At 37.1% G+C, this 144,179-nt stretch overlaps 1 protein-coding gene across 2 annotated transcripts; it reads left to right on the top strand.

Moving 5' to 3' along the window:
• The first annotated feature begins 50,898 nt into the window (after positions 1–50,898).
• Positions 50,899–125,424, top strand: FBXL4 (F-box and leucine rich repeat protein 4). Of its 2 annotated transcripts, XM_025384349.1 has the most exons (10): positions 50,899–51,097; positions 69,751–69,868; positions 77,246–77,363; positions 77,996–78,576; positions 87,292–87,637; positions 93,451–93,695; positions 99,962–100,175; positions 119,219–119,290; positions 123,616–123,928; positions 124,903–125,424. In XM_025384349.1, exons 4-10 carry the CDS (start codon positions 78,068–78,070, stop codon positions 125,064–125,066), a joined length of 1,863 nt encoding a protein of 620 aa, XP_025240134.1. In that variant the 5' UTR covers positions 50,899–51,097; positions 69,751–69,868; positions 77,246–77,363; positions 77,996–78,067; the 3' UTR covers positions 125,067–125,424. The 2 variants fall into 2 exon arrangements, with proteins under 2 accessions (XP_025240134.1, XP_025240135.1); XM_025384350.1 differs by lacking the exon at positions 69,751–69,868.
• The last annotated feature ends 18,755 nt before the right edge of the window (positions 125,425–144,179 follow it).

Genomic DNA, 144,179 nt, shown 5'->3' with positions numbered 1-144,179 from the left:
TGCAACAGTGTTAATAAACTGCTTTCCCCTACATGTTTCAGGAAAGGGGTGTCTTATTTGTTGGCTTTGGTAAAATGTACAGTGCTTGGGAGGATGTCTCCATCCCAGAACCCTCCCTGCACTGTGCTGAATTAGCCCTCATACAGGCATTTCTGAATGGAAAGCTCTTCCCTGCTCACCTCCATCTGTGGAAGTTCTATCTCCCTGGTCATTTACACGGTAACTTCTTTGCTCCACACTTTCTCCTTTATACATGATATGAAAGGGGAAAAAGGCAGGGTATTATAGCTATTTTAGTTTGTCCATCTGCTGTAATAAAATACCATAGACTAGACGGCTTATAAACAACAGAAATTCATTTCTCCTAGTTCTGCAGATGGGGAAGTCCAAGATCAAGGCACTGGCAGATTTGATGTCTGTTGCAGGCCTGCTTCCTCATAGATGACACCTTCTTGCTGTGTGTTCACATGGTGGGAGAGGCAAGCCAGCTTTCTCAGGCCTGTTTTTATAAAGGCACTAATCCCAGTCATAAGGACTCTGCTCTCATGATTTAATTGCCTCCCAAGGGCCTTTACCTCCTAATACCATCACCTTGGAGATTAGATTTCAACTTATGAATTTCAGGGAAGCACAAATATTCAAACCATAGCAACAGCTGTGTGAAGACCAACCCTTCCTTCAAAGCCTTGCTCAAGCATTGCTTGCTCCAGGAACCCTTCTCAGATTCCCTGGGATGAAGCGCATCTCTCTTTCCTTTCTGCCATGGTTCATTATTTGGTACCTCAGGGCTCTTTGTGTATGTGCCTGCCTCTCCCTTTAAAATTGGCACTTGTAGAGGGCAAAGGCTGTATTTTAATCACTTTTGTATTTCTCAGAGTGCCTAGCACAGTGAGCTACACAAAATAGTCACCTAAGGAATGCTTATCGAATAGAATAAGTTAGTGCCAATGCAATCCTTTATCACTCACTTGAAAAGATGGAAAGGGAAAAAATTGGGTTGAGCTAAACCATAATTATGTTTGCAATATACTGTATCAAACATAAAGGTTGTTCAAAGTATTTGTTTCAAGTTTCTTCTAGAACATTCCTTCAAATCCTACATATACTGTAGACTGGAGTGCTGAAGTGAATTACACATGAGGTGCCCAGTCTCACGTATACAGGATATACAGAATTGCCTGTGCTTTGTGGGACCCCCAAAATGAGGAAAACAAAGCCCATCAACTTTTTTTTGAAATCCACTGGAGAGGAATAAAATACAAAAAGGCAATCATGCAGTAGCAGCAGCAACCAGGCTCTCTAAGTTGTGTCAAACTGCCTGACTAGTTAGAGTCGTGTTCAGGGCGTCTCCCCTGCCTGATTCTCTAACTCTCCCTTTCTCCCTCTGCTGCCTTGGGAAGCTTGCTCTCATTAAAAGGGATGAGAAACTAGCCACATCATTATATTCACTTAAGGCAGAGTTTAGCTGGTCAGTTTTTGCCACTGTCAGTAATAGCTGCCACTTTGGGATTTTGAGCTCTTATTGGCATCATGGTTTGGGTTGGGATTTTTATTTGTCTTACGTTGAAATTTACATGTCTTCAGAACAACTAAAATTCACAAGAACAAACTAATTAATGGATTCCATTTTTGACAGCTACAAGAAGACGGATGAGAAAGTAACATGCTTCTGGCAGCGTGTTATCAATTGGGAGGCAACAGTGCATTCCCTCTATGTGGAACAGTGAGCTGGAACCGACACTGACAGATGACACAGCCCTTTGACAGTGACGCCTGTATGAGCTGACAGCTCCACTTGCAGTCAGTCAAGTCCATGCTTTGCAGTGAAATTTTAACGGGCTTGATTTGCAGAATATTTTTTGCCTACTTCTCAGCTTGTGGTAGAAGTGAATAAAAATTTCAAAGCATTCACATTACAAGAGGATTCTAGGATCTGTTACCCAACATTCTTTTCCCTTCAAAGCTAATAGTAATAATAGTAAATAAAGCATAATCTTGGGGGCAAAAACCTGTAGGATATCTAGGAAAGGAACAATTCTCCTCCTGAAAATCAGGTTTTCTATAATGCAAGGTAATTTATATATTAGTAAAAAATCTTTTAGGAATGATGAGATACCACATTTCCCAAATTAATTATAATTTAATCATAAAATATGTGTGTATGTATGTGTATATATATACACACATATGTGCATACACACACAAATCATATTAAAGGAGACTGATTTAATTATGCTTTTAAAACTTATTATATGTTCAAGTAAACTGCTTCCAAATACTAGAAAATATTTTTCTGTAAGAGAAAGAACCTTGCTTATTCACTTTCAGGTTTTAGGTCGTGCTTTCCATTTTACCTTTTTACAATCTATTCTCTTTGAACAAGACATAGGCATGAAGCTAATTTCCTGTGTGACTTTTGTAGAGTTACTATTCTGTGTTTCAATTCCTTCACCAACAAAATGTAGCTAATCACCCTGTCACCACCAACATCTCTCACAGGCTAAGAGCAAGAAATAAGGGCATCAGGGGTTGCAAACTAGTGAGTGGAAGGCCAAATTGGACTGGCAGGGGTGTTGTGAATTTTTGCATTTGAATGCCCCTAGGCTGGGCAGGCACCTCCAGTTTACATAGCCTCTGCTCCCTGTCTAACACTGTATCTCTTTGCACATTTATATAACTTGCTTGGGCCCTGAAGGCAATTGAATTTGTCACTGTGGCATCATCAACCAATGTATTCTCACTACTCACAGAAACACATAATAATTCTAACATTGTTGGTTTCAAAAGACTCACCATAAATGGGTAAAATAAATAGAATTTAATGATGGAGACAGGCAAATACAAATGGAATAGACATATGATGACAAAGAACAGCTAAAGTTAAAAGCTAATATTGACGTATAATACAAACTCTCTTCCTAGGGTGATAAGCTAGCACTGAGCCACACACTCTGCAACTGTCCTAACTAGTCCTTCCTCTTGCTCCCCACTTCCCCATAAACAAATACAGCAGAGAGCTGAGACTAGCAATCTTATCCCAGGAAAAGATAAATGATTCACTTGTTATTGGGATTATCTAGCCAATTAAGGCGACTGATGCAACTGCTATGGTTTTAATGTTTGTCTCCTCTAAAACTCATGTTGAAATTTAATTTCCATTGCAATAGTATTAAAAGGTGGGACCTTTTAGAGGTAATTAGCCATGAAGGCTCCACCCTCATGGGTGGGAATGGTGCCCTCGTAAAGGGGCATGTTCAGCCCCCTCTTGCCCTCTTACCTTTGACATGGGATGATACAGCAAGAAAGCCCTTGCTGCAAGATGCCAGCATCTTGATCTTGGACTTCTCAGCCTCCAGAACTGTGAGCCAACAAATTCCTGTTTATTATAAATTACCCTGTCTCAGGTCTTATGTTAGAGCAAAATAAAATGAACTAAGACACCAACCTTCATATAAGTACAATTATAAATGATTAAATAAAGTGACATGGACAGCATATTAGGAGAGATGAGTTTTTGAAATGTCTTGGAAGAAAAATAATTCATAGATTGGCAAAGGAAAGGAAAAAGCCATTTTATACAGAGAGAATGGTTTATGCAAAGGTTCAGAGATGAGAAAGTCTTAAGTTATCATTGCTAGAATAGAGCCCATGAAGTTCATAATGCGGAAAAGATAAGGTTGGGTTCCCTGGATTAACTACATATACAAAGTATTACCGCATGTTAATTTGTAAGGAAACAAAATTCACAGACTGCATACAAAAACCAAGTAAAATATAATGACCTTCCATTTGTTTTATGGTAATTGGACATTTATTTCATAAAGTAAGTACTGCTATTATACCATGACCCATGATAAAAAGAAAAACTTCTCAGTTTACATTTCACCCATCACAACCTTGAATATTAAAATAAACTTACATGCTTCATTAACTAGAAAATAATTCCTTTCCATGCTTTGAATTTGCCTAGGGTGTGGTTCTCAGTGAAGACAAGTTCAATTGATATGCTTGAAGAATTCTAATTAAGAAACAAGGTAATTTCAAAGATACGACATTTAATGTTTTACTAGCATCGGTTTAATGCCTACTTTTATTCCATCCTTCAATTTCTTGAAACTTTATATGATTTTTGAGATTTAACTTTGTGATTTCTATATCAATTAAACCTTATTGGCCACCTCTTATACCAGAGATGAAAATTATCATAGGTTGATAAAGAATATTTGATTAGTGCCTAGTATGCTTAGAATAATGTATCAATGAATATTTGTCAGATATCTGTGTGTTAGGTGCCCTGGTGATATTCAAAAGAGTTACTGGACATAACTGTTTCCCTGTGAGGAAGCAGCTGATAATATAAAATAGATAATTGTGGAAATAGATTTCCTCATCAAATTAATGCTCCTTGTCAGGTTTCTCTTTTTCCTTAATCTCTGAACAAACAGTTTTTATTGGCAAAGCCCTCGATCAATTATATGATAGAAAAACACAAAATGGTTATACTTTAATATCAAGTATTCAGGTTACGTAAGAGTTTAAAATAAGATGGGTAAATTGCAAGAAATTATTAAACATTTTCCCATTATAGATTGAAAAACAGAGGAACCAAAATTCAAATGAATAACTCCACCCAGGTAGCAGGGAGGTATTGAAGTCAGATGGGACTCTTACACACTCAGGACATGCAGGGCTCTTACCTGATCTCTCATTGCCATTTCTGTGGACTACAGACCATTGCATTCCCTCAGTGGAACTGAAAGCCTATTTGTAGGAGAGCCACAACCCAACCCTGCATTGTACGGGAATGAAAAAATGAAGGCAGTCAGGAAACACATGATGAGATGGATTACTTTTCTGTGACTGGAGTCCCTCCTCCTGCCATTTTTAACCAGAATAACAAATGTTCTTTGTTTGGACATATTTCTGAGCATATAAGGATTCAGGACAGGATTACAGGTGGTGAAGATCAGAAGTAATGGTTCCTGAATTGAATGAGCTCCATGTTCAAAACATTAATCTTAAAATTAATTAAAAACTCTATTTGATTATTTCTGTATACCTAAATCAAGTTATCTGTGTTATGAATTTCCAAGAAAATAGGTTGTGTGGAATTATGTTGGTTGGCATATTCCTCTTTCCTCATAAGTCAAGATAAAATTGAAAAATGGAACGTTATCTAATATTAAATGACAATTTTAATTAATAAGAATTCCTTAATAGCAAATATAACTACTAATGAGTACATTAATTACAAAAAATCTTTGTTTTTGAAAACCTATTGACTTCCTTTATTTATTTTTTCTTTTCTTTCCTAAACATAATTTTGGACTCAGTTGCTTCAGTGTTTGCCTTCTCACATCTCCCGGGACTCCACTCAGTGTGTCTTACAGAAGAGCCAGGAAAGCCAAGACAACAGCAACTGAGTCAGCTCAGGCTACAGATATCTTCCCTTTTTCTCTTCTTTTCTTCTTTCATTTAACAAACATTTATTGACTCTGTGTTGGACCGTGCTTAATGCTGAAGACGCAGTGATAAACAACATAGGCATGGTCACTGTCCCCTGGAGCTCACAGTCTCAGCAGAGGCAACTACTCAAGCAGTTACAGTGCAATATAGGAGGTGCCATAATGGGGAAACATTGGAAGGGAACCCAACCCAAAGGCCTGGGAAGACTTCTTGGAGGAAATGACCCTTATGCAGATACCTCAAAGATAAAAGGGAATTGGCCAGTGAAGAGGTGGAACATGTTCCTGGCAGATGGTACAGCATATGCCAAGGCCCATAGGCAAGAGACTGTGAAAGAAATTCAATATGGCTAGAATAGAATGGTGGGATGAGACTGAAGTTAGACAAGTAGGCAGGAGCTAGATCATGTGAGGCCTTACAAACCATGCTAAGACTTCATCCTTAGAGCAATGGGGGAGCCACTCCAGGAACTTCTATTTGAAGCACATATACATTATCTATACTCCCCTTGATGTCACGGGCAAGGGGAGAAGGGGGGCATAATTCCTTTCATTGACAAATACCGTATTATCCTCTTTATCTCATTATGGGCTCTCTCTGTTTTTCTTCCCCTACCCTCTGTCAAGTGTGTATGTGCATATGTGCTGGCAGAAAAGAATTTCCCATCTATCTGGCATTCTTTTTCCCCCAGAATGGTCTTCCAAAGGCCTCTCTGTCTTCTTTAGCCTCCAAACCTCCTGTAGGAAAACAGCCTGTTGCATGGCAACGATGATACCATCTGGAAGCAGAACCACCATGATGATTGATGTTTCATCCCTGCATGCCACGGTATTCTGCAGCAAGGTCTTCAAACCATGCTCATAGCATAGATAACCCCTCATAAAGAAACAATACCTGTAGCATGGACAACTCTTCATGAAGATGCTTACTCCCCAGTGATCATGAGTTTCAAAAGAAAGTATGCAACCTGACCAGCTGCACATATTTCACCAAAAACAGGATGTCTCCCAGCCACTGAGACATCATGTCTGTTGGTAAGTCCCTATTAAATGTTTCTCTTTGAGAAACCAGAATTGTCAGCCTCTTTCTTCAGCTTCTCAGCTTCCTCGGTCTTTGGGGATACGTTTGCATAGATCTGTCACCATGGAACACCTCCTTTCTAAAGTGGGTCTTCATTGATGATACTATATTATATTATATTTATAGTATATTATTATTGTTTCTTTTTTTTAAGAGACTGGGTCTCATTCTGTTGCTCAGACTGGAGTGCAGTGGGTGCGATCATAACTCATTGCAATGTCGAAATTCTGGGCTGAAGCCATCCTCCCACCTCAGCCTCCTGAGTAGCTGAGACTACAGGCATGTGCCAAAATATATATGTTTTGAAGCCCCTACTGTTGCCAGTCATTGTGCTAAGCAGGGAGATAAAATTGTGGGCAAAGGTACACTCTGCCTGCTCAGTTGGAATTTACATCTTTGTCACAGTTTCTTAAAAAAAGCCCCACTAAGTTAAGTAAATAATAGATATCTTCCCAGCGATAAAGGAGTAAAAGTTTAGAAGCACAGAGCAATTTTTTTTTCCTAAAAAGAACCCTTCAGAGAATACAGATCTGGATTGAAATGAATTATTGGCTCATGTTTAAGCCCTGTTGACATGATGATAAATAAATATTTAGGCAAGTTATAAACTGATGTGTGAAGGCCACAGCAGTATCTTAACTTCCTCATCCCCTCTCCCTGCTTCACTCAGAAATGTTTTGTGAAAATGTTTCAAACTGCTGTAGAATACTGTCACACCAAAGGCAGGTTTCCAGGAAAAAAAAATGTGGCAGCAGCTTCTCTGCCACCACAGAGATGAATGTTTTTCAGTTATTTATATCCCGTAGCATGTGACTCTATGGCAGGCCTGAAGGTGTTAGAGAGCAGGAGAGAATAGGGCACTTTCACCAAGAAGAACCCGTGAGAGGCGATTGAAACACATGGTTACAAAAAGAGGAGACATGAAGGCAGGAGAAAATAAAATGTATGCAATTTTTCACAGGATTCAATGAAGATCCATATTAATTAAACCTCACTTGCGAAATTCACATCCCATAGGTGATATGTATTTTGCTGACATGATGGGAGGTTGACTCTAAGCTTATGATAATTAGTCAATGAGTATGTATTGTCCGCTTTTGATTTGTATTGGATAGCGCAGGGACATACAGAAGAATATAAATCCAATGAGGATGTGAGAGAGTTTTCCTTTATCTTATCTCTATGCCGCTCGTTCCCTCTCTTTGGTGGTGGAGGCACCAACACCTTGGAAAACACTCAGGGTCAGGTACTCTTCCCTCTGGTTTCTCTCATGCTGTCTGGGACTTCCTCATATTGGCCAAAGCTTTAGAGAGTTAAAAAAGGACACTTCTGGAATGAGGCTATAGATGCTGCAATGTGGACATTCTTTATCCAGGAACACTTGGGATGGGGTTACCGTCTATTGAAGGCTCATCTGGCTAACAGAAATGCTGGGGAAATTTTTTACTGAATTGCAAGTGCATTTGAGGTAATGTTTCAAAATCTGACTATCCATCAGAATCCCTGTAAGGGCTTTTAAAAATACGCACATATAGCCTAATACCCGACCTACTGACTGATTCAGAAGATTCAGAGCACCAGAATCTTAATTTTTAAAAAGATTCCCCAGGTGAGTCTTATGCAACCTACACTTTGATGTGTTTGGGAAAGACTGAATGGCAACCAATACAAAGACTGTGCTGTTCAATACTAAACACTTTACCTTTTGAATTTCATTTCAATTTAACAATGATATTTTAAACATCTACCAAGTGCTATTCAGAAGCCCATAAACATATTTGGAAGTGTTTGTTTGTTTGTTTGTTTGTTTGTTTTTGAGACAGAATCTCACGTTGTCGCCCAGGCTGGAGTGCAGTGGCACGATCTTGGCTCACTGCAACCTCCGCTTCCTGGGTTCAAGCGATTCTTCTGCCTCAGCCTCTCGAGTAGCTGCGATTACAGGTGCCCGCAACCATGCCTGGCTAATTTTTGTATTTCTAGTAGAGTCGGGGTTTCATCATGTTGGCCAGGCTGGTCTTGAACTCCCAACCTCAAGTGATCCACCCGCCTCAGCTTCCCAAAGTGCTGGAATTATAGGCATGCACCACTGTGCCCAGCCCAGAAGTGTTTTTTTAAAAAATGTAAATTAACAATTATAATCCTTGGCCTGTATTGAGCCTATCACAGACATCAGCCTAACATTTACGACAGCCCTATGAGGTAGATACTATTATTATCCCATTTACAGATGGAAACACTGAGGCTTAGGCAGTTTAAATATCCTAAGTCATGTTAGGATTGAATTCAGGTGAGTATAAGTCAAGAGCCTTGAGCTTGTAACCTTTCTGCCTATTGAATCTCTCTATGTACTTTACCTTTGAAAGAAACACTATTCAGTGTATTGTTAAAGTAACTGGAAAAATTATTGCTTTCTGGATAAAATGCTTTAAGTGGGCTACTTGCCTAAATAATTTTTTTTAAAGTTAAATTAGTGGGTGAGCAATATGTCAGATCTACTCACAGGTAAGAATACAAATTTATAATATTGCTGAATTAAATATTTATGAATATGAGTAGACAGTTACTTATTTACATAGGTCGGTGTGAATATAGCCAAATATAGATGCCTATAATTTTTTCCTCAATCAGCCTTTTCCTAGAATTCCTACTTTGATATATTTTAGCTGACTTATATTTACATCAATGCTGTGGTGTTTATGCACTTCGAGGTTGGCAGATTTTAAGGTATCTTCTAAATATGCCTGTGTCCAAATTTAGACAAATAACAAAATGACCTTGATGCAAATGCCATATTTTAATGAATTATGGAAAATAATATACGTGACCACAGAAGAGGGTACATCAGTTTGATCATGCTTTTAAAAATTATCTATTTTTAGTACCTGTATAAAATAAATGTTTTCATATAAGGTTATGCTGTTTGCTAACGATTTTGTTTTGGTCAGAAAAGAGAGTATGAAAGATAAAAAAGCATTTATAATAAACCCATTGGAAACCAATAATATATGTCATAATCTGAGAAACTCCTTCACTTTTTAATTACATATTTAATTACAGTGTGACTGAGCAGGTTACACTTAACCTCTTTGTACTTCAGCCCCCTTATCAGCAAAATAGAGTTGAGAGTAGTACCCTCCTCTTTGGGTGGTAGAAAAGATGAAATGAAATAGTGCATGTAAAGCTGTTTCAATAGTACTTGTCACAGAGTAGGCACCCAATATTAATGGCTCTCATTATTAATTCAATTCAGCAAATATTCACTGAATGGCAATCATGAAAACAATTGATCATTTTATAAATAATAACTTGTATCTCAGACACTAAGCCACACACTATATTCATATTATCTCATTAAATTTCATAATAACTCTATGGAGTCAGTATGCTTTTAATCCCACTTTACAGATGAATAGACAGGCTTAGGGAGGTGACACAGTCAGAAGATGCTGATACCAGTGTTTTAACAAGCAGTCGAACTCCCTGGCCCTCCTGACTACCAGACTGTGACTCTATATCTAGTACCACACCCGGCACTGGAAGGCAATGGTGAGCTGAAGAGCCACGGATGCTTACCCTTGGGAAGGCTACTGTCTAGAAGAGAAGGCAGCTGTCAATCAAAACATTACAAAAATAATTATGGTCCGATGCTTCTCTGAGAAATTGACATTTAAATGGATTACAGATCCCCCAAGGAGTTAGCCTAGTAAAGGAAGGGTGTAGCCACTAGGGGAAAATTTCAGGTCAAAGAACAGTACAGGCAAAACCTAGAGGTGGGAAGGAACATGGTTTACTCCAGGAAATGCCTTGAAACAGCAAAACACTCATGTGAGGAGATCACTTTTAATCTAAGCAATAACCACAGAGGGAGATATTCCACAGAGGAAGAACTTCTGAGTAATGGGCAAGAGGATCTTCCAAATCACAGTCAACACAGAAAACATGTAAAACCTAAAACCTGAAGAGTTGTAATTCCATTCTTGTCATGGGCACCACAGACATTCATGGACACGAGAAGCTCATAAATCTAACAAAAAACAGGATTTTGTAGGAGGCATTTGCAAATAAATTTGCATATAAAGAGTCATGTTTCTAGTCAAAGGGCCAGCAGATTATGGTTTGTAAGCCAAATCCAATTGTCTATCTACTCTTTTACAGCCCACAAGCTACGAATGGTCTGTACATTCTTTAATGGTTGAAAATTATTCCAAAAGGGAATAATATTTCGCAGCATATGAAAATCATGTGAACTTCACATTTTAGTGGCCGTAAGTAATATTTGAGTAGAACACATCTACATCCGTTTATTCATATTGCCTCTGGCCACTTTCATGGTACACAGGCAGAGCTGGGTAGTTGTGACAGAGACTGCTTGGCCTGAAAGACCTAAAGTATTTCCTACCTCCTATATATGGCCCTTTTAAGTCTGCCAAGCCCTAATCCAGCCTATTGTCATTGCTGGGAACTATGTAGTTGCAAAAAGGAATTTTAAAAATCAGTACAAATGCCCCAATGTCTATAAGGCAAAAAGTCTTTGCATTTTAAAACCTAGACTTTGAACCATTGTAGACCTTGAAAGAGCAATCTCGGTGCAATTAGTGTATAATTTTCTATACAAAGAAATTGCCAGCCCAGCAAGTTCTAGTGTGGAACTGTGATGCAAGGCAGAGGTAGTGACTGTCTTATTTGCCTTTGCCTATCCAGTGCCTAGACCAATGCCTTGTTCATAGTAGTATATGTTCAATAAATATTTGTTCGATGAACTATTGACGTGTCAAATAGACGAGGCAGAATCATTATAATGAAAGATAAGGCTTTTTGGCAGCATTAGAATAGCAACACCACCCTAGCCTCCTAGCTGAGAGTCTCACTGATTTTTCAGTGAGAAGAGACCATGGTTATACCTACAATCAATTGCAGAGCAATCTGGTATTGATAGAGTAGAAACATAATCACTTTCCCCTTTCAAATCACAGCTTTTAACTCCAATCTGAAAAATTTCCCTTTCTCATCATTCCATAAGAACATTATCAACAGTCTCTTTCAATTAAAAAGTCCATTCTAATTGAAACTTCAGTCTCACATCTGATTTAGTGTTCACTTCTTCTTCCCTTCTCAGCATCAGCCTAGCTTTGATAGAGGAACTTGGCTTCTTCTCTGACTGGGTCTCCTTTTCCTCTCACAGGTTTGCACAGGGAGGAGGACAATGGAAAGGGAACAGAATCTCTTATTTACCTGGGTATAGCCATGGGCCTCTCAGCTGTCTCTTCTTTCCTGGCCAGGAATGACCCTCTGGGTGGCAGGTATCCACGTCATGTCTCTCTCATGAGATGAAGGTGTTCCAGGTGTTTGACAATGAGGGTTTTTGCTCTTTAGGAAACCGCAGTGATGTTGCATCTCCCACTGCACAGTGCCCTGACTTTTGACCCTTACTTGGCTTATCTCTTCCAATGCCCCTACTTTCGTCTCTAGGAATACATTCCACTGTGTCTTGATTCCAATGGACACTGGACTCAAGGACATGGTCCTCTCACTCTTGACTTAAGTTCAGCTAATTATGTCCTTTGTGTCCATTTGATCCATGGACAGCTCAGTCATCTTTGCCAGACCAAATGGTGGGAGTAAGACCACTTGTATAGTCTTCTCCTCACCTTGCCATCTCTCTCTGTTCTTTCTACTCAAAAAGGCACTGCAGGTAACATAAGTACATGTTCAACCAGAGAGTGAGAGGCCAGTCTCTTCTTTTGACAGAGAATCTCTACTAGCAATCCTCTTGAAGCCTTCTTCCTAATTTGGAAACTGTTAGGAAAGAGGAAATAGAAAGAAAACCCACAGTGTTCCCCATTGAGTTGATGACTTATGACTCCAGTAATTCCTTTGAATTCTCCCTCCCTGTTGTTTGGCCAACTCTTAATAAGCTCTGAGGAGGCATTTGTTTTTAATTGTTTTCTGATCTCTTTATAATATGAGGCAATTGATTCATCTTTAGTTTCAGTCTTGGATTCTAGATGCCAATTCCAGGGGAATAAAAAATATTTCTAATTAATATCTTATTACATCTTTCACATTTTTCAGTTTACTGTTCACAATTTATGCTACCACCTGATACTTTTGTGGCTTACTAGTGCCAGGTTCTTTTGGGGGGATGGGGACAATAAAGAAAACAGAAAAACTGGCTACCCCCATGGAGCTTACACTCTAGTTTAGAGCAAACATTCTCCAAACATTCTAGTTTAGAGCAAACATTCTCCAGGAGTTTAGACGTAACTCTTTCAGGTTCTAAGGTATAATAATCTACCTACATGAATGTCTTGGACTGGCCCAGATTCTTGTTCTTCTTCTGTCTGTCTGTCTCTCTCCTTGACTAATTCTTAATCTGTCTTAGCTGTAGTCCTTTGGCTACCTACAAGACCTCTTTCTTTCTAAAACTGTCCTCTGCCTCTTGATCCACTCCACTGAGTTTAATTTTGATCTCTTGTACCCTGAAACGAGAACCACTGAACCCCTGGGTAATCCATGCCTCTTCCTCATCTTTTAGAATAGACATCTCCTGCCCCTTTGCTCCCACAGCCTTTGGGCATGCCTCCATTAGAGCACTGACCATACTTGAGGTCAGGGACTAGGTCATTCCTTTTTGTAACTCTCTCCCCCTCACAGACGCACACATACCACCACCTCAACTTCCATCACCATCACGCCCGCCCATGCTACAGCTGTCAACACTACCATCTTTGTGCCTTGGACAAAGTAAGAATTCAACAGAAATTGTTTGAGTTGAACTGTTTATCTATTAGCAATTAACCTTTCACAATGCCGGTGTAGTCTTTTAATAATTCTGCCAGGTCAGGCAATATAAAGCCTCTTCCACTTCCAAGCTGGCAATGAGGACAATTTACTGCAGATGATTATACGGGAAGTGACTGACTCTCACTGCTCAGCTCCCCAATAGCTGTGACTATATAAGAATAACCAGAGGCCTCCAAATTCCACATCCTCTCATGATCCATGAACTCCCAGAAAGATAGATACATAAAGGAGAGGTCTGTTTCAAAAAAGCTTTGCAGTGTTAAGCCAGCCTTTGAAATCTTATTTATTGTGTTTCATAATACGTCAATTTAGGACTCATGTTTGGTCAACTCTGCTAAAAAATGTTAGAACTGCAATCTGAGCTTCCTTTGTTAGTTTGAATTTTCCATAAAAGAATTTCTTCTATAATGAAAATAACCAAAAGGGCTTTCATTCATGAAAATATTTGAGGCATCTGAAAGCCTAGTACATGTAGGAGTACTTTTGTACTGGTCTTTTTGAAGGAAATTTCTTTTAACTCTTTTTTAACTGTATCAAAAATGTTATGACAGATCTCTCGGTACTTGCTTCTTTACAAATGACCAAAAAATAGATGCTAATTTTATAAAAATATATTTTCACTGGGAATGGACAAAAGTGAAGGGTAGATCAAGGTTAGTCACAGTCAAAGAAAATAAAGATCAAAAAGCCTCCTGGGGTAATATGCTGAAAAATAATGAATTTTCCAAAGCCAATTTATGGCAAATTTTCTATATGAATTGCTGATTAAACAAAAGAATAAATAGAGAGCTTTACATGGCACTTGTTCTCCACCTGACTTGGAGAAATTGTGAACCATACACACTTTCCCTAATTTTCCCCCTTGTTACTTGAAACTGAGCCAAAGACTTGGTCATTGAGTTAGAGAATTGGAGGAGCAATCCCTGGAACTTTTAGCCACTCATTGTTTGTTAGTAATGTGATCTTTCAGGAGATCTTGGAGGAAAAAAGTCAAGTTTAACATTACAGAGGAGAATGTAAAGGAGGATTACTTGAGGGATAGATATGGAGGGGATGATAGTCATTAATTTAAAGTGGTTTAGAATAGAGCTGGCTGTTATTTGTTTCTACTTGAAATGAGAAAACAGTAGATGATTCCCCTATTAATCCATTCAGTCATGTTACAAATATTTATTTTTCATCTATTGTGTGCCATGATGAAGAGTAACAGATAATTAAGGCTAGAGAAGAAAGCACTCAGGTAATAAAATTAAACTTATTTATTTTTAAATTTTTAAATTCTGGCTTCCATAAAACCTTAAACATTTTTATATTTCTTGGGTTTTCTCAGAATTATGAAAGGCAAAGGAGAGAGGTTATGTCAGTGTGTTGTTGAAAATCACAGGATTGGTGATTACATTTCGTGTGTCTCATAAAACAAAGTAAGTATCTAATATATTAGAAATTAAAATTTTAATAATAAAATTGTTTGTAATTGTAATAATATGTTAAGAGGGAGATTCTTTCCTCTCCATCCATACAGAATAAATCCTAAACAAACATATATGAATAATTCAATAGCTTAGTAATTAAAAATACAAATTAATATAGCAATGAGATACCTTTTTGCCTTCAAACTGATAGATATCATTTACACTGATAGTGCCTGTTGTTGGTGAGAGTTCTTGAAAACAGGCAATCTCAAATAGCTATTGGTAGGAGTGTGAAGTCATACAGTCTTTCTGGAGGACATTTTAATAAATATAAAAAGCTCTAAAAGTATTCATTCTTTTAATCCCACATTTCTACTTTGAGGAATGAAAGCTATACAAAGAGATAAATATCCAAGGATGCTTATCACAGCATTATTAAAATAGCCCAAAATTATAGTCATCTAAATGTCCAACAGTAGAGAATTGTTAAAAAAATTAGATTGTAAACATATTTTGCTATATTTTAAAGTCATTCAAATCACACTGTAGAACTGTCAATGCGTGGAGAAATGTTCACAATGTATTAATTTAAAATACCTAAATGATGTGGAAGTGTATTAATATGTGTGTATTAGTCTGCTTGGGCTGGGCTGGCATAACAAATACCATCGATTGGGTGGCTTACACAACAGAAATTTATTTCTGGTAGTTCTGGAGGCTGGAAGTCCAAGATCAAAGTGTCAGCTGATCTGGTTCCTGGTGAGGGCTGTCTGCCTGGCTCGCAGATGGCTGCCTTCTTGCTGTGACCTCACGTGGCTTGGGAGGGGATGTGGTGGGGAGTTCTCTGGTATCTCTTCTTATGAAAACATTAGTCCTATCAGGTTAGGGCCCTGCCCTTTTGACCTCATTGAATATTAACTACCTTCCACAGGCCCTATCTCCAAATACACTGGGTCTTAGGGCTTCAACATTTGAATCTGGGGAGAGTACATAAACATTCAGTTCATAATAACACATATATTGTCAAATAAACAGTGTATGCTCTATATGCGTGGAAAGAAGCCAGAAGGATATGCATGAGGTATATCAAAATGTTAACAATGTTTGTGTTTGGGTAGTAGGATTAAGGATAGTTTACATTTTTTTCTTTCTTTGTGCATCTGTCAATTCAAAATTATCTATTGAAAATGTATCAGAAAAACACTATAAACAGCATATGTGTTTTTAATTTCAACACCATAGCACCAGCCCTCACTGAGCAGACCATGTGCAGAGCAGGCTGCCCATTTCAGGGCTGGCCTTGGAATCGCTCTGGGCAATGTATGCACAGCACAGTAGGGAACAGAGAAACTTGCTGAACTTCCGAAGGAACCCATAAGAGATAATACAAAGACAAAGCTTTCATGGGATTTCAAGAAACAGCTACTTTTCTAGGAAAGCCTTATTATAAATGGGGCTTCCGAAGAATATGAAAGCCAAATAGGAATAACTAACGCTTGAGTGGCACTTTTAACTTTTCCAAAGCACTCTCCCATTTATTAATTCATTTGATCTTCATAACAACTATGCAGGCAGGGCGTCTATTAGTATTCCTATTTTAACAATGAAGACATAAAGGTAGAGAGCGATTAAGAGGCAAACTCCAATCACAATTAGCAAAGTGGGATCCAGATGTCCCAGCTCTTAGTCCAGCGCTCCTGCCCCTGCCTGGGCACCCTCACACATAACACAGCCTCTGGGAAAATCTAGGATCTTTTCAGCTTTTATTAAAAGAAAAAAGTTCCTTAGCTTTCTTGTGAAAAGAATGAAGCCAATAGGGCTGTAAGAAATAATATAATTCAAAAGGCAAAATAGAGCCTGCTATCACCCAGACGGAAGGTTTTGCAGCTAGCGTGTTTTGTAGTTATTTCTGGTCTTAAGAAGGTGTCAGTTTTTTCATTGACTGTGTACTGTTGCTCATTTGCCCTGAGACCCAGACAGGTAACAACTCTTTAAAAGCTAAGTGTAGTGAATCCCACCATGGTAAAGTGCTTTAGGGACAGTGAGTTGAGTGACTAGTTGTGTAATATAAAATTATATGGTCCTAACGTCCATCTTAATTAACAATGATTTCCTATCTAAGGACATTGTTTTATATACTAGATGACTTCACGGTTCTACTTAAATGCAGTGTAAGAATATAATCTAAATCATTTTTTTTTTGTTGTTTAAAACCCTCAAATATGGCAGCTTGGGAGATAGTTTACAACTCTATTTTTAATGAACTGATTTAACTATAGATATTATAACTGCAAATAAAACACATTTACAAAAAGCTGTTGTCTTTAGAATTGTAAATCTGGCAAGGTTTTTAGCAGTAGAATCTTAGATAAATAAAAAGTTGCATCTTTTTAAACTGTGGGTGTTAATTGGGCTTTTCTTATCATCATGAAGAGTAAAAGCAGATGTTGATCTGAAACAATGCCTTATCATGCATAGTGGTCCTAAGGGAATGCATTTTCTTTGATGCCCTTATTTTTTCTGATTTATTATCAGCCAGATTTACCTGCTGGTCACATACTTATTCTGACTTGGAAATACCAACCAATGGTAATTCAGGAGATAGCTATTACTAGAGAGAAAGTATCCAACAAGAATGTCACAAACGTGTTTTGTCAGTGGACTATAGCTGTGTCAAGGTGAGATAAACTAATCGTTTCACCTTGACGTGCTAAATTAAGTAGTGTGAAGAAATCAGAAGACAATGGTGAATAAAATGAGCTGAGTGAATAACTTGCTATTTCCTTGCATAAATAAATTTTTTGTGATGATTAGAGCTTAGTGAATAAGTTCAGGGGTGGGGGTGGGAGAGGCAATTATTTCACATAACAGAAGAAAGCATCTATAATTATTTCATGATGACTATTTAGAGTCAAACAGAAGTTATCAGAACGGATGTAGTTGTAAATTTATTTAGTAAGCTAGGAAAGGCAGACTTTGCTGTTCAAACTCTGAAAAGTTGTATTCAAACCCATATCTTTCCAAATGAAAAAGAAATACTATAAACATGGTCATTTAGGAGAAGATCAAGTACTAAGGGAATGAATGTAAATACTAGAACCTGTTGGGTTTAAAGCAAGTAGTAGAAGAATGAACAAAAACAAGAAAGCTTGCTCTTGTCTTCCTCTCTTTCTTGATTGTACTCTTTTTCTCCTTCATTTAGTTCATTTCACTTCAAAGACAGTATTTATTGAACATTTTCTAAGTTCAGGGTCCCATGCCAATAGGCACTGTGAATGCAACAGAATCAGTTACTACACACCAGGAACTCTAGGTAGAGAGGTAGTTCTAGTAGATGAATTTCTTGCTTTATTTAAGTGCTGCCCAATTGGGAGATTTTCCACAACAGATTGGATATGAAAAAGTAGCCTCAAAGCAGCTAACCAAGGCTGAACAAAACAAATACATATTACTAGATAAAATGTTGATGAGCAACAGCTTCTTCTTGGGAGTGTCCAGTTAGCGTCTCCCTCAGCTGTGTGTGCACATGTCTGTACATGTACATGTACATGTGTACATGGATATGTGAGTGAGCACATGTCTCTGCTTATGTATGTATTTCTGTGTGTGTATATATATATGTGTGTGTGTGTATATATATATATATGTGCCTCTAGTAGATCAACAGTCAGTATGGCATGGAATCTTGCAAGGTTAAGTGTGTAAGTCCAGGACTTTAATAATTCTGCTTTTATATTACTATTTATTCTATTTCTAAAGTTGGTGATTTTCCATTGTGTATGTATTCTAACAGAAAGCTTCCCCAAATTTCCCTCATTTACCTTGTTCCCACTTGCAGGTTTACATTATGCCAACATTTTGGTTGAAACTTCTCTTGCCTACCCTAACTCTCTTTGGTTTATATTCTTTTTTTTTTTTTTTTTTAACCAATCCTAACTAAAAAAAAAACTTTACTAAAGCTAGTGCAGCACACATGTACTTGGAATTTTTTTGCTTTCCTTACAGAGGAGCAAGCTGACAATGTCACTGAGAGTTGTAACATTGCATTTTTTCCATTGAAATGGGGCAAAGCAAGGTCAAATGCCAAACCTATTATGCTTGGCTGCTGCTTACAAGAGTGTAAATTCAGGTTTCCTGCTTAGCACCATATAAGGGTTATGACAAGCTATTGTCATAGGAAGGGTACTGGGCTTAGGCTATGTAGTGGAGGGAGTCTTCCTGGAGGAGGCACTGTCTAAACTGAGATGTGAACGATGAGTAGGAGCTAGCCAGGCAAAAGGGAGAGGAAGAGGGAGAGAAAGCACATTTCAGGTAGAGAACCCAACAAGGGTTATTTCAGAGGTTAGAGAAAGTTATACATTTAAGAAGCTTGTATTAGTTTGCTAGGGCTGCCATAACAAAAGGCTGGGTGGCTTAAACAACTGAAATTGATTTTCTCAGCATCCTGGAGGCTAGAAGTCTAAGATTAGGTTGTCAGCATGGTTGGTTTCCCCGAGACCTCTCTCCCAGGCTTACAGATACCTACCTCCCCTCTTGCTGCCTCTTCACATGGTTTTTTTAATCTGCACACTCATATCCCTGATATCTCTCCTTTTGTGTTTAAATTTCTTATTCTTATAAGGACACCAGACAGATTGGATTAAGGCCCATTTTAACAGCCTTGCTTTAACATAATCATCTCTTTAAAGGTTCTGTCTCCAAATACAGTCACATTCTGCATTTGTACTCCGGTGCATAAATACTGGGGATTCAACATATGAATTTTGGGGGACACAACTCAGCCCCATAACACAGCTTAATGCAAAATTCAATATTATCAAAGCACTTATTAAAGACTAAATATATGCCTAAATCTTACAATCAAATCACAACATCAAACACATCAATATTCTGAGACAACTCAAGAGACTGCATTAACTGTTTCACAAGGAACTACTGGTCTATCTCCTCTCCCCTCCAAATGGAACTGAAGACAATACATTTTCTACATGAGTTGAAGATCTGGGGTTAAAAACATCTTAGCAACTTGATAGTAGCAGTTTCTGGAATATTTGTTAGACAAACAAAACCTCTGCTTTAAACCTGAAGGACTTTGGGGAAGAACTAACAACACTACCATGTGTGATTCTTGTCCAAGCACCTAGAGTGACATTGCCATGAAAAGGCCTGTTGGCCAAGAGTTACTTTTGTCAGCTGATGACACAGTGTGCCATCATTTTTATTAAGACTAAAGAAAGTCGGTACATGTATAGAGCATATGCCTGTCTGGGTAAACTTGTAACGAAAAAGGTAATCACAAATAAGGTTTGGGCCTTTGGGGCATATCATGATGGTCTAACTAAGAGAGTGACCTCTGCCTGAGCTGTCAAGAGACCCAATCTGAGTACAAGTTCTGCTGCTTAGTGTGATCCTGATGTCACTTTTGGCACTGATATTCTGTGATTCTATAGTCCTAGTATATCAAGTCATGTCTGAAAAGGATCACAGCTAAAGAGTTAAGGCTGTACTTATTCTTTGTCAACATCTCCAATCCCGAACGATGAGGTGATGTCAGAAAGCTGGCCTCACATGCCCCCAGCCCTGAGACCGTGGGGATGGCACTATTAATGGTAGGACGCCTCGCTTTTCTTTTCTGGGCCTCTGGGCACTAGGCAGTGAAACCGTGCAAAACTTAGAAAGCTCTTGCCTGCATGATTTATGGCTATAGCCAGTTCTTTATTCCCTCACTTTCATAAGCACCATATTCTCTTAGAAAACTTAGGGGAAAATCTGCCAATCCTGGGCTATTTTGGGGTTTCTTCATCATCTCTTGACCTTTGATTTGACAAGCCAAATAGCGAAATGAAAAATGGGCTCTGTAGTCTTGCCCGTGATTACCAGCCAGGACAGGCAGCATCCGGAAGGAAAAACAAAAAAGCCACCAAGCATTTGGAGTAAAAGGCTCTGAGCTAGTAGCAAAGGAGGAACTTGAGAATTTGGACACAATGTCCCAATAAAGGAAAGTAAATTATTTTAAGTTTGACAAATTTTGTTTCTAATTTGCATCTATCTTTGTGAGATAGAAATGGAAGCTTCAGGAATTGCTTGCTGTTTTAAGTGGCCGTCTGCATCAGGCACATCTTAAAGGGTAATTTTGACATTCTTGACTTCTATGGGAATGAGCCTATTGGGTCTATATAATCTACTTGGTATTATTAATATCTTTAAGATAGTCTGCAAAGTTAACATTTTAAAATTGTGCTTACCAACAATCATCATTTTCCTGTATCATGTTGTAATTTCATATGAACATCAAGGTATTTCAGTATTGTTGACAGTTTTCCATTCTTGCTATATATAACATGTCTAAATTTGAAAGTGAAAGCAAAGTAATGAGGAAATTTGCAAAGCACAGAAATATATTCTACTCATTCCCTTCCTGAATTTTTCCTTGCAGGTAAGGAAGAAGGTGCAATGTGCCAGTTAATCTATTTAAATGAAACCATAGCTTTTTAAGATTTGAGGGAAAATATTTTTCAGACATTTACATGCATAAACAATTGCTCTATGAAAGCTAAACTTAGTCATACAATCTACCTAGATCTTTAGAACATGCGCATACATTAAACCACTTCAAAATTAATAAAACTCTCTAAATCATGCATAGCGCAGAGGGTGAAAAAAGTTGATAACAGGAACTGCTGCCTGGCTGGTGCTATGAATTTGGTAATGCACTGAGAGCAACCCTATGGCTATGCACTAGAGAAGATCATAATAAGGTATAATTGTTGCTTGCTCATTTGTTCGAACTCTAAAACTATATCAAATAACACTTAATTATACACATAGAATACCATTACAGCAAAGAACTCACACTTGAATAGCTCAGTATAAGTGAGGACATTTAATATTATTTGGCTCCAATAGGTGCAAAAAAGATACAAAGTAGCAGCTGCTAATTAATCTGGAGTTCTAGGTTTGCAACCTCAAAAGAAAATCTAAAGAATATTTCCTGGAGTTTGAATATGTAAAGTTTTAACTGCTCCATCTGGTACATGCCCTCTGATTACCCACAATGTTGGCTGGCAGTTTGAGGGACGCATTTGATAGCCAGCCAAGTTTAAAGGTCTATTGGAGGTAAAACAATGCCCACCCTTTAACAAGAGTGCCATTGTTCCTTAACAATGAAGCTCTCTGGCTTATTTGAATGTCAACAATTCAGAAAAGTTGATGTTTGGAGCCATCAAATAAAATGTTTTTGTGAAACAGTTTATTATTTCAGTGGTAATTATTTGAATCATTCATGGTAAAGGATGTTTGCTAATGAGAGCTTGGCTGCTGTAAATTCCAGAGAGACTGAATGCTCTTTGTGCTGACAAAAAGACCCAAATCACTGGAGAGCGACTGACTGGACAAATCATTCATCTATGCAAATGCCAGCCGAAATGGTCAGATGCATTTATTACCCTCCTCATTATAGTAAACAAGGCAGGAATCGTGACTGGCAGTTATCAACTTGCCCTGAAGTATGATTTGTTCTCCTACCACTATTTAAATGAGAGGAAAAAAGGCATGCCACCAGGGACTTTGTTGGTTTATAAAAGAGTAAATGTCACATAGCCTAGTGCTTAAAGACTTTTGATTGACAAATGTTTTATTTGACATATCAAACAATGATGGTTTTCATATCAAATAGTCCATATTTGTTAGCAAAAATCTTAACCCCTTGAAGTTTGGCCAATGCTTTTAGCTCGCTTCTGCCAATGCTTAGAAACTAGAACACAGATGGCAAGTTACATTAAAGGCAATACCAAATATCTCTACACATAATGTGCAAAGACCTAAAAATACTCTGCATTGGGTGACAGAAATGACACAGTGTTTTATCACAACACATATAGTGTAAAATGTTCTTCTGAACTGATAATGCAAATTAAAGTGATGTTGACCTACTTGCACTTACTAAGTATTCTTCTGCTGTTTAGTGCAAGATAAGCTAAACATTAAAGAATTTATACAGCATATGTCACAGTGAAATCTAAATTGTCTGGTGTAACTCTTCTTAAATGTCACAACAGTGTCACAACACGCTCAGGGTTTCAGAGCTTACAGTTAAAGCCACAGCACCCTTACATAACCCCTTGTTCTCGTGTGCTCAAAACTTTTCCCTTCTTATTTCCTGTGACTTCAGTTTTATAGGCTTCATTTCAGCCTGGTTGATATTTACAAGTATACCTCATAATACAGAAGCATGCCAGGCAGATATGTGAGCTTATAGAATTTGTAATTGAGGTTGTCACTTGATAAACATCATATGACAACTTGCCTGGGAGACACTTAGGGCGATGTGTTCCCACACATGCTCTCCTCTCCTTTGTTGCTATATTTTAGGCTGTCACCACTGCTGGAGTTTGGTGCCTCTTCATTCTCTGAACTGCAATGGAATTGTTCATTTTCAAAAGCCAGAAGTAACTACAATCACTGGAAAAGGTTCTAAACAAACCTAAAACTGTGGTTTGTTTTCCTAGCATAGAATACGATATGAAATTTTCATGGAAACGAAAGGTTTTTCAGGCCATTGTGTTTCATTCAGTTAAGCTGACGTATTTTTTTTGCCTTGAGTATTATATTTCAAAACATAAAAATACGTTTAGTAGTCTTCACTGATATAATTTGAGTATTTAAATATGCATTTTATCAGAAGGAATAATAGCATCCCTCCTTTAAAATATGATTATAAAAGTTTGGTGGTTCTTAAGTAAAATCACATCATCTTGGATTTGAACTTTGTCCATAGAAACATTTCCATTTTATGATAAGTTGTAATCACAAAAGAGAATATAATTGTTAGGGGATAACAGTTATTCCTAATGCTCCTGCTTCCTTCCATGTGCGTGGGGGGGGGCGTCCATTAGGAAACCCTCGGCCTATGTTGTCCCCATCACTCAGTGGTTTCTGGGCCTGGTGCACTTGGGAAAAGACTAACCTTTTCTCTGACTGTCACTTTGGGGTACATCTGCCTGGAGAAAGCATGAGCTCTGATCTGCCCCTGGAGTGGGAAGGTTGGATCTTCAGCTCCTCCTGACACTGAGTGTGTAAATCTGCCTAATTCTGGGTGCAGCATTAGGAAGCCCACAGGAATGCCATGGTCTACAGTAGTTCCATTGGAAATTTGAACATTATCCCCTTGACTCTTTTATCTCTCAGTCAGTTCAGAACTTGGATGAGCAGGAGAAGTATATTAATATTAATGTACAATGAAATTTGTTTCATTAACAAGGTTTTGAGAACATATTTCTTCTGTACAAGATGGCACAAATGAATTAAGAAAGTCTGGACTCAGCTGGCTCTGGTAAGTTCAGGGATTTGGGGGTTGAACAAGAAAGAGATGGGATCATGAGAAGTAGTAACACAGAATAAAGTTACTGGGTAGTGCCCTGATAGGGCTGCATGAGAGGGGAAGTCCCTGCTAGCGAGAGACCTTCCAGTAAGAGCAGCAAGAGGCCACCACCTAAAAGGGGTATAGGGCAGGGAAACTCACAAGGGAGAGTGGAAAATCAGAGAGGGGGCTTCCATGTCTAGGTGATGTTGCTCAGCAACAAGGTGGGGTGTTTCGAGGTCAGAGAACTCTGAAAGGCAACAGAGTTTTGGCATCTTTTATAGCTACAGGCTTTGTCTTATCTATGGCGAGCAGATGTTGGGTGCAGTTTCACGGAGTATATAAGTAGGTAGACTCTGAATGGCTAAAAATATGTTTATTTGGACTATATTTAATGGATGTGAGGGAATTTGGGTTTGCTGTTGGTGGGTTTTGGGCTAATGGTTCCAGCCTACTGTGAGGAAGTAACATTGGAGTCATTCTAGGCTAATAAAGAGGACCTGTCTCTGGCTCATTTATATAACACTTGCTCAGTCAAATTTCATTTCTTTTAGAGGATATATATATAAAAAAAGCACTAGGCTTTGTTCTCTAACTCACTAAAATTTCTCTGGGTTGGGAGATTTTGGCTTAAGCAGAAGGGAATATAAAAGGTCCAAAGTGAAAGCACTTTTCTGATCAAATGAAAACTTGTAGTCCTGAAATCACACTATATACATGGCTACCTATTTCACTTTCCGTATGGGCTGAGAAATACATTTCTTGATGGAAAGCTTCCTGAGGGCACACTGTTTCAGATCAATGGCATTTGCTTTGGCTTCAGCTATCGACTTTGCAGTTTTTCATTGACAGTGAGATTCCATGTATGAATTTGTCTAGTCGAACCTGGACTAGACCAGCTATTTTTCTTACACTGTCGGTAGTCAAACCAAACCCTGTCTTTTGGTTTGTGGTTAAAGCTGCTCCTTAAAGAAATAACCATCTTCGTCACATGGCTTTTGCTGAAGAAATGGTTTCATCTTGCATGGTAATTTCTGTCTATTGCTATTGATGATAAGTATGACATAGTGTTACTCTTCTGGTTTATGCCCCAAACACAGCCTTCATCTTCCAACTATGAGTGTCTTCATCCAATTGACTCTGCCTATTGAAATTCTACTCTCTGAAATGTTACCTTGGTCACCTTTGGATGACAGGATTATGAGCACTGAGATTATTTTTGCTACTTTAGCCCACTTTATATTGTCTTTATGCTTTGCTAAGTTTCATTTTATAATTAAGAAAAGACTATGAAGCTATAAATAGAAAATACTCAGATTCAAATGATGTCATCAGTTACTGCTGGACTATGCTTTATTTATGTTGATCTTATTCTCAGACTTACATTCTTTTCATTTATGCAAGATGGCTGCCGACTGTCCCTGGGATTACAGTCTTCCTGGCTCATGCCCAACAGGAAAATGTGAGAGTGTTGGTTCCAGTATTCTCATTAAAAATCCTGAAATTTACTTTTTTGGACCAGGTTAAGTCATGAGTTTATTTGAACCAACCACTGTGGTCATGAAATATGATATACTGCTTGACTTAGGCCTGGGACTACCCCCTAGAGCCAGGAGGAAGCCTCACCTCACCCCGACAATGAGAACTGGGCATAGGGGAGAGAAGCATCACTAGTCAGGAATTATCCAGTGAAGAACAAATTTCCACTCTGTGTTTTGGCCACCTTCATGTGAAGTGGCCAAAAGAATAGTTACTAACACTACAATGTTGGTAGGATTCTTATGACTCTCTCTACACATACCTGAGTTACCTTTCCTGTGTTGGTGGCTATGATTTTTGTCACAAAGAATTTTAAAAGTTATTTCATTTTTCAGAAGTTCCATATAGTTTCATGTATAGCACCTTGAGTTCCAGTTATTCCAGAACAAAATTTAAAAATAACAATACATTAGCACACATGAAGTTTTGTAAATCATACAGACCTGCTAAGTCAACTGTTGATAGATCTACAATGGGAGACTGAATATACAAACAGGCAATAGCCAGGTTGTGTATAAAAATAGAACTCTGGCCCACAGTGTGCAGCAATCACTCCAGGAAACTAACTCATTATCTGCAATAACCAGCATGGAAGCCAGTCTGCTGTAAGTCAGATTTGTAGGAAGTAAGACCACCATCTCTAGCAATTGATTCTGGAAGCCAAATAATAACCTTTGTAACAACTGGCCCCAAATGGCCAGGATTTGATTAGTAACAGACAGCTTTATAGTTTTTCTTCTTGCTCCCAACTTAGGACCAACCAGAGAAAGCCAAATTTGAACCCTTAACCAATCATGTGGGATATCTCAGTTTTAGTTGGTCTACCTACAGCTTCCCCATGCCAACAACCTCCAATCAGAGCATACCTAAAGTTTTGTTGTTGTAGTTATTGTTTTTCTCAACTATAAAGCTTTCCCATTCTTCTGCCTGCCTGTGAATCTTTGCCAAAATGCAAGTGATGGTGGCTGACTCCTTCGATATGTTATAGCAAGTCCTGAATATAGAGCCTTTGTTTGTTCTCTTACCAATGGTCTTTATTTATTTCCATAAGTTACTTGAGAAACCACCTAATCAATTAAAGCATGTATCCTCTAGTCTTTTGTATGCCTGCAAAGAAATCTGTAATTCTGTTCACTAGAATGGTATTTTTCAGTTACATAGTAGCAGATGTTTAAAAATATTAATTCTGGCAGAGTCCTCATATTGGCATCTCTATTTTACAAATGAAGTGACCTAAAACCACTAAACTGAGTTACTTATAATGAATAAAAGGCAGAGTTAGAATTTGAACTTGACAGTTTTGTTTCACAACTGATCTTTAAACAAACAGATAATAGAAACTATAAGAGAAAAATAGGGCTAAAATTAGATTTCTATTTTTATATCAATGTCTGAAGAGAGAAAAGATTGAAGTTTATAAAATAAAGAAATAAATCTATACCATGGATATCCTCTGATATTTGAAAGGCGACATTAAGACAAATGAAATAAATTGCTATTTTATTTGGATGACATAAAACATATTTCTTAGTTGCTGTGTTCTTTGAACTGGTAAAGGATAATAGGAAAGTGGAAGAATTGTGTAGTTAAGCAAAAATCAAAGGCCTACCTACTTACTTCCCAGGACTGATTATATCCATCTTAGCAATCATGGACAAGCCACTTTATCTCTCTGGACCTCAATTTTCTCATATTCTAAAATGAGGTTTGTAACCTCTATTTGCAGGGATTAAATGAGGTAACATGTGAGAATATCCTCAGTAACTGGCATTTAATACATACTGGTTCCTTTTTCCTCTCTGTTCAGGGTGTTATCACTATTAGAATCATGGCTGTACATAGATGGCATAGTATCATTATTACTGATTTGCCAGTCATTCTCTCTCCAGATTGGATTTCTCCAGGATAGGAATGGAAACTTAGTTACCTCTGTAAAATTAGTGCCTGCTTGGACATAAACACTCTGCAAATGATCACTAATGTAGATAATCTTGGACTTCAGGAAGCACATACTCCACAAGAAAAAATAATGTGTGTGATATGATAAAGGAATGACATAAGACAGCAAAAACTAAAGTGATAAAATGGAAGGCACTGAGTAAATGCACAAAAAAGGGTAGGTGATGTTGGGAAAAACATCACTGGAGATGGATGAGCCTTGAGGTAGACCTTAGCAAGGGAGAGGATTTTGCTACCAAAAAATAGGTACAAAATGTAGTGCAAGAGGAATGTGCAAAGGCTTAGAGGTAGAAATAGACATGCATGTCTCAGAGGAATGCTGAAAATATAAGCTTAACTAGTAGAAAATTCATCTGACAATGAAAAAAAAAAAAGAAGATTGAATAGCTATGGTCACTAATGTAGATAATCTTGGACTTCAGGAAGTACATACTCCACAAGAAAAGAATAACACATGTGATGTAATATAGGAATGACATGAGACAGCAAAAACTAAAGTGATAAAATGTGAGGCACTGTGTTTATGTCCTATCAGGCACTAGTGATACAGAGATAACCGAGTTTCCATTCCTATCCTGGAAAAATTCAATCTGGAGAGAGAATGACTGGCAAATCAATAATGATGATACTATGCCATCAATGTACAGCTATGATTCTATTTAATCTGTTAAATCGGGTCTTGAGTTTGTCAACAAGCATATCTGAGTACCTAATAATTGCCTGTGCTTGCAACAGCCTACATCCTCTGATAAACAAACAAAAGAAAGTCATTACATAAAAACAGACTATTCAAAGAGTAGAGCCAGAGTCCCTACAAAGACTCCCAAAGCCCTGCTGATCTGACCCTCCATGGTGCTGCCCTGACTGCCTCTCCTTCCACTATCCTCCTGGCCTGCTCCGGTCCACTCACACTGGCTTCCTGTTTCTGGAATATTCGAGGCAACGACCCACAGTAGAGTCTTTGCACTTGCTATTCCCTCTGCCTGGAATGCTCTTTCTTTCTGGCATTTCCTTCACATCCTTCAGGTTTGTTCTCCTTTCTCACCTCCAGGAGGTTGGCTTGATCTCCACCTTTAAAACAGCAGCACCTCCACCCTACCCTACTCTCTTTATTCCTTCCTACCCTGCTCTACATTTTTTTCTTCTCAGAGCACCAATCACCTCCTCACCTACCATAGATGTACTTATTTGTCATGCTTATTTTATATCACCACCCTAGTTTAAGCTTCATGAGTGGGAAGTCTGAGTTTTGTTCACTGAGGTATACTGACTACCTGGCACAGGGTAAGCCTCAACAATCAATCATTCAGCGAATACATGAAGAAATAGAAAATATTCAGTTTTACCAAATGAAAACAAGAATGAGGTTCCAGATTCAAGTAAACCCTCTGTCTAGTAGTCAGTTTTAGGATTATTGTTATTTTAGCATTTTAATTTAAGATCCTGACCATTTTACATACTCAGACCTATACAGAATCTGGACTTGTATTTTTTTCACTCATTTACTCCACTGGAAGTCACTTGAACTTTATAGAAGTTGGAGAAAAAAAGAGAAAATAATAGAGGGCCACAGATTTCACACTGACATTAGCTGCAGCCAAGGAGACAAATGTGGAACGGAAAGCCCTCAATCAATGAACTTGGTTTCAAATGTGTATTAAGAAAGACTGAAGTCTTAATTCCTTTTCTCAGAAATGAAGAAAGGTCAGGAACCTTGGTGACAGAATTTTGTTTGATCTTTCAGCTGAGGTTTCCAAGTGTTTTCCAGATATTTAAATGTGGATGAAAGGTCAAACATCTTGAACTAAAAATTACAACTAGGCTTTAAAACTTGGTGCGTTAAACACTTACACAAACTAAATCGTCGTTCATCAGGGAGCAAGAGTAACTTAGAAACAAAAGCTATGACACTTACACATTGTCAGCACAAATGGTAATTTGGCAATCAGCTTAATTCTGGGTAAGAAAACTTCTTTTCCCAATGGGGATAACGGTTCTAAGTGTAATGAGAATCTTGTGCCAAATGGAAGAAAATAATTTAATCGTACACTAAAAATTCAAAGAGAAGTTTCTTATTAGGATGAATAATATTATTTACCCATGGTACTCCAATCATGTGCCTTTGATACTTTAGATAGGAATTAAAAATTGAAACACAGGAGTCATCTTTAACTTTTGTTTTTTACTTCTTAATACGCTGTATTATATTAATCAATCATCAGAGTTTATAAACTTTTCTTTTGAAATAGAGTGGGCTAGGTCAAGCAGCTCCCTCTCCACCTCCACGTCATCACTATCTCTGTTCCTATCCTCGGTCACCACAGCCACAGACCATTTGCTGTGTCCCCACGAGTGGCTCAGGAGCTCAGACTCTCCCAAATTACTCTTTTGAAAATTTACTAGTGCTTATACCTGTCTTTTGCTCTGGGCAGGTGGTGGGGTCTGAATACCTGAGATCAGTCATATGTCACTGCACGCCTATAAGACTTCAATAGACTAAATGATCTATATGTGGAAACTTAATTCCTAACGTGATATATTTGGAGGTGGGGCCTTTCGAGGTGATTTGGTCATGCCAGTGGAACCCTCATGAATAGGATTAGTGCTCTTATATAAAAGGAACCCCAGAGCACTCCCTTGCCCCTTTCTGCCGTTGAGGTTAGAGTGAGAAGGTACTGTCTATGAAGATATTATGAACCAGAAAATGGCCCTTCTCCAGATACTGAATCTACTACTGCCCTGATCTTGACCTTCCCAGCCTCCTGAACTGTGAGAAATAAATTTCTGTTGTTTAAAAGTGCTGTGGTTTGTCCCCACCAAAAGTCATGCTGAAGTTTAATTGCCAGTGTGGCAGTGTTGGGAGGTAGAGCCTAGTGGAAGGTGTTTGGGTCATGGGAATAGATTAATGCCTGTTAATCTTTGAAGTAAGTGAGTGAGTTCTCACTCTCTCAGGACTGGATTCGTTCTCTCAAGAATGAGTTGTTATAAAGTGACTTGTTTTGTCTCTCTTGGCACATTCCACTTGCCTTTCTGCTTACCCACCACGTCTTGATACAGCACATGGCCATCACCAAAAGCTGAGCAGAGGCTGGCACCTGAACTTTCCAGCCACCACAATCATGAGCTAGAAAAACTTATTTTTTTTTTTCTAATAAATTACCCAGCCCCAGGTATTCTGTTATAACAACACAAAATGGACTAAGACAAGAAGTCACTCAGTTTATGGCATTTTGTGATAGCAGCCTGAACAGACTAAGACAATGACTGACCCCAGTAAAAACGCTGAACCCAAGACTCAGTTGAGTTGCTTGTTTAACAACACTTCATATATGTTGTCACCCATTGTTGCTGGGAGAATTAGTGTGTCTTTGTGCAACTCCATTGGGAGGGGATACCTAGAAGCTTGTGCCGGGTGTTTCCTGAACTTTGCCCTATGTCTTTTTTCCCTTTGTTGATCTTTATCTGTATCTTCTTAATGTGATAAACCATAATTATAAGTATATTAGTTTTTTTGACTCTTGGTACACATGCATATGCATGCAAACCCACAAATTATTTTTTCAAAAGTAATCACATAATTAGATTTCAAATATCTTTTCAGACAAATTTATGTTTGTTACTTTATAAACTATTTTCATCATCTATTAGTTTAATGCCATCGTTTTCATCTAATTTAGGGGAGAGTCAGGAGATCAAAGAGTGAAAACATTAGAAAGTGACATCTGCTTTGGGCATTATCCTCAAAAGTACAACCAGCTGGGACATATCCAAGTCCTCAAAAGACCATGCTCTGTTCCATACAGGCAGGCTCTTTAGGATTATGGGGCAGTGCTAGTGGCTCATATCAACTCTATTAATATGAAGTGAGTTTCTTGGTTGGGGGAACTGTTTTGTAGAAGGAAATGAGGGTTATAATGTACTCAAAGAGTCAATGAAAAGAGTTTATGGCAAAGGCATCAGGTGTCGAAGGTGGGTAGGGAAACCAAATCCAAATTCAGAATAATTATCTATTCCCAAAAGGACAAACTGCTCTACCCTCTATGATGAAAAGAGGCTAAAATGATCAACTTGTCAGCTGAAATCTGTCATTTCCCACCCAGTCTTATGCTCTGACTACTTTGGGCTCTTCGTGGTTCCCCACATGTATCACAGTATTTCACATCTCTTAGTGTTTGTGCATACTCTCTTCTCTGCCTGGAATACCTTTCCATTGCTTCTCCACATGGGTAACTGCTTATGTAGGTTTTTTTTTTTTTTTTTGACTTTCATGCTTAGCAGAGCAGAAACACAGTGAATGTTCATTGAATTAAATGGAAGATGATCTTACCAAAAGAGAATACAGTGAGAATAAAACCTGATGAAAAACCTTAGAGAATACTTAAATTTAGGCCATATGATATATAATTCTCTATCCAAGGTCTAAATATATATATGATGATATATTATATATTATTACATATAATCAATATATAATTATATATAATATATATCATTAAATTATATATAACATATATAATAATAAAATAGATTATATCAATTATATATATTATGTTATATATAATATATAATACATGTAGTATACTATTATATATCATTATAAACTATATATCTCCAATACTGTAACTATACTTGGCTATATATATGATGTAAAGTCAAAGAGGAGAGGGTCTCAGGAAGGAGAGTTGATTGACTATCAGATATTGCAGATAAGTTGGGGGACCTAATTAGATCTCATTCTCCAGGCTCCTCATTGGACTTTATTCTCAGACTGACTCTCTCCATATGGTGATCACTTCCAATTCAATGTTTATATCCTCCTGTTTAAGAATTCCAGTGGAAAAGAAACAGCATCTGTTTCCCAATAACTTCTTCAAGAGACCTACATCTAACGCTCACTGACTCTGATGAACCAGTCACTGGGCAGGGGGACATGATGCTTTGCTGGGCCAATCCTAATTCAAGTGGCCAACCCAGAGCTATTGGGATGGGGTCAGCCCATCTGAATATCTTCAGTGGATTTTCCCTAAAGAAAGTACAGGTGGGCCAGGTGTGGTGGCTCATGCCTGTAATCCTAGTACTTTGGGAGGCTGAGTGGGGAAGATCATTTGAGCCTAGGAATTCAAGACCAACCCAGACAACATAGGAAAACCCCATCTCTACAAAAATAATAATAATAATAATAATAATAATAAAGAAATTAGTCAGGCATGGTGGTACAAATCTGTGGTTCTAGCTCTTTGGGAGGCTGAAGTGGGAGGATCACTTGGGCCTGGGAGTTTGAGGCTTCAGTGAGCCATGAAGGTGCTACTGCACTCCAGCCTGGGTGACAGAACAAGAACCTGTCTCAAAAAATTTTTTTAAAATAAATTTAAAGAAAAGAAAGTTCAGGTGGTGTCACTAGAAAAAGGTGAATGAGTGTTAGGCAAAAACAATAGAAATCCACCCTAGCAGTATTTGAAGTAGCATAATTCTCAGCGTAGTTAATAAAATACTCTACCAACATGTAGTTCATAAGAGGAACTACAGAAAGGAAAATTATTTTTAAAAATTCTGTACACGTTTGAATCTGTCTCCCTCCTTCTGTGTGGAATGGCAAAATTTGTGGATGGTGGAGAGCAGTCAGTGCCTTTGGAGTGACTGGAGAAGACCTGTGTGAATGCTTACCTAGAGTTCTGTTTTTGAGGCAACAAATTCCGGACATGTGTGTGTATATGTATGTGTGTGTATATGTTTTACATACTACCCCTTAAAATTGGCTACAATATACATTTCAAAGTAATATAAATTAAATTCGCTATTTTTTCATTCATTAGTTACATTTTTATTTAAGCTTGAAATACTGGTTAGAAGAGGGTACAACAAAACCATATTTGTATCTATCTTATTATCGCCCATATCTGGCTATATCCATGATGCATTACTTCAAATAATAAAATCTGGCCAGAGCACTTCCTATTAGTAAATCCATTTCCTCATATCAGCATTACAAAGGTATTCTACTATCAATGTAATATGGATTTTAGAGTAGTAAGGGACTACAATTCTGCACTGATCATCCAGCGAGACTGGTCATTTTACAAATGAATAAACTGAAGGCCAGAGAACTGAGTAACTTGCCCAAGATATGTCGATGTCAGAGCCAGGTCTAGAGCAGGAAGACTGGGACTAGAATTGTGCTTTTGTTATTATATCCCAATGCTCAATGCTCTCAGACCCTAATGGAAACATCCATAAACATTTACATACATGTTGCATTTGGATATATGTGGCCCAGTCAAGACTTCTGGTCTTTATTTGAGTCTGTCTCAAAATTTGAAGGATGAGATACTTAGTACACAGGAACTCATCTTAAATCATCCTCCTCCTCTTCTACTGTTTAGCCTGAAATTCCTAGGAGCTTCTCAGTCTTTTATTCAAGATCTATCTCTCTGTCTCTCTCTCTCGTTCTTTCTCTCTCTGATCCTGAACATTCACCATCCATTATCCTACTCTCCCACTTATCTGTTTATTCCATGCTACCTTTACATGACACATTCTCATGCCACTCACAACTATCTATGGATTATTGTTCTTTCTTCTGCTTTGACTTTTTTATTTTTTAAAGATAATCCATGTAGATGTTGTGCCTGTTTTCCTCTAAGAGCAAGGATAGGTACAGAAAATGCCAGGAGATGCTAGAAGGGCAGTGTGAGGGAAAGCATACACCTATGGAGGTGTACAGTAATTTATACCGAAAAGCCTATCCTTATATTTCAAATCTGGGCTTGCTCTGTCAATAAGCAGAACTGCAGCTCACCCTTGCTCAGGACATCTTTGTTCTCATAAGAAATGATTGTGTGGATTTGCCACCAGTCAAGAAGGAATGCTCCATTTAAACAGGTTTTGGCTCCACCATTAGGTTGCCTTTGGTTCCTATATCAAGCTCTTCTCCAATCTGCAGTTGCTAAAGTGGCAGAGTTGTTTTGCTTGAAGCTGGAGGCATATCTCATGCCAGCTTTTGAGGGGGGATAAAACAGTTTAGTAGACTCTCCGTAAAAAGTAGCTGAATATCCTGCAGGCCCTTAGGTCTTCATGGACTTTTGTAACATGACAAGCACACTCCTCCTTCCTTACCCTACAGGTTGTACAATGAACTTAACTATCAATAAATATTCAAAACTCCAGTGCATACCCAGTGTGGTTCCAGGTGTGGCTAAGGTAATGGTTTCTGTCCTGTTCTGGTTGACTTCTCTTCTTGTATTGAACTGGCTTATTGATTTTTTTTTCTGTATCCCACACTGTTCAGGTTCTCTATAGTCTGTGTGTTACAGATCACCTCTTCATACCAGAGCTGTTATTGTCAGTTCCCGAGCATGGGCAGCCTTTCCATCAGTATCTGCTTCTTTATCAGCTGTATTTCTCCCCGACAACATGTTCAGCAAAATGCCTGCTGTAGCTGCTTGTTTTCCTAGGAGTGGGGTTTTTATACCTGTGCAGTGTTTGCTGCTCGCTACCTTGTCTCCCTGTAATCTGTACCCTCTCTGCTCCAGGGCAGTGCTGTGGGAAGCACTTTGCAACCCATTCTCCATTTCTGAAAGAAAGGAATAGGTAGAATTAGACCAAAACAAATTCCTCCACTGTACGGAATGTTTGGAGTTTATGATGCTTTGTGGAGTCTCAGGGTTTTATTGTTTAACCATTTCATACCCATTTAAAAAGTAGATGATAGTTATGGCAAACGTGGAATATGCATGCATTTTCCTAGTTCAAGTTTATCAAAATAAATGTCCTTTTTGTATTACAGGATGATGACATGATTTTTCTCTTTTGATCTACTAATAAATTTTCTACCATCTAATTAACCTTGCATTTCTGAAATTAATTTACTAGGCCATTCTCTAACATTTAAGAATATTTAAAGTAATTAAGCATATCTTTTGTTTAGGAGTTTTCAGTCAGTTCTTTTAAGGGCGATTGTTCTGAAGTTTGTGCTTTCTTTGTTAGATGGATGCTGACTTCATATAAAGAATAGAGACAGTTTCTTTCTTTATCTATGTTCTGGACCAGTTTATATAGCATAGAAACAATTTGTTCCTGGAAAGTTTGAAATAATTCATCTGTAAAACCATCTGGGTCCTGCACATTTTTGAGGAGTAGTTCTGTGACAACTTTATTTTTTCCATGAAAATTGATTTATTTAGGTTTTCTACCTCTTCAAGGGCCAATTTTGGTAATTTATATTTTCTTAGACTACTGTTCATTTCTTTAAGATTTTATTAATATGGAGTTGTGCAAAGTATTTTCTTGGAGTTCTTTTAATAGTCTCTTGGTTCCCTTTTCATTTCTAAGCTTGTGTATAGGCCACTTCTGACAGCATAATTGGTTCTTGTACAATAGTTAGAAGTCAAGTCATGCTTAGGCTAATTCTTTTTATCCTATTTATGCAATCTTACAAATTAGAGTTCTGGTTCTGTTCATACTATAAAAATACCAATGTTAATCACAGAAGCAAATGCAAGGAAAATACAAAATATACTTGTTAACTAGAAGCAAATATTTATAAATACATAAAACAAATATTTAGAATAAAATATAGATTTCAAATATTTAAAATACTCCATTTGAAAGATTTTTTTCTGTGGAATTACACTAGGTAAGCTTTTTCAAAGTAAATTTAGAATGTTTGGATAGAGGGTTTTTTTTTTTTTTTTTAAACTTTTTTTCTTTTGCTTGAAAATACCTTGAGGCACACAGAGGTCCTCTTCATTAATCCAATGAAGATCTGCCTTGAAAATTTCCATTGCATAAAGTTATTGAATGGTAAATTCTGGAGGATGGGTTTATTTTCATGATAGTTCTATATGGCTCATCATAGGATGACTAGGTAGAGGTGAATCTAGAGACAGAGGCAGGGAGCGGAGAACAATGTGTCATGCATATTATGTACCATATATAGAATTTGGGGACAGATCTTGTAGATAGTGGGAGGCTATTGAAGAGTTTGAACCATTTGTGTATTAGGTTGGTGCAAAAGGAATCGTGGGTTTGCAATTACTTTTCATTGCAAGAAGCACAATTACTTTTGCACCAACCCATTTTGCACTTTATAAATACAACTCTGACAGCAATGTGAGGCATAGATTAGAAGGAAGAAAACATGAAGGCAGGGATACCAGCTATAACAGAAGGGAAATAAGTTAGAGGTCAGAAGGGTCAGATCCAAGTAATATTTAAAAGGCATGAGGGCAAGACTTAAGAGACCAGTTGAACGTGAGGAGTAAGGTGAGAAGAAACATTCAGATTGGTTTACAGATCACCCATCGCCTGAATAATTGAATGAATTATGGTAACAATTCAATTACTCAAGGTAATTCAGACAGGCCCCTCCATTTTAGGATTATTTTCTCAAATTTTTTTAAATCTAAAACTGCTACTCCCCCTCCCTAGTGGGTTTCAACTGGAGTACAGAGTAATGCCTAGTGCCTGCACTTGCATTCTCAGCTGAGAGACTCTTACCCCAGTGACCTCTTATGCCTTCCCAGCCATCTTCTCTGTATACTGAGCTTGTCAGATGGTTACCAACAAAGCATTACCAGATGACTCGCTTTTCCATTTCTTTGAGTACTCTGTAGACTCCCAGTGAAAATTTATAATGTTGGTGAATGCAATCCTCAGTTGTCCTGGGCAATTTAAAGAATTAAAATTATTGTGTATGTACTCCTTAGAAAATCACTTTCTGATTTAGAATTTCTTCACATACCAATCTGTACTCAAAAACTATTTTCACAGTCTTGATGAAAGCAGGTGAAATTCTGGATAAAACACTTTGAGGAAGGAGATGCTTTACTGTTTTTTCCATAATCCCTCTCTCATCACCAATCCCAATATACTTCCAGCCTTTTTTCCCCTTTGTCTTAGTCTGTTTTTTGCTGCTACAATAGAATACCTAAGACTGGGTAATTTATAATGAAGATAAATTTATTGACTGACAGCTCTGGAGGCTGAGAAGTACAATATCAAGGTGCTAGCATCTGGTGAGGGCCTTCTTGCTGTGTCATCTCATGGTGGAAGGAGGAAGGGCCAAGAGAGGACCGAAGTTATCCTGTGATAATGGCACCAATCCCATCCATAAGGGTAGAGTCCTCATGGCCTAATCACTTCTTAAGGGTCCCACCTCTTAATACTGTTACAATGGCAATTAAATTTCAACATGAGTTTTGGAGGGGACAAAATTCAAACAACAGAACCCCTGCATGCTTTTGTTCATGCTACTGTCTTTGTTGGGAAATCCTAGAAATTGTACCTTTTTTTTTTAAGCTCAGTTCAATATGCCAACTCCTTTAAAAAGCTGGTCCTAGTGGCAATCTTGTCTTATTTTATGCTCCCATAGATTTTTACTCGTGATACTTTTAAACCCTCTTCTTGTGGATTATTTGTACACACGGATTATGTCCTTGGCTTGATAGTGAGGTCCTTGTTAGTCTTTATTTCTCCTACAACATTTAGCATAGTGCCTTTCACATAATAAATCATCAAAACAAATTTGTTGAGTTAAATTTCTAACTGAAAAGGAATGATAAAATATTATAACAAGGTTTATATGTTATATATTATGATAAGCTTTAGGTATTTTAAACTGATGAGAGGCCTTGACTTGAGACTCGGGGTGTGTGTTCGTGTATATGTATGTGTGTGTGTGCACATGTATATTTCATGCAATATATATTGATATATCATTTCCTTCAGCATTTCTATAAATTATTGTTCTCACTATTTGGACTTAACTTTGTGTATAAATTTGCAAAGATCTGAAGGGCCTACCTGGGAAAACCAAGGAATTTGAGTGATGGCAAGTTATGACACACATCTAGTGTTTAATTTGGATAGTAACTGGAAGTTTATACTAATTATTCAGGTCTGATTACAAATTAACAAACCCTAATAGCAGCTAAATGTGAAAATTTGAACATCAAAAGTGATAGCAAATATTATAAGAAAGAGCAAGAAAGAAATTTCAATACTTTACTATAGTTCCTACTTTAATTTGAAAAATATATTAGCATTTTGCTATCTCAAAATATTTGCTAGATATATGGAATAGTGTCTATTTTGGAAGTGAGATAAACCTCATAAAGTAGTTATTTAGAACATGTACACATTTATGAATTATATCTCACTAACAATATAATATACATCTTCCATTCAAATATATTAACATCAATTATTTGATATTTGAGAATTTTTTTTTCAGTTGCAGCATTCCAACTAACATAACCATCTCTTTCCATAAACAGGGATCTGTGCTAGTTTTACACTAATTCCTAAGATGATTAATTGATATATTGGATGTAATGCTTTAAAAAATCTGAACCTTGTTTGGTGCTTGAAGTAACAAGCCCTAAGCCATGGGTTAATCAAGAAAACTATACATTGGTCTTCATTAACATATCAAGAATCAGCCCACCAATAACAGAATCACTAAACATGTACATTTACTGTGGAAAATTCAATTACACTTAACTTAGCTTGAAAATATCAGTGTCTTAATAATCTCTTGTTTGATATAGACTAGAACTTTTCCTGTGGAGACAGCATAGTTCTTTTGCAGATTTTCTTTGATTAACCACATTTAAGAGCAGATACCATTATCCACACTTGACAAAATATCTAGAAAATGAAGTAATTCAGCCAACGTCACACTGCCAGAGAGAGACCTAAATCAGCTCTAGACATCTTGGCTGCAATTAACACTCTCCTGAATCCAGAAATAAGTAGGAAAACATGTATTTCTATGCTTGGACAGTTCCAAGTTGTTGTAAGGTCCCAGATGATGCTGTCACCAACCTCTGCTTCCCTCCTAATGCTAATGAAGGGTGAAAAGTGATGGAGGAGACACCTGACAGGAGTTTTCCTGGAAAAGGATAGAGATGAGAACCTGAGACACGACTATGTGTCCAACTCTTGTGAGCTGTGGATTGGCAACAAACATTCTATATCATGATTTAAATTTGCGATAACGTGGTCATTCGTGAGTGTAGAATGAGTCACAAAGCACCCAAGGGCAATACGTGTCCCTTTGAATGTGCTGGAGGACAACAGTTGCCATGGATGTGTTCTGGGGACCCCCTGGTGCTGGTTAATGATAAAACAAGAGGTAGGAGAAGTTTGAAGGTAAGGTGAAGTTGGTAGAGTTGTCCTAGGCTCTTGGTATCTTGGTATAATCCTTCCTCAGATTTAATTTTGGTGCCTGGTTGATACTTTTATCTTACATAGAGGGTGCCAGAAAATGGGGAAAAGAAAAGGAAAGAAAAGAAAAAATAAAAGAAGAACATGGAATAGAAGTTTTGGTTGGTATTAGATCTGGATTAGAAAATAAAAGGCACATCTCCTGACATTTCTCTATCATATGGCACTGGAAGTGAAACCTATTTGTCACCGAGGACTAGATGCTCTTTAGAAATCATTCTTAGTTGTATCGTTATTTTATTGCACTTAAGTAAAGAGCTTTTGAAAATTATAGAAGAACAAAATTTATTCCCCACATGCCTTATTTTCATTAATTGCCCTCTGTGAATGCATAGAAGTGTGGCTGTTTTTTTCAAACAGATAACTTAAGGCAAATAAAGTATTACAAGGTCTTATTGACAGCAACAGGTAAAAGAGCAAGATGTCCTCTATTTAGATATAAAAACAGCAAAGCCCAAAGAGAACGTGAACTTACTGATTCAACGTGTTTTCAGAAGATGAAGGTCTGTTAGAGTCCTGAAGAAAACAAGGCTGAGAAAAGTTTGCCCATAAATCAGCAATTACTGGTGGTTAGTCAATATTACAGGTTTGATAAAGTGCCAGAGCCCACTAATGATATGAGAACATTAAGTCTTTGGTCACAAAGTCACAGCAAGTCCTTGCTCAGATTTACTTTGGAGCTGTCTGGACTTGGAGCTGTTGCTATGAATAATAAATCTGATGTTTTTCTTATGCCCTCATTTCTGTGGCATTGTGCTGCACTCACACTTGGTGAAAACTAAGTTGGGCCGAAATGCAACAGCAGCTGCAGACGTGACACTACTGGTTTAGAATTTTTACATATAGAAAGTGAAACTGATCAAGCTCATGTATTCTTGGTACATGCCAAAATTCTGTCTCCCAAATTCTGCTGATATTGGTTACTGGGTTGCTCAATTACTTTCAAGAAGGGCCAGGTATTTAGTCTTCTGAAATGAAAGGGATGCCCACTTGTGCCATCACCTCCTAGGTTTTTTATCTTGCACTTGCCTTTACAGTAAAATGAAAATAGAATATGGAATACCTCTCCCCATTCCCAAGGAAATTCAAAAACTGTCTAAAGGAGTCAACACAGATTTTTAACAAGATTCTATCTATTTGCTTGGCTTGTGTCTCCAGCTAAAGTTAAGGCATTGCTTTGTAATTTTAGTACCTGTTCATGGTCAGTCTTCATAGTTCAGATAAAATATTCTGCAAGTGAAATGGTCTACAACTTTCTACTCAGGTGTAGTTCTGGATTCGGTGACATCTGTATCACCTGGGAGCTTGTTATTAATTTAGAACTCAGGCCCCACCCAGAATCAGAACCTGCATTTTAACATGATCTCCAGAAGATTCATAAACACATTAAAGTTTGAGAAGTATTGGCCTGTACAACTTTCCTACTTTTACTGCAAATGGTATTTGTCAGGCATTTTATGTAAAAGAATGCCTGCTTAGGTACGTGTCTGAGGCAGTTGGAGGCACAAATTGGAATAGAATATCCTACCAAACACAATTTATATGTAAGACCTAACTTGTAGTTTAAGTAAACATAAATTCTTATTAGTGATTGAATAAAATACTAATACTGTTATTACCAAAAAATGGCCTCTCCTGCCATCAAAATGCTACCTTCAAAGAAAGCAGCTCAAAACTCTACACTTCTGAGTTTCAAATACTTGTGTTAGTCCCCTAAAGGATTTTTTTTTTTTAGTAATTGCATTAGGATTCCCTTCTAGCTGCACTAATGGCTACGGAAGAGTATTCATTTTTAGGGAAATAGAACATAAAAATATGAAATTAGTTCAAGACCTCTCATCCTATAAAATGGTCCAACACTATATGAATAGCAATCTACTTAGTAAATAGTAAATAAAGTGCTTGGTTCCATAATGGATTGACCACACCGACCATCATTAAATCTTGTCTGATCTAGCTCCAATTTGTTTATACTGCCCTGGCAGCCACAGGCAATCTCAGAGGGCAAGAGGCCAGGAGCCAGGAGGAAGGAAAAATGCTGCCTGCAGCCCTTCCTGGATTATCATCCTCTTGTACTCCTAGTGGCTTGCTTTGTGAGTCATCTGTTTTGAAGGAAAGACCCCTACTCTAAAGCAATCAAATCTCTCACCATTAAAGGCTGAAATTATAAGCAAGAAAAAAATAGTAAGAGAATGATGTAAAAATAGTAAGGAGCTTTATCCTTGGTCACTTTATTATTATCATTATTACACTTGAAGTTCTGGGGTACATGTGCATAAAGTGCAGGTTTGTTGCATAGGTATACACATGCCATGGTGGTTTGCTGCACCCATCAACCCGTCATCTGTATTAGCTATTTCTCCTAACGCTATCCCCTGCCAACCCCACCACCCCCTGACAGGCCCCAGTGTGTGATCTTCCCCTCCCTGTGTCCAGGTGTTCTCATTGTTCGACTCCCACTTATGGGTGAGAACATGTGGTGTTTGGTTTCCTGTTTCTGTGTTAGCTTGCTGAGAATCATGGTTTCCAGTTTCATCCATCTCCCTGCAAAGGACATGAACTCATCTTTTTATGGCTACATAGTATTCCATGGTGTATATGTGCCACATTTTCTTTATCCAGTCTATCATTGATGGACATTTGGGTTGGTTCCAAGTCTTTGCTATTGTGAATAGTGCTGCAATAAATATACATGTGCATGTGTCTTTATAGTAGAATGATTTATAATCCTTTGGTTATGTACTCAGTAATGGGATTGCTGGGTCAAATGGTATTTCTGGTTCTATATCCTTGAGGAATCGCCACACTGTCTTCTACAATGTTTGAGCTAATTTACACTCCTACCAACAGTGTAAAAGTGTTCCTACTTCTCCACATCCTCTCCAGCATCTGTTGTTTCCTGACTTTTTAATGATTGCCATTCTAACTGGCCTGAGATGGCATCTCGTTGTGGTTTTGATTTGCATTTCTCTAATGCTTGGTCACGTTTTTGATCAGCACATTAAAGAGGCAAAGGCATTTTCACCTCAAAATTCTAGAGACCTTCTACCAACGTATAACCAAAAGAAAAAAAGGGAAAGCATATTTTAAAAATCATTTTCTTTATTTCTTTTTAAATGACTCTGAAACGGAGGAATTTTTCCCAAGAAGGCACTGAAGAATCTGGCCAAGAAACCCCTTAACAGTTATAGTATCACAAAGGATGATATTTAAAGATGCACTTTAAATTTCTATAGATTAGCATGTCACTGTATGAACAGACCACAGGCACCTGCCTAATACAGATACACAGAAGCTCTTTCGAAAGCATCTCCACTTAAAAAAGGAAAAAGTAGGGAGGAAAGGAATTGTAGCCTCAGTTGAGCTTACCCAAGGCCCTGGCCGTAAGCTTCATTTTCCTAGCTGTTGGTAGGTGTAAAGTTACCTCAGGAAGAGGGCTCTTTGGTCCTTTGTCTCTAGGTAGTATTTCTCCTGCATTACTCCTGACAACTGACAATCTTGATTAATGCTAAGTTTTTGAGTATATAACCCAGGCTACAGAAAAAGGGACAAATCAAATCAAAACAGCACAAACAGAACAAATTGCTGAGGCTTTTGTTTTTCAAATATATTTCAAAATATTGCTTGTAGGCCTGTGTGAATTCAGTTTTAAGTTTTATGATATCATTTTAAAGAACCTTGTAATTGATATTCACTTATTAAGGATATTAGAAATTGTTCAGTGGAAGCTGCAAGTTAAGAGACCTACATTCAAGTCTTCACTTTGCAAGCAACTTGTCACAAATCTTTGGGTAAGTCATCCAGTCTTTCTAGGCTTTTCTTTCTTCTGGTGACAATTAAAAGGGTTAGACTAGAATGAACTTGAAGGTTCTATTCTGACATTTTGTGTTGGAAAGGCTCAATTCCTGATCTTCCACGTGTTTTAATAAATATTAATAAAATTCACATATTTGCATACTACCTTGTAGCTCACAAAGTACTTTCATATATATGATCTCTTTTCAATCTCTCTAGTACCTGTGAGTTAGGAACGTTTCATAAAAGCGAGAAAATTCAGAGAAGTTGCAACTTATCTAGGATCACAGAACTACTAAAATGGCAGAGCTGGATAGCAGGTCTTCCTACTTCCAAGTTCAATTTTTCCTTCTATTATATTCAGCTACTTCAAGGTTATGCTAATATGGGAGCATATTTAGTTAAGTTTATTGAAGTGTAAAGAAATATGATATCATAAGAAAAACCCAAATTTTTGAATTTAAAGTCACAGAACTAGATTTCATTGACAGCTCTGTCACTCTGATTTGGAGAATTCATTTTGTCTCTCTAAGCCTCAGTTTCCTCATCTATTAAAAAAAAAAGCGTTTGGACTCCATGGATTTGGGCTTCTTATTTAAAATTCTAGTTTTTGGGCCGGGTGTGGTGGCTCACCCCTGTAATCCCGGCACTTTGGGAGGCCCAGGCAGGCAGATTACTTGAGGCTAGGAGTTTGAGACCTGCCTGGCCAACACGGTAAAATCCCATCACTACTGAAAATACAAAAATCAGTGAAGTGTGGTAGTGCACAGCTGTAATCCCAGCTACTTGGGAGCCTGAGGCATGAGAATCACTTGAACCCAGTAGGCAGAGGCTGCAGTGAGCTGAGATTGTGCCACTGCACTCCAGCCTGGGAGACAGAGCGAGACTCTGTCTCAAAAATAAATAAATAGGTTTTGTGCAGTGGCTCATGCCTGTAATCCCAGTACTTTGAGAGGCAGAGGTGAGTAGATCACTTGAGGTCAGGAGTTTGAGACCAGCCTGGCCAACATGGTGAAACCCTGTCTCTACTAAAAATACAAATAATTAGCTGGGTGTGGTGGTGCATGCCTGTAATCCCAGCTACTCGGGAGGCTGAGACAGCAGAACCTGGGAGGTGGAGGTTGCAGCAAGCCGAGATCATGCCATTGCACTCCAGCCTGGGTGACAGAGTGAGCCTTCATCTCAAAAAGTAAACAAATAAATAAATCAGTAAATAAAATAAAATTATGGTTTTCTTTTTAGTAACTGTGACTGCTTCTAGATTAATATTGTGGCAGATTAATATTAATTGAAACCTTTTTATGGACTATAAGAGGTTAAAGAAAAAACTAGACTCCAAAATTAGTCCTACTGGCTACTGTTCATGCTCTTTGGCCACTGGGATATTAAAAATCTTGAACTAATATGATTGACTGAACTCTGCTTTCCGACAAACTAGTTAACCTAAGATTTCACAGAGGGACAAATTATTTCAGCTGAGTTATGTAGAAAATGTATGGAGTTGCATTTTCTGAGAGATCTTGACTTGAGAGAAGAACTTTCTTAGAAACCAATGATAGAAAACCAAAGGGAACTTATTGTGAAGACATTTTTGGCCCTCTGCAATGTTCTGATTCTCTACCCTCTGACATTGTCAAGCATACTTACAGTCCTGAAAGTTAATAATTGGTAGACATTTTATTTTAAGATAAAGAAAAATTACTTGAAAATAGCCAAGGGTATGATGGTGAGTGTTTCAAGAGTTAGGGACAAAGAAGAGTTTTGAACCTGCTGCTTTTTTGCCCGCCTCCCCATCTGAGTAGAACATTGCAACTTTTGAAGCTCACATAGAATAGATCATAACCAGCTTGCTGAGTTGGTGACTTTATGCACAATTAAGCCTTGTTGGGACTTTCTTTATTTGTAATAGTGCTGTTATAGCGTGGGAAGCTATTCATTTCCAAACAACATTCCATTTAATAACTAGGCATTAGTTCACCCATTAAATCAGGGCCATCACTAACTGATAAGCATCGCCTTTTTTTTTGTTTTTTTTTTTTGTTTTTTGTTTTTTGTTTTTTTTTTAGCCTCACTTGGTTCTCCTGCCCAGCAAACAAAGCATGACAACAACATGGCCCTTGAGATGTGAAGGTTGGAGGAAGGGTAGATTGAGCAATGATGACCAAAATTCCATCTAGTCACAGAAATCTAACATTCTCCTAGGCTTTTCCTTTCTTTACATAAGAACTTTTTATTTCTAAGCAGCAGTTAAAGTGCCATTACAAACAAAGGTGAACAAAAAAACTAAATAAATAATAGCACCAAATTCCACATCTCTTAAACATTGAAGAGATGAAAATGTATGGAGGGAAATGCAACAGGTATGCACCCAAAAGATAAGAACAAGAATGTTAAGAACAGCATTGCTTACAATAATCAAAACTAAAAACAGCTCAATGTTTATCAAGAGTAGAACAGATAAATAAATTATGGTATATTTATATAATAGAAACTCAAGAAACTATCATTACACTTGACAACATGAATAACCCTTACAAAATTAATGTTGTGAGAAAGAAGCCAGACTCAGAAGAGTGTGTAATGTATGATCCCATCTACCTAAAGGTCAAAACTTAGGAAAATTAATCTCTGGTGTTAGAATTCAGGACAATGGTTACCTTTGGGCAGGAGTAAGAGGAAGAGATTTAAGAGAGAATCTGGGAGGTTTCTGAGTACTGGTAATTATTTTTTTTATCTGAATGGTGAATACAAGGGTGTGTACACTCATCTTTTGTGTTATCTTCTGAATGTACTTTATACTTAAATAAAAACTTTAGAAGTTATCTAGGATTAAGAAACCACTGTTAGACTGAATTTGAGCACTGAGTTGATGCCTATCAACTCAGTGAAGTCTCACCAGCAACGATAAACAGATCAGTCTTATTTACTTATTATATTTATTTTTAATCCAGTTTTAATTTTATAATAGGTTTAGATTTACAGAAAAGTTCCAGTGAATAGACTGACATTTACAAAAGAGTTGTAATGATAATACAGAGCTCCCATATATCACTCATCTAGTTTCCCTTTATTGTTAAAAGCTCATGTTACAATAGTATGTTTATTATAACTAAGAAACCAGTATTGGTGTATTATTATTAAATGAATTCTACTCTTCACTCTAATTTCACTAGTTTTTCTACTAACCTTCATTTTCTGTTCCAGGATCTCATTCAAAATTAGATTTTTTGAAAAGATAAGCAAAATCAACAAACTTTTAGCCAGACTAAGAAAAAATGAGAAATGACCCAAATAAATAAAATCAGAGATAAAATAGGAGACATTACAACTGATACCAGAGGAATATAAAAATCAGAAGAAACTATTAGGAACAATGCTATGCCAACAAATTTGGTAACCCAGACAAAAGGGAAACATTTCTGGACACATACAACCTACCAATACTGAATTATGAAGCTATAGAAAATGTGAACAGATCAGTAACAAGTGGCGGATTGAACTAGTATAAAAGGTCTCCTATTAAAGAAAAGCCCAGGACGTGTTGACTTTACTTCTATCAAACATTTAAATAACAAATTCTAATTCTTCTGAAACTCTTCCAAAAAATTGAAGAGGAGGAAATACTGCCAAGGTCCTTCTATGGGGCAGGCATTGCCCTGATAGCAAAATCAGGCAAGGACACAATAAAAATGAAAGCTTATAGGCCAGTACCCCTGATGAATATAAATGCAAAAATCTTCAACAAAAGAGATCACTAACCATGGTCAAGTAGGATTCATAGCAGACATGCAAGAATGATTCAACATAAAGCAAATTAATAAATGTGATACAACACTTTAAGAGAATGAAGGACAAAAACCACATTGATCATTTCAATGCAGGAAAAGCATTTGACACAATCCATTATTTTTCTCTGAAAAAAAGCTCAGTGAATTAGGTATAAAAGGAATGTACTTCAATACAATAAAGGCCATATATGACAAGCCCACAACAGCTAATATACTGAATAGACAAAAGTTGAATGCTTTTCTTCTAAGAACTGGAACAAGACAAGGATGCCCACTTTCTCACTTCTATTTGACATAGTACTGGCAGTCCTAGCCAGAGCAGTTAGGTAAGAAAAAAAAATAAGGCATCGAAATTGTATAGAAGTTACATGGTCCTTGTTTGCAGATGACAAGACCTTATATCTAGAAAACCCTAAATACTCCACTAAAAAAGCTGTTATAACTAATAAATTTAGTAAGTTTGCAGGATATAAAATCAACATACAAAAATCAGTAGCATTTCTATACACAAAAAGCACACTATTTGAAAAAGACATCAAGAAAACAATCCCACTTACAATGGCTACAAAAACAACCCATAAAATAAAATACTTAGGAATAAATTTAACCAAGGAGGTGAAAGATCTGTACACTCAAACTATAAAACCCTGATGAAAGAAATTAGAGAAGATGCAATAAATGGAAAGATATTCTGTGTTTATGGATTGGAGGAATAGTTAAAATGCCCATACCTACCCAAAGCAATCTACATATTCAGTGCAATCTCTAACAATATATCAGTGACGTTCTTCTCAGAAATAGAACAAAAAATCCTAAAATTTGTATGGAACCACAGAAAATCCTGGATAGAGAAAACAATGTTGAGCAAAAAGAACAAAACTGAAGTCATCACAATACCTCACTTCAAAATATTTTACAAAGCTATCACAATCGAAACAGCATGGTAGTGGCATAAAAATGGAAAAATTAACCAATGGAACAGAATATAGAGGCCAGATATAAAGCCACACATCTATGGTCAATTGCTTTTTAACAAAAGGTGCCAAGAACACACAATGGAGAAAGGACAGTCTGTTCAGTAATGTTGGGAAAAACTAATGTCCACATGCAGGAAAATAAAATTAGAAACTTATCTCTCACCATATAGAAAAGCCAACTCAAAATGGATTAAATGCTTAAATTTAAGACTCAAAACTATGAAACTTCTAGAAGAAAACATAGGGAAAAAGCTCCATGACATAAGTCTGGGCAAGATCTTATCTTTTTGGTTAAGATCTCAAACGCATAGGCAACAAAAGTGAAGACAGACAAATGGGATAACATCAAGCTAAAAAGCTTCTGCATAGCAAAAGAAAAAATCAAGTGAAGAGACAACCCACATAATGGGAGAAAATATTTGCAAACTATTTAATTAGCAAGGGATTAATAACCAGAATATTTTATATAAGGAGCTCAAACAACTCAATAGGAAAGCAAAAACAAAAACAAAAACAAATAATCGAATTTAAAAAATGGGCAAAAGATCTGAACAGGCATTTCTCAAAAGAAGACATACAAATGGCCAACAGGTATATGAAAAAATGCTCCGTATCACTAATCATCAGATAAATGCAAATCAAAACAATGAGCTATATCACCCCAGCGAGAATGGCTTTTATCAAAAAAACAAAACAAAACAGGGAACAACAGATGCTGGTGAGAATGTGGAGAAAGGGGAACCACTGTGCGCTGCTGGTGGAAATGCATATTACTAGAGCCACTGTGAAAAACTGTATGAAGATTCTTCAGAGAACTAAAAATAGAACTACTATATGATCCAGCAATTCCACTACTGGGTATAGATCCAACAGAAAGGACATATATATATCGAAGAGATATCTGCACTTCTATGTTTATTGCAGCACTATTTACAATAGCCAAGATTTAGGACCTAAGTGTCCATGCAGCAGATGAATGGATAAAGAAAATGGGGTACATATACACAATGGAATATTATTCAGCCATAAAACCCTCCACAAAACTCTTTTATTTGCAGCAACATGGATAGAACTGGAGGTCATTATGATGAGTGAAATAAGCCAAGCACGGAAAGACAAAGAATGCATGTTTTCACTCATATGTGGGAGTTTGGAAAGTGGATCTCAGAGACTGAGAAGTATTGCGGGGGGGGCGGGCCGTGGGGGAACGAGGGGAGATAAACATACACTTAGAAGAAACACACACTTAGAAGAAATAAGACCTGGTGTTCCATAGATCAGTAGGATGACTATAGTTAACATTAATCGATAGTACATGTCAAAATAGCTAGAAGAGAATAATTTGAATGTTCCTAGCACAAAGAAAAGATAAATATTTAAGGGGATGAGTAACCCAGTTATGGTGATTACAGAAATGAATCAAATTATCAGGTGTACCATGAAAATATGCACAGCTATTGTGCATCAAAAAGTTGAAGAAAATAAAAATTTTAATTTTTTCATATACAATATATACTGCATATCGTGTATTGATTCTGTTCATATATAAGTAAATATCCTTACTGTTTTGCCTCATTAGGAGCATTCAGACAGCAAATAATGTGTAGTTCAACATTTTACTAAATATTTTCCATCTTAGTGGATATTTTGTAACAAGATAAATATGATGCAAACTAAAAAAAAGGTGCCAAAGCCGGGCGTGGTGACTCATGCCTGTAATCCTAGCACTTTAGGAGGCTGAGGCGGGCGGATCACAAGGTCAGGAGATCAAGACCATCCTAGCCAATATGGTGAAACCTCGTCTCTACTAAAAATACAAAATATTAGCTGGGCGTGGTGGCGCGCCCTTGTAGTCCCAGCTACTCGGGAGGCTGAGGCAGGAGAATCTTGAACCTGGGAGGTGGAGGTTGCAGTGAGCCAAGATCGCACCACTGCACTCCAGCCTGGCAACAAAGCGAGACTCCGTTAAAAAAAAAAAAAAAAAATCTACCAAAATAAATCAAAATGGAGTAAGAGAGACTGCCAGACCATCTTCTTCATGAGAGGTAATGGTCAGAGGCTTCTGAACGTTGGTATGGAAATGAGCCTGCAGGCAGGATTTGTATACAGGGCAGAGGAGGTTTGTAAACTAGGTGAATTATACCTTCAGAGCGCATATAATGTATATTATACTTTTCCTCTGCGTATGCGTCCCAGCCGTATTACCTATGTATCACCTGATCCACCAAGTCTAGACTGAAGAAGTCCTAGCAGGACTACACTATCCATGGCGAGTCAGTACTTGGAGGAGATTATTTCGAAGAGGATTTGTAGCCACTGCCCACTGTATATTGCCTAGGCCCTTTACACTGGCCCCAGTGGAGCGGGAAAGCCAGCAGGAAGCTCCTCCCGCTGGCCTGGGAGGGGGCTGTCCATAGGACCCAAAGCACCTCCCACGGGAGAAACGCCCGGCTTTGCTTCTGGCCCCGCCCCGCCTTCCTCCAGGCCCCTCCCCGCCCCCTCGGCCCCGCCCCATCTCCCCTGCCCCGCCCCTCCTCGCGGCCTCAGCGTCTTCCTTCCGGGTCGCGCTGGGCCGGGTTTGCGGTGGTTGTGCAGCGGCCAGAGAGCCGGGGAGCCGCCCCCGCACCCAGGCCTTCTCGCACTGCGTGGTCGCTGGTGAAGCCCGCTGCGCGCGCCTCTCCCGGACCCTGCAGGGTACGGCCCTTCCTTTATTTCTCCCTCCCGTGGGTCTCTGTCTTCTTCCTTCGGCACTGGGGCGGGGCCGGGGCTGAGCCAACGCGCAGCTCCCCGCTTTGGGGAGTCTGGACGCCTGGCAGGGGCCCCCGCTGCCGGCCCCTCCTTGCCCGCTGCCCCGCGCCCCCACTTCACGCTTGCGGCTTGCTGGGGCCCCTGAGAACTGCTGACGTGCTTTGGGCTGTTTCTACGCTACAGTCTGCCTGCAGGCTGTGAGGCGTCGTCCGGAAGTGTGCGCGGCTCAGGGTTGTTTACACCAGGGGGGACTGCGGGTCGCCCACACCCGCGCTCTGTGCTGCCCCGGCAGCCACGCGTCGGCCACACGCCCGCCTGTGCTTGTGATTCCTGTGCCTCCTCCCTTGATTTCCCTCTGACATCCGATGGTTTTTGCCTAACCAGGCCTATGTTTTCTTTCTTCAGGACTGCTACAAGGTGCCCAGCTACAACCTTGTTTCGATGTTTAGGTTTAGGGGTGCCTCTAGAGTGTGATGATGACCATCTGCTTGGCCTCCTTGTCAACATATTTATAACGGGTGTTTTTGGATTTCCTTGATTTCCCAGTGATCATTGCCACAAAGCTTCGAGATGCATTCACAGATTGAAATACAGTATACAAATAACTATTATAGAAGGTGAAGATGGTATAAGCTTGTAGTCAGGTAGTTGCGTCGGCCTGATGCCCGGCTGGCTTTATGCTCCGGAGGGCACACTACCACCAGGTGCAGGGATCTCTGTGGACAGGCTCTGTTCGCAGACACAAGCTGCCTTTTCTGCTGCTTGCGTGCACTCCTCGGTTTCTTAAGTTCAGGTATAGGTATATATTTTTTTCTTTCAGGCTCACTTCCTGCCTCCATTATCCTATATCGCATATTGTATCTGTTGGTTGAGTAGAGAGAGATTCATCCAGAGTCGTGAACACTCCAATAGTCCTTTATCAGATGAAGGACTTGGGGGAAATGTGCATTATGCTCTAGTAGGCACTCTAAAAGTTCCTTGAATTGGATTCTTCTTTCCATACTTGTGTTCTGAGTACTAACTTTGTTTTTAACTTCTGTCCCAAAAGTTGGCTTTTCTGAACTCTGCATTTTCAAACTCTTCCCTTCTGTTACTGACTTGAAAATCAGATAAATCAGCTCATTGTAAGATGGATAATTTCTTTACTCACGCAATGATGAAATAATGCAATTATAGTACTCTGCACAATGGTACATATGGTGCTTGCACATATGGTCAGTTAACAAAAACTACCCCTTCTTTCTTTACTGTGTTAGTCTCATCCTCTTAATTTTGCTGTGGTTGACATTCTCGATCTTAACTTCGCGGATCTAACTTCAGCGTCCTTTTAAAAAGGCCTTTATCTACATGAATTATATATAAATATCCACCTCCGTTTTCTTCTGGTATTGTTAATGATCTTATTCATATTTAGTGTGAGATAAGAAGGCTCTAACTTTATAATTTTATTACTGACTGCTTCATCATTTGTTGAATTCTATTTTTCCCTGCTGATCAGTCCTATAAATACCATAGGCCCTAAATTCTCGTGTATTCTTGGGACTTTCTGAACGGTCGGGCAGTGTTCTTTGGCTCCCTGTGGTGATCCTGGCTTCTGTGATGCTCTTATTGCTCTAGGTTTATAATGTGTTTTAATGTTTAGGGATTGGAACGATGCCTGGCATATTGTAGACATCACTAAATATTTTTGAAATGAACACATTTAGTGGGGGCAAGTTGATTGCCTTTCTTTGCCTCCTGCCCCTTTAAAATTTTCCTGCCAGTTATTGAGATTCGTTTATTTTAGCTTGCTTTTTCCATGGTCAGTTGAATCATTAACTGTTAGTAAATAAATCCCTTCTGTTGCTCACTCAGAGCTTGCGATTAGAGTTGCTCCTTACAGTTACATGGAGAAGTAGCCTGATTAAAAATCTGCATGCCTTTTGACTTTGCACTGTATCATAGTAACTGTAGTGTGCCTCTCCCCATCACCTATGATTTAGGATGTTCTGTACCTGGTTTCTAAGAGAAAAAATGGTTATCTGAGAGATAAATGGCTGAAGTGTTCCCTGGGACATCCTCATATCCATTTGTATTTTACCATCCCAACTGGATATCTCAAATATAATAAATTTTAAGATGTTGTTACTGTGGACACTTAAAAACCTTATTAGCTCATGAAATAAATGTATGCATTCTTTAAAAAAGATCAAGCAATACAGAAATCCTCAAAGGTGGAAGTGAAAGTGCTGTGTACCCACCTACGCAGTAACCTTGTTCCATAAAGATTATCACTGCTTGCAGATTTTAAAAATAATAGATTTAAATCTACTTTTGTTTCATAAATGGCAGTGTACAATGTATAATTTTCTATAGCTTCCACTTAATAATAATGGATGAAAATCCTTCTGTGTCAGTGCATATAATAGTATCTTGTCTTTTTTGTAAGTCTTTTTGGTATTTCATTGTAGGAATAACCCAAAAGTTATTTAGCCAATCCCCTGTTGGCATTTTTCCAAATTTATTACAAACAGAACTGCAAGGATCATTTTTGTGTTTATTCTGTATGTTGTCATATTTGCATGTTAGTTTATTTCCTAAGATATGGAATTGCTAGGTCAGAGGCTACACATAAGTGTTAAATTGTGAGAGATTCTGCCAAAGTACTCCTCAAAAGTTGTTGGTAAGAGTAAATTTAGACAATTTATTAAAATGCTGCTTTTGCCACATCACATTGCGAATAATTGTCAAGGATCTGAGATCATACCCTACTTGCAAGCTAACAGTTTCATGGAAACTGGCAGAAAATATGAGACTCCTGACTGAGAGACAAAACACAACAGTAACGGTAGCCAGAGGATCATCTTATGCTGATTTGCTGGAGCCCTGATTTCCACGGGGTGGTGAGACAAGAGCCCAGTGACACTAGCAGGTGAAGTAGGTTGTGTTACAGGAGAGGAATCCTTAGTTTAGGGAACCTGAATCTTTCATAGTGGGCTGCAAATAAACGTGTCTGATCTTTGCCAGAGAGGGAGACATTATCTTTATTTTCCTGCATGGTAAACAAACCTGCCCTCTGTACCAGAGGGAGACATCTCTTTATCTGCCAAGGCTATTTGCTGTGTGAACACCACTGAAAAGATGAAAAATAAAGGCCATCAGTGCCTCTGCTTATATGACATGCAGAAACTTGAGAGACTTGCTAAGATGAAATGATTATTTTTTTATATTTAGTAATTTTTTGGATGAAAAATAGTTTTATTGTGTTAGTATTTCATTTCTTTGCTTATTGATGGGGTTGACTATCTGTATGTTTGTTGGTCATTTGTATTCATTTTTACTTGCATGATCATATCCTTTGCTTAGGTTTCTGTTGAAATGTTCCTCTTTTCTAATTGATTTGTAATAGCTCTTTGCATATTGTGGCTATTAACGATTTGGTTCACCATATGCTAGTATTTTGTCATAGTCTATTTTTTAGTGTTTCTTGGGGCTTTTGCTGTATAAAGGTCTTTATTATTTATGTTGCCAGTTCTGCTGTTGTTTTCCTTTATGGCCTCTGGGTTTCCACCCCAAGATTATTAAAATGCTCTTTGTACACATTCTGTTATCATAGATTTAGATTTTTAAAAATGGTTGCTATGGCATACTATCACAAATTTATTTTTCCAAATTGCTGGACATTTTCCTAAAACATTTATTTTGGTAAACTATCCTTTCCCTGTTATTTGACTTGACACATTTGTTGTAAGATACTATATCCTTAATTTGTTGTTTTCTCAAAGCCAACATATCAGTAAGCAAAGTGTGTTAGATACTTACTGTGATTATGATTTTGGTTGAATTCAGCCTTAAAGATAATATGTGTAATTGTTCTTAGTGGATTTTATCTTAAAAAATATAAAGTGTCTTTTTTGCCCTGTTTAATGATTTTTGTCTGGGAGTCTACATTGTCTTATATCACTCTTGCCTCTCTGTCAGTTTTGTGTGTACCTAATACGTCTTTTTTGCCCATATGTTTATTTTCAGTAATTTTACACCATTTTGCTTTACTTGCCTTTCATAAACATCAAACATTCATGTAACTGAGCTGGACTTTTATTTCTCCCTGAAATCTTCCCCCTTTCCAATTTGGAAGTTTGTCTTTTTTTTTTTTTTTTTTAAGATAGAATCTTGCTCTGTCACCCACGCTGGAGTGCAATGGTGTAATTTTGGCTCACTGCAACCTCCATCTCCTGGACTCAAGTGATCCTCCTGCCTCAGCCTCCCAAGTAGCTGGGACTGCAGGTGCACACCACCATTCCTGGCTAATTTTTGTGTTTTTTGTAGAGATGGGGCTTCACCGTGTTGCCCAGGCTGGTCTCAAACTCCTGGGCTCAAGTGATTCATCCGCCTTGGCCTCCGAAAGTGCTGGGGTTGTAGGTGTGAGCCACTGTGCCCGACCTGGAAGTTTGTCCTTTTTTTGTTTTTGGTTTGTTTTACATTTTTTAAAACTTTTAAATAAGATCATTGTAGATTCATATACAGTTCTAAGAAATAATACAGAGAGATGTAGTCCTGTGTGTATTCACCCAGTTTCTACCTGTGGTAACACCTTGCATAACTATAGTACAATATTATACTCAGGAAATTGACATTGATACAACCTTATTCAGATTTCACCAGTTTTACATGCACCCATCCCTGTGCCTGTTTAGTTGTAAGTGATTTTATATAGATTTCCTGTGAACATCACTGCAGTCAAAATATACAAGGGTTCCATCACAAGGTTACCTTGTACAAAATTGCATTTATCTCTTAATAGGACAATTTAACCTAGTCATATTAACTTTTTTTTCCCCTCTGCTGCAAGTTTGGAAATTCTGAAACCATCTATAAATGACTCTTTTTTTGCCCTCATTCTTCCCATTAATAAGTTGAGACCTGGATCTCTTGCCTTCTTTACATTCTTGGTTTCATTGATTTGATTTCTTTTCTATAGTTGTATTATTCTGTTCCCACATTGCTATAAAGAAATACCTGAGACTGGGCAATTTATAAAGTAAAGAGGTTTAATTGGCTCGCAGTTCTACAGACTTACAGGAAGCATGATGCTAGCTTCTACTAAGTTTTTGCGGAGGCCTCAGGAAACTACAATCATTGTGGCAGGCAAGGCAGGAGCAAGGGTCTTATGTGGCAGGAGCAGGAGGAAGAAAGAGTGGGGGATGCTCTATACACTTTGAAACAAAAAGATCTCTTCAGAACTCTTATGAGAACACCACTAGGGGCATAGTGCTAAACCATTAGAAACCACCCCTATGATCCAGACACCTGCTTCCAGGCCCCACCTCCAGCACTGGGGATTACATTTCAGCATGCAGACACAGATGCAAAACATATCAGTAGTTCTGTTTTGTTTTTGTTTTTGTTTTTTTTCTCTAACCAGTTTTTAAAATTTTGCCAGTATCGTATCACTTAGATTTAACTATAAGATCACTGGTTACTTGAATAGTATGTCTTCCCTATTTTTGAAATATTTAATTCTGTTTTTTTTTGTTTTGTTTTGTTTTGTTTTGTTTTGTTTTACTGGGATAAATTTTTAAGTAATAGTTTCAGGAAGAGTTATGGGAAGTATACTTGCATATCTAGAATATTTTTTATTTTATTTTGTTATTTCTATGTGAATAAGAGTTATGAGCCATTTTTTTTTTCCTTTAGAATTTCCTTGAATTTAAATCAGCTTCAGTCTTTATCTTATATAGATGTTAGGTTTCTTGTATATGTGCACTAGGTCACATATTTGTCTCTTTTAATTTTCAATTTATTTCAGTCACCACCTTTTAATTTCTGAGAAAATTTTTAAGTTAGTTTGTACTTATTTTATGGATCCTATAACCTATTAGTTTACACTGAATAATGATTTTTTAAAAAAACTGTTGTCCTAATTTTGGCATTAACTTTTATTGAATGCCATTTGCTGTAATTGCCTGTTTCCCTGTCTTTAAAATGGTTAATTCTGTTTAGACGTATAAATGCAGATCTATGTTGACCATCTTGTTCCTGGTCTGAAATATTTCATGTCATGAAGATCACTATTCTGTTTTCCAGACAGGTAGTTTCCTAAGGCAAGATGAGTGGTTGGGGCTGTGTGAGCAGGCTTTGCCCTTGGCAGAATAAGTGGGCAGAACATGCCAAGTAGTACTTATCTTTAAAGAGACCAGACAAGTAAGCTAGCATGTGCATAAACACATCAATACTAGGGTATCAGGTTTACAACTTGACTTGTTTTGACTGAAAGCAAAAGCACACAGAACAGTTACATCATCCTAAAAATTCCTTGTATGACCCGTTCGTAGTTACTATAGTCAATTTCTCTTTCTTCCCTTAACCCTGGGCAATCACTGATCTATCTGCCTTTCCTATTTGCCTTTTCCAAAGTATCACATAAATGAAATCATACAGTATGTAGTTTTTGCATCAGACCTCTGTCACTTAACAAAATGCATTTTAAGATTCATCTATATTATTGCCTGGATTGGTAGTTATTTCTTTTTTTTTTTTTTTCCTGAGTAGTAACTCATTGTATGGCTATAACACTGTCCATTCATCTGTCAAGGACATCTTAGATGTTTCTAAGTTGGAACAATTATGAATAAACCTGCTATAAACGTTTGTATACAGGTTTTTGGTTGAATAGGTTTTCAGTACACTTGAGTAAATACCTTGGAGTGGGATTGCTGGATGGTTTGGTAAGGGTGGATGGAACTTTATAATAAACTACCAAACTGTTTTTCAAAGTGGGTATATGATTTTGCATTCCCACTAGAAATGTTTGCAGAATCTAATTTGGTATCTTAAAATTTGATTCATTTGTAATTAACTCTTCCCAGGTCTTCCCCTAAGAGTAAATACTTCTCAGGTCTAAGATGAAATACTTTCTCAGAGTTTACTCTTTTGAAACTGTACTTGATCTTGCTCTTCAGTAATATGTTTGCTAGGACATGTACAAGTATCCCATAAGAGAAAAAAAGATATTATCAAGTAGATGAAAGGGCAAGCACAGACTGGGAGAAAACATCTGCAAAAACGTCTAACAAAGAATGTGTATCCAGTGCATATAAAGAACTCTTACAACTCCATAATAAGAAAACAACAACAAAAAAATGGATTAGAAAATAGACACTGCACTAAAGGAGATACAGATGGCAAATAAGCACATGAAAAGATGTTCCATGTCATTAATCAATTGAGAAGTTCAAATTAAAACCACAGGGTATCACCACCCACCCACTAGAATGGATGAAGATAGACCATATTAACTATTGATGAGGATGTGGAGCAACTGGAACTCTCATATGTTGATGTCAGAATGTAAAATGCTACAGCCACTTTGGAAATAATTTGGTACTAGAAACAACCCAAATGGTTCACAACAACTGAATTGATAAGCCTATGTAGCTGACCCTTGAACAACATGGGTTTGAACTGTGAAGGTATTTGCTTATATGCAGTTTTTTTCCGATAAATATAGAAAAATTTTGGAGGTTTGCAACAATTTGAAAAAACTTGCAGATTGCATAGCCTGGAAATATATATATATAAGATATTTCATGAATACATAAAATATTTGTAGATACTAGTCTATTTTATAATTTACTGCCATGAATAGCACACAAATATATTATAAAAAGTTAAAATTTATCAAAAGGTGATCACACACTTACAGAATGTACATGCTTCCATTTGCAGTTGACAGAAATGTAAACAAATGTAAATTCAATATTAAATCATAACTCCATAAAATTAGATGTAGTACATACTATACTACTGTAATAATTTCATGATCACCTCCAGTTGCTATTGCAGTGAGCTCCAATATTGCAGCTATCAGCTTCCAGTGCTGTGTGAAGCTAATCATCTACACATGAGCAGTTTGTCTCTCTAGTAAATTGTATATTACAGTAAGAAGTGATTTCTTTCTGATTCTCATGTATTTTTCACTGTGCTTAGTGTAATACCATAAAATTTGAATAACACCATGGGACTCTTAGAAAGTGCCACTGGTAATTCTGGGAATGTTTCCAAGAAACAGAGAGAAGTCATGACATTACAAGCAAAAACTGAATTGCTTGTTATGTACCATAGATTACAGTCTGCAGCTATGGTTACCTGTCGTTTCAAGACAAATGAATCCAGCAAAAGGACCACTGTAAAAAAAGAAAAGAGAATTTATGTAGCTGTTGCTACAGTTATATGAGCAGGTGCAAAACCTTGCACTTTTTGTGAAATACCACTTTATCTCATATTGAAAATGCAGCTCTTATGTGGGTGCAGGATTGCTATAAGAAAGGCATACTTGTAGACTCTAATATGTTTTGAGAGAAAGTGAAGTTAATGTATGACAGCTTAAAGCAAAAGGAAGGTGAAGGATCTAAAGCTAGAGAATTTAATGCCAGCAAAGGATGGTTTGATAATTGTAGAAAGAAGTTTGACTTTACAAATGTTAAGATAACAGGAAAGGCAGTTGCTACTGTTCAAGAGGCAGCAGATGATTTCCCAGATACCATTAAAATAATTGAGGAGAAAGGCTATCTGCTTAAATGGGGTTCTTTCTCTCTTGTTTTGTTTGTTCTGTTTTGTTTCGTTTCATTTTGTTTCGTTTCCATCCTTCCATCCATCCATCCTTCTTTTTTTTTTTTTAATTATACTTTATGTTCTAGGGTACATGTGCACAACGTGCAGGTATGTTACATATGTATACATGTGCCATGTTGGTGTGCTGTATCCATTAACTCATCATTTACATTAGGTATAAATCCTAATGCTATCCCTTCCCTCTCCCGCCACCCACAACAGGCCCTGGTGTGTGATGTTCCCCTTCCTGTGTCCAAGTAATCTCATTGTTCAGTTCCCACCTATGAGTGAGAACATGCGGTGTTTGGTTTTCTGTTCTTGCAATAGTTTGCTGAGAATGATGGTTTCCAGCTACATCCATGTCCCTACAAAGGACATGAACTCATCCTTTCTTATGGGCTGCATAGTATTCCATGGTGTATATGTGCCATATTTTCTTAATCCACTCTGTTGTTGATGGAAATTTGGGTTGGTTCCAAGTCTTTGCTATTGTGAATGGTGCCGCAGTAAACATACATGTGCATATGTCTTTATAGCAGCATGATTTATAATCCTTTGGGTATATACCCTGTAATGGGATGGCTGGGTGAAATGGTATTTCTAGTTCTAGATCCTTGAGGAATCGCCACACTATCTTCCACAATGGTTGAACTAGTTTACAGTCCCACCAACAGTGTAAAAGTGTTCCTGTTTCTCCACATCCTCCCCAGCACCTGTTGTTTCCTGACTTTTTAATGATTGCCATTCTAACTGGTGTGAGATGGTATCTCATTGTGGTTTTGATTTGCATTTCTCTGAAGGTGAGTGATGATGAGCTTTTTTTCATGTGTCTGTTGGCTGCATAAATGTCTTCTTTTGGGAAGTGTCTGTTCATATCCTTTGCCCACTTTTTGATGGGGTTGTTTATTTTTTTCTTGTAAATTTGTTTGAGTTCTTTGTAGGTTCTGGATATTAGCCCTTTCTCAGATGAGTAGATTGCAAAAAAATTCTCCCATTCTGTAGGTTGCCTGTTCACTCTGATGGTAGTTTCTTTTGCTGTGCAGAAGCTCTTTAGTTTAATGAGATCCCATTTGTCAATTTTGGCTTTTGTTGCCGTTGCTTTTGGTGTTTTCGACATGAAGTCCTTGCCTATGCCTGTGTCCTGAATGGTATTGCCTAGGTTTTCTTCTAGGGTTTTTATGGTTTTAGTTCTAACATTTAAGTCTCTAATCCATCTTGAATTAATTTTTGTATAAGGAGTAAGGAAGGGATCCAGTTTCAGCTTTCTGCATATGGCTAGCCAGTTTTCCCAGCACCATTTATTAAATAGGGAATCCTTTTCCCATTTCTTGTTTTTCTCAGGTTTGTCAAAGATCAGATGGTTGTAGATGTGTGGTATTATTTCTGAGGACTCTGTTCTGTTCCATTGGTCTATATCTCTGTTTTGGTACCAGTGCCATGCTGTTTTGGTTACTGTAGCCTTGTAGTATAGTTTGAAGTCAGGTAGCGTGATGTCTCCAGCTTTGTTCTTTTGACTTAGAATTTTCTTGGCAATGCGGGCTCTTTTTTGGTTCCATATGAACTTTAAAGTAGTTTTTTTCCAATTCAAAAGTCATTGGTAGCTTGATGGGGATGGCATTGAATCTATAAATTACCTTGGGCAGTATGGCCATTTTCATGATATTGATTCTTCCTATCCATGAGCATGGTATGTTCTTCCATTTGTTTGTGTCCTCTTTTATTTCATTGAGCAGTGGTTTGTAGTTCTCCTTGAAGAGGTCCTTCACATCCCTTGTAAGTTGGATTCCTAGGTATTTTATTCTCTTTGAAGCTGTTGTGAATGGGAGTTCATTCATGATTTGGCTCTCTGTTTGTCTATTATTGGTGTATATGAATGCTTGTGATTTTTGCACATTGATTTTGTATCCTGAGACTTTGCTGAAGTTGCTTATCAGCTTAGGGAGAGTTTCAGCTGAGATGATGGGGTTTTCTAAATATACAATCATGTCATCTGCAAACAGGGACAATGTGACTTCTTCTTTTCCTAATTGAATATCCTTTATTTCTTTCTATTGCCTGATTTCCCTGGCCAGAACTTCCAACACTATGTTGAATAGGAATGGTGAGAGAGGGCATCGCTGTCTTGTGCCAGTTTTTAAGGGGAATGCTTCCAGTTTTTGCCCATTCAGTATGATATTGGCTGTGGGTTTGTCATAAATAGCTCTTATTATTTTGAGATATGTTCCATCAATACCGAATTTATTGAGAGTTTTTAGCATGAAGGGCTGTTGAATTTTGTCAAAGGCCTTTTCTGCATCTATTGAGATAATCATGTGGTTTTTGTCTTTGGTTCTGTTTATATGCTGGATTACGTTTATTGATTTGCGTATGTTGACCCAGCCTTGCATCCCAGGGATGAAGCCCACTTGATCATGGTGGAAAAGCTTTTTGATGTGCTGCTGGATTCGGTCTCCCAGTATTTTATTGAGGATTTTTGCATCGATGTTCATCAGGAATATTGATCTAAAATTCTCTTTTTTTGTTGTGTCTCTGCCAGGCTTTGGTATCAGGATGATGTTGGCCTTATAAAATGGGTTAGGGAGGATTCCCTCTTTTTCTATTGATTGGAATAGTTTCAGAAGGAATGGTACCAGCTCCTCCTTGTACGTCTGGTAGAATTTGGCTGTGAATCCGTCTGGTCCTGGACTTTTCTTCATTGTTAGGCTATTAATTATTGCCTCAATTTCAGAGCCTGCTATTGATCTATTCAGGGATTCAACTTCTTCCTGGTTTAGTCTTGGGAGAGTATATGTGTCCAGGAATTTGTCCATTTCTTCTAGGTTTTCTAGTATATTTGTGTAGAGGTGTTTATAGTATTCTCTGATGGTAGTTTGTATTTCTGTGGGGGTGGTGGTGATATCCCCTTTATCATTTTTTATTGCGTCTATTTGATTGTTCTCTCTTTTCTTCTTTATTAGTCTTGCTAGTGGTCTATCAATGTTGTTGATCTTTTCAAAAAACCAGCTCCTGGATTCATTGATTTTTTTTGAAGGATTTTTTTTGTGTCTCTATCTCCTTCAGTTCTGCTCTGATCTTAGTTTTTTCTTGCCTTCTGCTAGCTTTTGAATGTATTTGCTCTTGCTTCTCTAGTTCTTTTAACTGTGATGTTCGGGTGTCAATTTTAGATCTTTCCTGCTTTCTCTTGTGGGCATTTAGTGCTATAAATTTCCCTCACACACTGCTTTAAATGTGACCCAGAGATTCTGGTATGTTGTATCTTTGTTCTCATTGGTTTCAAAGAACATCTTTATTTCTGCCTTCATTTTGTTATGTACCCAGTAGTCATTCAGAAGTAGGTTGTTCAGTTTCCATGTAGTTGAGTGGTTTTAATTGAGTTTCTTAGTCCTGAGTTCTAGTTTGATGGCACTGTGGTCTGAGAGACAGTTGGTTATAATTTCTGTTCTTTTACATTTGCTGAGGAGTGCTTTACTTCCAACTGTGTGGTCAATTTTGGAATAAGTGCAATGTGGTATTGAGAAGAATGTATATTCTGTTGCTTTGGGGTGGAGAGTTCTGTAGATGTCTATTAGGTCCACTTGGTGCAGAGTTGATTTCAATTCCTGGATATCCTTGTTAACTTTCTGTCTCATTGATCTGTCTAATGTTGACAGTGGGATCTGTCTAATGTTGACAGTGGGGTGTTAAAGTCTCCCATTATTATGATATGGGAGTCTAAGTCTCTTTGTAAGTCTCTAAGGACTTGCTTTATGAATCTGGGTGCTCCTGTATTGGGTGCACATATATTTAGGATAGTTAGCTTTTCTTGTTCAATTGATCCCTTACAATTATGTAATGGCCTTCTTTGTCTCTTTTGATCTTTGATGGTTTAAAGTCTGTTTTATCAGAGAGTAGGATCGCAACCCCTACCTTTTTCTGCTTTCCATTTGCTTGGTAGATCTTCCTCCATCCCTTTATTTTGAGCCTATGTGTGTCTCTGCATGTGAGATGGGTCTCCTGAATATAGCCAACTGATGGGTCTTGACTCTTTATCCAGTTTTCCAGTCTGTGTCTTTTAATTGGACCATTTAGCCCATTTACATTTAAGGTTAATATTATTGTGTGTGAACTTGATTCTGTCATTGTGATGTTAGCTGGTTATTTTGCTCGTTAGTTGATGCAGTTTCTTCCTAGCATGGATGGTCGTTACAATTTGGCATGTTTTTGCAATGGCTGGTTCGGGTTGTTGCTTTCCACGTTTAGTGTTTCCTTCAGGAGCTCTTGTAGGGCAGGCCTAGTGGTGACAAAAATCTCTCAGCATTTGCTTGTCTGTAAAGGATTTTATTTCTCCTTCACTGATGAAACTTAGTTTGGCTGGATATGAAATTCTGGGTTGAAAATTCCTTTCTTTAAGAATGTCGAATATTGGCCCCCACTCTCTTATGGCTTGTAGAGTTTCTGCCGAGAGATCTGCTGTTAGTCTGATGGGCTTCCCTTTGTGGGTAACCTGACCTTTCTCTCTGGCTGCCCTTAACATTTTTTCCTTCATTTCAACTTTGGTGAATCTGACAATTATGTGTCTTGGAGTTGCTCTTCTCGAGGAGTATCTTTGTGGCGTTCTCTGTATTTCCTGAATTTGAATGTTGGCCTGCCTTGCTAGGTTGGGGAAGTTCTCCTGGATAATATCCTGCAGAGTGTTTTCCAACTTGGTTCCATTCTCACTGTCACTTTCTAGGTACACCAATCAGACGTAGATTTGGTCTTTTCACATAATCCCATATTTCTTGGAGGCTTTGTTCATTTCTTTTTACTCTTTTTTCTCTAAACTTCTCTTCTTGCTTCATTTCATTCATTTGATCTTCAATCACTGATACTCTTTCTTCCAGTTGATCGAGTCAGTTACTGAAGCTTGTGCATTTGTCACGTAGTTCTTGTGTCATGGTTTTCATCTCTATCAGGTCATTTATGGACTTCTCTGCATTGGTTATTCTAGTTATCCATTCGTAAAATCTTTTTTCAAGGTTTTTAATTTCTTTGTGCTGGGTTCATAGTTGCTCCTTTAGCTCTGAGAAGTTTGATTGACTGAAGCCTTCTTCTCTAAACTTGTCAAAGTCATTCTCCGTCCAGCTTTGTTCCTTTGCTGGCGAGGAGCTACGTTTCTTTGGAGGGGGAGAGGCACTCTGATTTTTTGAATTTTCAGCTGTTCTGCACTGCTTTTTCCCCATCTTTGTGGTTTTAACTGCCTTTGGTCTTTGATGATGGTGACATACAGACAGGGTTTTGGTGTGGATGTCCTTTCTGTTTGTTAGTTTTCCTTCTAACAGTCAGGACCCCTTGGCTACAGGTCTGTTGGAGTTTTCTTGAGGTCCACTCCAGACCCTGTTTGCCTAGGTATCAGCAGCGGAGGCTGCAGAAGAGAGAATATTGCTGAACAACAAGTGTTGCTGTCTGATTGTTCCTCTGGAAGCTTCGTCTCAGAGGTGTACCCGTCCGTGTGAGGTGTGAGGTGTCAGTCTGCCCCTAGTGGGGGATGTCTCTCAGTTAGGCTACTTGGGAATCAGGGACCCGCTTGAGCAGACAGTCTGTCAGTTCTGAGATCTCAGCCTCCGTGTTGGAAGAATCACTACTCTCTTCAAAGCTGTCAGACAGGGACATTTACATCTGCAGAGGTTTCTGCTGCTTTTTGTTTAGCTATGCCCTGTCCCCAGAGATGGAGTCTACAGAGGCAGGCAGGCCTCCTTGAGCTGCAGTGGGCTCCACCCAGTTCGAACTTCCCGGCAGCTTACCTACTTAAGCTTCAGCAATGGTGGGCGCCACTCCCCCAGCCTCGCTGCCGCCTTGCAGTTAGATCTCAGACTGCTGTGCTAGCAATGAGGGTGGGACCCTCTGAGCCAGGTGTGGGATATAATCTCCTGGTGTGCCGTTTGCTAAGAACTTGGTAAAGCACAGTATTAGGGTGGGAGTGACCTGATTTTCCAGGTGTTGTGTGTCATGGTTTTCCTTGGCTAGGAAAGGGAATTCCCTTCCCCCTTGCGCTTCCCAGGTGAGGGGATGCCTCGCCCTGCTTTTGCTCTCACTTGTTGGGCTGCACCCACTGTCTTGCACCGACTGTCCGACACGCCCCAGTGAGATGAACCCGGTACCTCAGTTGGAAATGCGGAAATCACCCATCTTCTCTGTCGCTCACACTGGGAGCTGGAGACTGGAGCTGTTCCTATTCGGCCATCTTGGCACCCAATCCCATCCACCCTTCTTGACTTGTCTTCCTTCCGTCTTGTCTTTTTTTTTTTTTTTTTTTTTTGGAGACAGGATCTTGCTCTGTCACCCAGGCTCGAGTGCAATGGCATGATCACAGCTTATTGTAGCCCCAGGCTCCTGAGGTGGAAGCAGTCCTCCCAGGTAGCTAGGATTACAGGTGCACACCACCACACTTGGCGATTTTTTTATGTTTTATTTTTGTAGAGGCAGGGTCTCCCTGTGTTGCTTAGGCTGGTCTTGAACTCCTGGTCTCAAGTGATCCTTCTGCCTTGGCCTCCCAAAGTGCATGAGCCATTGCGCCCAGCCTCAGTCAGGTTTTAAATGCAGACAAAGTGCCCTATTCTGGGGGGAAAAAAAAGCCACAAAAGACATTTGTTATTAAAGAAGTAAAGCAAGCACCAAGATTTAAAGCAGGAAGGGACAGAGTAACTGGTGTTTTGTGCAAATGCATCTGCGTTTATGATCAAGATTCCCCTTATTTGTAAAGCTACTAACCCCCAGCCTTAAACAGAAAAGGTAAATGCCACTTATTAGTCTTTTGGTTATGTAACAAGAAGGCCTGGACAGTGAGAATTCTTTTTCTTGATTGATTTCATCAATGCTTTCTCCCTGAAGTCAGGAGGTATTAATACCTTGCTATAAGGGACTGCCTTTTAAAGTTCTTTTGGTATCAGACAAGGTCCCTTGCCACCCAGAACTCCACGAGTTTAACACTGAAGATGTCGAATTATTCCACTTGTCCCCACATGCAATGTCCCTAATTCAGCCTGCAGATCAGGGGGTCGTAAGGAGCTTTAAGGCTTATTATACATGGTACTCTATGGAAAGAACTGTCAGCTCTGTGGATGAGAACCTCAACAGAGAGAACCTGTATGTTCAGAAGGATTACACCATAAATATGCCATTGTTACAGAAAAAACTGTGAAGGCCATCAAGACTCAAGCAATAAGAAAATTAAAGAAAACTGTACCGATAGTGTACATGACTTCACAGGATATATGACAGAACCAATCAAGGAAATCATGAACGAGATTGTAGATATGGCAAAAAAAAAAAAAAAAAAAAAAAGGTGCAGGGGGAGGAGGATGAAGGGTTTCAAAATACGGATCTTAGAGAAATTCAAGAGCTAATAGACTCCACACCAGAGGAGTTAACAGAAAACGACTTGGTGGAGACGAGTGTTTCTGAATTAGTGCCAGATGACGAGGAAGAAGACATAAAAGAAGCAGTGCCAGAAAACAAATTGACATTAGACAATCTGGCAGAAAGTTCCAATTATTCTGGACGGTTTTGACTTCTTTTACAACATGGACCCTTCTGTGACATGGACACTGCAACTAAAGCAAACGGTAGAAGAAGGATTGGTACTGTATAGAGATATTTTTGGAGAAATGAAAAAGCAAAAAATCAGGCAGAAATTATAGTATATTTCCATAAAGTTGCACCAAATGTGCCTGCCTCTCCTGCCTCTTTTTATACCTCCTCCATCACTTTCACCTCTGTAGTCTGAATAGCAAGGTCTACCCCTCCTCTTCCTCCTCCCTCCTCAGCCTACCCAGCCTACTCAACATGAAGATCAGACTGAAGACCTTTGTGGTAATTCACTTTCACTTAATGAGTAGTCAGTATATTTTCTCTTATGATTTTCTTAACAATACTTCCTTTTCTCTAGCTTACTTTATGGTAAGAATACATTATATAACTTACAAAATATGTTAATCAACTGTTTATGTTATTGGCAAGCCTTCTGGTCGACAGTAGGCTATTAGTAAAGTTTTGGGTAAGTCAAAAGTTATACTCAGATTTTTTAAAATTTATTTTTAGTAGAGACAGTGTTTTTCCATATTGGCCAGGCCGGTCTCAAACTCCTGACCTCTGGTGATCCACCTGCCTCAGCTTCCCAGAGTGCTGGGATTACAGGCATGAGCCTCTATGCCAGCCTATATTCAGATTTTTTACTGCACAGGGGGTCAGTGCCCCAATCCCATACATTGTTCAAGGGCCAACTGTATAATAGGATTTGATTCAGAATAAAAAGGAAATGAATTACTCATACACATAGCATCATGGGTACATCTGGAAGACAGGCTGAATAAAATAAGCTAGATATAAAATAATACAGTTGATCCTCAAACAACATGAAGGTTAGGGGTGCCGATCCCCCATGCAGTTGATCTAGCTATAATTTTTTACTCCCCATAAGCTTAAATACCACTGAATACCCTATGGTTGACTGGAAGCCTTACTGATAACATATACAGTTGGTTAATATATGTTTTATATGTTATATGTATTGTATACTGTACTCTTACAATGAAATAGGCTAGAGAAAGAAAATATTAAGAAAATCATAAGAAAGAGAAAATATATTTACTCTTCATTAAGTGGAAATGGGTCATCATAAAGGTCTTCATCCTCATTGTCGTCATGTTAAATAGGCTGAGAGGGAGGAAGAGGATGGGTCAGTCTTGCTGTCTCGGAGATCACAGAGACAGAAGAAAAGGCACATATAAGTGGACCCACACAGTTCAAACCTGGGTTGTTTAAGGGTCAACTATACATACTATATTATTTCACTTTCATATGATTCTGGAATAAAGGACAATCTGGTTTGTAGTGACAGAAAGCAGATCAGTTTTTGCCTGGCGCAGGTTGTGGATAGGTGATTGACCAGGGAACCTTTTAGGCTGGGGTAATATTCTGTCTCTTGGTTTTGTTGGTGGTTATGTTGGTTTCTGTCATTGTCAAAACTCATCAAATTATATGCTTAAAGTGGGGTGCGTTTTATACTAAAGTTAATTTAACAGTATTAAACCATTTTAGTTAGTTGCTATTTTAACTATAATGGCAAGCTATGACAGACGTATTGTCCTTGGATTTTTGTTAGGCATTTTTTGTTATATTTTTTTCTAGGTAAAATGTTCTCTATGTTAATGTACAAAAATATATGGCTAATATTTGGCTACAGTAAATTCACATAATTAGTATGACTTTAATAAACAAAATATCATTTTTTCTTTCTTCAGTAAGTTCCTTAAATTTATCCTCAACCAGATATCTCCAATTTTTAATATTTCAGTTAAATATGCATTGCGTATCTGCTAAAGATTTAGGGTTATTCCAGATTCACAGTTCTTCTCATTCAGATGGCTTATTCTTACCCATCATTAAACCCTGAAGAAAAAGGTAATATATAGGTAATATAACAATGGAATGTATTTCTAAGTTATGTTGTGTCATCTTACCTGTGTAATTAGAAACATATCCTTTCTTGTCACTCTGAGATAGCATCTTGGGCAGGAAGAGGGTTTCCAGATCCATTATATCAGAAAAACAACAACAAGAACAAAAGCCATTCCACTCATCCTGTAACTCTACTTAAAAAAAAAAAAAAAGATTTCTTCAATTCCTTTTTCTGCTTTTCTTGCTACTAAAGATTGATTATGAAATATTTCAGAAGTTTAGATATGCTTGTTAAAGAAACTCTAGGAAAGAAAGAATACATTCTGCAGAACTAACCTTTATCAATTCGTAGTTTAAATTTGTTCTGAATCTTATCTCTTGTTTTCCAATAGATTCGTTCCTAGTTGACTTCTTGGTTACCTCTTGCTTAGTTCCTGCCATTTATTCATTAACTCAGCAGAAGATTTTGCAGAGTCTACTGTGTTCCAGACTTTTTGCATCATTTCCTTGATTTTTGAGATCTACCTTGATTCCTTGAAGAGAGTGGTACTATTTACCTCTGGTTTTTAAGGTTTTTGCTCTCCTTTTAGATTTTTCTTCCTGGCCTGGTTCCCTTGCCTTCTCCGTTTGCTTCATTTGCTTGGATTTTCAAGAAGCTTTGAAGCTGGATAGGAGTCTCCAGTCTTCCTCTTGATCCATATGTTTCAGGTAAGAACTCCACCTATTTTTTCTACATTGGGGCCTTATTGATTTGAAAAATACAGTCATAATAAAAATGGTTGTTGTTTTTTTTTTTCTTTTTTTTTGAGGCGGAGTCTCGCTCTGTGGCCCAGGCTGGAGTGCAGTGGCCGGAACTCAGCTCACTGCAAGCTCCGCCTCCCGGGTTTACGCCATTCTCCTGCCTCAGCCTTCCGAGTAGCTGGGACTACAGGCGCCCACCATCTCGCCCGGCTAGTTTTTTGTATTTTTTTAGTAGAGACGGGGTTTCACCATGTTAGCCAGGATGGTCTCGATCTCCTGACCTCGTGATCCGCCCGTCTCGGCCTCCCAAAGTGCTGGGATTACAGCCTTGAGCCACTGCGCCCGGCCAATAAAAATGTTTTAACTGGGGAAGAATTTATTTAGAGGAAGAGAGAGGCACATAAAGCCTTAAGATACCATCCCAAGTAATTTCCATACTGATACTATTACATTTTTTCAGTGTTTTTTAAGATCTAGTACAATTAGAATATCAATAATTATGATGAAGAAAAAGAGGAGTTTTTCCAGTGCTTGGCCTTTGCTCCTTTACATCCATCTAATACCAGAACAATATTAACCTGTTTTGTTACCTTTGCTCTTATATTACAGCCTGTCTCTTCTCTCTTTCTCTCTTTTTTTTTTTTTTTTTTTTGAGACGGAGTCTCGCTCTGTCGCCCAGGCTGGAGTGCAGTGGTGCGATCTTTGCTCACTGCAACTTCTGCTTCCCGGGTTCAAGCGATTCTCCGTCTCTTTTGTCTTAACTCGTAGGTTATCTCTTTAAGAAATTCTGTTTCAGCCATAGTTTTTCCAGTTCTCCATAATCAACGTACCACTTTAACATAGATTTGGAGTGCAAAAACATCGTTGTATTTGAGGAAATAGCTTTCTTTTACCTCTCTAATCATCTCTTTCATGAATCTTTCTTTAATTTCAATCAGAGTTTCTTTGTGACCAGAATCAAGACTCTTATGTATTCAGAAGCTGCTTTTGTACTAACAGAAGTTGCCACTTTTTTCATTCTCTTTGAACAGTAAAATTTCAATGTATGTACTATTCCTTCTTGGATGGCTTCAAAGAAGTTCATACATTTGATTTTTACCTGTTGCGTTTCAGTTTTTATTACCCATTTCCTCTCTCTTTTTCTCTGTATCAAGATATGGAACATTTCTTGCATCATTTTTTGGTTTACATGTGCCTTATCATAAAGAATCGCTGGTTTCATTTCTGTGTTTATTTTAAACTGATTTATTTTAATTCTCTTATGCCGTCTACTCTTCCAATCTCCGTAAAACAACACATGTTTATTGAGCATATATTGGCATGTGCTAGGCCTTAAGGGTATAGTTATAATTAAGGCATGTTCTCCAAACTTGAGGGATTCATCGTCTATTCAGGTAGAGAAATATTTCAGCATGTAAGGAATAGCAAATAATATGAACATAGAAGAGCAGAGGAAAGGTGCATGGTAGATAAAGTATGAACCTGACCTTGAAGGTTGAGTAAGAGAGTGCCAAGCAGTGGAAGAGAGTGGGCATTCCAGAGCCATCCAGCCTTAGTTGAAGATTTCAGGATGCTGAGGCATGAAAGCAGGAGTGCTGCTGAGGGCATGGTGGAGGTTCTGATGGGTCTACAGCAAGGGTGGTGGGTGTGGACATGAAAGGGAAGGGGAGGGCGGGCTCAAAGTTAGACTGAATGTTCTTGTATATCATGTTATCAAAAAGACAGCCTTCCTTTAATGGTACCTCTGTGTATATGAGAAGAATTAGGAAGAAGAAAACCTGGGAGGAGACTGAGAAGTTACCAGAGGCAAAAGGGGGCATAAGAGCACAAGTTGGTATAAAAGCTAGAGGGGGCTGGCCAGGAAAGAGAACTGATAGGAATTTCAGATGCTGCATCAAATTCACGTATCATTCCCCTCTTTTTCCATTAATGCTTTCTTTTATTCCCCTATGTTTTGATTTCTAGATTTAAGCAGAAAAGTCCTTCCCCAAAATAGTGTGTCTTGATCGGTTTCAGCAGGATTCAGAAATAATAATCATTTAAGGGTCGGCCTTTTTTCTTGAGTCATTACCACATGGAGCATTCTAATTACATTTTGGTACTATGTAGCAAAGCTGTTTAAACTTACTCTTTTTTTTCCCCCCCTATGACTTCATTGACATGTCTCTCTGGGCTCTTTTGCAAGTAAATATTGTTACAATTTGCCTTCTATGTATGCCTGTGCCTTATTGCCTGTCCTTTTTGTCTTTTTCCATGTTTTTTCACTTTAGTAGATGTTGAGAATCCTCTTTTCCATTTTAAAGTTGTTTTCAGGTTCTTTCATCTCACTGTGAACCTAGCCTTTACACTATCCTGGCTCTAGTTCATTCTGATCGCTCCCTTTGTTATTTTATTAACAGTCCTTTTCCTTCCTCCTTTTCCCTTCGAAGTACAAGCCGACTTCTCGGCAGCTCCTGCCATCCTGCTTCTCTCCGCCTCATCGATTCCCCATCTCACTTCAAATCTCAGTAGTAAACATATGTTCTCCCTTGTCTATACCTCTTAATTTCTCTTTTCCACTGTTACTGCTTTCTCTGTAACTGTGTTATTTAACTTTGTTAAGCATTTTATAATATGGAAGATGTGGTTGAAACCTAAGTTGTATTATAAAAAAATCATGTCGTATAAAAGCAAGTTGTTTCCCAAGGAGTACGAAAGTCTCATGATACAAGTTAAAATGGCTGTTGTTTTGGTATTCCTTGATTGTGCTAGTATAAATGTTCAGTGTAGAGAATTTCTCACTTATAGTCGTTGTTTATCAGTGATTGAATTAAGCAACAAATGAAATGAAGATCATCCTAATTCTGACTTATTCTAAATGGAAAATAATATTTTTATATGTTGTGAGTCTTTAAAATTAAAATAGCTTTTTGAATGAACAAGAAAAGAGAATGTCTCCCGGAAGGTCCATTTTATAATCACTCTTTTGGACAAATTAAAGTGTTCCTGACTAATATTTATTTATTTGCACCAGGTGGGAAAAATAATTTTATCTTTGAATCCCATTCTCCTCATAAAATAGAGTTATTGTATCTTTTACACTTGGTTCATTGCCCACTGGGATATTCATTGGTTACCACAAATTGCCTCCATGCCTTGGCAGAAGTCCAGACAGCGCCTGGACAATTTGGACTTCTGCATTGGTCGTTGCTCCCCACATGAGTCCTGAGACAATGGCTTCATTCCCTTTTTCAGCTTCATTTCCCAGGGAAAAGTAGAGAGAGCTATCCTTTCTTCTCCATATGTTCTTCCCCACCCCTAAAACACTTTTATGTGTCATCTTAGTAGATTGGAAAGGAGTTTAGAATCAATGAAGGACGTTAGCAATGGGTTTGTACATTTGTCTTTTTTATTTCTATGCCTTGCTTATTTTCAAAAACAGGTTTTAACTTCTATAACATTTTCCGAATAGCACTGCTGGAAAAAGAATAAATATATTTGCTTTTTCAGTGTATCATACACTGCATTTCCTTCCTTTAAAAATTTCTTTTGCCATTTTTAACTTTATTTCCTGAAAAAATTAGCATTAAATATTATTTTTATCCATAGTTGGAAAAAACTAAAGCATCCATTTTACATTTCTATATTGAAGAAGTTTGAACATATAACACATATATTTACAGTTTATAACTCACTTTTTCATATGTTGCCTCAATGCAAAATTTTGCTTAACTTTAACACAGCTTAAATATAATACTGCCCATATGACAGTCTTGCTGCTTTTGATATTATCTTATAATCTACAATGGTAAAAGCTGGGAAACAGTTTCAAAGTTTGTGGCTTGGTATGTCAAACAGAATATGACTTTCACAATTTGTCTAAAATCTTTTTGCCAAAAATGCTTGTGAAAATTCACATGAATGATGATATCTTATTTTGCCGGTATTTCTTTGGTTTTAAAAAACTGTTTTACTTTTTGATAAACACAGTTTTATAAAGAAAGTGGGAGGAGCTTAGTTGAAGCAATTTATAGACCGTAGAGTGAGACATGATGTCCAAAGATTAAGCAGTCAACTTATTCATCCACTGTGGCAGATGGTTTTCTGTCCTTCCTTTGATGGTTTCCAGGAATAACACATCCATAGTCTTCCAAATTAGCTGATTTGTCAATTGGTTTGAATATGTGTTATACGTTGTTCTTTATTTCCTAAATTTTATTTTTGCATTTTAACTTATTTGTTAATTCTGTTTCTTTTTGAAAAGAGGAGACTCAAGTAACTTCTTTGAAAAATGATTCTTAATTTATCTGCAGCCCTATTTTGAAATAAAGTGTATATGGTAAAAGAAAGATTTGTGCCCTTTCAAATTTTTGTGTTAAGGATTGAGACTTGAGTTGTGAAAAATTGTCTGTTTGTTTTTGAGACAGGGTCTTGCTCTGTGGCTCAGGCTGAAGTGCAGTGATACGATCATGACTCACTACAGCCTTGAACTTCTGGGCTCAAGTGATCCTCCAGCCTCAGCCTTAAATATATATTTTTTTAATTTGACAGATTTATACTCGTGGTAGGTGAAATGTTTGAATAAAGAAGTAATATAACAGGTAGTTATTTTTTCCCCCAATTTTAACATGACATACTTCAGTATTTGGTATAATATGTCCTGAGGTGAATCTGGTTCATTGACTCATGAATACATCCAATAAGTGTATGCTACAGAAACACCTTATTTATTTATTTGTTTGTTTGTTTGAGACAGGGTCTGGCTTTGTCACCCAGGCTGGAGTGCAGTGGTGCAATCCTGGCTCACTGCAACTTCCGCCCCGCTGGGCTCAAGTGATTCTCCCACCTCGGCCTACCAAAGTATTGGGATTACAGGCATGAGCTATCATGCCCAGCCTATTTATTTTAATATATGCTTTGTTGCCCTTCTTTGGAAAAAGTCTTATTCTGGTTATTCCGTTATTTCTTGTTCTTGTGCTGTAAATCCCTCTATTTGGTGAGTCCACTGACTGTCTCTCATCATGGTTCATTTTCTATTCTGGTCTGTAACTTATTACTGTGATGCATCATTAGTAAAGGTTTAGTCTGTTCTGTGCTTTGGAAGCATTCCTGCAAAGAGTTTTCACATTTGCTCTTACCAGGTCCTAAAGTTTCACCAGTTCAGGACTACTTTTCTTTTTTCAGTTTTTGGCATGAGGATAGGGTGGGATTCTAAACCATGAAGGTTGTGTGAATTTAGTCCCACACTCTATGTGTGGTTCATGCCTAATATGGTTCTGATTTCCTCTGGTGACTTTCCCCCCATTGCCTTAGTTGATGTCATGCCTACTTGCGCTTCCTCGCCAGTGAGCTAACTTTTTGTAGTCCCGGTTTCATGGATAGGGTGATCCTTTCAGAGTTTTGGCTTTATGAAGGTCCTTCCAACTGTGACCGGTGTCTTGAAATAATGTCTCTCATTGGGTGTTAGGGAGCCCCCTTGTAACCATTATGGCCTGTAACTGGTTCCATGAGTCATATTAGCTTGAGCCCCTCACCTCTGCTCATTGACTCTTTTTTCTGCTCATTGACTTTTTTTTTTGAGACAGAGTTTTGCTGTTGTTGTCTAGGCTGGAGTGCAATGGTGCGATCTTGGCTCACTGCAACCTCCACCGCCCGGGTTCAAGCAGTTCTCCTGCCTTACCCTCCTGAGTAGCTGGAATTACAGGCATGTGCCACCATGCCCGGCTAATTTTGTATTTTCAGTAGAGATGGGGTTTCTCCATTTTCATCAGGCTGGTCTCAAACTCCCGACCTAAGGTGATCCACCTGCCTCGGCCTTTCAAAGTGCTGGGATTACAGGTGTGAGCCACCATGCCCAGCTGACTTTCTTCTTAGTTTCTTATAACTGTGGATTCTCTGCACTTGTTTCAAGTTCAGTTCTTTAAGTAGCGTTTCAGTGCTTATATTTTTAAGCATTTCAGTGTGTTTGGATCTGTCTGGGAATGAGACGCAAAGGGATGCTGTTATACAATTTAAAATTATTTGGATTTTTACAATTTTTTAGTTTGCTCATCACCTTTCTATCAACATGTCAAACATTTTGTGCCTATTATGTACTGTGTACTTTGAGAAATAAAGATCTTTGACTAGATTCCCTCCTTCAAGAGACTTACTCCTAATATAAACCCTAGAGGAACTAAGGTATATATGTCTTATAGAAATGCAGTGCCAGTAGGTGTCAGAAAGTAAGGCTACTGATGTGGAAAAAAGTGGTTAGAAAAGAAATGATAGAGGAAGCGAGACTTAACGTAAAATACGAAGCGTGGTTAGAACTTGATTGGGTTTGCTGGGTTAGACAAGAAGAGATTGGTCCAGCTTGAAGAGAGCCTTAAAATACCAAACCAACGAATTTAGATTATATCTTGTAGGTAAGAAAAAGGCATTGGAGGTTTTTGAGTGGAAGGGACATTTAGTGCAAATAATGTTTTATAATCTTAGTGCTAAAGTTTTGGAAGACTAGTACGTCACTCTATTAAAGAAAAGTTGGGACCGGGCGTGGTGGCTCATGCCTGTAATCCCAGCACTTTGGGAGGCCGAGGCAGGCGGATCACATGAGGTCAGGAGTTCAAATCAGCCTTGCCAACGTGTTGAAACCCCGTGTTTACTAAAAACACAAAAAATTAGCTGGACGTGGTATCGTATGCCTGTAGTCCCAGCTACTCGGGAGGCTGAGTCATGAAAATCGCTTGAAACCAGGAGGCAGAGGTTGCAGTGAGCCGAGATTGTGCCACAGCACTCCAGCCTGGGCGACAAGAGCAAGACTCTGACTCAAAAAAAAAAAAAAAAAAAAAAAAAAAGGTTGGTACATCTCCTTTCTTAGAAGTTAAGCTCAAGACTTTACAGGTACAAAAATAAGTTTGTTTCATAGTTCCTTGTTTTTGTCAACAAAAGTTTACCTACTCAATGAGGATGGGCCCCAGCCTATGTTGTAAATGAGTGAAGCTGGCTGGGAACAAGAGTGGCCACTGAGAGAGCTCGTGCCTCTTGGGGTCTTGTTGATTGTTGAAGGTTACAAACTAGATCAAATTTTTAAAAACCCCTGTTTGGCCTCGGTAAAATATGTATGCAAACATAGTTTGAAACAAAAGCTGTGAGTTTGCAACCTCTCTATAGATAGTGTTCATTATTAAATCTTTATTATATTCTAGCATAACATTTAAAAAATACATTATTTTACGTTATTTAAAATTGTGTACGAAATACAAATATGTGGCCTGTTTGATTTGAAAGGTTGAATAACTGGCTGTTTACTTATAATCATATTTTTGGATATTTTGACTTTGAGACTTGGACATAAAAATATTTTCCAAAACTCTTGTCTTACAGGTAAAAGAATGTCACATGTCAGCATTTGTACCTGAAGTCAGTATGAAAATTTCAGGGTACATGGATGAATGCCAACGTTTGCATTACCCATGTGTATCCTGTGGCCATTCTATCCGGGGTGAGTGATTTCTAAGAGTAGCTGGCAACAAACCAGATGCCAGCCAGTCGTGGACTGCCCTAACAAATAATGCTAAGAGTTATAAATTAAACACTGTCTGGTGATCTGTGATGTGTACGGCAGTTAATTTAGTTCATCTGGATTAACTGTCAGCACCAAAAAAACTATATTCCCATAATGTGAAATCTGAATTTAGTATGTTTGGAAGAGAGTAATAATTAACAGTAGGGAATTATTTGTTAACATGTAAAATTACAGCAATGCCTAAGATTCTTTTGAATTTACAGCAGTATTTTAGTCGTTCACCATGTAATTTAAATAATTTTAATTTCAGATTCAAAGACTTAGTATTTCTTGAGTGATGGCTATAATTTTGTATAAAATACGGCTTTTTGGATTATATATCTTCCATTGCCTTATAATATAGTTTTGCTTCCTATATTGTATACATAACAATATTTAGGTTTCTTAAAAATACATTAGAACATGACTTCACATTTGTATTTTAAAACTTGTTTTTTTAGTTTCATTCTGGGAAAATACATTGAGGGTAGAGCCTGTTTGTTACCTTATCCATGCATTTTTCGGCTTATTTAAATTATTTTACTTCACCAAACCATTCATTTTTTTAGAACATCCTTCAAAGAGTTCATGCGTCTTACTGAGGACACCTGACCTTTTGAAGCTTCATAATTCACATCTAGATGTCACCGGTCTTTCCCATGTTAACAGTTCTGACTATGTTTTATTATATATGCCTTCGGCGCCGAGCCAGGACAGCTACAAGAGAGATGATGAACAGCCATAGAACTATAGAATCAAACAGCCGGACTTCTCCTCTCAATGCGGAGGTGGTCCAGTATGCCAAAGAAGTAGTGGATTTCAGTTCCCATTATGGAAGTGAGAATAGTATGTCCTATACTATGTGGAATTTGGCTGGCGTACCAAATGTATTCCCAAGTTCTGGTGACTTTACTCAGACAGCTGTGTTTCGAACTTATGGGACATGGTGGGATCAGTGTCCTAGTGCTTCCTTGCCATTCAAGAGGACACCACCTAATTTTCAGAGCCAGGACTATGTAGAACTTACTTTTGAACAACAGGTGTATCCTACAGCTGTTCATGTTCTAGAAACCTATCATCCTGGAGCAGTCATCAGAATTCTCGCTTGTTCTGCAAATCCTTATTCCCCAAATCCACCAACTGAAGTAAGGTAAGACTAATTTTTTAATGACCTAAGTTATATGGTAGAAAGGTTTTTGTTGTTTTAATATTGGATATCTTTTTTATTGCAAGCATTCTTTATAGTGATTTACATGAATTTGATTTTGAAAATATTCCTTAGTTTTCTGATGGGGAAGAGAGATCACTCATATAAAGATTTAATGCAGGCTTTATAGCTGTAGTACCTCACACTATAATATTCATGGCTTATGCTATTTGCATCACATAAAATTTACCAAAACCAAAAAACACAATTTGAACTCATAGGGACCATTCTGAGACGTTAGTATGAAATATAACTTTGAAAATATTTTCAAACAGGCATCATGTTATTGCTTTTAAATCTTTTCAACAACTCACAATAGGCCTGTGAGTGATACTTAAGAGGAGGTCCTTAGGGGATTTGGTTTAATGTTAGTTGAATGTTTTTGCAACAAGCATATTCATTTAAAAATCAATGTTGCTTTAAGTAATTCATGCATTCTCCCTATAAGCCTATTTTGCACATAGCAGCTCCTTGGCTCTCATTTTTGTCATTCAACCTCCTAATTAAAAAAAATATTGATATAATGCAGTCTTGCACGTACCCTGTTCTCCATGTGCCTAGGACCCATTCTGCCCTCAAATAAACCACTTTTATCACTCATTTTGTATCTTTCCAGAATTTCTTTGTGCAGATACAAGCAAATACAAATATAATTTTATTTTTTTATGCATAAAAGTAAGCATATTTATCACATTGTACTGTACCTTGTTTGTTTCACACAGTAGTATATATTGGTTCTTTTCATGTAAGTACAAAGAGAGCTTCCTCATTCTTTCCTGCAGTTGCAAGTAATGCATAGTGTGTATGAACCCCAACTGATTAACTAGTCCCCCATTGATGGGCACTTAGTTGTTTCTAGTCTTTTGCTGTTATAAACATTAATGCAGGGAATTACCTTATCATAAGTCACTTCACATGTGTGCAAGTATATCTGTGGGATAAATTTCCCAGAAGAAGGTTACTCAACCAAGGATAATTTGATAATTTTGTAATGTTTAACATTTGTTTTTGCATTTTAACAATTTATTTTTAATTACATTTAATTTTAATTTTTAACAGTTGTAATTTTGATATATAATGCCAAATTCCTCTCCAAAGGGTCTGTACTATTTATATTCCTACTAGCAGGGCATGTACATGAGTGTTTTGCCAAAGCCTCGCCTACAGAGTATGTTAATCAATTTCAATATTTTTGCAATTTAATAGGTGAAAAATGTTATCTCATGTTAACTGTTAAAATTCTTTTATTATCTCTGAGGTTAAAATCTTTTCATATGTTTAAAAACCATTTATATTTCTTTTTCCTTTAACTATCTGATCATATTATTTGCTGATTTTTTCTATTACTTATGAATCTTAGCAGTTCCTAGGACTTTATATCACTTTATTAAATCACTCATTCATTAAATATTTTAGTGTCTACCATGTGCTAGGTGTTGTTCTAGGTATTAGAGATGTGTCAGTGAGCAATGAACAAAGTAAATAAAAATCCCTGCTCTCAGGAGCTTATTCTAGCCTGAGAGCAGATCAGGGCGCCTGTTCAGCTGTAGGATGGCTAGCTGCCAGTGCAGGAGGAGGTGGGCAGGGGTCAGCTGCTACCTCTGTAACATGCTGCTCCTCTGATGTCTCTGTCCCCTCATCTCTAAGGGAACACTTCCAGGGCCTGCCAGAAAGCATACAGAGTACAGCTCAACTTGAAGATTGCTGGTATAATCTTTACTTTTTTTCCCCCAGAACTACCTAATAATTCATTGCAAATAATGTTATTAGTCATTTTTTAATCTCAGAAAGCCAGCATACTTTAATTAAAATCAGATTTTTTTTTCTCCTTAAGAAGAAAAAAAAAAGTATTACTGGGGTAGGATCTTTTGTTTTGTTTTGTTTTGAGACAGGGTCTCTCTCTCTCTGTCGCCCAGGCTAGAGTATAGTGGCATGGTCTCGGCTCACTGCAACCTGTGCCTCCTGGGTTCACAAGATTCTCCTGCCTCAGCCGCCTGAGTAGCTGGGATTACAGGTACATGCCACCATGCCTGGCTAATTTTTATAGTTTTAGTAGAGATGGGGTTTCACCATGTTGGGCAGGCTGATCTCAAACTCTTGACCTCAGGTGATCTGCCCGCCTCGGCCTCCCAAAATGCTGGGATTACAGACATGAGCCACCGTGCATGGCAGGATCTTTTCTTACATGAGAATTGTTTTATTAGGACTCTGTCATTCTTCTTACAAAGTTATCCACTTTTTTCCAAGAATCTGAAAAGATTTAGGGATGAGATCAATGGAACATGTAATGTGTTTTCTCCAGTGTAAAACTTAACAGCTGTATAACTAATTTTAAGTATAAATCATGCTCTTGGGTTACTGAGAGTTACTGGTGTGTGATTGTGATTAAAGTTAAAACTTTATTTATACATGTATCTCTCATTTTCTTTACTGATTTTCAGCTTTAGTCTACTGAAAATATCATTACATTTTAAGAGAAAAAAAGGTGACCAATATATTATTAAGGTATATGAAAAGCCTTTTTAAATTTTACTGATTATGAAATCAATAGCTGTTTCATTGTTTAAAAAGAAGCTAGAAAATACAAAAAAAAGGAAAATATATATGAAAAAAATCTGTAATTCTTCTGCCCAAATTCAGTAACTGTTAACATTTGGGTGAATTTTTTTATACAATCAGAAACATTTATTGAACACCCTCTCTGCTAGTTTACTGCTAGGAACCAAGTAGAGAGTCAGACAGAGATGGCTCTTTTTTGAGCTTACAGGCCAGCCTAGAAGAGGACCATATAGAACATGTATTGGCAGAGGGGAGAACCTAATCTATGGGCTCAGAGAAGGCTTCCCTGGGGAAGTGACTTACCTGCAACCTGAGGGTTGAGTGAGGCCCCAGTGTGGATAGGAAAGGAGGAGAAACGACAGCACATTTGAAGGTGAGATCGTGAGCTAAGATCATGGCGTTTGAAGAAGTGAGAAAAGTCCAAGAATGCAGAGAATAAGCTATTGGCAAATGCAGACATGGGAGTGACATTCTTAAGATTTAAACTAGTGGTTTCTAGACTTTTGGATTTTATAGAATTTTGGATCCAGCTTCCCAGAAGAATATCTTGAGGCGACTCTTCCTGTGCAATTTATTATGCAAAAACTGTGGGAGAAGCTAGTAAGGGAGTAGAGGAAGCACGATGGGAAAAAGTCAAGCAAGGATGCAATATCATGTGAAGTCCCAGTCTGCTGGGAGGCAAAGTTGCTAGAGAGCTGGGCTCTCGTACTCCTGCACCAACCAGACTTCGACCGTGGGCTGGAAGGGTGGGAATGGGGACTGTCATTCTTCCAGGCACATGTCACTCCCTAGATGAAGCCCAAGGTAGTTTTGTGAAGAAGGTTGTAGGTGTAAACCCTTAGGAGCAAAGCAAGCCTATCTGCAGGGTGGCACATAGAACTGATGAGATGGGGGGTGTGCAGGTGAATGGAGTTCAAGTGGGAGGAGTCAGTCACAATAAACTAGTAACATAATAATGATCATAAACATTAGGGAACTCATAGACTTGTTGGATTATTTACTGTGCTAAATTAATGTACAGTGAAAAGACAAAATACCAATTTTATCTATCATCACCATCATTTCATAAAAGTTTATGCATCTGTTTTAAAAAAAAATTAACCAGTGATGAGCTTGGTCAATTCCGAGTTAAATGACAAAATCATGTTTCTTCGCCAACAAAGTCGAAAGGACCAGATCATGACAAATTTGTGAAATGATTACTTAAGCAACTCAGTTTATACCAAGAAATTAGCATGATTAGAATATTGAATAAAGATTTTTTTCAATTTTATAAGAACATATATGTGTGATAGGTGCATACTAAATGTGCATTCTCACATTTAGTGATGGAAAACTCCATCTTGTACTACTGTTTGGGAACCACTGGGCTGCACTGCCTATTATTTTAATTTTATATCCCCCCCCTTAGAAGTTAACAAACAAGAGTGTGTTGGAGTAGCTCAGGAATTTGCAGGAAATTAACTACTTTTAGTCCCAGAACATTTAAAATTTAAAACCAGTCTTTTCCTATTTCATGTGATTGCATTTCTTTGTTCAGTAAATGAAGTGGAAAAGTTACAGGCAGTTCTACCAGATCTTAAAGTCTTTTCATTTCTTGCTTAATACCTTATTAAGAGGAAAAGGAAAAGGCCAGGCATAGTGGCTCACGCCTGTAATCCCAGCACTTTGGGAGGCTCAGGTGGGTGGGTCACAAGGTCAGGAGTTCGAGACCAGCCTGGCCAAAATCGTGAAACCCCATCTCTACTAAAAATACAAAAATTAGCCAGGCATGGTGGTGGGCGCCTGTAATTCCAGCTACTCGGGAGACTGAGGCAGGAGAATTGCTTGAAACCAGAAGGTGGAGGTTGCAGGTTTTAGAGCGCCCTAGTCCTGTGAATAATATCTTAATGGATGCCTATGTAAGACTCAGAAAGCAGGCTAGCTCAGGGTTACCATTTGGAAGAGAGAGACAAGGAAAAGGGGAAGAGGAAGATGACAAATAGAGGTCAGATTAAAGAAACCAATTGGAATAAAGTTATTTGGGAATGAAATTTAATGATGTGGAATTTTTTTTCAGTGTACAAAGCACTCCAACTATATAATATTGAAATTAAGAAAGCAGGGAGAAAAAAAGAGGCTTTCATAGAATTTGCTACCAAATTGAGTTAAGTAACGATTTCACAAATTTGTCATGACCTGGTCCTTTCGACTCTGTGGGCCAAGAAACATGATTTTGTCATTTAACTCAGAATTGACTGAGCTCTTCGCTAGTTAATTTTTTTTTTTTTTTTTTAAGTACATGCTAGTTTATTAGTTTCCAATTAGAAATGGTCTGGGAGGCAGGGAGTGAATAGATACACCTGTCAGAATACTTTTTACTTTTATTTCTGTTTTCCTATACTATTCCTTTACTTTCAGCTAGTGAAATGGAACAGGGTTGGCAAGATAACTTTCTTTGCTGGCTACTAGATATACTAACTGGCTAGGATAAATTTTGGTTGCAGGGAAGCTTTATGTACTCATCTGCCTGGCTTCAAGCCTCAATACAGGTTAGAAAACTTGCTTTCTTTGATTTCCATTAATGAAACATCTCTCTTCCTCTCATCTACCCACTGCTTCCTGGTTGCCCTGGAGAATGTTTCTCAGTGGTATAACAGCAAGTCAACAGTCAGAGAGAGAATGGTTTATTGTTTCTGAGCACTGGACACATAGTAGTCATCCAGTACAATCAACAGAAAGAACATTAAATGGGCTGTGCTGGTTACCATCCCAGAATTGAATGCGCCAGATGCAGACTGTAAGCCTAGTCTCAAAGACATTCCAGGCTGAAATTTGCACATGTGATACTCGAGCTTTAAAATACTTAAAGAGTACATTAGAGTTTGTCAGATTTGTCCAGTAGATAAATACAGTGTATGAGCATAATACTAAACATGTAAATGTACATATTACAGAGGCCATGACCTAAAGGAGTTTAATCATATCAACTCTGCCCTGGGGCTAGAGAATTAAAAGAGTTGGGCTTTCTCCAGAATGTGTGTGTGTTTGTGCGTGTGTATGTGTGTGTACCCCTGTGTACATGTGCATATGTTTATGTTTGTTTTCTTGTTGTCACTGACTAGTTTTTATTATTCTGGCTTTAGTTTTCCAGAATAAAAAGAAATTTGAATATTCTCTTGTTGGGTAAGATAGATACCTTTCTCTTTTTAACTTTGAAATGATACATTTTAGCTCTGTTGGGGAATTTTAAACAAAAACTTTAATGCAGATAGCAGAAAATCTATTTGTATTGGTCTCATAGTTAATATTAATTCAAGTGTCCACAGACCTAGAAATAATTTTTGTCTTTTTTTTCTTGTTGCTTTTTCGATTATCAAGAAAAATAAAAGTAAAATATAAAAACTAATGATTTACTTGCAAATTTTTAATATTTAGACATATTTTTAAATCTTTCTAAAGACAGGTACGATCCTGATATTCTACTTTAAGTATAATTTTTGCAGCTTCTGATATATGTGTAACTAAATAATCTTCATGCTATATAGAAGTCAGAAGCAAGAATGATGCTAAAATAACATTAATCCTAATAAGTTTAAACATGCTAGAAATGTTAAGGAAGTCAGTTTAAAGCATCATCTCAACCCTGTCTATTTTGCATGTTCTGCAAGGTAACTAGAGAGGAGTTTTGTAGATTAATGCATTATTAAAATGGAATATTTATGTTCTAATCAATATCTTTATACTTATAATTTTTTAATTTGATTTACATTATAATGCATTTCAAATTATACATGAAGACCTGTATTGTGTGCATATTTATTTATTGCTAAGCACTTGGCAGACATTATTTCTGTATTATATTTTCAGTGTTTTTCTTAGGCCTCACAAAACTCCCCATTGAAACTAAACAAAAAGGTTGGTTTGGTTCACATGTGCTGTAAACCAGTATAGGTGGTTATTTCATAGGGTCTTGAGGGGTCCTTGTTTCTTGGAGATGTTCCTCCAGCATTGTCTGGTGTCAATTTGCAGTAGTGACGAAAGAGTAAGACCAAAATTTGAATTTTCTCACCAGTATTGTTTTAGATATTTCAGCTTCTGTTCCCCAGCACCTATATGACTAGCTCTGTTTTACTGCATATATTTACATTAGAGTTATTCAAATCAATTCCTTTGTTAGGAACCTTTGATTTTACAAGCTAATCTCTAGGGACACTTCTTAGGTTCAGGTTGGCACGCCAGGTTTATTTTTCTGCCTTGTCACTGGAAGAAGATATCCACCTGCTTCTCTTTCCTCATTAAACCTGCCACAGCCTGCTCTATTCTTTGGAACTCTTTCCCTGCCTTGCAAGATTGGTTATAGATTGTAATTAATTTCTCCATTGCTACTTTATTGTTGCCTCTGAATACAAGTACTCACAGGCTATTTATGTTTGATGGATTTTATTCCTACATTTCAGGAGAGAATCAGCAAAAATAACAAGTATGGGATTTTAAACATTCTAGAAACTTCAGTAAAAGTCCCTACTGTTAAAGTTCCCTGTTCTGTGGTTCCTGATTCCCTTCGTGATATGTTTATTAGAATTCCTCTGGAGCTTGCTTTTATTCCTGGAGGTGGAAATTGCCATACTTCCCTCTCTATTCTTCCAAGATTGTGGCTATATGCTTTTCTTGGTCCCTTCTTGGGCCTAAAACAGTTGGAGTACCTATATGTTGATGGCTTCTATAGTTTTGGCTCTGATTTCTTCCTTGAATTTCAAATTCTTTTTTTTTTTTTTTCTCAGTTTCCTCTATGCTTTGCCATTATCAGTTTTTACTTAGATCTCAGTAGGTCATTGGGCCAGGAAAATAAACGAACAATTTATTGGTGGAAAAAATCTCATGTAATTAATGAGTATATAAAAAAATTAAGTGTTATTAGTAATCAGTGAATTACAAATTACATCATAAGGAGATATGGCTCACAATCAAACTAGAGATTATTTTTAATGCTTTCAGTGATCATTCTTATGTACTATTGGCATAAGCTTTTTTGAAAGCAGTTTGTAGTGTATATTGAGAGACTTAAAACTATTCTTATTCTTTGATGTAAAATCTTTATTAAAAAATTTTACTAGCCACAGTAAATAATTAAGAATAGAGGAAGGATGATAATTGAAGTATTTTTTAAATGTTTCTAATTTTCTCTTCTCTATTAGAAACAATATTAGAGAAATAGTTAACTGACATATAAGTATATTAAGTACCTGATGATACTATGATTATGAAGAATCTTTAATTTTGGAAAATAGTTCTATAAGAAGACTTATATGGAGATGGAATATAAGTTAGGCCTTGAAGAATAGATAGGCAGATAATAGTAGGTTGGGCATTTCATGGGGAGGAAGATAACACGAGCAAAGACATAAAGGTGGAAATAAGTTTATTGCATGGAAAATAATGATTAATCTGGCTGGGAAGCAGGAGTTCATTTGGAGAAATAGGAGAATGTTATTCCCCTTTTATGTGTTTAGATATTTGCTAGATACTAAGGATATAAGGATAACTTAAAGATGGCAAAAATGGAAATTCAGGAGAAGGGCGTATATAAGAAACACTTTCTTGAAACATTTGATGAAACTTCATGATTTGATAAAATAAAGAGAAAAAGATAATATGAAAATTTTGCGTTTATATGAGGCTAGTGACAGAAACGGAAAGGCTGAAGTAGGAGACCTTTGTGAAGCAAAATGATCGGTTTAGTTTTTGCGGTTGGTTTAAGCTATGTACACAGGAGAGCTTCATCTTCATGTGTTTTATTCTTACTTTGAGTTTACTTATCTTGTAAAATGGAATGTTGTTCAGCTACTTCTAACTACATGTTCCAGTTTTTAAACTGACCAATGTGAAATCTATAAAAAAAGGACTGTTTGGGGACTTATAAAAATAAATTACGTAATAAGGTCTGTGGCATTTGGTTTTTTAAAGTCTTTATATCTTGGGAACAATACTTATATTGGATTCTGTTTATTTTGATGACTTTGTTTCACACTGTGACATACTGGGCATGGGGCTATAACCTTAAGGGACCAGTAGATCTCATTCTAAACTGTATTATAGGGAAGTTTCTTTTTTTGGCAGATGGGAGATTCTTTGGTCAGAGAGACCTACGAAGTTGAATGCTTCCCAAGCTCGCCAGTTTAAACCTTGTATTAAGCAGATAAATTTTCCCACAAATCTTATACGACTGGAAGTAAATAGTTCTCTTCTGGATTATTACACTGAATTAGATGCAGTTGTGCTACATGGTGTGAAGGACAAGCCAGTGCTTTCTCTCAAGACTTCACTTATTGACATGAATGATATAGATGATGATGCCTATGAAGAAAAGGATGGTTGTGGAATGGACAATCTTAACAAAAAGTTTAGCAGTGCTGTCCTCAGGGAAGGGCCAAATAATGGATATTTTGATAAACTACCTTATGAGGTAAGCCAAAAATATTTAGCAGCAGTATTGGATAAAACACTATAGATTTTTAGTCTTTAGATATTAATGTTTACTGAGCATTGGTAATTGAGCATTGGTAAGGTATATGTAATTTGATGTGTTGTATATTTTGATTTTGGAAAAACTAGACAAAATCATGTTTTAACTAATTTCACTGCTTTCGTTTTGGTTTGGCTTTAGTGTTTCTGGATAAACTATTAAGTATGTATTTTCATATTGCTAATAATAACCAAATACAAAATTCAGTAATAAGTAACAATCCACTTTAATTCATATTACACAGTTTAAGTATGGGCAATACATGCATAACTTTGTATTAGTTATGTTAAAGATGATTTGCTATTAAAAATAAGAATATTAAGATTGTGAGATGAATGCTTATTCTATTTAATCCATAATTTAATCCATAGTTTCTCTAAGTGTCATTTTTTTTTTTTTTCTATACTAACTCTATTCTGTATTCTCCTAACTGTAATTTTTGGTCTAGGCAGGTAGTGCTTTTACCTTGGAATTATTAATACTTTTTTTTTTTTTTTTTGAGATGGAGTCTCACTCTGTCGCACAGGCTGGAGTGCAGTGGCATAATCTCAGCTCACTGCAACCTCCGCCTCCTGGGTTCACACCATTCTCCTGCCTCAGTCTCCCAAGTAGCTGGGACTACAGGCACCCGCAACCATGCCCAGCTAATTTTTGTATTTTTAGCAGAGACGGGGTTTCACCATGTTAGCCAGGATGGTCTCGATCTCCTGACCTCGTGATCCGCCTGCCTCGGCTTCCCAGGGTGCTGGGATTACAGGCGTGAGCCACCGCGCCCGGCCTGGAATTATTAATACTTTTTTATGTGTCTAGTCTGAAGTCTTGTTTTCAGTGTGTCCCTGCTGGGGTGTTTCTGAGGTATATTTAGCATCCCAGGCTCCCGATGTCAAATGCTAGTAGCATTCCAGGATCACGTGATACCAAAACCTCTCCCCACCAGTTTCGAAATATTCCTAGGGGTGAGAGTAGGGCCAAGCATTTCTGTCTCCCACTGAAAACTACTGTGTGGCTAAAAATGTATAATCAGTTTTCTTTTTAAGAAAACTTTATAGACTCAAATTTTAACCAACTGAGATATCCCTCTTCCAAATTGATGGGTATTTCAGATTTCATGGAAATAACACAAATAGCTTAACTTTCATGAAACAATAAGATAGCCTCTTGAATGTGTTAGAGTAATAGTAGCTATAATGCCTCTCCAACATATTACAGTTAAAATGCCATGGCACGTCCTGTGAAGTAGCTAAAGTTGCCACATAAAGATGAATTTAAGTGTCCAAGGTAATTTGGTCTTTAAGCCATGGGACCAGGGTCCCACCCAGACCTCATGTGATGGAAAGGAAGCTTCACAGATTGGACAAGACTGGCCTTTACTGGGAGGAGAGAGGAAAGATGAAGGAAAAGCTGGGTTTGTGGGGAGAGAGGAGCATGAGATACTGACAGTGTTGCTCCTCAGGGCTCTGAGGAGGGTCTGTTGTGGCAGCAGTGGGAGCAGTTCATCTGGAGTAGAGTGAATCGCTGCTTTGATTCTTACCCACTTGCAAAAACTGTAAAATAGAAGTTTAATTTCAGCAAATACATCTTAAACAGTTTATTGAATTTTTTCCAGACCTGATAAAATGCTTGACCCATAGAATTTGAATGAAGGACAGAGGACACTTTAGGCAAAGGGAAGAGAAGATACAAAGATGAGAAGTGAAACTGTGTGACTTGTTTGGGAACTCCAGTATTTCAGTGTGGCCAAAACATAGGATTTGATAGGGAAAACTGTAGGAGATGGAATTGGATGGAGGCTCAGGGCTGCCTCAGTGCACAGCTCCATGCACGTAGATGACAGTGATTGGGACTCCCTGTCTTTGGCAGTGCGGAGTCTATTCTGCTGCATCAATAGAGGGCTGTCTGGGTTTCACCAAGAGATTTGCATTTTATCCTTTCAGCCAGTGGTGTTCAGGGTGGTCCAGTATACAGCCAAATTAGTCAAGGGGAGTCACAGATACTTTAGACTTTACAGATAATTTACTTTTGCTAAAAAATTAGAACATGCCCTAGAGTAGAAAAATATAATAAAGTAAAAATATCAGTTTTCCTTAGTGTATTCAATGAAGTCCCAATTAAAATGCTAGCAGAATTTTTTTAAATTGAAAAGTTTGCCTAAAAATATGAAAATACTCAGGAAAATTCTGGAAAAGAGTGATAGAGGGGTATTAGTCCTGATTCTCATTTGCAGCCAAACAATCCACGACATTCCAACACATAAACTTTAAAAAACCTAGTTATTTTACTTGGAGGACTATTGATATGGGAGAAATAACATATAGATAAATGGAACAGAATAGAGTCCAGGAACAGGCCAAGAGGATAGAGGGAAATGTATTGACAACTCCTCTGGGAAGCTGTTATATTTATGTCATTAAAAAAAAAGAAACAGAAATAAAAACAGTTTTTTATCTTTTCTTCCTTTTTTAGCCTTTTGGAATAAAAAAGTTTTGATACCAGTGTTGTCTAGGATAGAAGCAAAAGGGTACTTTTTTTTTTTTTGAGACAGAGTCTTGCTCTGTCACCCAGGCTGGAGTGCAGTGGCGCAATCTTGGCTCACTGCAAGCTCCAACTTCTGGGTTCACGCCATTCTCCTGCCTCAGCCTCCTGTGTAGCTGGGACCAAAGGCACCTGCCACCATGCCTGGTTAATTTTTTTTGTATTTTTAGTAGAGATGGGGTTTCACCGTGTTAGCCAGGATGGTTTTGATCTCCTGACCTCGTGATCTGCCCATCTCGGCCTCCCAAAGTGCTAGGATTACAGGCGTGAGCCACTGCCCCCGGCCACAAAAGGGTACTTTCATACAATTTTTGTGGATATATAAATTGATGTGAACATTCTGAATGGCAATTTTCCACTTCCATCAAAACTTTTAAATGCATGTAATTTACTATAAGGATATATTTTCAGAGTTTGCCAAGATGAACATACATGCGTAATACATACACACAATGATATTGCAGTATTATATGCAATAGGAAAAAAAGCAGGAAATGCATCAATGAGAAACTAGTTGAATTATGTCACTTCTATGAAATGGAAGGAGGTGGGTCTGTATGTGCAGATATGGAAAGATCTACAAGATATATCATTAAATGAGAAAAGCAAGTTGCAGAATGGTGTATATAGTATCATTGTTTTAGTGCAAATTCAAGAACACAATTTCATATACATTTATTTGGAAGAGATCAGAAAAACTTAACAATGCTTATCTTTGGGGAGAGGGATGGTTAGAACTGAGTGTAGAGAGGCAGAAACTTCTCATTTTAGACCTTTCTTCAATGTTTGGGTTTACTTTTTACTTGAAATTGTTGATTTTTGTTCGTGTAATATTTTATACATCAACAGGTGTGTCTGGATGATGAGATTTGTTAAAGAAAAATTACTCAATCGTGCTAGGTATAGGGACCACTACAGTGGGATTTTGCAGTGTGAGAGGGAGATTGGGTTCAACAGCATGGGCAAGTGGGAATTAATAGCCAGGGAGCAGGTTGGAGAGTCACTGGGTAGAAAATTACTAAGAAACATCAGGAGTAAGGAGATTCTGGCTACATCCTCTTTAAACTTATTTTAAAGATCCTATTGTTGTTACTCTGTGTTTTGTGATATTTTGACTTAAAACAGTGAAATTCTGACCTGAAATTAATACTGAGCCTAGATAACAAAATAAATTGAAGAAGAGCATTTAGGTTAATTGCAAAACAAAAAATTTAGCTAGATAAATACATTAAATTAAAAAAACCCCTCTCTCATCTAAATAAGTTGTTTAACATTTAGCAAATATTTAGTGTCTTTTTCTTTATAGTTTTTAGTTCAGAATAGGCTATTTAAGCAGTAGTTCTTTGAAACTAGAAGCCCCCAACTGTTAAGAAAAAATAAATCTTGCAGTAATTCGATAAGGTAATTTTAATTAGAGAAAGCAATGTTTTGAATTCTGCCTTCTTAATAATTCTTGTATCTGTTTGCTACTCCATCATCACTGCCAGCTACCTTAAGCAGACCCCTTATTTCCTATTTCCTAGAATTCTGTATTAGCCCCATGGCTGGTTTCTCTTCCTGCCTCCTTGCTTCCAGTAGCACCCCCGCAATGTTCTTTCTGAAACACAAATGTGAACATGTCACTCTAGTTTAAAACCCTTCAGGACGACTCATTGCTTTCAGGATAAACCCAAGCTCCTCTGTGAGGCTTTCATAACACAGTCTTTACCACTAGACTCTCTTTTCACCTGGTTTGCCCCTGACTTGTTAAAGCTGAATGTTCCAGCATAAGAAACTATCATCAGAGTGATCAGGCAACCTACAGAATGGGAGAAAATTTTTGCAATCTATCCATCTGACAAAGGGCTAATATCTAGAATCTACAAGAAGTTAAACAAATTTCAAGAGAGAAACAACCCCATCGAAAAGTGGGCAAGGAATATGAACAGACACTGCTCAAAAGAAGACATTTATGCAGCCAACAAACATAAGAAAAAATGTTAATCATCACTGGTCATTAGAGAAATGCAAATCAAAATCACAATGAGATACCATCTCATGCTAGTTAGAATGGTGATCATTAAAAGGTCAGGAAACAACAGATGCTGGAGAGGATGTGGAGAAATAGGAACGCCTTTACACTGTTGGTGGGAATGTAAATTAGTCAACCATTGTGGAAGACAGTGTGGCAATTTCTCAAGGATCTAGAACTAGAAATACCATTACTGGGTATATACCCCAAGGATTATGAATCATTCTACTATAAGGACACATACACATGTATATTTATTGCAGCACTGTTCACAATAGCAAAGACTTGGAACCAACCCAAATGTCCATCATTGATAGACTGGATAAAGAAAATGTGGCACATATACACCATGGAATACTATGCAGCCATAAAGAAGGATGAGTTCATGTCCTTTGCAGTGACATGGATGAAGCTGGAAACCATCATTCTCAGCAAACTAACACAGGAACAGAAAACCAAGCACTGCATGTTCTCACTCATAAGTGGGAGGTGAACAATGAGAACACCTGGACACAGGGAGGGGAACATCACACACTGGGGCCTGTTGGGGGGTAGGGGGCTAGGGGAGGGATAACATTAGGAGAAATACCTACTGTAGGTGACGGGTTGATGGGTGCAGCAAACTACCGTGGCACGTGTATACCTATGTAACAAACCTGCACATTCTGTACATGTACCCCAGAACTTAACAGTATATATACATAAAAAAAAAAAAGCTGAGTGTTCCTGGCACAGGTACACTTTCACTTTGGAGCTAGGCCTGCTAGGCTTTAGTAGCATTCTGTGTTTCTTTCTGTCAAAGCTATTAAAATGTATCATTGTCCTTACCAATCCCCACTGGACTGTAAGCACTCTGAGAATGGGCACTCTTTCTTTTCTGTCCCCAGTGTCTGGCACGTAGTAGCTGTTCAGTGATGTTGAGTATGACAAATTGTATTGTTCAATAGATTACCAAAATGTATCTTTGCACCTAAGAAAATGAGTAGGCAATATGTGCTGAGTATACTTTGAACAGTCTCGAAAGGTACTATAGTCAAATGCATGCATGATTTCTTCTCTTTGGATAATTCCGTTGAATGTTTTTATTTACTATATGAAAATATTGTTATAAAATGTATGACATTTTATTCCTTACTAGATCATGTTATATGTTTCATAAAATGATACTGCTTTTCATTCTTGATGATCTTGGTTTCTCTGTCTTATTTAGCTTATTCAACTGATTCTGAATCATCTTACACTACCAGACCTGTGTAGATTAGCACAGACTTGCAAACTACTGAGCCAGCATTGCTGTGATCCTCTACAATACATCCATCTCAATCTGCAACCATACTGGGCAAAACTAGATGACACCTCTTTGGAATTTCTACAGTCTCGATGCACTCTTGTCCAGTGGCTTAATTTATCTTGGACTGGCAATAGAGGCTTCATCTCTGTTGCAGGATTTAGCAGGTTAGTACAAAGGCTTGATGAAGTTTTTTTTGTTTTTTGTTTTTTTCCCCAGCAGCAGGCTATACTTATGTAGTGGTTTTCATAATAAAAGTTTGAAATTATGTAACATGTACCTTACAAAAATAAAAAGGAAATAAATTTTGAGTGTCATGTTTAGAATGCTGCTGCTTATAAAAAATGAGTGTTTTACTATCCTCTTCAGCTAAATTTTATATGAATATGAAGGGAAACTATACCCTTTACTTCAGGGCTCCTGTTTCTTCTTTCTCATATTTTCAGCACAGATGATTAACACATTTTAAAAACTATTTCCAAATCAAAATCTACCTCTCTAATGTGATTTGTCAGAAATGGAAAACAATTTATTATAGAACATTTTTAATTAAATCTTAATTACATGTGCAATACATCACCCAGATTTAGAAGCTCATTTAAACTAATTATGTTGAAAATGCAATTGCATGCTAAATAGGCGACCACACTTGCAGACCTGCCCAGGTGTTTCTGCTCCTTTCTATTTAAGCATTTCGTTTCCTTACTATTAAATGTCACCTGTTAAGCATTTGAAAGCTTGCACAAGTGCATGTTCATTTAGTAATGCCACAGTCATTTTTCTTAGGATACAAACAGGAGTTTTTCTCCTAACCTTGATCATGGTTTTTCTCATGGTATGTTACATATAATCCCAGCATTTTCATGAAGTTAAATAATGAAGGAGTAGAAACTTTAGAGAAATTTTCTGTTATTTTTAATTAATGAATACTCTTGTATTCTATTTTTAAAAACGAAAAATGAACTATAGCAATCCCTACACATATCCCCAGTGAATACATTCTAGAACACTGGTTTATGAATTAGAAATTCGTATGTAGAGCCTTGTTTCCTCTTAACTCAGATTGTAAAAATAAAGATGCAGTTCCTGAAATAAAGATTTGATATTGTTAGATTTAAATGAAGTAATGATGTTTGAAATAGTAACAATGTGTTCCAAATACTGACCTTGATAGTTTATGCATCAGAGTGAAAAATAAACCAAGCAGTAATGGCCAGTAGCAAGTGTTGAAACCGTGGATGCGCTGAGTTTCTTTTCTGCCAGAAATTGAGCCAGGGGAAGGGGTTCATTGCTAGATATTTGGCAGCTGTCCAGTGAAACAGAGTTTAGTCCTTTCTACTTCCCCTTGCACCAAACACACACATTTCAAATTCTTTTCTCTGCTAATAGGACTAAGAAAGAACTGAAGCTAATGAAGACTGTGAATATTTAGAGCATACATTATCATAAACCAAGACTAACTGAATATGAGAACAGATAGAACAAGTGGTGTCAGTAAGCATTATTTTACATTATATAGACCTTTGGGGCATTTTAATCACCCTCATAGCTCTTTCCCAATGTTTTCCATTATTAAGAATTTATTAAATGTTTGTTTTCACCCTTTGTGTGCAAGGAGTTTCAGTGGGTGTTGATCGTATGCAGAGACATATGAGATATATAATATAGTTCCTGCCTTCAGGCTACAGAGAAGATAAAGATATTAAGATAAGCATATAAGCATATCCCTTATTTATTTTTATAAACAGAATAACTGGGTAGTAACTAAGTGTAGACGTTAAAGAAAACATTGGTCATGAATGGCTGAAGTACAGCTTCACTGGCAAAGTGCTGCATATGACTGTGATAATGAGTAAAATATAAAGCTAATATTAATCAATTTTTAAGTTTCTTTATGTAGCTTCTTCTAGCACATGAGAAGAAACATCACTTATAAGAAGAAAACTTAGCCATGCCATTTAAAAAATTTTTATACTAGTAATGGATAAAGATCTTTTGCAAAGTTAGAGTTTCTATCTACTTTTAACCCACAATTTATCGTCCATTTTCAATTCATCCAGGGTAGTTGCCGTAGAGCAGTTTGAATAATCAGAACAAGCCATATATAGATTTAAGTTCTTATATTTTACTGTAGTATTTCAGCCAGTAAAATCATAAATCTTGATGGCATTCCTTTAAGTGTAGTCACTATTCCCATTAAGAAAAGAAAAAGTTGAAGCAAGAGGGAGAGAGAACCTTTTCTTGGGCGGGGCGTGTTGGAGTTTTCCCTACTGATTACTGTTGGCCCCCATGACTTGACTGCTGAATTGATAGTTACTATGGCTTGTAGGCAGCATTCCGAGAATAAACAATAAATATGCATGGCTTGATTATTAATGAGTAATCTATGAATAAGTATGGTCTATTTATGCTCATTACTATGAAGAAGACTTATTTGTAATATTTTAAAGAAGAAAAGCACATTTAAAAACTAGAGACCAATGTTGATGAGCTGTTTTTTGAACAAATCTTTGGGAAAAAGTTTGATGCAGTTTATTTTTGTTGCTTAAAAACCTTATCTCACAAGTCAGAACTGTTTAACTGGATTTTCAATAACTTTTTAGGAATTTTTATTATTCATCATAGCAGAGAAATAGGTTGCATTGGAATAAAGAGAACTTAAAACTTTTAATCAGTTATTAAAATCTTAATCTAGCTACAGATTTGTGATTTGCTACTTTGAGTACTGTTCATGCATATCATTACTCATTAAAATCACATCTATTATAATTCCGCTTTTCTAATATGGTTCCCTGAAGTCTTAGATGTTCCTTTGCCTGCCTGCCTGTTTGTGCTTTAGAACTTAATTGTATCATTCTGTTCAAAAAGCCTTAGGTTCATTTGTTCCCTACCATTTTTCTTCAAATAGTTGCTGAACAGCCTTGTCTCCCCCTCAGTTATGTGTGGGTTTTTACTCTAAACCCCTCTTACTTGTTCTCAGTAGTTTATATTCACTCCTTTAGGAAACATTCTTGGATGCTTTCTAGATTTGAGAACTTTATTAGGTATTTTGACATAGAGCTAAAGTTTTATGGTATGAAGAGCTTATTTTCCACTAATATATTTATTCAGTTGCCTGCCTATATTTTATACAGTTGTGTCTTAGATTGTCAACTCTAGAAAGTAGGGACCATTTTAAGATGTTCTTTTCCCTTCTTTTTTTTTTTTTTGAGACGGAGTCTGGCCCTGTCGCCCAGGCTGGAATGCAGTGGCGCGATCTCCACTCACTGCAAGCTCCGCTTCCTGGGTTCACGCCATTCTTCTGCCTCAGCCTCCTGTGTAGCTGGGATTACAGGCGCCCGCCACTGTGCCCGGCTAATTTTTTTTTTTTTTTGTATTTTTAGTAGAGACAGGGTTTCACCGTGTTAGCCAGGATGGTCTCGATCTCCTGACCTCATGATCCGCCCGTCTCGGCCTCCCAAAGTGCTGGGATTACAGGCGTGAGCCACCGCGCCCGGTCTTCCCTTCTTTCTATCATTGTTGGATACTACCCCTATACAGTTAAGTAGAAGTTTTGTTTTTAATGGCTCTATTTTGGATCAGCTATGTTAAATAATGTTCCAAGTTATTTGGGATTAAGATTATCTTGAATTTACTGTTTTAGAAAACTTAGTGAGGGTCAGCTAAAAACCATGAGATTAGGAATTCAGAAGTCATAGATATTTTATATCTAATTCTTCTCTTTTTATACTTCAGGCAATTTCTGAGGACTATTACCTTTTATATTGTGATAAGTAGACTCAAATCGTTCATTCATGTGATCTTAATTATTTTAGGGTGCAAGTTACCATTTAGTAAATTACTTCTTATGTACTTGTATTATTCTGGACAAATTAATTCACCTCATAATGATAAGCAATTTATTTTTCTCTCCAGAGATTCCTTTTCTCATAGCAGGAGACTAGTCTGGGATTGTTTATATGAACTTAGGTCCTCTCATAAAATCTTCAGTATAAGAAAATACTTTATGAGCACAATGTAGAATGAACTGACTGCAGGAAATAAACAAGCTGAGTTCTCCTTTCAAATGATCAGTGGCACAGTTGAGATGAATAAATACATATATGTAATTATGCATTAAAATAAAACCTGCATGAGGAACATTAAGGAAAGAAGTAAGAGCTGTGTGCAGCTAATTGAGTCTGTTACTGTCTCTGCCCTCTTGGGATGTAGATATGAAAAGGTAGGTAGTATACATTTTGAAAATTTAAGTAGAGATAATATGAGGGTATTAATCAAATAATCTGCTCAGAGTAAAAATATGCAATACAGGATTCTTGATAAAGAGAAAGAAAGAAAGGTAGTATAGGTATAGACTTTATCTCATTGTGCTTTCAAATTCTATCATTCATGAAATCAACTTGGGAAGTTTCCTATTGTCTGCTAACAGTTTGCTTTCTGGTATAAAGCCAGAGTCTTTATAGTGACACACACTGTGTGAACGGTCCCTCATCTCTGATCTACTCATCTCTCCATCATTTTGTGCCTCCTATATCCCCTATCTCACTGTTCTTCACTCTGCTTGTTATCCTGCCCTGGACTGCCCTTCCCTTTGCCTAGAATGCTCCTCCTCCAGATACCTGCTTTGTCACCCTCTCGCTTCCTTCAGGGTTTTACTCTGAAGCTTTTCACATCTCTGAAGCTTTTCTGACTACTCTGTCCATCCTTGACACTTTCTGTTGCGCTTCCCTGCTTTTATTTTCTCCTGGGCACTTTTCGCGAATTTGCGACCTACTTTATGCATTTGGTTATCTTCTCCTTCTCTCTTCAAAACATTAGTAAGCTTCATGAGAGCAGGGATTTTGTTTTGTCCACTGTTATCTCCCCAGAGCCTAGACTGTTACCTGGATGATAGTAGAAGCTCAGTGCATATTTGTTGAATGAATGAATGAATGAATGTGCTTCATGCGAACTGCAGTTTAGCTAATACAACTAGCAAAGGAAGCAGCAGTGAGAGGAGTTGGAGGAGATCCAAAAGAGGCAGTTAACGTGAGGAGTGTCAGAGTTTTAAGGAAGGAGTGTGCAGTTGTATGAAATGTCACAAATTAAATAATACAAGTTTGAATTTAGAATAAATGGGTGTTCAGGTGTAAATAAGATGTGCGGGCTACTGGGTTATTTACAATATTTAAATTTGCAGCAACTGAATTTTTTTATTGTTTAAATGTGAATTGGCCAAGATTTAACTTATACTTAATGTTTATGGGGTGCTTTGACCTTTAAAAACTGCATTTGCATAGTATTTCAGCTTCAATTCCACTAGGCAGTGTGGTGAATGTTGTTACATACTTTAAGTCTGCATTTACAGCTGAGGAAATGCTAAGATTTGGGTAAATGCCTTTTCCAAGGTCTCTGCTAGGAACTAGTAGAACAATGCAAAAAACCACATCTTTTAACCAGTGTTACTTGATTTATTTACACAACGAATCTGATTTAGTCAATTTTATTTTGTATGTGTACTTATAAGCTCATTAAATCATTTAGGAATAAAAGACGTGGCATAAATTGACTAACAGTATATTACTGATGTGACACTGGTGGGAAGATTATGTCAAGAGACCTGGACAGTCATAATTGGTGCACTGTTAAGAGGGTTCAGTTTGCTTAGTTGATAAAGTTTCATGGATTCAAATACTCCTAGATTCATGTTTACTTTTAGATTGTTTTCAGGGGATGATCATGGACAGGACTATTTTTCCCCCAGCTATAATATAACTGAGATAAATATTGTGATAATTACTCTGATAAAGCATTTTGTGACCTTCATCTTGGATTATTTCTATGTATTTTATGTGAAGCTGCAATTGAATATTTTCAACATCAAGCAGTCTAGCTGCTAAAGAGTAACAGTTGCAAGGACCGTAACAGTGCTCTAGTTAAACCCACATAGACATTTTCTGAGTTGAGAGGAGCCTAGTCTGATTTGTTTTGAGGTTACTTAATTAAAGTTGTCACTTTCATGTGCAGTGTTCAAAATATATTATCCAGTACTGGATAGGTACTGTTGAGGGGGAACTATCTCCCAAGAGTTTAGAGTTTTGTTATGTTTTGATTTTTTTTTTTTTTTTTTTTGGCTTTACCAACTCAGATGTGAATTACAGGTAAGTAGGGAAAATACATCTTCTACTTTCTTAATTTTCCACTTAGCATTAGCTGACTTTTTATATGATGTGAATTCATTTTATCCTCTCAAGTTGAATTTTTTAGCCTAACCATTCATATTTCAGCATGCAGTGAATAAGAATTTAAGCAAAACAAATTTTACATTTTCCCTAATAGAAATCTATCCTTTTAAATGTATCTTAGCTTAGAGCTTAGAGTTGCTAAAATTGCAAAGTTCTTGCAAAAATGTCTTTTAGTTTTATAAAATTCACATGGAATGTTGTTCTTGCAGGTTTCTGAAGGTTTGTGGATCTGAATTAGTACGCCTTGAATTGTCTTGCAGCCACTTTCTTAATGAAACTTGCTTAGAAGTTATTTCTGAGATGTGTCCAAATCTACAAGCCTTAAATCTCTCCTCCTGTGATAAGCTACCACCTCAAGCTTTCAACCACATTGCCAAGTTATGCAGCCTTAAACGACTTGTTCTCTATCGAACAAAAGTAGAGGTAAGAATAATTCATAATTTTCATCTTTGCTATTATAGTGGCCAACTGAATATTTAGTTTTCTTTAATTACTCATAATGTGTTTTTTTAATTTTTAAATCAAGTTTATGATGCCATCTGACTACTCTGAAATCATTAGAGCTGATTCAGTCATTGTGAAGTTATTTCAAACGTAATGTGTTTTGAAATTATAAGGAAATGTTCTTCACTGTGCTCTTAAAATTTTCGTGATGCTATTCATGTCCCCAGGAAAAGAAAGAAACAGTTGGTTGAGGTAAGCCAAAATGCTGGCAGGGAACGAATTAGAGAAAGTTAGGAGGATAGTATAGTATGCAGGAGGACATTTGCTTGCAGCAGGGGGAAGCAAAGTGGTATTTATCCTGGACCAGACTTAGGGGTTAAAATTTGTAATACCATAGTTAATGAGTCTCATTAAGAAATGGAATCATGTCATATATATTAGTCTGCTTGCTTTTTCACATAATGTCTCTAGGACATGTTTCCAGGTCAGTGCATATATTATCTAACTCTTTTACTGTAACAGTATATGTTATACCATAATCTATTTAACATTCTCCAAATGATCAACAGACTGGTTGATCAACATTTGGTTTTTCCAGTTGTTTTCCTTTTACAAACTACCTAGCACTAAGATTCTTCTGTGTGTAGTTTTGTTTTCTTCTTCTTCTTTTTTTTTGAGACAGAGTCTCACTCTGTCACCCAGACTGGAGTGCAATGGCGTGATTTCAGCTCACTGCAACCTCCACCTGGCCCGTTCAAGCGATTCTCCTGCCTCAGCCTCCTGAGTATCTGGGATTACAGGCGCCTGCCACCATGCCCAGCTAATTTTTGTATTTTTAGTAGAGATGGGGTTTCACCACCAGCCTGTGCATGGTTTTACACATATTTACTATTACTGCTATTGGATAGAGTCCTAGAGGTGGTATTGCTAGGTTAAAGAGTATGTGACTGGGCCCCTGTAGTACACACTGTCATGTATTTGTTCCCTCTGCTCCACACATACTGGCTTTCTTTCTATTCCTGGAATGTTCTGACCTGGTCCCAGCTCAGGGCTTTTGTTCTTTTGCCTATCCGAAATGTTTGTCTAGCTCATTATGGCTGCCATTTTTTCAGCTCAGTGTTCAACTTGCATATTTTTTGGAGATGGCTTCCTGGACACTCATAAAATATAGCACCCCTTCTAGTTTGTTTCCTTCAGTTTTATTTCCTTTTTAACATCCTTGTCACTCTCTGACATGATACTTGTATTCTTGCTTATTTTCATTCTTCTCACATTAGGATATAATGGTAGAAGACTTGTCGGTCTTTTTCATTGTTGTGTTTCCAGAATCTAGAATAGTACTTGGTAAAGATTGGCCATTCAGTAAATATGTGTTAAGTAAATGAATAAAGATAACCAAATTACTTTTCCAAAATGATATACCAGTGACTTGGGAGACTGCATTAGTTCTAGTGGGAATGGTTTGGTTCCCAAGAGAGCAGGTTGTTGTAAAGTGAGAATGCCCTTTGTGTTTGACCTCTTTGCACCGTCTGCTTCCCCTTTGATCTTCTGCCATGTTAAGACACAGCAGGAAAGCCCTTACCAGAAGCCGAGCAGATGACAGTGCCATGCCCCTTGAAATTCCCAGCCTGCATACCTGTGAGCTAAATAAACTCTTTTTCTTTATGAGCTACCCAACCTCAGGTATTTTGTTATAGCAACAACGAATGAACTAAGATGGCATTGTTCTCAATTTTGGGCAGAATATTTAGCTAGACTTTAGCAGGTGACCTGGCATGGTGGAAAAAAGACTTTGATTCTAGTTCTAGCCCTGCCAGCGATAAGCTTGGTAATCTAGGTGAAGACATTGTCTCAGATTTCCAGATTTGTTATTTGTAAAATGAAAGAATTATTGTCCCAGAATGCCAGATGATACTAGCCTGTGTTTTCATTGGTATGTGGTGAAATGACTCCCCATTTGTGTGGGTATAAAATTGTTAGCTATCTTTTCTTGGGTAGGACTGTTCATTCTGAAATTATGCCATGCCTGCTTTTTATTGGCACATTTACTATTTTATGGGCCTGTGTACTATAAACTGAAATCCTCTGAGCAAGGAAGATTTAAATGCCCCATTTAAAAATTTCTGATTAATAAGAAATATAGCACACATAATTATTAAATGTAATTATTAAATGAGCCTTTGAGAAGAAAAATAGGGTAAAAACCAAAAAAATATCAACTTGCTAGGCATCTTATATCTGTGGTGGCTTGAAATATATCCCATGAGATGTTTTTGAAATGTTATATAGTAATGTGATCTAAGTGTCAGAGAATTATTAAATAGTCTACAGTTTTCTTGAATTTGTCTCAGATTGATAGATATGACTAAATTTTTTAAGTGTGATTTATGAGGATTAAGAAGATTTCATATCTCAAGAGTGGAAATTTATACATATGTACCTAAGTCTAGATAGCATAAGCTCTGATTTTTCCTCAGTTACTTAAATACGGATGTAAAATCATTGTATGAATGTATTAAATAAAATTTAGGTTGTACCCTCTGTTACTTCCTATTAAATTTTTTTATTAGCCCATCTGGTAAAATGTCATAAACACTACACAATTTTTCTGACATTGAATATGTAGAAAAAAACTATAAAATTGAGTTTTCATTGATCTATGGTTGACTTAAAATTAAAGATGCTGTTATTTTAGTGATATAAATGGCAAATGTGAAATTGAGAAAATCTTACCCAGGCAGTGTTTACTTTTAATGCTTCCCAACTCATTGCTTTCTACCTATACTTCACTCACTTCTGTTATTATCTCCTCATTCTTGGGATCTATATCAGAGTCCGACATGGGCACTAAGTAAATCAGAAAAAGGAGAACTGGCAAAATAATCAGCTGGTTTCTTTGAAAACAAACAGAAGCTACAGCACTGGTATTTATATCAATCTGTAAACACCTCCATTGTCACTTAAGCAAAGTGTTATGTCCCCTCCTTCTTCCTTTGATACACACCTTTCACCTTGCACCTAATGATGTTGGTGGATGAGAGCAAACAGAATGAGAAGGCAAGATGTAGGAGACTGGTCTGTCTTTAAACGTTCCACATATTCACTGGCAGTATATTCTCATATTCTAGACTCTGTTTTGAAGAAGGAGCAGTACTTGATTTCAAATGCCTCTGCTTGCTCTAAGGACATACATGAAAAGAAAAAGAAAATAACAATTTTAGTTTTCTGGGAGATGTTATTTTGTTTTAAAAGGGCTACAAATTATCCAGGACCACTTTAACCCGTTTTTCTGAACCCTACAAAATTCTAAAATAAACAAAAATTAGTATGACAAAATAATGGATTGTATTATAGCATATTAACCTCACAGAGACCAGTTGATGATGCAATACAGTTACAGTTTATGTGCCTTTACATAATTTACATTAGTAAGTATAGTATATTTATGCCATTTTACAAGACTTAGATAAGTCCGTATGTATAGTGAATAAAGCTTTTGAGTATTTTGGAGACCTGGATTTTTAGTCCCAAAGTTTGGGAAAACCTACTGAATATATTCCGTTGGCTGTCCTAGACATTTTGCATTATTATTTCTTTATACTAGTCTGAATAGGGTTGGTGGTATTCTCATCTTTACACATAATTAAATTAAGATCTTAAAAGATTAATAAATTGCCTACTGGCACAAGCCATAGAGTCAGGATTTGAACTCAGGTCTTGTGGCCTTGATGTGGAAGTTAAAATCATAAGATATATAAAAGCATAGAATTGTAGTTATTCTGATAGCTTGGCTATTTATCTAAAACAAGGATTTTCTTTACTACTTATTATTTCTAATTTGTAGTTGGTAAGGAGATATAGCATAGTAACTAACATATACAACATTATAATCCATGATAAAATACAAACTTAATAGTATATCTTAAGTATATAAACTTAAATAAATGTCTTCTGCAGGAAAATGGATTTTTTGTCTTTTTACTATGAACAAGCTTAGTTTGAAGTCTTAGTTGTTCTGAATTTATAAATCACAATTTGTTATTCAAATTACATTTAGAAACATTTAAGTGAAAGTTTGTGGAATCAATACATAATCAACTGCTTTAAGCAAATAGTTTATACAGGCCTACTCTCAATTTTATACTGTAGTGGAGAGCAGCATTGAGACAGACAATCCTCAAAATAATTTTGACATGTAAAATGATATGTTGTTGATAGCTAGGTGATGTGTTCTTAAGTGGTTAGCCATAGCCAGGCATGCAGCAGGCCTGATGACTCAGTAAGAATGAGACCTCAGGAGAATAGAACGGTGGCAGGGTCAGAATTGTCTTGTATGCTGGTAGGTAAATTCTGGGATGCTGATGTGGTCCCTCCTTGCATCAGTGGTCGTTCAAAATTTTTAGGCTTATAAGATAGTAAAATATAGTTCAGCTTGGTTTCTTAATTTATTTCATGAGATCTTTTTCTTTCTTTAGATGTGTTTAGGATTACAATGAAAAATGACTTCATCAGAGAAATAACAAATGTCTTATTAATTTAGCAAAGAAAATTCACTAAGTAAGCTATGTGTGGAGTCAGTGGCATGCATTTGTTGAATTTCATTAGATGCAGAGCATTAAATACATGCCTAGTAAAGAACAAGATACTATTACATTAATAAAAGACAGGGTGAACAGGTATACAGTAAGCCCAAATATATGCTAGCATTGTCACAGGCTTGTCCTTAGTTGGAGGATGATCTGCATTGGGAAACCTTTCTAGAAGAAATTACCATTGAGCTGAGATTTATGCCCTGTTCACTGTGTGATCCCAGAATTACTAGTGAAATGGGTTGCTAAATAGGGTAATTTTTTTTCCTCCTGAAATTGGTGCATCTTTTAGAGTTGAATAGACAGCACTTTCTGCAACAGATGGGAACTTAGACAGGAAAGACACTCTAGTTGTGCTTAGTTTCTTCTACCATCCGTGGCATGGAAATAATTAGGTATTATAATGATTTAAAGGAGTTAAGTTCAGTCTTTTTGGTTCTTTTCTTCTCTATTCATAAGATTCTTATTATGTACGATAAAACATTGATTGCAAGTACTTCTTTAACCATACATGATGATGTATTTTCGTGAAAGTAGAGCTCTAAAAATCTAGCCCATTCAGCTGGGCTCAGGGGCTCATGCCGGTAATCCCAGCACTTTGGGAGGCTGAGGCAGAAGGATCACTTGAGATCAGGAGTTCAAGACCAACCTGAGCAACATAGCGAGACCCCATCGCTACAGAAAATTTAACAAATTAGCTGGACATGCCCCTGTAGTCCCACTCAGGAGACTGAGGTGGGAGGATCGCTTGAGCCCAGGAGGTCAAGGCTACAGTGAGCTGTGATTGTGCCACTGCACTCCAGCCTGAGTGACAGAGCAAGACCCTGTCTCAAAAATCAAATAAATAAATCTGACTCATTAAATAGATTTTTAGATACTTGAAAAAAAGTTTTATTTTGAAATAATTTCAGACTTACAGAAAATTGAAAAAAAAAAGATTTCTTTTGTACTTTCACCCAGGTTCCCCTACTATAATGCATAATTGTTTTATTGAACCATTTGAAAAATAAGTTGAAAACATAATAACCCTTTACCCCTGGGGCATTATAAGTGAAAGACATAATTTGCCCCTGAAAGGGCATGTATCTGTAATCTACTTTCAGATACTTGTGTTATGGGCTGAATTGTATCTCCCCAAAATTCGTACTTTGAAATCCTACCCCCTAGTACTTAAGAATGTGACTGTATTTGGAGACAGGGTTTTTAAAGAGGTGATTAAGGTTAAATGAGGTCATTAGGGTGGAGCCTAATCCAATATGACTGGTGTCCTTAAGGAAGAGGAGATTAGGACACACACGCACAAGAAAGACCGTGTGAAGACAATGGAAGAAGATGAACCGCTATAAGCCAGTAAGAGAAGTCTTAGAGGAAACCAACTCTGTTGACACCTAGTTCTCAGATTTAAAGCCTCCAGAATTGTAAGCAAGTAAATTTCTGATGGTTAAACTACCTAGTCTATGATACTTTGTTACAGCAGCCCTAGAAAGGTAATACACATCTGGTATAGGATAGCATAAGAAAAACTTTTTAACATAGTGCATGAGAATGTCTTTAAGATAAGTCCCACACACGTACTAAAACAATCTGGACTAGTGCTAGAAGTTTGAACCTGTTTACCTTTCCTCTGTTTGGGGGGAAAAAAATCTGGAGTCAGGGGTGAGAGTGGGGCATTATAGGTAGCTCAGTAAGAATGTTATTCTGTTGCTTAGCAGCAGACTGGAAAACCAGGAGTGTTTTTTAAAAGTTGGAGTTATAAATGGAACACCTGCATCCAGTTTTGATTGCCTCACTTCAAGAATGATAGAGCATAAATTGAAAGAATCTGAAGAAGTGAAAAAACTGATGATAGGTATTGTGGGGGACTAGTATATGACAGTAATCCGTAAGTATGGTTCGGCATCTGTTTACTTGGCCTGCTCGGCTGTGTCGACAGTTTCAAGGACCCCTCTGCTTTTATCTTCATGAACTAGAAGACAACAAAAGAAGTTGATCTTTACTTCTGTAAGATATTAACACTCTCCTATTTTTTTCTTTCTGTGCTAGTTTATTTGGCAGATCACGTATATGAGTAAAATTGCACACCACCCTGACTGTTGATGAAAGCGGCTGGGCTTTCTACAAAAGATATATTAACTATCTTTTGAAAGAGTGCGATTTAATTTAGTGCTATGAATTTGTTTTCTGACCTGTGTATGTGGTGGTCTCCTTACCGCATTCTTATTTGATTTAAACAATACATTATTGTATTTTGATAAGTAGAGCAGGGATGGCCTTTCTTTTAAAAGAGCCATGGCAACTAACCAAGTCAGACTATAAGACCAAACTTATTGGCAAATGAAGAGGGTGGCTTCTCACTTACAGAGCCAGTGCTGATAACTAAGACCAGGGTGAGAAATTAAAATAGAAGGAACCGGCTTTGGAAACCTAAATTAACTAATGCACGCTGTTGTTAGTTGTCATCTAAAATGCAGTCTATTTAAAACAGAAATGTTAATATAGCTAGATAATATATAAAACAGAAAGATATTAGTAATTATTTTGTTCTTAAACACAATCAAGAATCAATAGTTTTAATAGCTGATAATAAGTTTAATTTATCACAGATAAAACTAACAAACTTTCTTAGAGTCCTTGGTATGTGTCTGTAGGCTATATTTCTGTATCCTGATTGGCCTTGTAGAACTTTCAATGGGAATAGGAGACTTGGTGGGGTATGTGTGCCCTGAATGAATGGGTTGTAGTTGAGTTAGAGTCAAGAAGCCTAACTTGTGAGTGCAGTGGTAGAGGAGATCATCTTTTAATGGGGGCAGACTCCTTATCAAACACAACCATGACAGTGACCAATAAGCCAGGTATAAGAAATCTACCTGGAAAGGACACCATTCATTAGAGACGGCTGATTAGGCTGGGCGCGGTGGCTCAAGCCTGTAATCCCAGCACTTTGGGAGGCCGAGACGGGTGGATCATGAGGTCAGGAGATCGAGACCATCCTGGCTAACACGGTGAAACCCCGTCTCTACTAAAAATACAAAAAACTAGCTGGGTGAGGTGGCGGGCGCCTGTAGTCCCAGCTACTCGGGAGGCTGAGGCAGGAGAACGGCGTGAACCCGGGAGGCGGAGCTTGCAGTGAGCTGAGATCCGGCCACTGCACTCCAGCCTGGGCGACAGAGCGAGACTCCGTCTCAAAAAAAAAAAAAAAAGAGAGAGATGGCTGATTAGCCCATCCTCTCTGTTGGCATGTCCTGAGGAAAGCTAAATTAAAGTTACAGGACTGAAATTTGTAAACTGTCATGTCTTTATTTTATTTTATTTTTTTGTAGAGATAGGGTCTCACTGTGTTACTCAGGCTGGTCTCAACCTCCTGGGCTCAAGTGATCCTCCTGCCTCAGCCTTCCAAGTGCTGGGATTACATGCATGAGCCACCACACCCAGTCCCATGTCTTTTTGACTGCAAATCTCTGCATCCATTATAGGTTGTTATACACATTGATCAGTTGATTGATCAGTTGATCAGTTGAGTATCTATGAGGAAAGATGTATTCGACTATATTATTATAGGAAAGATCCAATACAGTGATAAATATAGGCTTCAAAATGAGACTGCAGGGCAAGGCAAAGGTGTGTGAACATTTAGTCTTAGATTTTGTTTCATCACACGCAAGAATTTTAAGAATTTGACAAATTATCTGAACCTGAAACTGAAACTTGTATGTTAGAGCTAAAATTCTGAGTCTGTAGTCTAGGGTAGCTATTAAACATCTACAGTTAGGTTTAGAGAACTTTCTTCTTTTTCCTCAAAGGTAGTGTAAGGAGCTTTATTAATTTTTATGATTTATGATATTTAGCCTTTTCTTTTTAGAGTTCTGTCAGAATTCTAACTCCCCATCACAATGTTGATCTTAAAGTTGTGAAAGACAATATTATTTTCAGGTTGTGATTATGTATCAGTGTATAATCTATACCATATTGTGTATTTGAACTGTATAAAAGAATAACTTCTAGTAGATGGTTCATAGTAAATCTGGATAAAGTAATTGAATTTAAATATTATAAAATGGTGATTATTTCTACATATGTTTAGTTTCAAGTACTTTAAATAGTTCTCAAAATACTTCAACTTTTTTTGTTGTTTTTTTTTTGTTGTTGTTGTTGTTTTTGAGACAGAGTCTCGCGACGCCCAGGCTGAAGTGCAGTGGAGCGATCTTGGCTCACTGCAACCTCCGCGTCCCTGGTTCAAGCGATTCTCCTGCCCCAGCCTCCCGAGTAGCTGGGACAACAGGCGTGTGCCACCATGCCCAGCTGATTTTTATATTTTTAGTAGAGATGGGGTTTCACCGTATTTGCCAGGCTGGTCTCGAACTCCTGACTTCAAGTAATCTGCCCATCTCAGCCTCCCAAAATGCTGGGATTATAGGCGTGAGCCACTGCACCTGACCTTCAACTTTTATTCTATATTCTTCTTCACCAAGTTTATTGAAATTGTAAGAGGAGCAAAACAATTTTTAATTAGAGAAAGATTTACACTTATATATATATTTTACACTCCAGTAATTGATTGGTTGTGTTCTTAGGATTTCTTTGGAGATATTTGTTATGCAAATTTATGCATTTTCATTTAGTGAATATGCTTTTATAAAATTTCACCTTCTTACTCGGAGATAGTGCTCTGATGTGTTTGAAATGTATTATAATCAATGAAAGTACATTTGTTTCTGATGATGTTATATAACTAGTCTATATTTTAGCTAGTCTTTGTCTGTAATATGTACACTTGTTACCTGGCCCTTATTAATATGCTTTCTAGGAATCATATTTTAGAATGGAGAATACTAATTTGGAATCCTACTGTCCTATATTGAGTGTTATAATTAAGGGTTACATTCTTTATTAAAGATAACCAACAATTCTTAACATTGAATAAAAAAGGTCATAAACTAGTTGTAACAGCTAAAAACCTACATTAATGTAAAATAGCAAGCATATTGCTGCATACATTAATTATACAAGGTTCTCAGTACATTATAAAATGTACAGGTATGCATAAATATAATTCTAAGCTATAAATCTGGACTATCTAAAAGTTATATATGAGTATAATAAACAGTTATTTTTATGAAGTATTTTTGCTTAGCACTTTAGAAGTCTGGAGGGTGGGAAGTTATGAAGTTTATGGATAGCATTTCTTAAAAAGCTGTCAATGAAAATGTGAATTCATGCCTTTTATCTATTAATAAATTTCTTTGTAACAAGTAAAGGCATTAATAATAATTCTTTATAACTGAATGGCACTTCATATCTGCATACACCAAACTTCCACATCTGTTATCCATCATTTCACTAACTAAATTGTTTTTGAAATTGAAATCATTCTTGTTTTTTTTTTCCCTTGAGACAGGGTGTCACTCTGTCGCCCAGGCTAGAGTGCAGTGGGGTGATCTCAGCTCACTGCAACCTCTGCCTGCCAGGTTCAAGTGATCCTTCCAGCTCAACCTCCCAAGTATCTGAGACTATAGGCTTGCACCACTGTGCCAGGCTATTTTTTGTATTTTTTGTAGAGATGGGGTTTTGCCATGTTCCCAGGTCTCAAACTCCTGAGCTCAAGTGATCTATCTTCCCACGTCAGTCTTCCAAAGTGAAATCATTTTCTTAGCAATAGTCATTGTAATCATTGTAGTAGTCTTAAGTATTTGGAGGCTTCACTAAAGGACACTAAGGGGAATAAAATTGCTAAACAAGCAAGAAGGCAGTTGTGAAAGTAGGGGGAAACAGTCTTTCTTCTGTTACAATCATCAGAGTATGATGTTTATGGACTAATTCCTTTACAGTCCTTTTGTGAGTTGTAGAGGATGGTCTGGAACCCTGATGCTGTAAGCATGCTTTACAGTTGTTTTTGCCTAGTTGCATTAATAAAAACTGTTCACATTGAACTTGTCTCTTGCTTTTCTCTCCAGTTATAACTTGGTATAATATTTTGCTGTTTACTTCTTTACCTTTGGCATTTCGCTATCCAAAATGGCTGAGTGTCATGTAACCCACTTGACATTTAATTATGTGTTTACTCTTCCAGTTTGGTCCCAGGTTGAGAAGCGTATGCTTCTTTACCTGGATGTGTGGGGAGTTGTTGAATTTATTACTTAAAGTTATCCATTGGGTTTTGAAGCTGCTGAACAGGTTTAATAGGTAGATTTTAGGTGGAATGTAAAATAAATCTTTCTTTATGAACATGTATTCTACTGCTAAATGACAGCGTGCACCTAGAGTATGTTTTAGTAATTCTGTAGAAGAAATAATCATGGACCCAGTCACTCCTTAGTGAATTCCTTGCCATAGTTGTTTAAGTAAGGTTGCCCTTTGTTTGAAAATTACAAACTCATTTGAAATGAACCTTGCATTATTAAAGCTGCTATTTTAATTATATTTTAGTTTTATAGAACTACTCTTGTACTTCCATTGAATGAGTTTTCAAGACCTAACCAGCAGAATACGTAGACTTGGGGACCTGAAAGATACTTTATGTCTTGAATCAGAGGTTCATATAATTTTTCACTTTTCATTTCTGAATAAATAAAATACAGTGCCATTTTCACAGTACACTTAATAATACAGCTTTGATCCATCCATTTGTGTGTTCTAGATATGTAGCAGTGCTGCATATACTCATTATAGTAGAATTGTTTTGTTCTCCTAAGTAGAGATTGGCAAACTTTTTCTGTGAAGGGCTAGGTAGTAAATACTTTAGGCCTCACAGGCCTCATGGTTCTGTCACAGCTACTCTATCCTGCTGTTGTAGTGTGAAAACAGTCACTGACAATACATTAATGAGTGGGTATGCCTGTGTTCCAATAAAACTTTATTTACAAAAACAGGCAATAGACTGGATTTGGCCTGTGGACAGTAGTTTGCCAACTTCTGCTCTAAACTATTGAGTTGGTGCTCTCTACAAAATCAGGCCCTTTTATATCTGGAAATGAAGAGTTAATTTCCCCGTAGTTTATTATCTTTGCTTTGACATCAGTAGCAACATTTTAATTCTGAATGCTAACAACATGGAGAAAGAATATTCTAAAGATATTTTAGGAGGAAACGGGTTAACTGGATTTAAAGATGTTGTCAACTGGTTCTATAGGCATGTTCTCTAAACCTGGGTACTCCCACAGTCTCTGGCTTTCACTGATGAGCTTTGCTGGAGAAAGCCATGAAACTGTTAATTTGTGCTTACTCACCTCAGTGCTACCTGTCAGCCCTTTGATTTATCTCTATTTGACTTCTTGTTAATTTCTCACAGTATCTCTTCCAAGGTCATTGTTGTTCTTTCCATTACCATCACCTCCATCTCACAATATCTTGGTCTCAGCATTTGATCTCATATCTCTTATTCAGAAAGATCAGTTATATCATTCAACATAAATCTCTTGTTCTGTGTTCCTTTTCAAGCTGAGGATTTTAAAAATGATAGTTCTAATATTAAATGATTTTTAATTCCCAGTTTAATGTATAGACTGATACAAGTTACTATAAAATATTTGTTGTGAATTCCTCTTCTATGACTTGAAATTCTCCCAGAGAAAATAATGCATCTACTTGAAATTCTCCCAGAGAAAATAATGCATCACAAATGTTTTCTAGACATATATAATTAGACTTTAGTTCAAAAATGAGTTAGGACGATATGCTGTTAGGTCTGTGCCTTAAAGTTACAATCTTTAAGATACGCAATAAGCAAAAGTTGTGATTTCTCTGAGGAACAGTCCAGACAGGTTATATAGTATTCTTGACAATAAATATTTTTTCTTACTATTATGCTACTTTTTTTGTTTGTTTGTTTTGCAGACAAGTTCTTGCTCATTCACTCAGGCTGGAGTACAGTGGCATGAATGCAGCTCATTGCAGCCTTGACCTCCAGGTCTCAAGCAATCTTCCCACCTCAGCCTCCCAAGTAGCTGGGACCACAGGCATGTGCCACTATGCCTGGCTAATGTTTTTATTTTTATTTATTTATATCTTTTTGTAGAGATGAGGTCGCACCATGTTGCCCAGGCTGGTTTTGAAATCCTGGGCTCAAGCTATCCTCCTTCCTTGGTCTCCCAGTGTGTTAGGATTATAAGCATGAGCCACCACACCTGGCCTTACTCTTACTTTTAATTGAAAGAACTGATTCTATAGGGAATTTATCTCAAACTATATCATGAGAATCTTATTGTCCCAGTCTGGGGATAATCAGCTAGGTGACAGTGTTCCAAGCCACCCCAGGAGTTTGGATGGAAGTCTTAGAGAAAGAAGAGATTTTGTTCTGGGCAGATACACCAAAAAGTATATAGTGACCTGCCATTGGCCATGCCTTCTGGTCAGAACTGAGCTAAGCCTTCTACTGGTCCTGCAGTATCCACAGTGCCACTGCAGAGCAGGACCTCTGTACCTTCAGCAGAAGTCCTGGTTCTAGAAGGGGGCAATGTGCAAGACCCTTAAACAAGGAGGAATAAAAAAAGATGGGGTTGAGAGATGGCAGTTCAAAGAAATAAGTGAAAGCAGCTTGTGAAAAAGAACTAGAAATTTTGAAACATAAATAGACTAAAACAAGAACACATAGTTGTGAAAACAACTGATTAGAAATCTGTCAAATAGTCATTAGGAAATAATAAATAGATGGGATAAATTCTAAATTGGACACAGGATTGCTAAATTAGAAGAGAAGTCTGAAGAATGTACTCAAATTTGTAAAAGGTATGTCAGGAACTGCTGTAAGGTTTATACACACCCACACAATCTCAATCTCTCTCTCTGTCACACACACACACATTTACTCCTAAGGCAAGGCAGTCCTACTCATTTAATAAATATATATTGTGCCTACTATATACTAGTGACTCTGTTATTTATCCATTGCTATATATCAATTGCTTCAAAATTAGTGGCTTAAAACAACCTGCATGTATTATCTCACATGTTTTCTGTGGGTCAGGTTTAGCTGGGTAGTTTTGGCTCAGGGTCTCTAAGGAGGTTGCAGCCAGGTTGTTATCTGGTGCTCCAGTCATATCAAGGCTTAACTATGGCTGGTAGCTCAGCTTCCAAACTCAGGGTGATGTTGCTACAGTTTCTCTTCAGCTTGTGGCCAAAAGCCCCTGTTCTCTCCACACAGGCCTCTCCACAGGCCGCTTGAGTGTCCTCATGACATGGCAGCTGGCTTCCCCCAAGGGAACAAGTTGGGAGGGAGGAAGCCAAGACAGGAGCCACAGCCTTTTTATAACTGTATTAGGAGGGTTCTGTATCAGAACCAATAGGAGGTAAAGATATTTATTATAAGGAATTGGCTGACATGATGATGAAGTTGGCGAGTCTCAAAATCTGCAGGATGAATTGGCAAGCTGGAGACCCAGGAGAGCTAGTGTAGTTCTAGTCTGACAGGTAGCAGGCTTAAGACCCAGAAGAGCTGATGTTTCAGTTTACATCCAAATTCAGGAAGAAATCAGTGTCCCAATTTGAAGGCCATCAGACATTGGCTTTTTCCTGAATTTGGAAGAATTCTCTCTTATTTGAGGGAGGGTCAGCCTGTTTGTTCTATTCAGATCTTCAAATGATTGGATGAGGCCCACCCACACTAGGTAGGGCAATGTGCTTTATTCAGTCTACTGATTTAAATGTTAATCTCATCCAAAAACAACCTCACAGAAACACCCAGAATTGGCAGGAGGCAGTGGCTCACACCTGTAATTTCAGCAGTTTGAGAGGCCGAGGCGGGTGGATCATGAGGTCAGCAGATCGAGACCATCCTGGCCAATATGGTGAAACCCCGTCTCTACTAATAATACAAAAATTAGCTGGGCATGGTGAAACGTGCCTGTAATCCCAGCCACTCGGGATTCTGAGGCAGGAGAATCAGGGAGTCGGAGGTTGCAATGAGCTGAGATTGTGCCACTGCACTCCAGCCTGGGGAGAGAGTGAGACTCCGTCTCAAAAACAAACAAATACCCAGAATTATGTTTAACTAAATATCTAGGCACCCCATGGCCTAGTAAGGCTGATATATAAAATTAACTATCATAAATGTAATATTCAAAGTGACCTGTATCACCTCTACAGTATACTGTTTGTTAAAAGTGAGTTGCTAAGTTAAGCCCACTCTCTCAAAGGGAGAAGAATTAAGCTCTACCTCTGGAAGGAAAGCGTATAGAATAACATGCGGACATATTTTTCAAACCTCTCTAACCGCTGGTACTAGGAGACTCCAGTGTTCATTGAATAGAAGTTACTGAAGAAAAAAATGGAAGGAATGGTAGAGAAGTAATATTTGAAGAGAGAAATGTTTAGAATCATCATCTTTCATGAAGAGAGATATGAGTCTTCAAATCAAAATGGGCACTTGGGGTTTTAAACAAAATACATGAAAATAAATTTTTAGACAGATTGTGATAAAATTGCAGGAGATCAAAAATAAAGGGACAAGAGCTATCAGAGAGAAAAGATATATCACCTGCAGAGGAAAACAATTAGATTGACAATAGACTTCTTATCAAGTAAGAGACTGATAAGCAATGGAGTAATGTTTTCAAAGTGTTGAAAGAAGGTAACTGTCAAAATTCTAAGTCTAGCTAAACTTTCATTCAAGATTGAGGACAAATCTCAAATATGCACAATAAAATTTATTTTTAAAAACAGATTGGGGCAAATATTAAACAAAGTTATTTAACTTTCTGTCACTCTGATTCCCCATTTATAATGATAGGATAGGTAAATAACAATATTTACCTTACAGGCTGTTAACTTTTCTGTTCACTGTTACATCCCAAGTGCCTAAACAGTGCCTAACACATAGTAGGCATGCAATAACAGTTTATTAAATGAACGGATGAGTTAATAGGATTGTTGTGAGGATTTATATATGTAAAGAATTTACAGCAATGCTGCCTGACATGTTAATAAGTACTCAATAAATGTTTGTTGTTAAGATTTTATGACCCATAGACACTCAGAATGACTAAAAATATTTCTCAACAAAAAGAAAAATTCTGTAAGGAAGTATCAGGTATAAAAAAAATTATGACACAGAAATTGATAAAATGCTAGTAAATTAACTAATGACCATGGAGAGGAGATTAAGAAAAATTAATCTTTTTGTATTATTTCTAAAAGGTAAAAACTGAAACCTTTAAGGTGATTCTAAAGTTCACATGAAAGAGCAAAGAGCCAACAGCAGCTAAGAGATGTTTGAAGAATGAGGAAAGGCTATTTGCCATACTAGATTTAAAGACTTATGAACTATAATAATTAAGACAGAAATGTTGGTACAGGGAATGGAAAATAGACCAGTGAAACAAAATGACCCAGAAGTAGACTCATGCATATATGGAAACCTTATATATGATAGAAAGCATTACAAATCAGTGGATACAATGGAGTCTTCAGTAAATCAAACTGGAACAATGTGGGGAAAATGAAATTTGATATCCTACCATATAAAAATCAATTGTAGTTGGGTTAAAAACCTAAGTGCAAAATAGGAAGACTCTAAAACTCTGCTTTTAAAAAAGAAGAATCTTAGATTCTTCCTTAGCTAAAGAAGAACTTTTTGGAAAAAAACAACAGAATACAAACATAAAGGGGAAAAGGATTAATGCCACATTTAATATAGTCATATTAAAATTTAAAATGTTCATGTCTCAGAAAATCCAGTAAACAGTGAAAAGACATGCCTCAGAGAAGGTATTTATAGCTGATATAACTGAGAAAGATTGGTATCCAGCATGAATAAAGAATTCCAAAAGTCAAGAAGGAAGAAACAACCCAATGGAAAGAAAAATCAGCAAAGGATGTGATGAAGCAATTTACATAGCAGAAAATATGAATGGCCAATGAACATATGAAAAGATCTTCAGTCTCACTGGTAATCAGACTAATGCAAATTATACCATTCTGTACTCATCAGACAGGCAGACATGTAAAAGGATGAAAAGTCTACGTATGTTGATAAAGATGTGGGAATGTAACACTCTTACACTACTGATGGGAGAATAGGTTGATTTAAGCACTCAGAAGAGCTATTTTGCAAAGCCAAATAAAGTCAAAGAATACGTAAACACCTGGAAATTCTCCTTCTGGTATGTGCTCTAGAGAAATACTGTTCTATAAATGCACAAGGAAGCATGTAAAGGAATGTTTATTCTAACACTGTTTGTAATGGTGAAAATTGTAAGCAACTATAAACATCAATCAAATGAGAGTGTATGCTGTAATATATTTGCATAATGGAATATTATACAACAATTTCTAATGTTAATATTATATGCTACTTATGGATACATAACGTATACTAAAATTATGTATTTTCAGGCATGTTTTAAACACCAAGCCTTAATAAAAGTTACCTCTGAGGAAGTACATGAATGGATGGAGGGATACAAAAATGTAGTGAGATAAGCAAAGAAGACAAAATATTAAGAGTTGATAAACTGAGTGGTGGCTACATGGTTATTATGGGCGTTCTTTTGGACCCTATACTTGTTTGTATATTTGAGATTCTTCATAGTAAGTAATTTAAAAATAAATTACCAAACAAGTTTCATTAAAAATTAGTGAATTAGAGCTATATGTATTTACATGGACAGGTCCCTCACACTGATGAAGATGATGCATAAGTATATTGACATTGTAATAGCATTTATATAGAAACTATATAGAACAGTATTATGTGCTACTTATGGATATATAATGTATTGTAAAATTATATACTTTCAAGCATGTTTTAAACACCAAGTCATGATAAAGGTTACCTCTGAGGAAGTATGTGAATGGATGGAGCCAAGCAAGAATGTAGCCGGATAAGCAAAGAATGTCGAAATGTTAAGAGTCGATAAAACTTAGTGGTGGCTACATGGGTGTTATATTGGAACCTATACTTGTTTGTGTATTTGAGATTCTTCATAATAAGTAATTTAAAAATAAATTACCAAACAAGTTCTGTGAATTATTTGTATGTGTGTATGTATGTATTTTTTTTTAATTTAAAATTTCTTACCAACAAAAATTTATGAGATTCTTTCTAAAAAATCTAATATTCTCTGGATCTTACTTAAGGGAAAATCTTATAAAACAACCTTTTAATATGGATGTGGTCCTGTAATTAAAAAAAAAAAAAAAACCTAATGTTATGTTCCTATCTGTTAATAAGTTCACATGGCTAAGTATTGTGGAGAACCTGAAAATTAAATTATCTTTATATACTCTTTCTAATGTTACCATTCTGAGAGCTACATGGGATTGTTTTACAAATGTTGTTATGTTGAAACTTAAGTATAAAATCAATATAAACTTTTTTTGTTTAAATTCAAAGAAATGCTCAATGATGAAATAATTAGACAAGTATAATAGCGCTCTGTGACCTATTGTAACTATTATTATTTTTGCTTTAAGTAACGTTACATTATGAGAAATATTTTATTACTTTATTTTCTCAATGAGAATTTTATCTGGGATTTGACCAAATGTTTTACATTTTCATTGACACATTCTTCACCTCTCCCTCAACTGATACTTTTTAGTTTCTGAACACTTGGAATAGATTTTTACAGAAGTTGTATAATATCTTAATTTTTAAATATATTAAAATTGTATAAGATATTTTGCCATGTAAGTTTGAATAGTTTTCTCCTTAATTGATAAAAGAAAAATTAGAAATTTGAATATTTTGCATTTTTTTGCTTTTCACAGTTTTTCAAGGTAGACATGTTTTTAAAAATATTTCACAGTGCCATGATTATGTAGCAGTCTTTGGATTTCTTTAGTGGTGAGACCGTTTTCATTGCACAGGGTAGATGGGCTTAAATGGCAGGAATATGACTAGAAAGTGCATGTTATATATATTTCAGTCAGCATGTTGCTACTGACAGGTGCTCAATGGTTGTTGGTATCCTTGTCAGCAAAGAGAATCGTTTGACATTAAAGTCACCAGCTCAATCCTGATTTGGGGTGACTCTATTGGCAGTTCCATCAGGCTGCAGCTGATCAGTGAATGTCAGAGCTGCAGCTGTTCTTCAGGAGTGTCACCAGCCTACTGTGGGTTTTTTGTCTTTTTATTTCTGTTTGTGGAGGGAGGAGTGGTTTAGCTTGTCTTGGTGTTCAATCTTAGCCAGACTTTCAAATTGCTTACCTTTGGGAAATGAACTGAGAGGTCATAGGGAATATAGGTATCTTTAGGGCATCCAAAACCATATACAAAGTGACGACTTAAATGGAGACTAGTAATGATTACCTTGACTCCAAGCCAATCAATGGTGGAGCCTCTGGGGACTCATTAAATGGCATTTGTGGACTCTGTAACCTAGCTTTTGAGCTGCATTTCAGGAAAAGCAGTGACAGCCTTTAATGTCTAATTGACCTCTTCTCTTTATTTCACTTTCATTCACTTTCCATATTTGCCTCTGATGTGGTCCCTAATGGCAGCAAACAGCACTGCTCAGCATTTTGAACTTCTGTTCAGAGCTTCAGCACCTCAGTTTGGGCAGTTGTGTCATGGTAAGTGTTTGAGAATTCTTTATACTTCTCAGTTACTTGTTCTCTTTTTCTTCCTATGGATGAAATATATCCTGACTCACCCTGCCCCATACACACCCACAGGTTTTCAGATTTATGGTTCTCTTCTTTGTCCCTTGCTTTCAAAAGTATGTCTTTGAAACACTGATGTTATTTGTCCAGGAGAGCAAAGAAAGAAGTATAGTGTGGTGGAATATAGTATAGTTCTGCCTCAAACCAGATGTTGTCTCCGACAGCTAATCACCTCTCTAGGTTTCTTCACACACTAAGATGTTAGTCATACCCAAATGCCAATAGTTTAGTAAGTTTTTCGCTAAGCTTATTTTCGCTTTTAAATCCTGAGATAATTTTCTTGAAATTTTAATGATAATAGATAGGTTTATTTTATCTGTTTGTTTTTGTGTTTGTTTTACTGTCCTTATTGGTCAAAACAGAAAGATTAACACCCTATGTTGGAACTCTTTTTTTGTGTGTGGAAATTTTACTGGTATGTGAAATCTAAAAGCTTAGGGACTGTTGGACTAGATAAACTTTAAAGTCCTTCCAGGTTTAAAATATGATTTTATGTGACCTTGAAAGAGCTCATGGGAAGAGTTAAATCTTTTAATCTAACCACATAATTACGTAGCTTTTAAATAATACTGAGATGTAAAGGACAATAGAAATCTTATGTGGAGAAGGTGTGCATGTGCGTGTGTGTGTGTGCACACATGCCGTAAGTGAATCTTTCAGTGTAACTGACTGGAAGAATTCATTCCTCCTCATTTGTCCTCTGTTTCCTAAAACAATGTAGGTTTAGGAGATCCCCAGACCATTCCAGTTTTGCCTTGCATTCACTTAGTAGGAAGACTTGAATAAGCAAAATGATTGCAAGATTCTAGAAAACTGGTATGCTAGGCTTAGAGTCAGTAGACAGTGTCCCTGACCTAAAATAAGTCCCATTTGAACACCTCTTAGAGCTCAGCCTGGCTTCAGAAATGCCCCAGGATTTGGCAGTGTAGACTAAATAGGCCTCTTATGATGACATATTTATCTCCGTGTCCCCATGGTCTTTAAAATTCTGTGGTTAGGTTTTATTAAACCCCAAGTATGGGCACAGGTCGTCTCAGTCTCTAGAAACAGTCTTGGGAGTCCACTAGATTTTCCTCACTTCTGGTCAAATTCTTTCCATAGTAAGCCATTTGATAGGCTTCTGTGGGTCTCTCTAGTGACTCTTCTTGATGGGCCCGGTGACATTTGATGGCCTTTTCTGTCACAACAAACCAGCCAGTTACTGCCACTTGGATCTTCCTTATTGCTAGCCTGCCCTCTTTAGATTGGTAAGGACCATTTAACTTTGCTTAGACGTACCGTATTCTGCTTGTTATTTACTTCCCCTTAAACTGGAGCAACATTCCTTAGAAAATCAAGCCTCTGACCATAGACGCTTTACTGTTGGAATTATATATATGCATATGGTTGGAATTATATTATATTAAGTTAGCATTTTCCAGAGTTGACATGTGGAAAATTAGCTCTAAAGGATAATCAGTTTTAAAGGCTGTGTATTTGGGAGTGGAGTGGAGATTCCTAATGAAATTACGAAGCCAGGTATGGTTGCTCACACATATAGTCCCAACTACTCTGGAGGCTGATGTAGGAGGATTGCTTGAGCCCAGGTGTTCGAGGCTGCAGTGAGCTATGGTTATACTACTGCACTCCAGCCTGGTCTTAGAGTTTTACAGTGGTTTGTCCTACAACAAAGAAACTGTTTACTTTTGCTAAAACCAGTGTTTTCAAACCTTGCCTGACTACTGAACTCATTTTTCTATATTACATTTTATTGTTGACTGTCAATATAATAGCAATTTTTAGATTTGTGATATTTATGAAGCAACTGTTCACAGTATACACACATAGAGCACTGTGTTGACTTTGCCATGGTGATTGTGGTGTATTATATACCTTTGCTGAGTATTCACCTCATGGCATACTTTCTCTGTAGTGAGTTTAATGTAGATACTAAATTAGTTGTGTCACTTTTTTTCTGAAACTAATCTTTGTACCACAAGTGCCAGTTAGATTTGTAGTGACAAGAACTTCTGAGGAGTAGTGTCTCACCTGTAATAAACCTGAATATTCTAGTCAATGCCGTAAACATTTTTTTAGGACTCCTTAGAAATACTTATTTTTTCTCTTGATTGAGAAAGAGACAAAATGTATCTATTTCTTTTTACTTTTAAAAAATGACTTTAAAAAGTTTGAATTTCACTATTATTTGGTGCTGATTGAAGTGATTTAAAGTTGCCTAAATTAAGGAATCGTAAGACCTGCCTGGTATTTTCTTAAGTTTCCTGCTAATTATGTGATCCTAGTCAGGTCCCTTAAATTCTTGCTGATGGTTCCTCTGTGGCATTTGCCCTGTTTTTAAAATTAGATAATGAATAAGAAAATAAATATGTCTAATATTTTTGGGGGAAAAGGAGTCCTGCATAATATCTAAAATTTAGAAGGAATTGTAGTTAATAAAGGAGGGATAGGTTGCCTTTGTTCCAGTAAAAAGTATTTAGTTTCATTTTTATTTTCCTAGCCCTGAATTTGGCATGAGTAGTGCTGTGAAAATTTCACAACAACAAAAAAAAAACCCTTGAGGGAATTTCTCACTGTATTCTCTGCTGGTAGAGAATTTGTTCAAATGCTGCTGAGATTGGCCAGGCACAGATTGGGCACAATCAGAATCATGGGTTTCAGAAAGTTTTTTAATTTTTTGTTTTCTAAATAAGCTAATTGGCTGTCCTGATTATCAAACCCACAGTTTTGTATTGTTCAGGTATACTCGATGAAGGAAATCCCAAACTTGTTTTCGTGGACTTCAGCATGATTCCACCATACATACACTGACATCCACAACCTTAGAAATCATTACCCCTATATCTAATCTGTCAGCCTTTGGTTCCACCTCAAAAATACAGCCCCAAATCTATCAGATTTCTACAATTCCACCATTGCTACCTTAATCCAAGTCCGTGTCATCTGTCCTTTACACTGTTGCAGGCCTCCTCAATCAGCTTCCTCCTCTGTCCCTCCCCACCATCGGCCCATCCTCCAGACAGAAGCCAGAGGTGGTTTTGCATCGGTTTTTATGTCAATAATAATATGTCACTCCTTTGCTTAGAACCCTCCATTGACTTCCTTAGTACTTGAAAGAAAAATCTAACTCCTTCATGGTCTAAATGGCCTGGCCACTGCGTGACTCTGCCCTTGGGCCATATGGATCTCATTTTTGTTCCTCGAATGCATCAACCTCATTCCTGGAGATTTCAGCAATTACCACCTCTTCTGTCAACCCCTTACACTCTGATCACTCTCACATCACTGTTTTATTATTTTCCCACCATATGTCACTCTTTGAATGTATTTTTTCCTTACTTAATTAGTCTGTGTGTCTTTCCCAAAAATGTGGACAATATTCTCCTTTTTTCAGTTTACTGCTGGTCCTAGCATCTGGAGTGGTGCATAAATGTTTGTTGAAAATACAATTAAACAAAAGAACAAAAGGAAATAATCAGTGTAATTGTTTACTATTTTGTTTCCTTTTGTTTTCTTGTGATAATTTTAATATCTGATTTTAACAAAATCAAATGAACCTCTTAAAATAACCTATTTAAAGGAACATTATTAAAGCATATAAAGCCCAAGAACTGAAATGTTTAATCCTTGATTAGTAGAGTCTTATCCTGTAATCATGAAGTAAGTACTGGACACCTCCAATAACTGACTGTTGATTAACATATGTAATCTACATTATTTTCATGTTGTATGTGCAGTCCCCAAATGCCTCATTTAACCCAAAACTAGTATCCTTATTAGTATTATCAGCATTTCCACATAGTGTTTTAGAGCCTACAAGATGCACATCAGGGAGCTCTTATATACCTGCCAAAGTATATTAGCCATATATAACATGGAAGAAAGTAGGTGCTGTCAATGAGTAGCAGCAGCAAGGTTGAAATGGTGGGCATAAAAGAAGAACACATAATCCTTTAATTCTTCATGAGAGACCAAAGACTTCAGACTGCTTTGGGATTTAATTCATTAACGTCTTCTGTCTGGAGTTCTCTTAAATGGATTTTTAAATAAATGAGTACTCCTGGCTGTTTTATGAAACGGTGGCAGATCCGCGAGATGAGTGGGCAGATCTGTATTAACAAGGATGTGGATTTGTTTAAATGGGAGCAAAGCAATAGGTTGTAATTAAGAATCTGACTTACTCTTAACAGTTTGCATGTCTGAGCATAACATGTAAAAGATTGGAATTTGATTTCCAGATTGAAGACTATGATGTGATAGCTAGCATGATAGGAGCCAAGTGTAAAAAACTCCGGACCCTGGATCTATGGAGATGTAAGAATATTACTGAGAATGGAATAGCAGAACTGGCTTCTGGGTGTCCACTTCTGGAGGAACTTGACCTCGGCTGGTGCCCAACTCTGCAGAGCAGCACCGGGTGCTTCACCAGACTGGCACGCCAGCTCCCACACTTGCAAAAACTCTTTCTTACAGCTAACAGATCTGTATGTGACACAGACATTGAAGAATTGGCATGTAATTGTACCAGGTTACAGCAGCTGGACATACTAGGTAAGGATGCAATGTATGAATTTGTTTTAAATGTCTGTTTCCTTGACATAAAAGCCAATCTCAGACTTTTTGTAAGGAGAAAGAAAATTTTTGGATTCAATAAAAATTTTGTACTGATAAGACTGCTTGGTTTGATAGGAAATGCAAGATAGATCAGTTAATATAGGCAATAATTATATATGTACTTTAATAAAATAGGACAGTAACAGAGTTTTATAGTTGAAACTATCAAAAACTCTAACCATTAATTCTTGGTCTACTTGGAAAAGTGAGAATTTACATGAGCTGTGCTCTCTATTTTTATTAAGGAGAGAAAAGAAATTGATTCATTTGTATAATGAATTCAAGCTAGTTTTTTTTTAAAGTTTCTTAATTAAAATTCTTGATTAAGGAATATTATGAAATCTTTATCCCTGATAATTCTAGTGTTTAGGAATAGTTCTACCCCATGCAGATCTATTGAAAATCTTTTCCAACTGTGGGATTTTTTGTATCCTTACTGCGTTCATCAGAAAGGAACCCTATGTAATTTTGTTACTTCTTACTTTTAGCCAGGGGTGCTAGCAGTGTCACAGTAGTTATCATTGTGCACACAATTGATACTTTGTGAAGTCACATCGCACTTGCACATTTTACATCAAATGCATGGTGAAAACCATTTTGAACTGGGGAGACAGAAATAGGAAAGTCTGGAGGAGCTGATTTGAAGGGGTAGGAGGTAGGAATGAAGATAGTGGGTAGGATATTGGCAAGATTCAGGTCCTAGATGCTAAATTGGCTGGAAAATTCAACTTTTACTTTTTTTAACAAAATCATTTCAGTATGAAGTTATGTTTGAAAAAATGATTTTAATTTGTAAAGGGTTATTTCAGGTTCATTACAAACAATAAATCATGAATGGATTAATTGTTAGCACTTTATATAAATGTTATATTTAAGGTGTTCTTTTGTTTTGTTTTGTTTTCCTTAAATAGGAACAAGAATGGTAAGTCCGGCATCCTTAAGAAAACTCCTGGAATCTTGTAAAGATCTTTCTTTACTTGATGTGTCCTTCTGTTCACAGATTGATAACAGAGCTGTGCTAGAACTGAATGCAAGCTTTCCAAAAGTGTTCATAAAAAAGAGCTTTACTCAGTGACTTAATATATGTTCTGTAATAAAATTAATGTGCTTTGGTGGGGTTTATTTTGGGATTGGTTTTGGGTTTTGGTTTTAGTTGTTTTAATGGTAAGAATTAAGATATTTGTAGATTTTAAAGAAAAATATGAAATGGACTGTCCATTAAATCAAGTAAAAATGTGCACAAATGTTTTCATAAAATATTACAAGCACTTCTCTTCAAGAATATGTGAGTGGATGATATTTTTACCTTATGTTAATCAGTGATATGCTGTAGTCAATAATATGATTGATAAAAGAATAACATGGAAACATGCTAACTTATTTTCAAAGGAACACTAAGCAATAAAGTATCATGGTATTTATGCAAAAAAAAAGTAATTTTTTACACCTCCATGTAAAGATGTCTTATTAAGCCTGTGACCTGGCAAGTGTTTTGTTCAGTATGTACAAAATGGTCAGAGCTAGTTGGAGAAAGAGACATGCTTTTCCAGCTGTTTGGCTATTTCTTTGAATTAATTGTTCAACTGGAAAATTTGTAGTTTTTCTAGCCAGGTGTGGTGGCACACACTTGTAGTCCTAGTGGCACAGGAGGTGGAGGCAGGAGGATTACTTGAGATGGGATTTTGAGACTCTAGTGTACTTACGACTACACCTGTGAACAGCCACTGCACTCCAACCTGGGCAATGTAGCAAGTCCCTTTCTCTTAAAGAAAATTGTAGTGTTTCCACTTTTCTTCTGATATTTTTGTCTATTTCACTACTGGATAATGCCAATATAAAAATTTTGGTATAATCAAGAATAAGAGGTAAACTACTAAATAAAAAAGCTTTCCAACTGCTATAAGCAGATGCCTTAACATTTTGCAAAAGGTAAAGTTTTGAGGTTTCTGAATATATGTGGATTTTCTTTAAATATTAAAAAAATCATAAATGTGGATATATATATATAATTATACAAATTATACAAAAACATACATTGTTTTGTTAAAAAATTAATTCTGCTACTGAGAAAGTAGAAAATATTTTGTGGCACGAAAAGGCACAGCTGTTTTGAACAGAAAACTAATATTAACTGTAGTATAACGAAATTCATTGTCCTACTCAGTGCAAAACGGTTATATTCCAGCATCCGCACACCCTAGCGTGATCCTGTAGAACTGTGGTAATACTGTAGCCACTAAAATAGCCGCTAATGTGGCTATTTTATTAATTTTAATTGAATTCAAGTAGGACTTCACTGTTTCAGTTGCACTAGCTACATGTCAAGTGTTCAGTAGTCATATGAGGATAATGCTTCCTTTGTGCCTGGCCCTGTTTCTTGTGCTTTGCATTTACTAATTCAATTCTCACAACAACCCTGTAAGATAAATGCCATTACTAACCCCCATTTACAGATGAGGAAACTGAGGCAAAAAAAGATTGAAGAATTTACTCATGATCCTAAAGCTGCTAGTGGCAGAGCCAACATATAAACCCAGGCCATCTGGCTTCTGAGGCATTGCATTCAACCTGTGCTTTTAAATGTTCAGGGTAGCTTCTGGCTCCAGGGCAGAGGTCAGGAAACTTTTTCTATAAAGGGCCAGATAGTAAATATTTTAGGCTTTGTGGGCTAAGAGGTAAAACTGAGATTGTTATGTAGGTACTTAAATAACTGGAGAGAAATAACATTTGCACAAAAATTTTATTGACAAAATTCAAAACAATAATTGAGAACTATCTTTTTATGGGTTTACCAATGAAAATAATTTATTTAGGGGGAGGATCAAAGTTAATGTTTCGTGTCATTAAAGTTGATTATAAGTACTTACTTGCTAATGCTGATCTGTAATAAGATTTTACGTATCTTACTTCTGAAAATTCGTTGCAGATAGGTATTGTTAAATACTTAATCCATGAGAATATGATTTTTGTTGAGCATATTCATCACTTCGAAGGTAACTTCTTTGGATATTTTCCTTTTAGCATGTTATTATATTGCAGCTTAATCACTTCCAATTGAAGATTAGGTAGGAGCTTCTCAACTGCACTGGGTTAAATCGATTTTGAAAAATGGAAATTTCCTTTGCACTTGCAAACTCCAAACTCCAAATGGGAACTATAGTGTGAGCTACAAATTTGTGTGAGAATGGAGATCCCACTTTGTTGTCTTACCTTTTGATAGCACAGGAAATGTGTAAAGCAGCTTGTTGTTACTTGTAATTCAAATAGTGTTGTCATCAAAATGACTTTTGTTGACATGTTTCACATGTAAACACTTGTTTTGCCTTGTAATTTTGGCTTGAATTCATTTCAAAATTTTATTAAGTCTTGAGCAAAAGCTAAATTCCAAAGCCATTCAGTGTTCCATAATAGTGGTTGAGGACATGTCTTCTTTTTCAGAAAAATGTCAATATCAACCCTGCACGTAAAAGCTCATAATAGAACTAACACTATTATGCCAGTGTGGTTGGGCAAATTGGAACATTCATCTTCTGTATCTGACAAAAGATAACTGAACCATTGGTGTTTAATCTGTCAGAAACTATGAGAGCAAATGAAGTTCACCATTGATACTAGTAGTTCAATAATACAAAGTTGAGTCAAATATATCCCACAAAGTACCTGCTGATGAATAATACAGTAAATAACCATAGATCTTAAATACCTTCTTACCTTTTCACTGGCTTAAAAAATTTGACAAACTTAAATCTTTTTGCTTCACACATTTTAGCACCACCAGTTGTAACACATCTTAGCAGATTCTACTTCAGGTTGCATGAAATTTGTGTTTTCTTCTTAGAAAATATTCATGCTTGTAATTGTTCCACACAGATAATTTATAGAGACTAATTTCAGTCACTTCAACATTGGCATTGACTTATCAAATAAGCAATAACTAGGCAGTATCAGTAACATCTGTTGACTCATCAAGAGCCAAGGAAAACCACTCAGGGTCATTTGCCTTTTTTATTGACTGTTGATGTTGTTCCCAGTGTTCTCAATTCTTAAAGCAACCATTCTTGCCAAAAGGCTAATTTAATAGTCTTAAGCAAGTTTACTTTGGGCACGTTCCTTCAGCTGATGGAATCAAACACAATTTAGTCATCGTTAGTAAAATGTTTTCCTTGCTTGGTTTACAACTGAATCACTTTGGCTGTGACTTTATCTTCATTTTTGATTTTTTTTTTTTTTTTTTTCTGAGACTGAATCTTGTTCTGTTGCCCAGGCTGGAGTGCAGTGGCACGATCTCAGCTCACTGCAACCTCCACCCTGCAGGTTCAAGTGATTCTCCTGCCTCAGCCTCCCGAGTAGCTGAGATTACAGGCACAAGCCACCACGCCTAGCTAATTTTTGTGTTTTTAGTAGAGATGGGGTTTTACCATGTTGTCCAGGCTGGTCTTGAACTCCTGACCTCAAGTGATCCACCCACCTCGGCCTCCCAAAGTGCTTGGATTATAGGCATGAACCACCGCCCCTGACTGCACTATATAGTATTCTTTAAGAACAGCTCTAATGACATTGCATATTAAACATCATACTCTGACGTCTCATCTGATTTTTAAAAATCCATATACTAATGTGCCTTAAAAATGTCACTTCAAGTCTACTTTTCTTTTTTTCTCTTGTTTTGATGTTATGGGTAAGCACTAGTAATAAATTTAAAAATATTGTGGTATGACAATATATGTAGCACTCAAAATGTTGGTAACTGCATTACTGCAATTTTTAGTGTGCCAAGGAGCAGTGCAAAATGATGACAGCACCACATAAGCCTCTTTTGCACTTATTCAACTCTGCCATTCTATTGTGAAAGCAATCATAGACAATACCTAAACGAATGAGTGTGGCCATGTTCCGATAAAATTTCATGAGCACTGAAAGTTGAATTTTACATAATTCCTTGTGTTACAAAATACTACTCTGTTAGCCATTAGATTTTTTTCAGCCATTAGAAAATGTAAAACTATTCTTATGAGCTGGCTGGATTTGGCCTGTGGACCAAATCTGTGACCCCTATTCCAGAGTGTTTTCGAGTCAGTTAATCCATGCTTGCCAGTTCCAAATTTTATAAACCACATTCAAACCTGTTAATCCGCTCTTACCTTTCTCATTTTGCCGTTCAGGTTTTAAAATGAAGAGCAGTGTTTTGTTAGAAAAAACAAAGTGTTTACCATAACAAGAAAGATATGTAGACAAGAAAGATATTTATGTAGACTCTCTGTTCATTAAATTTTGAAGACAGATGACGCATTGTTAGTTTTGACAACTGACTTAAATTTTTGTATAATTATTTATCTTTGCATTTTGCTCAGGTAAATTATCTTCCCAGAGTCTAAAAATAAAGATATCCCTGATCCTGTTTAAAAACATAAATAATCCTCTCAATGTAAATTGTTTTGAAATAAGATCTTAAAAGTACAAAATGTAGACAATTAATATTCAGGTGCTTAATTTTGAGCCAAAATGTAGAAAAGAAAAACTAATTTTTCTGTGGCAATATTTTTATTTTTTGGCATTTCCCAGGAATTAACTGAAGACTAAAAACTCATATGTGCAAGTGTAATGACACTAACTAAAGAGTCAGTAAAAATTACACTTGGCTACCACGTATGTATGTATATATGTATGTATGTATGTGTGTGTATTACATATGTGAGACAGGGTCTCTATTGCCCCAGGCTGGAGTGCAGTGGCATGATCTCAGCTTACTGCAGCCTCAATCTCCCAGGCTGAAGCGATCCTCCCACCTCGGCCTCCCGAGTACCTGGGACTACAGACACCACCACGCCTGGCTAATTTTTAAATTTTTTATAGAGACACAGTCTTGCCATGTTGCCTGTGTTGGTCTTGAACTCCTGAGCTCAAGTAATTCTCCCACCTTGGCCTCCTGTAGTGCTGGAATTACAGGCATAAGCCACTGTGTCTGGCCCCATGTATGTTAATAGTGAATGTTTGGCTTTTCATTTGTTTCTTTCAGCTAGTAAAGGATACCTGTTACAGACACATCAAAAATTTCACTTTCAAAGTCATTTTTGACACATCAGTGCTGCATCTACTTTTCTCCCTTTAGCTCATTTGATATTGATACTTCGGAGAAACTTTATAACTACCCTTAAAATCTTGTCAGTGACCATTAACTGCCAATCATCACCTCATTTCCTTTTATTGACAACATACTACTAGAAGCCTAGGCTGTGAGTATAAAACCATAGCTGTTAGAGTGATTTTTTGGCAATAGCTCACATTCTGTTAAGAGTCATTTGCTTTAATCAAAGATCATGATTTTATTTTATTTTTTTTATAAGTAGGGATGGGGCCAAGATTACTCCTCTGGCACAGCAGTAAGTGTACTCAAGGTCTGTGCCTGTAAGCTTGAGTATTTGGCTTAAATTTTGTACATATAAATACTGTTAAAGGTATATTTGACTACATTTTGAAAGGAAAAAGGTAGTCCTGCTAAAATTGACATTTAGGGATATTTTAATCTATGTATTTGGTAAAGTAATTAGTGAAGTATTAGTTATAAAAATTTTAAGGAAAATGTTTAAAAGCACAATAGTCATATCAGATAGAATATACCAAAGATAAAACAAGTCTCTGTTACAAATGAAGTTGTCTGTACAGACAACTGAGATATTTTAATTTTATTTACATAAAAATGCTGTTCAATATCTAATGATTTCTGTTGTTTGTATTCTGTACTTTAGAGTAGTAAAATAAGTTTGAGTATCTCTTTAGTTCACTTTCAAAATTGATCATTTCAGGACACCGCTGAACATAACGGAAGGTTTGGGAAAATAGGTTTGTGTCACAGCCCCTATGAAATTATCAGCCTAGATGAGGAGCCATCGCCTGTGTACAGAACTCTTAACAATCCATCCACATGCTGTGAAATGACATCAGTTTGGGTGCATTTTAAACCCTGAGATTACAGGAGTCTGCAACTACATTCTAAACTGAGTTCACACTGTTATTTATTTCTACCTTCTCAATCATTCCTCCAAATTAAGATTTACTTACTTAAAAGTTTGATTTGCTACTTAAACGAAAATTTGATACAGCGTTTTCCTCCTTTTACTCCCAGAGCATCATGTATTGGCCTTTTGTAGAAACCAATCCCTTCATTACTATAATTCTTCTGTTGTTCCACAGTTCTTAGCCCCAAACTACTTTTGGTGAGCTAGGATGGAATGAATGACACTGTTTAGTCAATATATATTGACAACAAAAATAAATTGATAGCTTTGAGCTAGGCACAGATTGAGGTAAGGGTGCTGGGTATAGAAAAGGCATACAAACAACCACAGTACAATTTCCCAAAATGGTTATGTATCAAGACATTTAGGTTTCTTTACTGCTGAACTTCAGGGACTTTAAAAGGCTAATGGACAGACACTGTGAAGGTGAGTTAAGATTTGTACTGTTTGCCAGACTTCTGTGAATACCTATCAACTTCTCTTAGAAATTAGTTTTTCAGAGCACAGTTTGGAAAATGCCACTAACAGCATTGTAGGATGTATTATGAAAAGTATTCACTAAGCTCACTTTTAACCTTCTCATTAAAGATTATGCGTTGTAATTTTGTTTCTTTTAAAAGTATTTTTTATTTATTAAGAAGAATCCTTGGAAGTTACTAATATTTTGGTGATGTGATTTTTAAAATATTTTTGAGCGTGATTACTTTTTATTTTGACCCATAATTTCTAAGTCCATTTTTTATTAATGTATTATAGTTTTAGAACATTCATTTACTTCTAGTATCATAAAATTCTGTGAAATACAACTCGTAGTCTAGTAATTGGGAATACCTTAAGGGCCTGCTGTTCCAGTTGATGATTTTAATTTGAATATTTGTATGTAGGATTTAACTGTCAAGTGCTTTAATTAATATTTACATGTTGTGCTGGTCCATAAACTATTTTAACCATCCATTATATAGTAATAGAAAAATGTAGAAATTCTAGATTAACTTCTGATAAGTGACTATTTTAAAAATGTTTATGTAACTTTTGTAAAAAAGTATAGTAAAAATTCACTGCTAGCATCTGTTTTGCTGAAGTCTGAGAATGAAGGAAAAGGGGTAGTTTATCATGAGAATCATTTCTTTACAAATAAATACTTTAAATGTGAACCCTATTATATGTATAGTCATACATATGTATACATACATGTATATATACACACCTACATATACTTATTTCAGCTTCTCCAGTAAATATATGCTAATTTTGTTAAACTTTTTTTTTAGTGGGAAGTTATATTTCTGCAACGCTTTCTATAGCATATTTATAAATTGCTGCTAAGATTACAACAACCAAGGCAAGAGAATTGTTAATACTAACATAAATTCTGACACACCATTCTTCTTACTTGATATGTTTTTTGCTGACAGATACCCCAAATAGAGTCAATATTGTTGAAGCCCTAGTAACTTCATTTGAAAGTCATAAAAATAACTCCATCCAGTAAAATCTAAAATAAATGTTCTTAAGTCCTAATAATCAGAAATATTTGTCAAATTGAAAGAATTTACAAGATGTGTCCCTATTATATGTTATCTTCACTGTCAGCAGGGTATGTCTGGACATGTGCACAGAAAAGAGAAACACGTAGATTGAGGACTGTTCTGCCTTTGTCTTTCCAAGTGCCTTCCGCTTTACGATCCATATACACTCCTTGCAAAATCAAGAGTCTTTTTCATTTCCTGCTCTAGGTGCATCCATTTTACCAGGGCCTAGAGTATGAATGGAGAGTGCTCCTGGAGCATCATCAGGCCACGTTCCTCGGTGCCTTCAGCCCTTACAAACCTGTGTAGCAAGCCACTAGCTTCAGTTCTCCATAACCTTAAGTCTCCCCTCATAAACATCTGGGCGATTAAAAAAATATTTTAAACATTAAAATACCAAGTGTCAAAGAAGGGGAATTTCTTAAGCCTAGTGGTACACTGATAAGTGGTTAGCTACCAACTCTTGGGAGAAAAAAAAGCTCCAATTTGTAGTGCTTCCCAATTTTTGTCATGTAATACTCCCATGTGGCTGATTTCAAGCTATCAATGTGAAGTCACTTAATGCTGAGTTGGAATGAGACACACATACTTTGCTCTTTTGAGATGATATGAACTGGCTCCAGGTCCCCTCTGCCAGATAAAGTTATTAAACATTGATCCCATAATTTCTGAAAAATAGTCATAATAAGCTATAGCATTACGTGTAGTTAAATGATCCTTCAAAATCTATGAAATTCCTATTTGCCATCAAATACATTACAAGAATAAAATTAAAAGAAATGTTCTAAACAATAATAATCTAGGAAAATTAAGCATATAAAAGCTTTGAAAAATTTTATAAGCACATTATTTTGCTGATGTAAATCTGACACAAATCATATAAATTGATAAGAGCATTGTGTGTTTATGGGATTATAATTTTTTAAAAGAGTTTCCCTGTATTTCCATGGCTTTGAAAATTATATCCCCAGATAAATTGTGGCATTTCCTTTGTGCATGTTGGTGCAATTTTACATTATGAAATTGTCGTGTAGATTCATTACACCTATTTTCCAAACAAAAATGACCATAATTCATATATGAACCTATCATATACCAAGCTCTAAACCATATAAAAACATTCACTAATGTATTTGCAGGCACATTAATAAGATATTTACCCATTTTGTAACAAAGATTCTTGGTCAGAAAACCTCGGAATTTTTACTTTTGATAATCTGTCTGTTTCAGGTACCAGACTTGATCCAGATTTGGGAGCTTGTATGTATTACCTTTTATTAGAGTACAATGGGTAACAGACTACCTCCACTGTTTCAGTAGCTTTCAACAACATGTATTTTTCATTGTGTGGTTTGTTGGCTGCTGTGGGTTAATTGCTGTGGCTGCACTTCAGGATGTGATTCAGGTTCAGGTTTACTCTATTCAGGCCCCAGGCTGAAAGAGAAGGCCCTACCTGGGATATGCCCTTCTAGTGGCAGAGGGCATTAAAGCAAGAGAACTGGCAGCATTGTGAAATGCACTGAAAAGTTCATCAAGTCTGTTTGCATTGTGTTGACCAAGCAAGTCATGTGGCTAAACCCAGTCATTGGTCAGCAAAGCTGCTCTTCCTATAGGGAACCATTGTAAGTTACATCCAAAGGTTTTGGGAACAGATAATTCTGAATAATAATACCCGAGGTACTACAATGTACTACAGATATTTCAGCTCTTTAAGTAGCCAAAATATCTCAATATAAAACAAAATAAGATCTTACTTTTTTAAAAAAGAAGTATAATATTGAATACACTGGTTTAGGTTCAGAATTTTTAGAAAGATCCTCACTCTTTTTAAGATTTTACCCAAATAATCACCTAATTCCATGGGAAATAAAAAATAGGATAAACTAATAGAAATATTTCCGAAACAAGAGTCGTGAGGAATCCATAATCAACTGTGCTACCTTTTGACTATTTAACTTTGAGTCTCAACTTCCTCATCTGTAAACTAAGCAAGTTGTTCCAAAAGGTTCCTAAGGTCGTTCTCAGTGTAAAGGTCTCATTCTAATGCTTTTTTATTGTCACCTAATTAACAAAGCATATCCTGCAATTTTTATTATAGTTTAACTCAGTTTTTCTTAGAAGTATGGCAGAGCAGTAAAACTTTAATTTTCTTTTATTTGTATCCCTCTATTCAAAAATGGATTTGAGATAAAGTAATAGGATATGATCTTCCTTGTTTTTACTTAGTATTCAAGTAGCGGAACCTAGCTTTAAAATAGTCAAGTCACTAAAATTCTCTTGCTTTACCATGAGAGTCACTGATTTAAACATGTATATGTAAGAATCATCTGGAAGCTTGTTTAAAATGTAAATTTCGAGTCCACAAACCCCTGGAGATTCTGATACTACAAAGCCAGAAAACTACATTTTTAACAAGTACCCCAGGTTTCCGAAGTAACCTAAGCAGTACAAACCCTATAAATTATTTTGGTGATAATAGGGAAAAAAAAACCTTTCACATGCTGGGATACTACATACTTAGTATAATAATTTAAAATTAATTATTAATACCATGTGTCTCATTATTTGGTGTTTGTATTTTATCTTTATGAATTAATTTTTGTCACTACATTTAGTGTATTGGACTATACACTAGTCCAATGCTATAAATTGTCACTGTAAGTGATGGTATTATTTTCACATATAAATTTTAGAAATGTAGAAACCAAAATACCTTAATGTTCCTTTGAAATGAAAGTGCTTTGATTAGTATTAGCATTCCCCAGAAACATACAGGGTAGGTCAATCTCAGAATGAAATACTATGAAATGAGAACTACTGTTGAATTAGTGCATCCAATCTCTTTGCTTCTTCCTTGTTTCCTTACAATCTAGTCCTCCTTTTAAAACATAGTCAGATAATGTCATTTCTGTGCCTAAAACCCTTCAGAATAAAAACCAAAGCCCTTTATCTTTGCTACCTTTGAAACCTTATGTCCCCAGCTCCTTCCCCTACTCCCATCCCCACCCCCAGCTCTCTGCACCCTGCTCCTTGCTGAAATGCTCCACTTAAAGTGCTCTTCCCTATGTATCTTCAGCCCTCCAGGTCTCACTTTCTTCAGGTCTCTGCTCAAATATTGCCTATGCACAGAGGCCTTTATTGACCACCCAAACTAAAACAGCATATTCCCCTCTCCTCATCAATCATTAGCCCTTATAACTTGCTATAGTTTTATTTATAGCACTTTTGACTATTTGACATGTATTCATTTGTATCCACTCCTCTATAATTTTAAGTTCTTCAAGCACAAGTACTTTGTCTTGGCACTGCTATATTGCTAGGACTTAGAATAGTATCTGGCACATAGTAGGTGCTCAGTAAATAATTGTTTGACAAATACTGGTGATTACCCACAGCTTGGCCTGTCTCCAGTGTAAGGCAAGGCTATTAAAATCCAAGTTTTATAAAGTAGGCAATGTTTTTAAAGGCAGTTTTATTTTCTCTTAATTTCCCATCTATTTGAAAGTCATTTTAATTTAAAATACTTTCAGAATTATCATCCCTTTTGCAAACTCTGTTCGTCCCATCTTTTTCTTGTCTGTTTTTCAGATATATGAGATAATTTATTTTGAATTATGGCAATTGAAAGTTGATGTTTAATTTCAACAGGATTTAATTACTTAATTGAAATATGAAACTCCAACTGAATTCAATGTTGGGGAAAGCACCAGATTTACCTTCCCATAAGCACTTGACTTTCATGGGATACATATATGGGAAAGGTGTATGAATGGCTAATAACATTCAGAATTTCCTCTGAAAACTAGAAATCTTCTTGATTAAAAAACTGACTAAAAGAATAATTTGGCCAGGTGCAGTGGCTCATGCCTGTAATCCCAGCACTTTGGGAGCCTGAGGGGGGCAGATCGCTTGAGCCCAGGAGTTCAAGACCTGGCTGGGCAACATGGTGAAACCCTGTCTGTACAAAAAAATACAAAAATTAGCTGGGCATGATGGCACACACCTGTGATCCCAGCTATTTGGGAGGATGGCTTGAGCCAGGAGGCAGAACTTGCAGTGAGATCACACCACTGCATTCAAGCCTGGGTGACAGAGCGAGACCCTGTCTCAAAAAAAAAAAAAAAAAAAAAATCTGGTGCATGCGCTCTAACACAATATACGCACTGGTAGAGGTTATTATGCCCTAAAGATATTCCTGTCTGTAACAAAACCAAGGTTCTTTAGACCAGAGGTTCAAAGGACTTTGAAAATTGAAGGGAAAAAAGTAGCTGTTGTATTAATTTTTAGTAAAATAAGATTGAACCACATTAAAACTGTCCACTTTTTAGGACATTTCTCCCTCTGTGGCCCAGACTTTTCTGTTTATTACTTTACACCTGCTCTAGTGCTTGGAAATGCCCATGTGTCTGTACACTGTCAAGTGACCTACAGATCTGCTTGGGCTAATGCTCAAGTAACACCTGTCTTAAGAACTTAAGCTCAGCACCAAACAGTTGAGTAGTGGACCCAGCAGTTTCTCCAAATGATATACAGCTTTAGAGTCCAATGAGGCCCGGCTATGGAATCTCCTATGTTTAGCACACAGAAAAGTCAGTTCCCTGAAAATATGATAGTTCTTGTGTCATTTTATTATCAGTAGACATACCCTAAATTATCCGTAAGATTCCAGCTTTTATGCAATCATACCTAGTGGCAGGTTCATTACATTGGACCGCTTCCATCATAGAAGGGGCAGCATTTTCTTCTTTCTGGGATAAACACTTCAGATATGGATTTGCCTTCCCTGCACACAGTGCTTCTGCCAAAACTACCATCTGTGGACTTATGAAATGCCTTATCTGCCATCATAGTATTCCATAAAGCATTACTTCTGATCAAACAAGGCTCATGAAATTCAATGGTCTTACCATGTTCTGCACCATCCTGAAGCAGCAGGCTTGATAGAGTGGTGGAATGGCCTTTTGAAGGTCAGTTACAGTGCCAGCTAGGTGACAATACTTTGCAGGACTGGAGCAAGGTTCTCTGGGAAGCTGGGTATGTTCTGAATCAGTGTCAATATATGGTCCTATCTCTCCCATAGCTAGGATGCACAGGTCCAGGAATCAAGGGGGGGAAATGGAAGTAGCACTGCTCACTTTTACTTCTAGTGACCCATTAGCAAAATTTTTGCTTTCTATGACCTTATACTCTGCTGGCCTGGAGGTCTTATTTTTAAAAGGAGGACAGCTTCTACCAGGAGGAACAACAATTATTCCGTTGAATTGGAAATCAAAACTGCCACCTGGCCCCTTGAGGTTCCTTATGCCTTTGAGTCAACAGACAAAAAAGGTAGTTATGATGTTGGCTGGGGTGATTGATCCTGATTACCACGGGGCAACTGGAATGCTAATGGAAGGAAGGAAGCATATGTCTGGAAGATCCCTCAGGGCTGGCTCTTAATATTACCATGCTCTGTGATTACGGTCAATGGAAACACAAAACAACCCAATCTAGCGATACTACTAATATCCCAGACTCTTCAGGAATAAAGATTTGGGCCACCCAAGCAGGTTAAGAACTATAACCAGCTGAGATGCTTGCTGAAGGCAATGGGAATGGGTAGTGGAATAAGGTAGTTATGAATTCTAGCTATGACCACATGACCAGTTACAGAAATGAGGACTGTAACTGTCATGTGTATTTCCTCATACTGTTTTGAATATGTGTATGTGTAGCAAACATCTGTGTTTTCTTTCCCCTGTTATCTCCTTATCATGTAACATAAGATGTATTGACTTTACATCATAGTATTTAAGTAGTGTTAACTTTATAGTATTTAGGTTATGGGATATGGAGGAGAAGAGAAAACATCATCCAGGGACTTTGCATCCTTTTCTGAGGAAAGGCTGTATTTTTGGTTGTACATAGGATTGTTTTATCATTTTAGGTGGAAGTATGATGATGTAGTTTGGATGTCTGTCTCCACCTAAATCTCATGGTGAATTGTAATCCTCAGTGCTGGAGGTGGAGCCTGGTGGGAGGTGTTTGGGTCATGGAGGCAGATCCTTCATGGCTTGGCACTGTCTTCATGATAGTGAGTTCTCACGAGATCTGGTCGTTTAAAAGTATGTGACACCTCTCCTACCCCACCTCTCTCTCTGTCTTGCTCCTGCTTTTGCCCTGTGAAGTGCCTGCTCCTGCTTTGCCTTCCATCATGAGTAAAAGCTCCCAGTAGAAGCCCAGTGATGTTAGTGCCATGCTTGTACAGCCTGCAGAACTGTGAGCCAGTTAAACCTCTTTTCTTTATAAATTATTCAGTCTCCGGTATTTCTTTATAGAAACAAAAGAACAGCCTAATACATATGACTTTGTTATTGTCTTTATATGATGATTAAGTGTGGTTCAAGGAGACGCATATGGGTGCCAACTTGGCAAGGACTGGACTTGTGATGGTTAATTTCATCTGTCAACTTGGCTGGACCATAGGATGCCCAGATAATTAGTCAAACATTATTCTGGGTGTTTCTGTGAGAGTATTTTGGGTGAGAGTATTTTGGATGAGAGTAACATTTAAATTGGTGGACTTTGAGTAAAGCAGATTGCCCTCCGTAATGTCGGTGGGCCTCATTTAATCATTTGAAGGCCTGCAGAGAACAAAAAGACTGCCATCCCTAATGCAAGACAGAATTTCTCCATCAGCCTGCCTTTGGACTTCACTGCAATCTTGACTCTTCCTGGTTCTACCACAGACTGCCTTCACAAATTGGAACACTGGCTCTCCAGCCTGCTGGCCTTCAAACTGGAACTTCAGAGCATCAGCTTTCCTGGGTCTCCAGCCCACCAGCCTTCCCTGAAGATTTTGTACTTGCCAGCGTTCATAATCACAGGAGCCAATTCCTATAATAAGTCTCTTTCTCTGTATATACACATTCTGTTGGTTCTGAATAACTAATATTCTTCCCAATAAAGCCAAAAACGCTAGTGACCTACAATTATATACAGGAAAAGAAAGATATTTTATTAACTGGATTCAAAACATTTTACAGGTTCTAAAGTCCATGACAGACAATTACTCAGAGCTAACAGAAGTTTGCACTATATATACTTTATCTGAGAGATCTAGTCATTCATTGGATGTTAAGTGTGTAGACTTTTCTACTAGCATACTCTTGCCTACCTTACAAACATCGACTTAATCTTTTTAATAAACACCATTTTTTGTAGGACTTTTGCTTAAGAATATTTAAGTTAAATATTTTATCACTGCGTTTTAAAAAATTCTGTAAGCTAACATAACACTGATACACAATGAAATCTACTTTCAACTTTCATTTATTACCAATAATGGTAATTTAGTTTCTTTTTTAACAAAATGTTTTTTGATGCATCCAGCACTACCTAATATATGTAAGCTGAATACAAGCTAGGAAGCAAAATAAAAATCAGATTAAGTATCTTGCTACTACATTCGTTAAATCAATTATGATACTGGGCTACAGAAAAAATTACAAAATTATGGAATATGGTTTGAAAATCTCAAACTTTTGTGAAGTATTGAGGCTCTGTAGAACAGTTCACAAAACAAAATGCAAGAAATTATGTATAGCATTCGTAGGCTTCTTATAAGAAAAAAAGCAATTTTTGAAGTTCCTTCAAGGACAAAAGATAATGGATGTTTTTATAGTTTGCATCTGGACTAACTCTATTGGCATCATTAGTGGTAATGTATTCCAGAAGCTATTTAATGTAATTATGCAGATAATATTTTTTTCTTTAAGAATGTTGTGGAATTTCAAATAAGAACATTTTTAAGATGAAATATTTTACTTTTTTAAGAGCAGTTTTCTCAAAAGATCTATTACCTATATAGAAAGAAATAGGAAAACTGTAGGTTGAGACTACCAAAAATCCTCACTTTTGTAACTCACCTATATATTGGTACAACCAATAAGTTGCTAAGTCAAGATAGAAAGGAAAAAGTTCCTTCACTTTTATGTCTTAGCCTAGAGATGTTTAAAATATAAGCATTATTATATTAAAAGTACATTGATTATATGGACATGATTTTTAATTCCTTTTTTTTTTTTTTTTTTCTATTCAGCCACCTTTTAACCTTTCTTGAACCTCCATCCTGACTTTCTTTGGAAAAACACCACTCTCAGACTCTCAGGACATGTGGTTTGGGTGGAGCTATTTCCTTGGTTTTAAAGATTGATATATGATGTGGAAACTGGGCAATCAAAGCACCTCCCCACTTCCACACTCTGCCCCTATGTACTTGCATGCACGCGCGCACACATGCACATGCACACACACACTCAATAAAGTTTTCTGGGCTTGGGTGGCTGGGACTTCTGGTAGTACCAAATAGATGCCTAACATACTACCAAGCTTTCTAGACATCAGAATGAGTTCACATGCCAGGAAAGGAAGACAACCAGACTCAGTCCTGATAATCTAGTTTGTCCTCAGGGATAGAGCCACTGCAGAAGTTGCATGATCTAATAAATCTTTGTTTGAGTTTTTTTGTTTGTTAAGTCTGTTAGTTTCAGTTGTTTGCAAATGAAAGAGTCCTAATAGTCATACACTACTATTTTTTAAAAATATATTCTTACAAGCAACTCTCTCTCCTACCCATTTCTTAAAAAGGACAATATCCCTTTGTCATTTCCAGTTGTTCCCCACAGAAAGTATCATCCTACTTCTTCCTGCTAAATATCACTTTCTCATATTAATAAACACTGCAAAATCATTTTCTTCTATTACCCCTCCTAGGTTTGAATTCTTTTCCAACTAAGGATTTAAATTGAGTCAGCTTGCCCCTAATATTCACCTGCCTCTGTTCTTCTAGAGGTTGGTATGAATTTATGGTCTTGGGTTATAAATTCCTCGTGGCACTTACAAGTAAGATTGATATTTGAGTAGTTCAGGGTTTCCCACACACTTAGCAATAAGTGTCAAGCAGTATCATTTGGACTGGTTAGTTGAAAATTGTATCTAGTGTAAAGTCCTTCACTCACATTTGACATACCTCAGAGGATTGTAAGTTGGGCAGGAATGGTACCTCAAGAACCTTTAAATGTTGAGTTTTACCCTGATGCAGAACAGGTAAGATTTTTTTCTTTGTGAAAATTTTCCTATAACTTGACCTCACAGTGCAAATATGCTAAACTTACAACACAAACCCATTCTCATATCACTCTTTAAGTTATTTATTGCTGTAGTGTAACCCTTCAAAATGTATGTCTTAAAGCAATAAAGATTAATTATTTCTCACGATTCTGTGGACTGTTTGGGCAATTCTGTTTCTGGAAATGGGTATGTGTTTGTGTTGTGTTGGTATGTATTATGTATCTGAGCTCACTTGGGGCTTCATTCAGCTAGCTGATTGGCTGGGTTTGGGGTCAGCTGGGTTGTTTGCTGGGTACCTCGTTTCTCCTCTCAGCACTTCCAAGACTGCAAAAATAGAAGTTACAAGGTCTCTTAAAACTTAACTTTGCAAGCCATCTAGGGTCATTTCTAAAACTGCATTTTATTGATCAAAACAAGAACCAGCCCAGCTTAGGAAGGGTTGGTGATGGTGGGAATAACTTTACCACTTGAGAGATGTGGCAAAATCTCACTGTAGAAAGTGTGTAGGATGGAGGCTATTGTGACCATCTTCGGGCACGATCTACCACACTTGTTTTTATTTATAATTGGAGAAAAAACTATTATACCTTTTTTATTTCTGAATCCTTTTGATGCATACGGCAGAATTCTTCCTGAATCATTTGATACTCATAAAAGTATTCAAAATGAAAAATGTTTTTCATTCAGAAGTAAATATTTCTGAAGTGGAAACTGTTAGAACACTCAGTTATTTATAAGTCACACCTATGCTGGGATATTTTCTTTTTCTTATATACACAACTGAGCTGATAATCTGTAAAACATATAGGCCTTGCTATTATTTAAAAAGGCAAAACATAAATATTGTTACCACTATCCATTCTGTCTTTTACTTTTCTCTGTAGTGTTTCAAGTTTTTGAAAAAATAAATGGTTTGGAAGGGCCATATAGGCCTTTAAACCAAAATATTGCATTATGTAAGTCTGAAAAGTGCAGCAGTATATGCAAGATGATTGTCTTTTGCATTTGAGATACTTTTAAATGTTCTATGAAGTGTGATTTATTCAAAAGTTTTACATAATTTATATAGTTTTAAAACACAAACTCTCAAGTATACAAATATGTGTGTAAAAATATAAAGAAATTCGTAGAAATGGTAAATACCAAATTCAGCATGGTGGATACCTCGGTTGAAGAAGAGAGGAAAAGGCGATCAAGCACCTGTAACTCAGGGGAAGTAACATGTTGGCAGTGCTTTATTTCTTAAACTGTATGGTAGGTGTGCAGGTAATTGGTAAATTTTTCTTTTTATCTTTCTATGGAAAATACTGCAAAATTATAAAAATTTTATATTTTATATTTATCATCTAATTAAGATGCCATTCAGATCTATGCTACATGAAGCTCTTTCAGAAATAAACTTTTTTATTGGTTTCTAAAATGTTGCCTCACTGTAGAGATAATTCTGAAAATTCAGCCCCCCATGCAGTACCATTTCATAATAGCTTTTTCTTTTCTTTCCAATTTGAGAGACCATGCTAATAACAGCAGAGAAGTAGGGCATCCTGCAACTTTTCCCACTCCATACATACACCTAACTCAGAGCCAGTAGCCTCTCTAGTCCATTTAGTTGCATCTGAGAGGTTATCGTACATTTTTTGAAATATACAGGGGTATATGGGAGTAGTATGTCTACATCTGAAAAGATGCTAGCAAAATGACTCTGAAAACTTTAATTCCCTTAACAAATTAGAGCAAAATTTTATTCTGACAAATGTTAGAGAAAATAATTTCTCATTTTTTCCCAGCAGCCTAAAAATTTTAATTTCTAACTAACATTTTTAGGTGAAAAGTATTTTTAAAAAAATTCTGAATACTATGTAGGGAGTTTCCAAGTAAAAGAAATTAATGACCTCTGGTTAGCTGTCTTTCAAATAGGAAGTGGAAAATAGAACTGACTTAGGTTGACTATCTATGGCATAGAGAAGAAGAAGAGAAATTATATGGAAGTCAGTCCACGCTCTGTTTTTATTTTTCCCCTAGCTTTATTAAGGTATAATTAACAAATAAAAACTCTATATATTTATGGTATATAACATTTTGATATATGTATATATTATGACATGATTACATCAAGCTAATTAATACATCATCCATCGGGAGGCCAAGGCGGGCAGATCACGAGGTCAGGAGATCGAGACCATCTTGGCTAACACGGTGAAACCCCGTCTCTACTAAAAATACAATGAAAAATTAGCCAGGCGTGGTGGCGGGCGCCTGTAGTCCCAGCTACTGAGGCAGGAGAATGGCGTGAACCCGGGAGGTGGAACTTGCAGTGAGCTGAGATTGCGCCACTGCACTCCATCCTGGGTGACAGAGTGAGACTCCGTCTCAAAAAATAAAAAAAAAAAATAATATTTTATATATATATATATTCCATCACTTCATATACTTACTTATTGAGGTGAGAATATTTAAGATCTAATCTATTAGAAATTTTCAAAAATACATTGTTGTTAACTATATTCATCATAATAAAAAATAGATCTCCAT

The sequence above is a fragment of the Theropithecus gelada genome, chromosome 4, assembly GCF_003255815.1.
Source record: "Theropithecus gelada isolate Dixy chromosome 4, Tgel_1.0, whole genome shotgun sequence".
Lineage (NCBI taxonomy): Eukaryota > Metazoa > Chordata > Mammalia > Primates > Cercopithecidae > Theropithecus > Theropithecus gelada.
The sequence above is the reverse complement of the archived record's forward strand: the minus strand, read 5'-3'. Positions and strand labels throughout refer to the sequence as shown.

Coding starts and splice junctions, on each gene's coding strand:
- FBXL4 (XM_025384350.1), top strand. CDS start 78,068: ATGTCACCGGTCTTTCCCATGTTAACAGTTCTGACTATGTTTTATTAT. Junction 100,176..119,218: donor TCTATCGAACAAAAGTAGAG/GTAAGAATAATT, acceptor CCCTAATGGCAG/CAAACAGCACTGCTCAGCAT. Junction 123,929..124,902: donor ACAGCAGCTGGACATACTAG/GTAAGGATGCAA, acceptor TTCCTTAAATAG/GAACAAGAATGGTAAGTCCG.